General features: G+C 36.8%; 1 protein-coding gene and 1 pseudogene across 2 annotated transcripts; one reads left to right on the top strand and one right to left on the bottom strand.

Moving 5' to 3' along the window:
- Positions 1-17,281: 17,281 nt before the first annotated feature.
- TLK1 (tousled like kinase 1) lies at positions 17,282-136,023 on the bottom strand. Its single transcript, XM_081143360.1, has 21 exons — positions 135,143-136,023; positions 99,457-99,575; positions 84,476-84,547; positions 66,740-66,815; positions 63,976-64,022; positions 62,198-62,293; positions 60,597-60,686; positions 59,489-59,581; positions 57,294-57,404; positions 57,043-57,179; positions 53,174-53,362; positions 44,921-44,987; positions 32,784-32,881; positions 31,296-31,377; positions 27,150-27,241; positions 26,978-27,067; positions 26,653-26,822; positions 26,275-26,410; positions 24,270-24,381; positions 23,257-23,364; positions 17,282-18,968 (listed from the first exon to the last, which is right to left on the bottom strand). Exons 1-21 carry the CDS (start codon positions 135,279-135,281, stop codon positions 18,792-18,794), a joined length of 2,301 nt encoding a protein of 766 aa, XP_080999486.1. The 5' UTR covers positions 135,282-136,023; the 3' UTR covers positions 17,282-18,791.
- LOC308559971 (large ribosomal subunit protein eL24 pseudogene) lies at positions 55,383-55,904 on the top strand (annotated as a pseudogene). Its single transcript has one exon. The product of its transcript is annotated as a large ribosomal subunit protein eL24 pseudogene (transcript).
- Positions 136,024-136,524: the final 501 nt, after the last annotated feature.

The following is a 136,524-nucleotide window of genomic DNA, read 5'->3' as shown; positions in this document are numbered from 1 at the left end:
GCTGTAACCGTGGAGAAGAGTTCCACGCCATCCCGGAGGTGAGAATCACAAAGGCAGAGTTGCCTTTGAACCCTCTGTATCACTCAGCTTGTGCCCAAGTTCACACAAGAGAGGCACAAGGCAGTGATGGGGGAGGACATTAGTTGGAATCCGCTGTTTTCATAACAGTTCTCAAAATAATAGTGGCTTAAACAAGAACGTTTATTTCTCTCCCATGATCAGATAGTTGGAGGCAGTCCAGCTGGGCAGGCCTGGCCACTGCGGTGTCACAGACCTCAGCTCTCATCTTGTAGTTCTACGAGTGTTTGCTTCCAAGGTTATCATGGAGATGGCAGCTGGAGCACCAGCCATGCCATTTTCATTCCAGCCAGAAGAGAAACTCATGTCCCCCTTCCTTTGGGGACAATTCAGAACAGGTTCACACAGCACTTTCGCTTACATCTTTCTGGCCAGTGTGGAGTCCCGAGACCACTTCTAGCTGAAGAGACTGAGACATGAAGTCTTTATCTCACCATGTGCCCTGCCATTGCTGACAAGGAAGGAGCCACTAATGTGACCTGCACGGCTCTGAGTGGAGTCACTGGAGGAGGATTTCCATGGGGGACAGGCTCAGATTTGCATTTGAGAAAGCCAACCAACCTAGCTGTGTGGAGGGGGCAGCAGCCCTGAAAAGGGCAAAAAGGGGGGTAGAGCTTCAGGACTGGTGAAAGACGGGAAGTGGCAGCCGTCACCCAAAGGCCACTGGTAGCTAAGACAGTCTGATGATGACCTTTCCCCTTTGATTTTATTCCTGTTTTACTAAATGCTTACCTTTGAACAGCCTAATTTAACTCATTTCCTAAAAACTGAAAAAAAAAGACCTCATTTGTGAGACACCAACTAATGTTCAAGGATGCCTTCCTTGGCCTGACCACCCAGCAAGCCTTTCAACCCTGGCTGTTATTTAGAATCGCCCCAATTAGAATATGGATTGATGAGAGTTTTCAAAAGCTTCCCAGGGGATGAGAGCCACTAAACAGGGACATCTCTCTCCCTCATTGAGCCTGTCCCCTCCCAGGCTACAATTAGCAGCAGGCTCAGCACCTCCTCCTGGGTGATAACTTGGGGAGGTGATAAGGCAATAAGAAAGTCACTGTTTACTAAGACACTTTCACCACTTAGCAAAGTGCATTATGTTAGAAGAGCGCCTTTTACCGCTGATACTTTTTGCATGCGACCTAGGAAGAACAATTTCCGGTATGGCTAACCCACACATTCCTTCATAGGCCCTCTGGGACCACTCCAGGCCGGCGTCACCCGGGGGGCTGGGGGGAGGGGTGGAGAGAACACGATGTTCGGTGGCAGAGCCTTGCAGGCACAGCGTTAACATCTGTTAAAGAGCAGCTGAGGGCTGAGAAGTGCAGAAAATGCTGCTTCTCCAGGGAGTTCAGTGAACATGTGTGCCCTCTGGACACTCTCCTCCCATTCAAGTAAAACACTCCATCCGCTGGTATTGGTGAGCTCCAGGGACTTTCATTGTTACCAGGTTGGAGGTTGCACCTTATTTCCTGGCAATGGAAAGGCCTCTGCTCCTCAAAGGCCACTAGGCCTTAGTAACAGCCGATGTTCAGTCAGTGCTCACTGCTCCTGGTGAGCAATGAAGTGAGTAGCCGAGCCAGCTCTTGTAAAGTCCTTTGCAGGACATCTGCCCAATGAACAAGAGGTAGCAAACTGGCTCCCCCCAGATGTGGCTCTTTTGAACAGCCCTGTATATAGTAAAATGAGAATCAAAAGGCAAAGTTTCACATAATCCAGATTTACAGTTTCTCTTTTAAAAAGTCCCAAGATTGGGCAACACTGGGTCCTAAGTCCAGAAGGAAACAAGTGCCCCCTTGAGCCTACACTCTCCAATCTGCCACAGTCCCTACCTGGCCCACTGGCTTCTGCCACCTCCCAGCCCATGGGCATCTCAATTTGCAGTGTCTGGAGTATTACCCTGGTAGGGAAGGGTGGGAAACTGGGACTTCAAGAAGTCAGAGGGTCCAGAGCCCAGGGAATCCAGGATCAGAAAACAAGGTCCTTCCTGGGCTTCCTTAATTTGGGTCCATGAATCCTGGTGGGATGGGGTCTAAGGTTAACAAAATTTGAAGCAGCCATGTAAGCTATAAACCTGGGAGAGAAATAGTTCTCTAGGCGACTGGGACAGTGACAGGAATTTGGGTTTTACCAGCCTCTTCCTATTAGCAACCAACTCTGTTGGAATTTGCCATCAGTCCTCCTTTTTAGGGATCAAGAAGCAGGTAATAAGAGGTCCTGAATACCTGAAAGGCTTTCTGCCCTCCACTCAATATTACCTCACATCCCAGTAGCAGGGTGGGGAAACTTTTCTGCCGAGGGCCATTTGGATATTGTAGCATCGTTCATGGGCCATACAAATTATCAACTTATAAATTAGCTATGAAAAAAAACTAGATTGCCTTGGGACTCCTGCCTGTGGTTGCCTTGGCAGAGCCAGACCAGATGATTTTGAGGGCCATATACCGCCTGCGGGCTGGACGTTCCCCACCTCCGCGTGAGTTGAGGTGGCTCACATTTGCCCAGCTCTGGCCAGGCTGGCCTAGTTTGACACTGGAACTAAGTCTGCCTGAGGAAGCACTTGAATTAGGGCGGTTGGGATGAGGCTATGGAGACTTCTCATTTCTTCTCTTACACACTTGTGTATTGCCAGAATTTTAAAAAACAGATTTAAATTACTTTTTAGTCAACAAGAACAATAGGGTTATTTTCATGTAGGTGACAAATGGGAGACAGAGAGCCAGGACTGCCTAGCCTGGAGGGGAGCGTGGGCCAGTGATCTCTGCAGCCGTTAAAGGTAAGCATATGACTGGTCATATACACAGGGAGCTCTCTACTAAGAAAATCCCTATCAATGGTCCTAGACTAGAATTATCACTGATACTTGCCTTAATAAACTGCAGATCACAACACTGCCAGTCTGTGTTTTGTCTGTAAATCACATTGGCCAGAAATGTCCCTTCGTGGTTCAGACAGCGACGCTGAGGGGAGAGGCCCAGAGACATGATGGAAAGAGTCCATATTGTCTCTAGACATTGTTCTGGCGTTCAGATCTTCAAAAATAATGTTAGCTGTCAGGTAGGTGAGCTCTGCACAGTTCTAACATTATTTCATTTTAAGATCAGCAGCTGAACAACCCGTGTGCTTTTGGGCAATGGGGAACATGACTGTGAGAGCAAACCATCTGTCTTGTTAGCGAGCCGAATAAAAGCAAGAAACAGGCTCCTGTTGTATGAGTCCAGGGACTCAGAGCTCATTCTGATTTTCATAAACAAGGCATTTACCTACCTTGGTCTCTGTCAAATTTTTTCTTTTCTTGAAATGATCATAAATGAAAAGGGCATGGAACCTTAAGAGACAATGAAATTCATTTTTCCAAATTCAGATCTCTATTACACAAATAGCATAACCTGAGGGAAGAAAAACCCCACTGGGGGCTTTGGCACCCTGGCGTTGCTGTGTTCCTGGAGGGGACAGGTGAGGATCCACTGTGGTTGGAATATAGAAGGAGGCAGAGAGACAGACAGACTGACTCAGACCCTTGGGCAGGCACAGGTTCTAGATTTGATGCCATTGTGGGTCTCATGTTGCCAAATGTACGCGGAAGAAAATTTTGTTTTCTAATTTCAATGCCTATGTATTTATTTTGACATGTATTGGAAAAAAAACCCCACAGAGTTACTTCGGATGAGTATCTTCCTTTACAAGGAAACTGCAGTGAGAGAAAGGAGTACATTTAAAGAGAAGTCTTAGTTGACAGCAGGTGCCGGGCACGGAGCTGGACGAGTTCTCCTGTCAATCCTCGCGGGCGCCCTAGCAGGTGGCACTGGTATCTCCGCTTAGAGAAGAAACCTCCTCCAGTTCGCAGAGAGGGGAGCTTCGGGCCAGGAGCCGACTCCGGGCAGGCCTGTCGGGTCCCAGGCCTCAGTTCTGCCTCTACCCGGGGGATGCTCGGTGCCCAGCAATGACTCACCCAGAGACGCCTCTTCCCTCCAAGGCCCACGCGGAGAGGGAAGGGAGCCCTGCCTGGGCGGGCTTTCCAGCGGGGCCTGCAGTGCGCGCCGCGGCCACCAGGTGGCACCTCGAGCCCGGGAAAGCCGCGCCCCGTCGGAGGCCGCGGGGTCTCCGGGCCGGCCTCGCAGGGCCCCTGGGCGGGGCTGGGGCGTCGCAGGAGCAGCCCCAAGGTTGGAGGCGCTTTTTGTTCTTTGGAAAAGGTCTCCGGATTTAGTCCCCTGCTTCCCTTCCACTGCACCTGTAGCTGGGCGGGGGATGCAGAAAAGCCTCGGTGCATTCACCAAAAGGACTCCAATTTCAACACCATTTTAAAGTAAATATATCATCAACCTGAGGGTTGCTAAGATAGAGAGGAGAAGTCCTTCTGGTGTCTTTGAACCCCTCAGATAGTTCAAGAAGCATCAGGAATCAGTACCTGGTGGAGGAGGTGCAGGGGTCTTGCTTCCCACCATTCCCAGCCCACACCCGCCCTACCCCCTTCCCTGTCTCCTCAACGCCGGGCTTGCGAGGTTAGAGCCTGGCTGTGAGCCCCACAACCTCCCACCCGGCCCTGGGCTGGGGCTTCCACCCTCCCTAATCCGCAAAGCAGGTGTCCCTGCTTCACAGACCGTCCAGGCTCACCTAAGTGGGGCAGCTGGGTTTGGCCCCAGGTGTCTGAATCAAAGGCATTCCCACCACACAGCTTAAAATTCGCACTTTAGTAGCCAGTGTGATGCGTATAGGGACAGAAGAGCAGAGAAGCAGGACAGCTCCATCTGAGGTCAGGGAAGGCTCTCCAGAGGAGGTGACATCAGGGCTTTGAAGGGTGGATAGAGGCTCTCTCAGGCAGTCAAAAGGTGTGGCATCCCTGAGGAAGGCAGCCAGTGTCACCCCAGAGCGGACCCTGGGGGAAACCTTTAGGATCTCATCTTATCCCCAAAGAAACTGAAGCCCAGAGGAAGCGCTGTGGTGCCCAGGTCTCCTGCTTCCCAGTCCACCTCGTTGCCCACCTGAAGGTCCTGCTCTAGACGTGGCTGGGGAGCCCCTTCAATTTCTCTCTTTAGAGGCCTGGGAAGAGCCCCATGCCAGGCGGGGTGAGGCCCCGGCCTCTTCTCCAGCCCCTCTCCGGCCGAGGCAACCCTTTCCACTGGGCTCGGAGAAGCAACCCACGGCCGGTGCTTCTCAACCCTGGTTGCTTTTTTAAAAAATACCAATTCCGCCTGGCCGGTGTGCTCAGTGGTTGAGCACGGACCCGGGAACCAGGAGATGTGCATTCGACTCCCCGCCGGGGCACAGGCCCGGGCTGCGGGCTCCATCCCCAGCGGGGGTGCAGGAGGCGGCCGATCCAGGACTCTCATCACTGATGTTTCTCTCCTCACAGATATATATATATATTTTTAAAAATACCAATTCCTATGAACCAGGGAAAGCCGCTCGGGAGGTCTCCCTCAGCTAACCATCTTCCAGAGGAAGAACGTGGGGTCCACTGCAGGGCGCCCCTCGGGCCCGCAGCCGGGGTGGGGCCGGCCTGGCACCAGGTGCACCGGGGCCCGGCCGCCACGCGGGCGCGTGGGCGGGGCGGCGCGTGGGCGGTGGGAGCGCGCGGGAGGCGCCCGGAGCGCGAGGCGGAGCCAGAAGCGCCCGCGTCTCGTCGGAACTTCGGGCGCCGCTGTTTCCCTTTCAGCGGTGAGACGGCGGCGTCGGGCGCTTCGTGTGCGGTGGGAGCCCGGCTGCGGGCCGGCCGGTCCCGCGCTGGCCGTTCAGTGGCCGGCGGCGGGGTCGCCCCGCGGGGAGGAGCCCGGTCGCCTGGGCTGCGGCCCTCGGGCGGCGCGTCCACCCCCGTGGACGAGCAGGGACGCGGCCTCCGAGCGCGGCGAGCGCGCGGCGCAGGTGAGACGGCGCTGCCACGTGGGCGCACCCGCCTGCTTCACACCTGGGTGGCCGGGACCTGTTTCAGGGCCTGTAGCCCGGGCACATCCCTGGCTCACAGCGGGCACCTCCCACCTGCTGGGCGGCCGACCGCCAGGGCCTGTCCGCATCTAGCGGGAGCCCCGCGGTGGGACCAGAGGGTGAGGCCACGGGCCGGGGGCCGGGGCTGGGGGCCGGGGGCCGGGGCTGGGTGCTGGGTGCTGGAGGCCGGGGGCCGGGGGCCGGGGCTGGGGGCCGGGGGCCGGGGCTGGGTGCTGGGTGCTGGAGGCCGGGGGCCGGGGCTGGGAGCTGGGGGCCGGGGGCCGGGGCTGGGAGCTGGGGGCCGGGGGCCGGGGGCTGGGGGCCGGGGGCCGGGGCTGGGAGCTGGGGGCCGGGGGCCGGGGCTGGGAGCTGGGGGCCGGGGGCCGGGGCTGGGGGCCGGGGCTGGGTGCTGGGGGCCGGGGGCCGGGGCTGGGTGCTGGGGGCCGGGGGCCGGGGCTGGGTTGGAGCACTACATGCCCGGTGCACAGTTGCCGCCCCTGCCCCACCGTGTCCCTCTCTAGCCCAGGGACCCTCAACCCCGGGGGCAGAGTTGTTGGTGGGGACAAGAGTGGTGTCCCCAGGAGGTGTGCTGTGAGCCAGGGTGGCCAACAGGCCTCTGTCACCCAGGGCAGAGGCTTTGTAGCCCCTCTTTCCCCACCTGACTGGGGGTGGGGTGGCGCTTAGCTGTCTTGCTCAACAGTAAACAATTAGTAAGTTAAGGGCATTAATTGAGTCTAAAGAGAGTCTTTATTCGATTAGCTTCTCACTTTCAAAAGACGCTGTTCAGAGATTTATTCTTTTATAACAAATTGGGACAATTAAAAGTTCTCAACACTGAGAAAAAAAACATATTTGAAATATCTGAGCATGTCAGAAACTAGCAGCCGTGCTTTGTCCTAGGAAAGCAGAACGGTGTCTGGGGAGAACTGCGTTTGATAAAACATCGGCAAGAGTGTTGGAAGAGCCCCGGCCAGGTGCCCAGGTGCCCAGGTGCCCAGGTACCCAGGTGCCTCAGGTGCTTGCAGCGTGGCTCCTGCACCGAAAGGGCGGCGGGTACCTAGGCTTCAGGTTAGATCCCCCATCGGGGCCTGCTGGAGGCAACCAATCCATGTTCCTCCCTCTCTCTCTCTCTCTGTCAGTCAGTCAATCAATCAAACATATCCTTGGGTGAGGATTTTATAAAAGAATTAGAAGAATACTATGGTAGTATCAATAATATAGCCATATAGGGATTTAAAAGTTCACACGTGGAAAAAAAAATGGTACCAGTTATTTGAGGACCTTGTTAGAGAATTGCCCAGGAAGGATTTTTAGCTTAAGTGATTTCCTGTTTCTCAGGACTAACATTTGTCCAAAATTTCTCTTTTGGAGAGTCAAGGAAAATGGACAGGATTAGAGTATATCTATGAGTTTCTTCAGATTAGAATTCCCTAAATACCTGGAGTATTGCCAGCTCTTATTACCAATATTCTCAGTATGCCCAGGGCATATGTTTATGCTTCTGATAATTTGAGGGCTATGTCATATTTCATCTCCAAGGTTTCTATAGGGAAATGATCTTAGCTATTTTTCTCTGAGTAGCATAGACCTTTGACATTTTCTATGTAGTTTTTTTTGTAGTAGCACATATCAAATTATTGTCTTACCAGAGTGTAATTTCACATTTTTTGGTGTGATTCTCTAATAGATGTCTGTCTCGTCTGTGGGACTCTGCCCAACAAGGACACTTTCCTGCTTGCTTCTGTATCTGTAGAGCCTAGAAGAGTGTCTGGCATAGAATATATGCTCTGTAAATTCTTCTTGGGTGACTCAAAGGATCATTGAGGGATTTTTAGACTAGACTGTATAACCCCTCTTACCGCATCCCTGACTGCATCATTATGTAAATTCTCAAAAAGCACTTGTAGGAGATGGAATTGTTATTTAGCAGCCTATAGATTTTAAATGCCTTTTCCCATTTTGAAAATCCTTCTTGAGTTACTTGAGTTTATTCAAAACTAAAAGCACTTACATTGACTTCTTGTCTGATTTTCCCAGTAACATTTTTTTCCTTGAAGAAAATAACATGATATATATTAGACACTTTTGTGTATATTTGCCGATGAGTAAATTGAGGTGAAGTAATCTTTTATTGAGATATAATTGACATACATTATATTAGTTTCAGGTGTACAACATAATGGTATAATATTTGTATATATTGCAAAATCATCACAATAAGTCTAGTTAACATTTGTCATGATACATTATACAAAATGCTTTTTTCTAGTGATAAGAACTTTTAAGATCTATGCTCTTAGCAACTTTCAAATATGCAAGTCACCATGCTGTACATTACACCCCCGGGACTTACTTTATAGCTGGATGTTTGTACCTTTTGAACCCCTTTCACCCATTTTGCCCACCCCCAACCTACCGTCCCCTGCCTCTGGCAACCACCGGAGCTCATTTTGTCTGTCAGTTGTTCTTTAATTCCACACATAAGTGAGATCACACAGTGTGTGTCTTTCTACGTCTGACATATTTCACTTAACATAATGCCTGTTGCCATCCCTGTTGTCACCAATGGCAAGATTTCCTTTTCCTTGATGAGTGAATACAATTCCCTGGTGTATGTGTGCGCTCGCGTGTTACATCGCCTTCCCTTTCCCCGTTCATCTAGCAGGCGACGCTCCCATTGCTCCCGTGTCCTGGCTGTTGTAAATAATGATGCGGCGAACGGGGGGCGTGCATATATCTTTTCAAGTTAACGTTTTCATTTTCTTCAACTAAATACCCAGAAGTGGCCCTGGCCGGTGTGGCTCAGTTGATTAGAGCTTCGTCCCATACGCCGAAAGTTTGCGGTTCGATCCCTGGTCAAGGTGCTTATGGGAAGGCGACCGACTGATGTTTGTTTCTCTCTCTCCCCCTCTCCCCCTCTCCCTCTCTCCCTCTCTCCCTCTCTCCCTCTCTCCCTCTCTCCTTCTCTCCCTCTCTCCCTCTCTCCCTCTCTCCCCCTCTCCCCCCCCCCCCCTTTCTCTCTCAAATCAATAAGCATGTTCTCAGGTGAGGATTTAAAAAAGCCCCACCCAGAGTAAAGCTGCTGGGCCCTGTGATAGTTTTTAATTGAGGACCCTCCACACTGTTTTCCGTCGCGGCTGCACCAGTTCACAGTCCCACTGAGCGCGCACAGGGCGCCCTTTCTCCATGTCCTTGTCAACACCTGTTATGTCTTGTCTTTTCGAAAAAGGCCATTCTGACAGATGTGGGGTGATATCTCATTGCGGTTTTCATTTTCGTTTCCATGATGATTAGTGATGCTGAGCATCTTTTCATAAACCTGTTGGCTATATAGATGTCTTTTTCGGAAAAAAATGTCTATTCAGATCGCCTGTCCATTTAGTCACTAAATTGTTTGTTTGTTGCTACTGAGTTGTGTAAGTTCTTTAAATATTTTGGATTTTAACCCCTTATCAAGCATGATTTGCAGATGTTTTCTCTCATTTGGAAGGTTGCCTTTTTATTTTGCTGATGGTTCCCATTGCTGTGCAGCTTTTTCATTTGATATAGTCCCAGTTATTTTTTGCATTTGTTGCCTTTGCTTTTGGTGTTAAATCCAAAAAATTCTCACCAAGACTGATGCCAAGAAGTTAACTACCTGTTTCAGATTTTAAGTTCAAGTCTTTCGTTCACTTGAAGGTAATTTTTGTGTGGGGTATGAAAGAGTGGTTCAGTTTTGTTCTTTTGAATGTGGCTGCCCAGTTTTCCCAGCACCGTTTATTGAAGATACCGTCTTTTCCCCAGTGTATATTCTTGACTCCTTTGTCATAACTTAATTGACCCTATATAGGCTGTCCCAAAAAATGTATACACACACTTTGAATAATTATTAAGGCAGTGTTTATTAAAATACATTTCATTTTCAAAATTGAGCTATCAGCTGTTAAAGTGTGTATACATTTTTTGGGACACCCCGTATGTGTGGGTTTATTTCTGGGCTCTCAATTCTTTCTGTTGATCTATGTGTCTGGTTTTATGTCAGTACTATACTGTTTTGATTACTATAGTTTGTAATATAGTTTGAAATCAAGGAGCATGATGCCTCCAGTTCTTCTTTCTCAAGATTATTTTGGCTCTTCCGGGTCTTTTGTGGTTCCATACAAATTTTAGGATTGTCTGTTCTAGTTCTGTGAACAATGCCATTGGAATTTTGGCAGGGATTACACTGAATCTGAAGATTGCTCTGGGTAGTATAGACATTTAAACAATATCAATTCTGATCCATGAGCATGGAATATCTTTCCATATATTTGTGTTTAATTCCTTTCACTAATGTCTTATAGTTTTCAGCATGCAGGTGTGTCATCTCCTTGGTTAAATTCACTCCAAGGTATTTTACTCTTTTTCATGCAATTGTAAATGAGTTTTCTTAATCTCTCTCATAGTTTATTAGTATATAGAAATTCAACACATTTGTGTGTATTGATTTGTATCTTGTGACTTGAATTTGTTGATTAGTTCTAACAATTTTTGGTGGTGTCTTTAGGGTTTTCTACATACAATATTATGTCATCTGCAAATAATGACAGTTTTATTTCTTCATTCTTATTTGGATGCCTTTTATTTTTTTCTTGCCTGATTGTTCCAACTAGGACTTGCAATACCATGCTGAATAAAAATGGTGAGTGGGCATCTTTGTCTTGTTCCTGATTTTTGAGGAAAATCTTTTAGCTTTTCACTATTTAGTATGTTAGCTGTGGGCTTGTCATAGATGGCTTTTATTACATTGAGGTGTGTACCCTCTACATCCACTTTGAGAATTTATTTTTATCATAAATGGATGTTAAATTTTGTCAAATGCTTGTTTTGCATCTATTGAGATGCTGTTTTTTTCCTGCATTTGGTTAACGCAGTGTATCACCCTGACTTGTGGATTCTGAACCATCCTTATATATCCCTGGGTAAGTCCCACTTGATCATGGTGTGTGACCCTGTTAATATATTGTTAAATTTGGTTTGCTAATATTTTGCTGAGTTGTTGCATCTGTGTTTACTAGGAATATTGGCCTGTAATTTTCTTTTCTTGTGTCGTCCTTGTCTGGTTTTGGGGATCAGGGTGATGCTGACCTTGTATAATGAGTTTGAAAGTGTTTCCTTCTATTTTTTAGAAGAGTTTAAGAATTGGTATCAATTCCTCTTTAAATGTTTGGTAGAGTTCACCGGTGAAGCAGTCTTGTTCTGGACTTTTGCTTATTGGAAGGTATCTGATTACTGATTCTCAGTCTCCTTACTAGTAATTCACTTGGTCAGATTTTTTATTTCTTCATGATTCAGTTTTGGCAGGTTATGTTTCTAGAAACTTTACAATTCCTTGTAGGTCGTCAAATTTGTTGGCATATAATTGTTCAGAGTAGTCTCTGTAATATCAGTTTATAATATCTCCTTTGTTATTTGATTTTATTTGGTCCCTCATTTTTTGGGTGAGTCTGAAGAGCTGTCAATTATCTTTTCAAAGAACCAGGTCTTACTTTCATCTTTTCTGTTGTCTTTTTCATCTCTATTTTATTCCAACTCTGATCTTTATTTCCTTCCTTCTACTACTTGGGCTTCGTTTGCTCTTTTTTGTTTCTTGGGGTGTAAAGTTAGGTTTGATAGTTTTCTTTTATATATATATATATATATATATATATATATACGCAGTTATTGCTCTGCACGTCCTTTTCAGAACTGCTTTTGCTACATCACATTAGTTTTGGAATGTTGTGTTTCAGTTATCACTTATCTCAGGGTATTTTTAATTTCTCTTCTGATTTCTCCTTTGACCCATTGGCTGTTCAGTAGCATGTTTTTTAATCTGCACATACTTATGAATTTCCTTTTTTTCTTATTTTGTTTCATACATTTTGGTCAAAAAAGATGCTTGATATTATTTCAGTTTTCTTAAATTTATTGACTTGTTTTGCGGCCTAATATATGATCTATACTGGAGAATTCCATGTGCACTTGGGAATGTGTTGTTACTTACGGATAGAATGTTCTATGAGTCCATCTGGTTTAATGTGTGATATAAGGCAGATTTCCATATTTTCTGTCTGATCTATTTACAAGAGTGGTGTAGTGAAATCCCCTATTACCATATTGCTAATTCTCCCTTTTAGGTCTTTTTAATATTTGCTTTCTATATTTAGGTGCTCCAGTGTTGGGAGCATATTTACAAATGTTATACCTTCTTGTTGGATTGACCCACTTATCACAATGTAATGCCCTTCTTTCATTAGTCTTTGTTTTAAAGTCGATTTGAGTATAGATAGCTCCACCAGCATCTCTCCTCCATTTGAATAGAATCTCTTTCCATCCCTTCACTCTTTGTGTGTGACCTTACATCTGAAGTCAGTCTCTCGTAGGCAGTATAAATGTCTTTAAAAAAAATTCAGTCTTCTGACTGGAGAACTTAGCCCATTTAAATTATTGATAGGCATGTACTTACCATTTTGTTTTCTATTTTGTAGTTCTTTCCTCTTGCTCTCTTCCTTTGTAAATTGATGATTTTCTGTAGTGATATGCTTACTTTCTTTATCTTTTGTCTCAACTATAGGTTTTTGCTCTGTGGTTACTATGAAGGAAACTCAATTTCTTATAAAGCTCACTTGACTAGTAACTATGTATTTGTTCTATATGTCTGGGAAGGAAGCGCACAGGAATAAGATTTAAAGATATTATATCCTACTCATGAATATAGAGGGGATAAATGGTGAGGGGAAAACTTTTTAAAAAGTTAAAATGATCATAAAGACTGTTATAAAATAGTTACATTAGTCCACAGACCACATTGTTATTTAATATTCATGGTGGCTTGAACATAAACATTCTTGGGATCAAAATAGCATCCCTAGCCCAGAGGTGTGGCTCAGTTGGTTAAGCGTCGTTCCAGCAACCAGAGGTGGAAGTTCAATTTCCAACCAGGGCACATGCCAGGGTCGCAGGCTTCACCACCAGTAGGGGGCGTGCAGGAGGCAGCCAATGGATGTTTTTCTCTCTCCCTCTCCCTTCCTCTAAAAAAAAAAAAAAGTCAATAAAACTTGTTTTAAAACATAGCATCTCTAAAAGAAAGACTAGACCACTGTTAAGAGAGACATTAGGCCTCCAATCCACAAGTTATGTGCATTGTCACAGAAAGCACGTGTATTGGAGAAGGGAAAAATATTCATGGAGCTTCCCGTCATTGGTGACAGGCACAGCTCATAGTAAAGTAGTTATGCACAGATATGAGCTAAAGTACAGAATCTCTTCCACAGTGGTTAATAAATGCTGCTTTCTGAAGTCTCCTGAGCTCCTTATGCCAACTCTTCCTATCCCTTCCACAGGGTGTCCCACAGAGTCCAAGATGGGGCATCCTGACACACTCTTCTGCACGACAGCCAACATTTGTCCTGACATATCGTAGCCCAGGCCGTTATTAGTTGGAGAAACTTCTGAACCCACTCCTGGTCCTAGGTGCCTGCAAGGCAGGTGCTAGTAGTAGAAACAGTTTATAGATATGGAAGGAAAGCCTAGAGAAGTAGTGACTTCTCTAAGGTCACACAATTAAGTAATAAAGCGGGAATGCAAAGTCAGGTCTGACTTCAAATCGCATGCTTTCCCCACTTTTCACCCTTCTTCTGAATACCTCCTTAAAAGGAAATTAGGAATTTGGTCATTAGCAGACAGAAAGATGTTCTAGAATGCAGTGTGAATAACAATTCGAAACACCAAAAGTGACTAATATTAAGATTAATCATACTCGTTCTTTGGAATAGGTCATTTTGGTACCTAAGTATGTCTGTCACATACTAGAAATAAAATCTGTCTTTCTGACATTAGTATTTAATCCAAACATACCTCATACTCCACTAAGAACAGTGAGGTAGGTGTTGGTCATTGATGGGCTGCAACCCACAACCTGGGCATGTGCCCTGGCTGGGAATCGAAACCCGATCTCCTGGATCCTAGGTCGATGCTCAACCGCTGAGCCACGCCCAGCTGGGCTGAACCTCGTATTTTAAAAAAGAAAATTTTAATCACCTGGAGATTTTTTAAACCAAGGGAGGAGTCACGTGATAGTCATGGTTACTCACTGTGACCTTGCGCTGGAGGCCCACACGTGGTGTTTCATCAGACTTGGGAGGCTTTTAGAAACAAAGTTTAGGGCCATATATGGACACTAGTAAAGTTTCCCTTAAGTTCCAGGGCCGCCTCCTGAGAAAGTTACTGACTTAATAGTTTTACAAATGTTTACTAGCCCACAGGTACCACCACAGCAAGAGGAGACAGGAAACACCTCCTGTGCTCATGGAAGTGGGCAAGGGTGAGGAAGGTGAGCCAGTCTCCAGCTAGGGAGAGCCAGAGCTTATCTCCGACCTAAAAACACAGCGACAAACAAGTGTGACATGGGGAAAGGTGGCCCATTCCCTACCCTACCCAGAGTCAGACAGGAGCCTCAAATGACTCAGCCAAAGCATGGCTCAGAGGATGTCCCTAATCTAACAGGTGAAGAATTCTTTAGATTTGCTCTTTTAATGGTGATCATTATCTGTATCTACTCAGTTTTGTGACCTTCAAAAAATCATGGTTTAACACACCGACCAAGTTTTATACTAAAGAGGCACAATGTCAGCATGTGGAGAACCCTGCCCGGGGCTCCAGGGCAGTGCTTTGGTTCTGACACCACTGCTTTTGTTATGTGGCCTTACCCAGCTATTTCCTCCCAAATGTTTCTTCCTCTGCAAAACTGGGATAATACTGCCTCTTCGACCTCAATGTTTGCTACCAGCAAGGAAAAATATGGTGGAATTGGCTCTGATGAAACAGTGTAAATGCTTAGGGCGATCCCTTTGATTAGTTTATACAAATTGTTTAAAATTGCTGCACTTTCTCACCTTCCGTTTTCAGGTAATTTAATTATTGTTTGAAATTTGATTAGAGTTATAAAACTATTTCTTAAAAAGTTAAATTATCACAGGAAGCAAAGCAGGCTGCATCTTGTACGAGTCATTTTTAAAGACTCAGTGATTAACAGGCTAATCATTGAGCCTTAAGTGATAATAGCAGCTATTCTACATGGTAATCAATGTGCTTCGCACAATTCCAAGCGCTCTGTGTGTGTGGACTCATTTACTCCTCACAGCCATTCTGCATGGTAGGTGCTCTTACCTTCGTTTTCAGGTGAGGGACAGGAAACACAGGTTAAGTGATAGTGGACATTTGAACCCAAAGAATCTGGTTCCAAAATAGGAGTTTTTAACCAGTATATTGTGTTGCCTTTCTTAAAACAATCATAGGTAATCTACATTCCCAACATGTTAAATGAGGATTTCTAACTAAAAATAATTCTATTAATTTCTTCTCTGGCTCTGTGTAAATTTTTGAAGTTGGTTTACACACATTTACTCAAATTTTTCCTATTCAAACACTAAAGAATTTGGGGGGGGGGGTGTTCCTCAAAAATTGGGAGGGAAGGGAAATTGGGGAAAGGCAAATATAGATGTATATGTTCTAGGGGGAAAAGGCTAATTCAAATAGACAAATTATATAAATCCTAGAACTGTATTCCTAAAACCTAGGAACAAGAATTCTAAAAATTTGATTTATAAACTAGCTGATAAAGCACTTTCTGAAATGCCTTCAGATCATCAAATTTTGGTATATTTGGGAGGAAATCTTAACAGATAACATGTCAAAATTTAAGGTGGGATTAGAGAAAGACCTGCAAATGTGACTTTAAAGGTATAAAGCTTTTTCACACACAAATCAAACAGCAATGTAGTTTTAAATTCTAAAAGTAACAACTTAAAGGACTGGGCAGTCTGCATCACCATTAAACATAGCTAATAATATCTGATGGTAACATTATTGTATTAAATAACAGTGAACAGCAAAACACACAATATCCTCCTTAAAATTTTCACTGATACTCCCCACCACTTTAGTTTCATGTAATGAGGTATTTGTAGAAGTATTTCACATTTTATGTACCATTTAAATGGAAGAGTTTCTTTTTTTTCTTTAGAAGGGGATGATGGCTGGTAAGGAGGGAAAAAAGACTTTTTTTTTTAAAGACAACCCAGTATCTACCCAACTCCTGACTTAACAAATTAATAGGGTGGTTACTACACTTACTTCCTCTCAAGGTGCGCACACTAAAATTACTTCACATCGGAGAAAGATTTTAAAATTATCTGCAAAAGCTGTGCATCTTACCTGGCAACAGTGCTGACTCTCACAGGGAACAACAGACCAATAAGAAAGCTAAGTGAGGAATCCTTGCTGCTGTCTTAGGGGTAGAAGACATGCTTTAATTCTGAGTGAATTCAGGAAAGCAGAAAACAATTTAAGCTTCAGAAGGTATTAGAGCCAAAGATTGCCAGAGTGCCCGCAATTACTTAGAGATAGATAACCAATTTCCTATGTGAAGATAACAGTATTCAGTTTGGCTCAATTAGCCACCCTGTACCTGCTGGGTTACTGGCATATAACCTGAAATCTGTAGCATGTTTGGAGAAACTTGAGGAGGACATGGTCTGTGAGATGACTCACCTCCTGTACACCTTTGCTTCTAAATGAGTCTCTAAAGCCAGGTCAGGGAAGCCAGTTCGTTGCATGGCTCACTTTCCTCTTCTGCAGTCTGGTACTGGCAGTCACTTTTATTCATTTGAAAATGATGGTGAAACAGTGATCTAGGTCTGCACTACTTACTCAAATCAACCTCATGTTAGATTTGTATGTCCCCTTAATATATCAACAAAATTTTAAACAGAACTGGGCATTTCCTTTTAACTCAGAATTTCAAATAAGTAGTTATATGAACATAGTACTTCATGATTCAGAAAGATGAAAACAAAACTGAAAAATGTGCGGGGAGCACCTCAAATAGTCAGTGCTAACATTTCATTACCATGCCAATATTTTTTTATAGGATTTCTATCTTAATCTACAGAGGAGCAGGTATAGCCCTTAAGCCACTCCTGATAGTGCTGTTACTTACCCAGGATTAACCTTGATAATGGTTATTAGGTTCACTTTAACAGCTTGAAACACTTTACACTTGTCCTGAAGTACACTTAAAGAACTTACTCAGCTGATTCTTAAGGAGCCAAGTCAGAGCCAATATCCTAAATCTTGAAAGCTCCCTTCAAATGTAATTTTCATAGACTTTAAATTTTAACTGTCATTGTTTATTACCATTTTGGCTACATTCTCTACAATTTCAGCAGCATTTTAAAGAGACAATGTGTGTATGTACAATGGAAAAACAAAATGGCCTGCAACGTCAGAAATAAGAGCCACAGTTTAACTGTACAACATTAAGGAGAATCTGTGGTAAAATAAGTAGAACCTCCTTTTTCGGCAACATGGACAACGTACATGTAAGTATCAGCATTATGAATGTAACAATAAAGGAATAATTTTTACAGGAGTAAAATACAACATCCTGAAAAATAATGGTTTCTACCATACAAGGCAGTTAGAAAATGTTCACATTTTAACAAATCTGTACAAACCACAAGAAACTTGTTTATGGGACCATCATCCCACCTTGCTGATAAGAACCTTCTAGAAATGTACAGTAACCATGAACAATTTATAAATCTAGTATCTATGTGTTCCACAGCCCTAGAACCCAGGAACTGATTTAGAGAATGCTCTATGTCCAACGTGGATCGTTTTTACATGCCTTGATTATTAATGAATGCCTGCTTTTAATATGCCCCGATGATGTACAGTCAATTCGCACCTTTTTAAGGAGGTCATTCGATTTTTTTTTTTTTTTTTAGCAAAGAAGCAACATTATTTAGCAGCAATTAAAGCGCCTTCAAGACTTAAAAAAAATACAATATCCAATTAGAAAAGCCATATTTTTAAACATTTGTACAAGAATAAGCTGCTGAAACTTGGTAATTGAAATATGACATATATACAACAATTTACAGTAGAGCTAGAAGGGAATTTATCATTATCCTGCATAGAACTGGTCTGCATTTGGTTACATACTGTCATTTGTTTTAATGAACAAGGCCTGGTATCAAAACAAAAATATCTGTTAATTCTAACATGTTGAAAACACTGGAGATATTACAATTTAGTGAATTCAACTGATTTCAAAATGAGCAGCTCATTTTGTCAAAGGTGTAAAGTATCTAGGAATCATCTCTCCCTTTAACATAACCAGTGGGAAAAAAAGGACATGTGATTTCGAGGTACAATGTGGTAAAAGCCAGAATAGGCAAATGACAAAGTCTAACTTTGTCCAAAGATTCTAACTCTCACATTCTATCTATAAAACACAACTGTCACCGTCATTCAGTTCTTACTTTGGTTTCGGCAGATTAACTGCCGAATGCTGAAGCATGTATCCAGGCACTATATAGTTCTTGTGTTAGAAATATGTCTCATTTTTTTCCAAGTGTTTTTAAATAATGAAAAACCACCCTTCATATTAGAACTCTCTAGTAACAACCAAATGTATTTAAGTATTATAAACGTTATTTACAGTGTTCCCCCAAACAAATCATTTTTCTTCTGTCTTAACATGGTATTCCTGTTTCTGTGCAACAGGCAGTCATCCTTCACTGCTCAAGGTTATAGTCAGAAGTGTACATTTATTCACTGTCCATGATCCTCACTCACACAAATGATGCCACAAGGAACTTTAGCTCACAAACAGTCCTCAACCATGTCCTGTGTAAAAAAGAAAGTAACAAAAAAACACTCAAATGCTCTCAAACTCAAGTGTGCATCTGGAAGCAATTCAAAGGTATCATGCCAATTTTGGAGGAAAGTCAGTAAGTAATTATGCTTGAAGAAGGGGGCGTAGGGGATGCTGTCAGCCCAGCCATGTGTAAGTTTCCTGAAGAATTTGATCTTCTCATGTGTGGGAGAAGGTATGGGTCATTTGCCAGTTGGTGCACATCAAATCGATCTTCTTTTCGGTATGCCAGACAGCGTCTTATAAAGGCCTTAAAAAAAAAAAGCAATTAAAACATTTTCCCTTCTTAATAGTAACCAACTAAATCCGATAGAAGAGTGGGCACATTTAAGACAACTTTTTCCATCATCCCAAACAGAAACTACACCCATTAAGTAGTAACTCCTAATCCCTTCCTCCTCCAACCCTTGGAAACCACTGTTCTGTGCTCTTTACAACTTGGCTATTCTAAATACCTATGTAAGGCGCCTAGAATATAAGTGGAGTCATACAGTATTTGTCCTTTTGTATCTGACTTATTTCATCTAGCACATGTGAGAGTCATCCACGTTGCAGCATCGGAATCTTGTCCCTTTTTAAGGCTTATATGCAACTGCATGTATATATATAATAGTTTATCCATTCACCTGTTGACTGATGCTGGGTTGTTTCCACCTTTTGGATACTGTGACGCTGCTATTATGAACACTGGTGTAAAGATCTGTTTGAGTCTCTGCCTTTTCAACTTGTGGATGGTTTCCTTTGCTGTGTAGCTTTTTCATTTGATGTAGTACCATACTTGTTTTTGTTCTTTGCTTTTGGTGTCAAATCCAAAAATCCCTCACCAAGACCGAGGTCAAAAGTTTACCACCTATACAGTGGTACCTCAGTTTTCGAATGTCTCCGCTGACAAACATTTCAGGTTATGAACGCTGTAAACCGGGAAGGAAACGCTTCAGTTTCCAACATGCCTCGGAAGTTGAACCTGCCCCACGGCTTCGGCTGAGGGCAAGATCCTGAGGCCCAGCTGTTGGCTGTGGATCCCTCAGCTTCTGAACATTTCAGAACTCGAACGGTCTTTTGGAACGGGTTACATTTGAAAACCGAGGGACCACTGTATTTTCTTCTAGGAGTTTTATGGTTTCAGATCATTACAGCTTCAAGTGTTTCATCCATTTTAAAGTAAATTTTTGTGCATGGTATAAGATAAGTGGTTCAGTTTTCCTGGCACTATTTATTGAAGAGACTGTCTTTACACATTGTGTATTTTTTGGCTCCTTTTTTTCATAAAATAATTGACCATGTATGTGTGGATTTATTTCTGGGCTCTCAATTCTGTTTCACTGATGTATGTCTGTTTTTATGTCAATACCATACTGTTTTGATTACTGTAGTTGTAAGATAGTTTGAAATCAGGGAGCATGATGCCTCCAGCTTTGTTCTGTCTCAAGACTGCTTTGGCTATTCGGGTCTTTTGTGGTTCCATACAAATTTTAGGATTGTCTGTTCTAGTTCTGTGAACAATGCCATTGTAATTTCGGCAGGGATTACACTGAATCTGAAGATTGCTTTGGGTAGTAGACATTTAAACAATGCCAATTCTTCTAATCCATGAGCATGGAATATCTTTCCATATATTTGTGTTTCTTTAACTTCTCTCATTAACATCTTATAGTTTTCAGTGTACAGGTCTGTCATCTCCTTGGTTAAATTCACTCCAAGGTATTTTACTCTTTCTGATGCAACTGTAAATGGGATTGTTTCCTTAATTTCTCTTTCTCGTAGTTTGTTATTAATGTATAGAAATCCAACAGATTTTTGTATATTGATTTTGCATCCTGCAACTTTACTAAATTTGTTGATTAGTTCTAACAGTTTTTGGTGATGTTTTTAGGGTTTTCTATATACAGTTGATCCTCGAACAACACAGGGGTGCCAACGGGCAGCAGTCAAAATCCACATATAACTTAAGTCAGCCCCCTGCATATGCAATTCCCAACAGCCAGCTGACCCTTGAACAATGTGGATTTGTGCAAGTCAACCAAAAAATCTGGGTACAAGTAGACTGGTGCAGTTTGAACCTGTGTTATTCAAGGGTTAACTGTATATATCATCTGTAAATTAGTAACATTTTTATTTCTTTTTGATTTGGATGCCTTCTTTCTTTTTCTGCCTAGTTGCTCTGGCTAGGACTTCCAGTATTGTGTTGGGTATGGAAAGCTGCATTTATAATTAGAAATGCTGGACACGTATTTCTAGAATTTATCTTGTGCTAGAATACCCTCTCATTCTCTATCAGTTTAGTTTGGCTAGAGCACATGCCATAATATTTATTTTTCTATTAAGCATAAAGACTTTCCTTTAGATGAAGATGAAGGGACAGCGGTATTGGGGTTTTGGGGTTTTTGTTTCCTAGGTTAACACTGAGCATCAGCACACTTTTGAAAAGCTAAAAGTGGAATATAATCACTCTTTTTTCTTTCTCAGACTGATTTTATGTGTCCTATCCTTGAGAATAGCTTCTTTTTAAAAAAATCTGTTATGACTTGTGTATTTTTATAAATACAATTTAAGTGTACAGTAAATTTTACCAGAACCTCCTAAGTCTCTTCATGCCCCTTTCTAGGCATGGACTCTGCCTACAACCCAGCCGGGTAAGCTCTTTCCTAACTTTTAACACTACAGTTGAGAGTTTTACTTGTTTTGACCTTTATGTAAATGGATTCACAGATTATGCTCTCTGTTACCTGGCTTCTTTCTTTCACTCAATATTATATTTGAGAGACTCATCTATTTTTGTAACAGATAAAACATTCTTAAGTGATAATGGATAATTCTTTCCCTTTCTTACTGCTGACACTACACATAATCTATAGCTTCACCTAAAATTCCTAACTGCCACATAAAATCATGAATTAAACCATTTGCAGGAAAACTATAACATAAATACTTTTTAATGTGTGTAAACTTCAATTTAAAGTGAACTGTTTTGCATGTTCTTTGCTTTGACATGCATCAGAAGTAATTTTTTCTCTAAAACCAAATCTAGTTCTTGTCATCATTGTACCATTCATTATATCATGGTTAGCTTACTAATATTTAAGTTACAGAAAAAAAAAAAAAATCAAGAGTGATTATGTTGAAGGCAGAGTTTAAAAGAATGTAAAGCTACCAACAACAAGGTTAAGAGTATACAAAGAGTAAATATGCTTCAGATGCTCAAACCATGTCAGTGGAGGTACTTGGCAAAGGTGTATTCTGTAGGGACAGAAGGTTATAAAACAAATACAAAATAATGTGACCCTCCTCAGGTACCAAAATGGTGACTGGGGAACCTATAAAGAGCCAGAGGCAGTCAATGGGACTTCTTTTTGGTACACCACACACACTCATTCCCGGTCATTTTTGTCTATTAAAAATGTAAATAAATGGATCTTGCATTGACAAAATCCATTTAGCTTCTATTCTCACTGATTCTGTAGAAACAGATCAAGATACCTTGATGCTAACACTGTCAAGATTTTTAAAAAAACTTATTTATATATTTTATTGTTGACAGTATTACAGATGTCCCCCACTTTCCCTCCCTGCTCCCCTAGGCCTTCACCACACTATTGTCTGTGTCCATGGGCTATGCATATAAGTTCTTCGGTTTATCTCCTCCTGTCACTCCCTCATCTCCTCTGAGATATGTCAGTCTGTCCCATGCTTCTGGGTTTATTTTTTGTTGGTCAATTTACTTTGTTCATTAGATTCCACAAATAAGTGAGATCATGTGATATTTGTCTTTCTCTGACTGGCTTATTTTGCTTAGCATAATACTCCCCAGAAAGGGTAAGAGATCTTTTTTTTTTTTTTTTTTTTTTAAGACTGCATAGTATTCCATTGTGTAAATGTACCACAGCTTTTTTATTCATTCATCTACTGATGGGCACTTGGGCTGTTTCCAAATCTTAGCTATTGTAAACAATTCTATGAACATAGGGGTGGCATATATTCTTTCTGATTGGGATTCTTAGGATATATTCCTAGAAGTGGGGTTGCTGGGTCAAACAGTTCCATTAAACATGTACATATATTTTAATCACTCATGACAGGTATACCTAATGTTTTCTTAATTTTTTGGTATTTCTAGGCTATGTGATTCACCTGCAAATTTTTTTAAATTGTTGCAAATTTCCAAAAACATTTTCCAATATATTTATCAAAAATAATCCACGTATAAGTGGACCTGTGCAGTTCAAACCCATACAGTTCAACTGTATATTTAAATATCTCAGTATTAACATAATCTGATATATAAAACATAAAGGTAACGATGGGAGCAGACCTTGTGATTTTTCCCTAATTATTACATTTGGGTCCTTAAAAGATGAAAACTTACAACCAAAGGCCTAAGTAACTCTTGTTTCTAGAACAAATCACCAACCCCTTCTGGACAGTTATTCCTATGGCAGCAATCCCTTTTATTTTACTTACTAACAAGTAATTACTTTGTTTTAAGCTCAATTTATGAAATGAAATTTATTTCACAAAACTTATTTACATAAATTTAATACCTTTGCTTCAGTGCTTACAACCGGTTTTACAGGGAACTGAACTTCTGTGGCTTTTAATATTGTATTTTCTTGAAGAATGTCTTGTTGAGATTGATTGTGACCAAATGGCTAAATAAAAAACAAAATGTTGAAAAATTTATCTCACAAAAAATTTAAACAAGGTATTATCAGTGAATATTCAAAATGCAAATGATTTGTGTTCTAAAAAATTCTTGTCCTAAGTTACATGGGAGTTGAGATGCACTATCATAGCAACAAAGTTATAACTGGCAGCAGTCTGAGAAAGCCTATCTCATCAACATAACTGAAACACTGAAGAAGCAGAAAAACTAATGCTGTTGCAATGTAAGTAATTGAAACGAAATAAAAACATATTCTGAATATTTACAAAATTAAGTTTGATTAGAGAAGAGATGAAGTAGTGGAAATGCCTGTGAGAAAGCCACAGAATAAAATACTCAGGCCATGATACACCAACTTAAATGAAATAGCTCTGGGTTTGGTCCTAACTTGCAGTCAATCCCCAGACAAGTTTCATAAGCTCTCTTTCCACGCTGATGAAGGGACTAGATGGGATGGGGTTCAAATACTATCTCCGGCAGCTTGTAGTTCGGACTTCAATAGAAAAAGAAGTGTAGGAAATGTTATGGCTTAAGTTTGGTGGAATTTCCGAGGAAACTATGACCAGGCCAAACTGCATGCCATGAGGAAGAGAATGTCAGGAAGTGGGGGGCAACGAAGGAGTTCTGACTCCAGTACTTGTTAACCGTAGAGAATGTTAGCACTGTTAACACACAGTTACTTCTTTTCCTTAAGGCAAAATGCAGGCCAAGTAGACTGTTATGGCATTAAAATAATTCTGATCCATGGAAATTTTAGGAAGAAATAGAGAAGTCCAGCTTTCCTTGGAAGGATCTAAATTGACTTTTGACTTCAAGTTAATGAACTTTGTATTTAAAGGGGAAATTCCATTTATCTACACAGTGCAGCTGAATCTGGTATATTTTACTTACCTTTCTACCATAAAGACACTGAAAGAAAATGACTCCAACTGACCACACATCAACCTTGTTGGAAATTTTTGGTGGTTCTTTTCCAACTACAAAACACTCAGGAGGTAAATACCTATAGTTTTTGGTGAGAAAATGGGAAAGGATACTATTAACAATCTATAATTTAAAACCTAAGTGTAAAATCTCAGAACACTAATTTTATCCACATAAAATCTCAGGACCTTCATGAATGAAAATCACCAACCTTATGAAGCATTTGCATCCTTGTATCATTTGACTCCAGTGCTAAAATATACAACTTTGTGATAATGTACACTTTAATGTGTGTGTATAGCATACTTTATCTACAGAAGTAAAAATGTGTTGTGTAGGTGTATGCAATTGAAACAAGAACAGCTTTTTAACACTAGGCTACACAGTTTCTTGAGGCAAAAGGATATAAGGAGAGGGATTGTAGGAATAGATACCAAAGCTATTTGGTGGTGTGTATGTGGGGGTAACGACCATTAGAATTTAGTGGACGACTGTATTTGAGACCTGAGAGGAACAAAACTGATTTTCTTCTAAGTGATATTGACAAATAGTTTAAGCTTCTGGGGATGCAAGGTAATCTGTAAAATCACCATATACATGCATTCTATAAGTTTATATAGGACATCCCACTTCACCAAATAATAACTAGAAAATTAACCATTTTTGGGACACTGTTTCTATGGAAAATGCCATGACTATCTCCTTCCTGCACAGCCCCTAAATATAAGCTTCCCGGTCCTATGTCCTCCGGGCAGAGGTAAATTTCCTTGTCTGCCTACACGAGTGAAGCTAGAGTGGGAAGGAAGCATGTAGTGGGAAGCTCTAAGAAGAAAGATCTATAATTTAGAACAGGGTTTCTGAACTGTCTTCCACAGAGTCCAGGGTTCTACCAAGAAGCCTTGCTTTTACTAATTTTTTTTATTAGGATCCTAAGATTTTGCTGTGAAAAAGCAAGCCTGTTGCTAAAAGAAAAAAACATCTGAAGATTACTACGTAATTGAGGATGCCGACTTTTGGGGGGCTATGCTTGAATGGTAATTTTCTTTAAGTATGAAAAAAAAATCACCAAGACTTATCTTACTCACATTCCTAGAAAATGCCACAAGCAGAATTTAAAATGTTAAAATGGCTTTAAGAGAATACATGACCATGACTAAGCTGTTCATGAACAGACCTGTGGTATCATGGGACTGGCCACTATGTGCCCACGCTAACTGTGGGAAGAATGTGCTGGAAACCCTAACATCAATTTATGTTCGTAGTCACCATCCTGTTCAAGGAAGTTAAATTCAGGCCTCTCTTTTCCAATGAAAATTTCACTCCCTTTGAGTTTGTTTTGAAATTTTATAGTCTATGTTCTTCACTGTGGTGAATTTGACAATTCACACGGATGTAGTTTTTGTCAACACCTAGGTAACTCTGAAGGGAATGACATTCATTTAGACTGTGAATCTATGGTTCTATCTATAGACTTACACGTATGAAGTCAATACAAAGTATTTTTGAGAGTCAAGTCCAAAGGTCAAGAATATGCAAAACAAACACCTACCCGATCCGTGATCAACAAAACCTCCATCTCCCACAAAACTGTAACCACAAATCCTCTATAGAGAGGGCTTAATGCTTACGGCTTGTAACAGTTAAGATGTTACATTTATATAAGTATTTTTTCATGATAAACATCATTCTAACGTTATAGAAGAAAACCCACAAATTCTCCATGTTAGGAGTTTCTGGGTAGGTACTGAAGTCACCTGCTGATGCCAAGTCTTTCTCTAGTTTGCTGATATTACATATAAGATCAGATGAGTAAAAACGACTGACAAGCATGGTCTCCCTCTAGACTCAGAGACTTCATATCAGCACCCTCAGCACAGTAATCTCAAAGGTACATGAAAAAAAACACCTAAACTCTCATAAAAAGGCTTGTGACTAATCTAGACAATTTTGATATTTTTCGTAATACATTTACCAGTAAGTGCCTGCCCCTTGGGAAGTTAGGTCCATTCCATCTACACCATAGCTATCATCATCCATGATCTTGGATAGACCAAAATCGGTGATTTTGATTTCTCCACATGCTGTTCCATCTACCAGAAGGATATTTCCTAGGAGCAAAATAGATATATAGGTGAAAAACATTACCTTTACAACTTAATGCTAACTTTTGGTAAGTAAATGTATATGTAAAATATAATTTTAAAAAGTGAAATGACAAAAATACTTTAAATTTTACTAGTATTCCATTGATATTTAAAAACTAAACCAACCACCATGTTTTCAGGTAAATTAATAAATATGATTTATACTCTTTAGAGCTTAAAAATTTATTTAGACACTTTTTAATTACCTGGCTTAAGATCATAATGTATAATAGGGGGTTTGATTTCATTGAGATATCTTAGTGCATTTACAATCTGCATTATAATAGACCTAGCTTCTTTCTCTGACATTAATTTATGTTGCTTCAGATAGAAATCCAAGTCATTGCCTTCACAGTATTCTAACACTGTACAAAACCTACAATGGAGAAGAGACAAAAATTAGACACAAAATACTATCCAATAACTCAGAATCACAATGGAGAAGTGAAGACATATCACCACCACCACAGACCAGGGAAAGCAAGCGCACACGTATCGTGACTTGAAAACGAAACCCCTACATTCACTCACGTGTCTGTATCCAAGGAGAAGTAATCGTAGAGCTTCACGATCCTGGGGTGATCCAGCTCCTTATGTATCCTGTACTCTCTGCAGGCGTGTCTGCAGGGAGAGACGGCATGTTAAGTCTCCATAACCACCGAGAGCATTTCCAATGGGCAAGGGAATGAAGTGTTATAGTTACTTGTAATAGTTCTCCTTCTTCTCATCCCTCCAGCTCTTATTAAGCTGATGGATCTTCACAGCAGCGTATCTTTGTTCATAAAGGTCAAAAGCCTAGGATTCAAGTCACAAGAATTAGGACCAAAGACCAAGTGAATAGCTGAAGAGATTTAAAAAAAAAAAAATTTGGTGATAATTTTTGCATAATATGAAATAAAAATATACACAATTCTTGTGTCCATCTTTGCTAAGATTATATACAGTTCAACGACACGGTAAAAAACAAGGTACAAATTCCATGGTGCTTAGTCAGAGAACGTTAATGTCAATTTTCACATTCAAGTTTTATTATAAATGCCAATATATACTGAATCAGAATAAAACAATAAAGCTATTTTTTGTTTTTAATATGAACCTGCTCCTCTCTCCTGGCAGCAGCAGTAAGCAGCCAGGAAAGCAGATGGCTCTAATGCTTTTTCTGTGGGTTGGATAAAGCAAACCTTTTTTCTCTAGCTTCTCTTAGCAACTCCCCACCTTTTCCCCCACTTCTTTGAAAATTAACAAGTTCCTAACAATTTTCCAACTGTCTTAAAAAAATTCTTAACTTTCATTAAGAAACTGTTCAAACAGAACCATAACCCTTAACTATCTATCATTATCACACCCAACTATATCAATAAATAAACCCTAACCTCATCTACTACCCAACTTGTCTTCAATTCTCCCTGGTTGTCTCAAAAAAAAAAGGTGGTTTGTTTAAATCAACAACCTATTTCTTAAGTAACAAAATAAATGATCAGTACTCTTCTAAGGCTTCAAGTGATTAAAAAAAATTTTTTTTTTTTTTTACAAACAGTGTCATTAAAAGAAAGATTTAGTAATTTAGGTTCCACTGTGATTTATATACAAAGGTACCCCTTTAAGAAAAAACTTAAAAGCTTACATATTAGAAAGAAGGTCCTTAATCTACACTCTCCCCATCAATTTAATTTAAAAATAAGCAGTACTGGTAAACTGTGTGTCACGAAAATTTAGAAGCATGAGATCAGAAACAACACAGGACGGGGTAACTCGGAATGCTCACGGCGTCATAACCTCCTGAGCGGCAGGACTCGGGGCTAATACCCTCTCTCACCCTCAACCTCACTGATAAAAGTCTGGGTTGTTCAGAGGGTTAAATGGGGTGAAACAAAGTATTTAGAAAAGTATGATTCATAGTGAATATCTAATAAACATTAGCTAACTATATTATTAAAAGTTGGGTTTAAAGAATAGAATTTTGAAAGATTCATGTGAAAGCAAAGGCGCAAAAAGGATAAAACCCAGAGGCAGTCGTGATAAATGAAAATAAAATGAAGTGTGCACCAATAAAAAGCATCAGGGTATACGGAATATGATAGTTATATATGACACACCTTTCTCCCCAAATTAGATGAGTAAAGTGTACCTTCCCATAAGCGAACACAGGAATCTCTTCCACCTTGGTACAGATAAAAGTCTGTAAAGTTTGATTTACAATGCGTTGCTTTGTTTCCCAATAGACCTGGCAAACCATGAGAGGGCTTTGTAGAGGTTGGCATGAGTTGTTAGTATTTAGGTCAGTACTGAAGGTGCAAGTCACTAGGCCCCATCTGCATTTCCTAATTTCTATATAAGCTTTTCTTCAAAAAGAAAAGCCCCTTTGGCCCTATCTGTGGGGCTAAAAACAGTGGCAATACTACTGGGCAGTGGCAGAGGGTGGTTGTGATTAGTAAGCTCAAAAGCTGGGCAACTTTTAGGCTGAGCTAGTGTTAGCTAACTGTACACTTTTGGTGATTTTTAGGTCCAGGCTGAGCTATTATCTTTTTTATCTTGTGGCCTGGGTAAGCCTACTTCAACCATTCTAGTGCCAGAGGATGAACTATCAATAGAATCAAAGATATAGGGATTAGAAGAGAGCTCATAGATCACTCCAGATGGGTGAGGAAGGTGAGGCCCATAATGCTAACTGCTTGTCCAACTTAACAAAACAAAAACTAGGTAATGGTTGAACCAAGACCAGAATCGAAGTTCTCAGAATTCAAATTCCATAAATTTTCCCAGAGTCAGAACAATCCAGGAGGTCTTTAGTAAGACAACAAGGCAGAGTCCTTGTCTCACTGAATGGAGATTTCTAATGATGAGCTTTCATTTTCTAAGCACCAGTGTTCTATGTGATTTTCCTGTGATAGCTCATTTAATCATTACCACAATCCTATGATGTAGGTATTATTATTCCCAGATGAAGACAGTGAGACAGAGGATGATTAAGTAATAAGCTCAAGATTATACAGTTAGTTCATGGCGGTCAGAATTAGGATTCAAACTCAGCCAGTCTGGCTTTTGAATCTAAACTCGTAACCACTAACTATACTGATACATAATGAAGCACAAAGTATCACAAAAGCACTAAGCATCTGCTTCTGAGAGACAGACCGACAAAGAGCGCTTCTATAGCAACTGAAGTTTAAGGTGAGAGTATGACCTTCACCTCAACTAGGAGCAAATGGGAAGCCACTGGGCTTATAAGCAAGGGAGTGCAATAGTCATGTTGCATTTTATAAAAAGGCTACCCTAGCTACAGCATAAATACCCTGGAGAAACTTAACGCCCAAAAGAAGGTGATCAGCTAGGAGGCCTGGGCAGCAATACAAACAAGAGACGATGTAGCCTTGAGCTGAGCTAAGGTCATTGCTGGATTTAGGAGAGTTGGACAACAATAACAGTGGCACCAGGGACTGGTTGTATGTTGAGGGAAGGGAATTAAGGGAAAGTGGAGTGAAGAATGGCTTTTATGTTTTTCACTTGAGGAACTAGTCAGTTGAATAGCAATGCTATGTACTGAAGTAGGGAGCAGTGTTTGTTAGAAGAAAGTTAAAATATAATTTCTAATCCAGACATGAGCTTGCAATGCCTATGCAGCATCCACACCAAGTGAAGAGACAAAGTCTCCTACATCAACAGGTATGGAGCTCGGAAAGAAAGTGTGGGGCATGGACACACACACACCTGAGGGTGAAATCAGACGGATAACTTAGTGAAAGGGCAGGGATATATTTGAAAAGGAGAATACAGAATAAGAGACTTAGGAACTACAATATTTAAAGGTTGGGCAGGAAGATAAAACAAAGTGAAAAAATAAGGTATAAAACATTGAACATGGTGAATAAAATTTTCTACATTTATACATATGCATTTGAAAAACACAGGCGTTAAAAGAGATAGAACTTTCTGTAACTTCAGGACATGCAAGACCTCTGAGACACGTTTAAATATAGGGGTACAATCTGTCCATAAATGTACTTTATTATATGGCTACTTGCCTATCTTGATTCTAAGGGCTATTATTATTTGTATCAAACTGGCTAATGGTAACTAGGTAGCAAATACCAGAGGGACCTTGCAGGTGCAAACATAGTCTTTAGACTCTTAAGATACAACATAAGCCACCAGATTCTTTTTGTTACTAGAGTCAGGACATAAAATATGTCAAAAAAATCATAAAATCAGTAAACAAAGACAAGTACTTCTTAATCACATACAGTTATCCCCCACTTTTTGAGAGTTCACGTTAGGCCACTTTTCTTTTACAGAAAGCTTACATTTGTACCTGCTTTGGGTAACTGCAAGAAATACAAAGAGGATTTTTGATTTTGTGAGAAAAGGAAAGAAGCAAAAATAGCTTTCAGTGTTCATTTTGCAGTGAGTCATCATAGAAACAGTGCACACCCTGCAGTGAGAATGGCAGCCCAAGCTCCTCCCCGTGGAACCACTCTAAGCATGAAGCCACACAGCTTTGAACTGTGTCTGGGAGCATGTGTGCTTTATCTGGATTTACTCTGTGCATCGATTGGTAAGATGTGTCGTAAGCTTTCAGAAAAGCTTGAGAGAGCTTGTAAGGGTGTTGTGCTTACCAAAAAACGACATAATTAAGTGTATTTGGTATGATCTGGTAGGTTACTTTAGGGGTCTGGGAATACTCAAAAAATTTGCCATATAAATTAATGCTAACTGCTTCTTCACTTTACGCTATTTTCACTTCTGTAAGGTTTCATAGGAACGCTCTACTTTTGGATAGTAGGGGAAAACTGTACTCCTGTATCTTTGCTCTATTAGTGTGAAGGACAGAAGAAGAAAAAATTTACATTACCTTATACACTTCACTAAAGCCACCTCTACCAAGCAGATGAAGTAATAAATATCTTTCATTTAACGTTGGGTGATCTTTGAACCTTAAGGGGGGAGGAAAAAACACTCAGTAACATGAATCTACTCAGCAGGAATTACTTCCCTTGGAAAAAATACTTTTATACTGCGGGTTATGGTTAATCAAGATTTTATAGTATTGACATATTAAAAATAATTATACTTATAAATTGGCCTTCACTCATGATTAAATTGTACTGTCTTTAGATTTCTATAAGTAAAATTTTAATTCCCAATTAAAAAAGAAAAACTTGTTTAAAAACATTAAAAAAAAAATCACTATTTTTACTATTACATATCCACAAACAAAGTTGAACATAATTTCCAGAACAGCCAATTGTTAATTGGTTTTGTTCTGTTTTATTGGAATTTTCATCTGTACAATTTAGGTTATTCCATAACTATATTATTATTTCACTCATCTTATACCCTGGAATGACCTGTGTACGTGTGAGTCACACATACATAGGTGATCACAAACAGGCCTTCTTAATTTTAAGCAAGATATTTATATTTCACAGCAGAAACTGGCCACTTCCAATTCTGACACTCATTAGGTCACGACGTTTTAAATTACATGACAAGTCTTAAGTATAAAAAGACATGCTTCCTCTCCTCCACATCGATTAAATCCAAGGAGTGCTCGGCTTAATTTCCATGTTCTTCACAAAGTTCCCACCAGCCCACAGGTATTTTTTCTCTTCAGTTTTATAAACAGGGATTAAGGACAGAGACTTAAACTACTTTTCTATTTTTTTCTCAAGTTCTGCATAATACTGCACATAAGGCTTACCAAAATCCCTTTAGTTGAAATAACTTCTCCTCCTCCTACTGTAGTATTAATTTTGGTATTCAGTTAACAAAGATTTACTGCATGCCTACCATGTACCAGGCACTGGTCTAGGATTTGGGGATACAGCAAGAACAAAACTAAGTCCCACCTCTCAGATAGGTTATATTCTAGTGGGAGGAGACAGATAATAACTGAAATATAAATGTATAATTCCAAGTAATCATAAGTGCTACAAAAAAATAAACCAAGGTAAAGATAGTAGGAGAGAGAGAATGGAGTGATGTAAGAACTGGTATTTCAGATAGGGTCTCCTAGAGATGCCTCTCCAATGACCATTTGGAGTGAAATCAAAAGCAAGCCACTCAGGTATTTAGAGGAACATTTCAGGTGAGAAAGGGACAAGCACAAAGCCCTGCGATGGGAATGGGCCGGCATGGCTACAACCTGTGAGGGGAGGATGACAGAAATGTTGGGGAGGTGGCCCAAAGACCAGTTTACAAGACCTTCTGAGCCACGGGAAGGACTGCGGGTTTTCCCCAGTATGACGAGAAGCCCCCAACAAGGAAACATTGTGTTTATGCTCCACACAGAGGAGAAACACTTTTATCATGTAAAACTGAAATATAAATAATGACTTACTGCGAATTATCTTCATTATTTATCCTTTTGAGCTCTCGAATGTGGAGATTTCTGACTCTTTCCAAACGTTCAAGTTCTGCCTGGATTTCTGCCTCTTCCTGAAAATGAAGAGAGGGGACTATAACAAGCTCAATTTATTTTTGATATAAAAAAGATATTTTTACCCATGCATCAATTTTTTACAGTGACAGGAAGAATAGTTATTATAAAGTACCACTGAGTTAAAAGACTGAAGTGCTCTTTTCAATGCCTGAAAGATGGAAAAAGATCAGGAAAGCCTATTTCAAGAAACCATCCTCCACATAAAAATCTACACCTAATGAGATGCTGAGTTTTACTCTCTGTAAAACAAGAAATCTACTTTTGTAATGTCTAAACTGAAAATTACTGCAAGGTAGTCTGAAACTGACTTGTAACACAAAATGAACTGAAAGCTTTAATTCTGGTGCATCCAAATTTTAATTTACGAGGGAATAATCTACTAGTATAAAACAAATGAAATGAAGATATATTACAAAAGTTAAAAGAGGAAGAAAGGAAGAAGACAGAGCCACTGGTTATTCTTAGAGCTTACAACATCTGGCGCGCGCGCACACACACACACACACTCTGACCACTCACTTTGGATAAATCCCGCTGTAATCTTAAAGAGACTCTAAGACAAACATTTTATGAATAGCTGTAACAGATCCTTAGTTATCAACAGAGCAGGTCTAGGTAAATCCTAAAGAAATTTACATTAACATTCATTTAATATAAAAATTTTGATATGTTCATGTCTCAAAATATATAATTTTAAGAACATTAAAAAACAACACTAGACAAATCAACATAATCAACCACCACACACCCCTGATCTTTCAATATAAATTTGAATACTATTTAAAGGACAAATAAGAATATATCAAATTTCACTGGAGAGTTCTAAAAATGCCAAACTTTATAATACACTTATTTATTTATTTTTAAATATATCTTTATTGACTTCAGGGAGAGAGAGATAGAAACATCAATGATGAGAGAGTCATTGATCGAGCCCACAACCCGGGCATGTGCCCTGACCGGGAATCGAACCTCGATCGCCTGGATCCTAGGTAGACGCTTAACCGCTGAGCCACGCCCGGCTGGGCCTATAATACTTTTTAATACTTACAAATACAGATTGCCTTGGCCTAAAAGAGTACCTACTACCATTATAAATCTGTACCACATGGAATAGAGGTGATTTTCTAAATATTGTGCTTAAATATTCCGGTATTTCATTAGCTCCTCCTCTTTTAATGATTTATCTTGCGATATTTTTTAAAAATCATTTATCTAAAAAAATTAGTAATTCTGAAGTTTACTTGGAAAATACAAATACCATTTCATTCCAAAGCAGATTATAACCTGTATCTAAGGCTTACTCTGAAAGGGATGTCCTAAGTATTACAAAGAAAAACAAATGTTCACAGGTTAAAAAACTAAATCTAGGTATACTTGTATCCCATCTGGCCCTTAAAGTTATTTTAATTATTCTACAGTGAAACTCAACCACTACTTGTTGTAGATATTTAATGTAGATTAAACAGAAACTTTCAAAATAAACTTAAATGAAGATAAACCTTTCTAGAATTTGGGGGAGGTTTTTCTACAATAGGTATACTAAATAGATATTTAACTGAAATTTCCTCATTTAATGTAGCTTCAGCCACATATATTTCTAATTTTAATGAAAAAAGAAAAAAAGAAAAAAAGTAAGGGTAATATCCCAGGAGATTAAATGAAAGATTAATTATAGGAACAGGAAATGGATTAAAAAGCTTTGGAACAATAAACTCAAGCCACAGCTTAGTTGTCTTGGTTATAAAATAGAAGAATAAGAAACGGCCACATAGGAATGCCCATGAGTATGAAAAAATTCACATTCATTTACACCACAGAGCACAAAAACGTAATTTTTCCTCTTCATATTACTAATGTTTGCTGCCTTAAAACTTAATTTGATACTTACACATGCAGGAAGGTACTAAACGCTTGGTAGATTTTTAAATAATCTGATAAAATAGTGAAATGCCTATTAGGACACCAGCTGAAATACTTGTTTTAACTTTATTTGAAATTGTGGTATGGGGATACTATTTGAAAAGTGAATTTACTGAAATTTTATTGAGTCATATATAAACATGTAATTATGAGATTCAACTAGATTGTTGATACACATAATTATATTTGTTTTATAATTTTTGGTAATCTTCAGATGTCTATACAATGGAAGTAACCAACATCACAAAATAAATACTTATTTTAAAAAGTAAATGTATGTCTGCATCAGTTAAGCTTTTTTTCTCCTCTATAAAACATGACAAGTATGTCCCATAAAATCTTACAATACAAATGCATAGACAAGCTTCATTTCAGTTTGAACTGTAAAGTTTACAAGTAAAACCAAAATGTCATAAGGAAAAAAAGCTGGATCCTAGGTATTTAAGGGAAAATGTCAAGGGAATGAACTATAATCAAAGTCTTACATATAGACATAAATTCTCCAAAGTCAGTAAAATATATTTAAAAATTCCATATTGTAATTTAATATTTATCCCACAATATCTTGGACCTTAAAACAAAATGACACACTCTAGAAGAAAGATAATTCTGCAACTGTAATTTCTCTCAAATCCCACTAAAAAAAAGTATGCATACTATTTGGGGATGGGGCCTTTGGGAGGTAACTAGAGTTAGATTAGGTCCTGAAGTTGGGACCCTCATGATGGGATCAGTGGGTTTATAAGAAGGAAGAGAAAGATCTCCCCTCCATACTCATCCCTTCTTTTGGGGAACACAGGGAAAAGGCCACGTTGAGGACTTGAGAAAGCAACTTTCTACAAACCAGGAAAAGTCTCACCAGAAACTGAACCCTGCCGTACCTTGATCTTGAACTGCTAGCAGCCAGAACTGTGAGAAAATAAGTCTCTGTTGTTTAAGCCACCCAGCCTATGCTCCTTTGTTATGGCAGCCCTAGGGCCAATACTGCCTAGTACCCTCTTCCTTAAAGAAAAGGGGCAAGGCCCAGTTTTGATCTGGCCTCTGGGTACAATAGTCTAGAACAGAGTAGTCTCGGCAACTAATTCATCTTTACTGAAGATCATTTTCAAAGAACTATCCCGTAGGCTATACTCTCTTTGGGTGAAATCGATATAAACCTATGGGCCATCCTCAGAATGAATGGTTTTCAGAGGGTTAAGGAGAAGCAAGGATGACCTGGGCTCACAATTGATCTAAGTTCATTATAAAATGAAATCCTCAAACGCATGGCAAAACTAGGCCAGATTTCTAAAATAAAAGAGAAATAATCCAACCAGAGAGGTTGTGTTTAGTAAGAATACCAAATTTCAATCCTCCAGTTATCGACTAGCTGAGCAGTTAAAGCAGAGAAGGTCTAGAAGAAACAAAGAAACAAACAACATCTCTGGAAAGGAGCTGGTCTTTGTAGGAAATTCTGGTGTCAAAGGGACATGAGTGAGAACAATTGTATTAAAGAGACACAAAAGTCTGGTGATCCCATATAGTAAAAGGACATGGTTCTCTTCTGTTTCAACAAAAAGACAGAGAACGGACAATTTAACGGTATACACTACAGCTATTTTAACAGGATTTTAAAATAAGCTTTAATATTCTAAATTATATTTTAAAAACCAAGTCATACAAGTATACAACAGATCCCAATATTAACTCATTATTTAAGTAAATTGCAAAACACACCACCTTCCAAAATTTTTAACTTAAAAAAGTTTATATGGAAGGTACATTTCACAGCAACTTAACCAGAAAGGCTTGTCCTTTGCCAGATGGTTAGCATAGGAATGCTTTCTATTTGTAATCAAAGTCTCTTCTGGCAACTTAATATCCCCTTAGCTCAACATTCTAAGCCAAAAGTAAGTTACAATAATGTAGAATCTCTGAAAGCCAGGTTAGAACTGCTAGGTGAATTTGGGGTATTTCTGAACATTTCCCATAATGGCATTTTCACATGTATAAAACTGATACATTTCCTGAAGAAATTAAACATACTAGTTTAAACTTAGCAAATTTTGAATCTATATTCCAAGTCATCCCCTCGCCACACAAAAAACCAAAACTCAGTTTTGAAGAGGTGCCTTTCTACAAAGCCAAGATAAGATGGAACATATTTTGATATAACATTCTCAGCTTGCCTATAATCAATGAAGTTGGTAAAACAAAAGAAATGTGTGGTATATTACAAAAATGGTAGAAGCAGAGAAATGCATGTCGCTTTGTTTGAATAGTCTATCCAACACCGTAACATTACTCGGTGCAGGAAAACTCGTTCAGAATGAGGTTTCAGAAAGTTTAACACCAAATTCATTTAGTAATGGCCATTAGTAATCCCTCAAAAGTCACCATTTCTAGGTCTTCAAATTAAGTTTTATTACATAAACTATTTATGTCATTCTAAAAGTTTATCACCAGAAAAGTGAAAGGTAAAATTAACGAAAGGCACTATTTAAGAGCTAATGGAAAAGGCAGTGCAGAAAAGAATTAAGCAGAACATTAACTACCAATTTACTTCAAACTTATCCTTATATATGTCTCTCCATCATTTCTGTTACATGCTTTCATGTATCTTAAATATGGATACAAGATATAGGAACCACTGGAAATACAAATGAGCCAACCAAAACCCACCTGAACAGCAGGTCTAAATTTGTAGAAATCAGATTTGAAACTACTTGCCCATAGTCCTATTTCTGTTGAGCATAACTGTGTAGACTGAAAAGTGGAGTAGGGGGAGAATGGACAAAATAGTGAAATTATTGGGGGGTAGAGGGATTCTTTCTTAACTATAAAAATGTTCCCTCTACTCCCATCCTAAATTAATCATAGGAGCTACTGTATCTCTCTCAGGTATGTTTTACTGCCTCAGATAATTATTTTAGAGCCTTAATGTTTTCTTCCTCTGGGGGGGGGGGGGAGTGTAGTGGTGGGGGTGGTGTTTTATTCTCTCTTTAAATGCATAAATACTTATATTAAAACCACTAATTGGGAATAACTGTTAAAATGGGCAGTGATTCTGTCAATTCCCCCATTCTACTTAAACGAAACCAAACAAAATCCTACCTTAGCAACAGCATATAAATATAACAATTCAACTGACTGTGAAATTATAAATGTTTGGGATATTCAGTACACTTTTTGAAACAGAAATTAGAGTGGCTGTGTGGAGGTGGGGGAATTCCCTGATGTAAACTCTAACGGGGGTGCTAACACCAAGACCCAGCACATACAGGTACAGTGCCTAATGAGAGTATATTGTAGCCCTTCTCACAGCTTTCGTAGCATCTTGTGTTATGTTCTAGAGAAACATAATGCACAATGTGGTGGTGGCTTTAACTGACAGAAGAATTCCCAAAAGATTTCTTCTAGTCACGGTTGTAAACATAAAGGTGTACACACAGATTTGGAGATTAAACCCTCCAGCATTATATTACTGTTAATTATTTAACCTTTTTAAAAAATTTTTGTAGATTCCATGTCTTTTTTAAGCCTGAAAAGATTTAACATTTTACACAATAATGGAAAAAGCCTAGTCTTTTGGACTCTATGACTGTGCACATAAATGACATGAAGCTACAGTTCTGATTGGGAAGGGCCAGTGGCCAAGCACCTGTTTTCCTTTCTTTGTGAAACAGTGATCTCTAGACGGAACTCACAAACCTAAATTAATTAAACCCAGCTCTAACTAATGGCTAACATGATTTTTAAGATTCTTTCCAAATTTCCATTGCCTGTACAACTGGATTAATACTGAACACCATGGTAGTAAAACACATTTTACCTTTAAATTTTCATTTTGGTAACTGAACATCATCTACTACCAAATTAAGACGTATAATTATAAAGAAAGAAACAGAGCCAGGAATGTGTTTGCAGGTCCACAGTTGCAGTAATGGGGAGAATATAAACACTAGGGTTTTTCCTATCTACAGCTAGTTCCACGTTCTCTCGGCACAGTCATCTTTTACAGAGTAGTAATTTTTAAATGGGAAGCAATAGTAAGAACAAAATGTCGTTTAGAACTCCAACACTCTTCTTGGTGCTTTTCTTGCCCACGCATGCCAGCAAGTCAGGACCCTCTTCATGGCTTCACCATGACTCTTCCCAGTAAGGTGCATTTCTGCACTTGCACTGAAACCTATGACTACACGGTAGCATCTCGTGTTATGTTCTAGAGAAACATAATGCACAATGTGGTGGTGGCTTTAACTGACAGAAGAATTCTCCAAAGATTTCTTCTAGTCACGGTTGTGAACATAAAGGTGTACACACAGATTTGAAGATTAAGCCCTCTAGCATTATATTACTGTTCATTATTTTAGTATATTTATTCAAACCTAGAGTGACAAGAAATGTCACCTATGGTCATACTTAGGATTTGATAAATAAGATGACAATGGTATTCTAGAAGGAAAGACCAAAGGAGATATCAAACTTCAAGAATACTTGGGGATCAATTCACCTAAAAACAATGCCCTGTATTCTCCACTGTTCAAAAGGCTTGTAGACAATCCATTGTCTTCCATTTCAACTAGTTGCATGGTCCACTGTGAAGGAGTGAGAAAAGAGCTGTGTGCTTGTTCTTGGCCTGTAAAGATTTCATCATGGAAGATTAATACTGATGCTGCTGCTGCCTGTCACTGGTTGTTTCTCTTTGCAGGTGCCAATATCGGTCAGAGAACAGGATTTCAGTGGCAGAGTTGTTGCTATACTGTTATCTCTTCAGAACGAAGGCACAAGGAGAGATGAATGCCACATCGCAAGGAGCAAAGGAGAGAGAGAGAAAGAAATGGTGTCAGGTGGCATGTTGGATGCGATTTTTGTTTTAGTAGAGATTGAGATGACTGCAAACTGTTTAGCTGATTCCTTCGGTCTGCAAAGACACATTTGTGTTGGGTGCTGATGATTCTTGACTAATCCTGTTTCAATTACAAATTGGTTATGTTTTTCCAGAAAACTTCTGGCACTTACATGCAGGGCTTACAAATCTCTCTCTCTCATGTACACCCACCAAAACACATAGAGTAAAGCCAACCCCTACTACACTATTCAACAATATTCCATCCTGAGATGTCAAATCTCCTACATGCATTTTCTCCAACTAACCAAAGTTTAAAATCTAGATGATGACAAAACTGGAAAATAAAGAGCAACACATACCACATGCTGTTCACATCACAAATCCGAACAAATGGCAGTGGCAAGGCATAGTTATTGGGCCTAATAACTTTCAAGTTCTTACTTCCTCATTTTGGGGTTTTATGATTGGTAATTTGTAGAGAATCTATGACAAGGAAGATGGTTTTTTAGGAATAAAAAAACTTATTTGTGTTAATTTATTAATAATCCTTGGAAAGCACGTCCACGTAGTTTCTTGAATTCCAGAATAATGTTCTGAAATAGACAAATAACAACCTAGAAGAACTCCTCAAATCACAAAGACAAACTGCTTTCCCATAACTGGAATTTATTAAAGACTGGAATTAAGACAGAATCAATCATATAAGCTAACTGGTATATGGTTTGTTAGTTTCCTTAAATCCACAGACTCCAGATGAGGCACAGGATCAAGAGAATAGTCAGTAGCTTTGCCTTAAAGGAACAACTTTCGAAAGATAGGAAATTACTCCCATTAGAACTATAAGCTTTTAATAAGTGATAATTGGAAAAACGTGTACATAATTACTAGTAGCACAAAAGTTATTTTTTAAAACAGTTTTAGGAATGCCCTGGTCGGTGTGCTCAATGGTTAGAGCGTTGGCCCATGCCCCAGAGGGTTGCTGGTTTCAGGGCACGTACCTGGGGTGCAGGTTCATTCCTGGGTTCTAGTCAGGGCATGCAGGAGGCAACCAATCAATATGTCTCTTTCACATCAATGTTTCTCTCTCTCTCTCTCCCTCTCCCTCCCTCCCTTCCACTCTCTATAAAAATCAATGGAAAAAATATCCTTGGGCGAGAATTAACAACAACAAAAAAGTTTTAGGAGTAATTTGTGTGGTCTCCATATATATATGTATATTTTTAAAAAATATATCTTTATTGATTTCAGAGAGAGGAAGGGAGAGGGAGAGAGACAGACAGAAACATCAATGATGAGAGAGAGTCACTGATCGAGCCTGCAACCTGGGCATGTGCCCTGACCGGAAATCGAACCCCGATCGCCTAGATCCTAGATCCGACGCTCAACTGCTGAGCCAGGCCCGGCCGGGCTCCATATATTTTATTAGATCAGTTTTTTCTGTTCTGTAAATCCTTAAGCTATATAAAAGGTAAAATTATGTCAGGATATGTAAACTTTTTACCAAAAAATAAATTAATTTAAAAAGAAAAAAGGTGTTTTTCTGTTGACCTTTAAAAATAAACTTAGAATGAAAATATACCAGTTAATAATAAAACATTCTAGCTGATACAACAATCACTAATAGAATACCCAAGGAAAGTAATATGTGAGAGAAAAAGAGTGTATGTGTTTGTGAAAAACCTAACTGCTCTCCGTTATCTGCAATGAAAATGAAACAGCATGTTTCTAGAAGGAAAAAAAAGCAAACATCCCCACTAGTCTAGGAGAGATGAGAAGAAAGCTAAAGTGAATTAATTCTTCTGAATATAAAGAATAACTTGCTGTCCATCTACAACAAAAAGAAGGTGGGGATAAAGCCTGTGGGTATCGCCACTGGAACAGGAGAAGAGACTCAAGGGAAAAGGGAGGCTTTGCTGGTTGCTACTTACATCAGCTTAGACAAAGCAAATACAGATCTTGGCATTCAAAGAGTTAACATTTATGGTCACTCTAGGATGGTTAAAACTTCAAAGTCCATAAATGTGATATGTAATTTTCCTGAAATGGGAACTTGAATCATGCCTGTGTCAGGCAGAGTGTGAAAATAAGTCCCTTGTGAATGAGTGAGCAATGATTTCATAAACTGACAATAACCAACAATAAATAAGTTTAGATTTACCATTTGGTGGTAACCAGAGCTATCTATTTATTTTAGCCATAGACTTACTTTCGGAGGTTTCTGCTTAACACTCCATTATTCTATCACACTAACAGCTTTGAATTTATATTTCAAAATGTGAACTAAACTTTATGACTTATTCAATGACAAATACATTTTCATATTTCAGTTTACTTATTCAATTATTATTATCTTTATGATATACAATGCACATCATAAATTATTCATTTCAAGACAAGGTCCTTCTAGTCTCGTATGTCCAAATGGCACAAGCTTCCTCAAAGGAGGTTTTCTCCTTCTGTGCCAACAAATTTAATCCAATAATTTTGCTTTAACTTTAAGAGTGTTTATTAAAGGGAGAGAGTTAAAGCAAGAGCTACCCTGGCTAATGTGAGTATGCTGGGCTCCAAATCTGAACCCTAAACTGACATTGCTCAAGTTAATTCCCGTACATGGACACCAAATATTCACAGATCAGATCCAGCCTATGGTAGAAGCTATATAGTTACAAGTTGAGGTACAGTTAATGTCAGCTTAATAAACCCAGGAGCATAGGAAACTGATAAGACAGAGGTGATAACATTTTTCTTAAGCCAAGCTTGTTCTCTCTGTTAAATGTGTACCATCAACTTCTTTTTTAGAAAACAGAATGACCTATTTTAATGACCCATTTTTCAGCTGTGGTTTAGAATGCCAGATAACTTATTTTTAAAATGTGTAACTTAATGCTTATTATTTTTTAATTATGCAACTCAAAAATTAATACTCAGTGGTAAGCAGGGCATTTTTACTTGCCTTTTAAGGTGACACTACCTATTCAATTTTGTTTCTTTGTACTATTAGCAATTTTCTTTATAATGGATTCAATGTTTCTCACCCAAAATAGTCTCTCAGAAGAAAATGTAAGAATTCAAGACATGAGTGTATGTTTCAGCATTAGTAGTTCATTCAATCTCCCAAAATATTCCACGACGGATGTCAAAGAAAAGTAATGTTGTAAATTGGTTAAGAAGATGATCAAGTTAGAAATCTAGAACTACTCAGTAAATTTGATTAAAGCTGGGGGGGGGGGGACAGGAAAAAAATTATGAAGGGGACAATTATTATAAAGAAAGAGTATATAAGAAAATGGAGAAGTCAAATACTGGGAAAGAGTAACATGAAAGTTAGAAGAAAGGTGTAATATTCTACAACAGTTTACAACTGTTTATGGAACATCTGGACACACCTCACTTTAGAAAACAGAAGTACTTCAAAGAAACCGAATATTTTAAAAGTACCAGGAAAGCTTTAAAAATCAACCAACCATCACCCAACCAAAACCAAAACCAAACCCTCCTCTGAAGCCTTTAAAAAGTGAGATATTCTTCCTAATACAAAGTGATTCCTAATTTAACTGTTTCATAATTTCAGATTTTATATAATAGGTTTTTATAAAATAAGATGTAAAATCTCATCATTAGAAAGAATAAAGTTTACCATTATATATGAACCCCCCCCCTTCCCCCCGGTAAAGTTCTTAAGTATATACTTAACGTCCCATTACCATGAAAGGCTGGTCAGAAAATAATGGATAAATCTTTACATGGGACATCAACCGTAGGTCTCTGTGAATTCATTCTCAAAAAGGCTTAGGTGGGCACTCAAATACTTGTACTCATGCTGTACTACAAAATCCCCTCTTCCTTTTATAGTCCCATTACAACTCCATCTGTTACAGAGAATAGACTGAAGTTGTCTATTGTATCTCCAAAAGCAGGAGAAATAGTCAATAACTACAACAGAAGAGAACAGAAGAACTAAAGAACAAAACAAAAACTCAGAATAAATTTACTGTTCAAGTAGTTTAGGTGGGGACTTTTCTGAGCAGAAGCATAGTAAAAGAACACTAATGCAAATTATCTACATATACATACGCAAGCTCTATTTATAACCTTTTTATGTTCTCTGTAATTAAATGGCAGGGGTCTGAAGCATGCTGATAGTATTGCAAAAACAAAATAGCATAGTGTGATAGTAGCTGCCACCAGAATGGGTTTCTCTGCCCTACCTCACCCTGCCCTAGGGAGACAACTTCAGACATACTATCTTCAATTAGCTCACTAACTCAATTTCAGCTATTATCCAGCCTATTAAAAAACTTTCAGTAACCCACCATGGCTGGGTGTCTCAGTGGGTTGGAGCATTGTCCCATACACCAAAAGGTTGCGGGTTTGATTCCCAGTCAGGGCACATACCCAGGTTTCGGGTTCCATCCCCAGTTGAGGAGAGAATGGGAGGCAAACTGATCAATGTTTCTCTCTCTAAAATCAATTAAAAAAAACATATCCTCAGGGAAGGATTAAAAAACAAAAACAAAAAGCCCCTCAGTAATCTGACAAGCAGAAAACGTAATTAAAAAACTGGGTCAAAGAAAAAGAATTTTACTTCTGTCAGTAAAATTGAGGGGGAAAATCTACTCTATTAATGTTTTTTTGAAATGGTTTGAACTAAAAATAACTGTAAAAACAATGAATTGATTAGAATGTTAGAATTTATGTACAAGTACAAAGCTATACATTATAAAATTTTCTATAATAACACATAGCAACATTTTTCTAAATTATATCACTTTATATTATTACTGATGACTTTTCTAAATTTGCCAATGTAACTATTTTAATTGAAGCATTTAATCAAGTATTCCACAGCTTAAAAGTTAAGCCAAGGAAACAATCTTAATTAATTAATTAATGTTATTAATTTATAATATTTCAATTTATTATAAAATGGAGAGAAACAATATGGAATTCTACATTGCATCTTAAAAGTGAAGTGTTTTTTTTTTAAAAAACAACAACAAAGGTATTTAAACAGAGTAATGTTAAGACACTGGGGTCTGGCCAGGAATCACTACGTCACTACAGGGACAGTATATCAATGTTTGTAAGTTGACACAAGGCAATGGAATATTATTTTAATATACTCGACATATGCAAATTTAATGCTGCTTTTTTTTTTGGTCTTAAAGTTTTTAATTTGGAGACTTTTTCTCTTAAGTTTTTATTTCTTCAATGAGAGACTTATAACACAACTCTCCACAACCTCTGGTAACAAACAAAATCCAACATATGCTTCACATACCTTTTTGAGATGTCCTAGTCTAAGTTTGAAAATTTCTTCCTGTTCGTGATATTCTGCCAAAGTCAACCTGTCAAAAATAAAATTGGTTCTAGATATTAAGAATAATACTTATTATTTCTTATTAACAACCAGCTATGTAAAAGTAAAATTAATCCAATGGAAATAACAAAATATTGACAACTTTCAGTCCAAAATATATAAGGCAAATGTCCTTTAAAATACTCTTCAGAGTACATATAGATGGAACAATGAACTAATATATATGTGGAATCTAATAAACCAAGTAAACAAACAGACAAAATATAAACAGACTCACAGATACAGAACAGACTGATAGCTGTCAGAGGGGAAAGGCTTGGGGTGCTGGGTGAAAAAGGTGAAGGGATTTAAGGAAAAAACCACAGCTCATAGACACAACACTATGGCGATTACCAGAGGGAAAGTGGGGTGGGAGGAAGAAGAGGGTAAAGAGGGAATAAATGGTGATGGAAGGAGACTTGATTTGGGATGGTGAACACACAATATACAGATGATGTATTATAGAATTGTACACCTGAAATCTATATAATTTCATTAACCAATGTCACCCCAATAAATCCAATAAATTTTTTTTAAAAAAATGATTTCCAAAGTGTTGAAGGTAAAGTTTCTTTTTTTTTTTTTTTTTTAAATTAAAATGTGAGATGAGAGAGATAAATTAAGGGAGGAAATATTCAACAACAAGGAATCAAGACTTAATGGCTTAAGAAATTCTCATCCTATCTAGAATATGAAATACACTAAAATTGAGGTTCACTGTCAGAAAAGTTGCTCTTAAAAAAAGTAAAAAAGGAAGAAAAAAGGACTGTGTAGCTGGACACCTTTTGCTAATACCCCAAAGAGGCCAGAATATTCAGTCACATAAGTAGTCTTTAGTAAGATGAAGAATAGTGTGACTCATAGATCCCCTCAGTCTTTTCAGAAGAACCCAAAAATATCGAAAGGATTATTTGGAACTCTGGAAGATCCCCTTGTCTAATGGGATGAATGCTTATTTCATACAAGGGAAATCTATAAGATTCTTAAGAACTTTATACAGCAGAAAACACTACCAGCTTGGATTTAAAGGACAGAGAATATAAAATGAAAGTCTGTCACCTGTCCCCCACCAAATTCTACAAACAAGAAACAGGCTGATAAAGCCACTCAGCTACAAATACATGATAACCTTCATGGGAGACTCTGTGGACAAAACCCTGGGTCCAGAAGGCAGAGCCTCAAGCCACAAAAAATTATTAGCAGACCTTGAAACCAAATAGAGTTTGAGTTTGTCTGATGGATTTGAAGCTGCTTGGGATCAGTGACTCCTTTATTTTGCTGTTTGAACTGGAAACAGTTATCCCATGTCTATCCTCATCACTGTATTTTGGAAAAAGGTTAGCTTGTTTCTTGAGGTTCACAGAATAAGAGGAATTGTGTCTCAAGGCTAATTATACAGAGACTCACCCATACCAGATTTAGACAATGGGATTTAGACCGTCTGAGCTGAAGAGATTTTAGATAAGACTTTGGATACTGTATTTTGGGTGAGGTTTTGAGTCTGTTGGGATAGGATGAATATATTTTGCATGTGGGAAGGATGTGAATCTTGGGTCAGAGGGCAGACTATGGTAGGCAGAATAATGGCTTCCCAAAGATGCTATGTCCCAATCTTTGGAACTTGTGAATGTTACCTTACTGACAAAGGATTAAATGGGATTAAAGGCTGCCAATCAGCTGACCTTGAAATAAGATGATTATCCTGGATAATACAGCTATGAGTAAACAAAGCAAAAAACAAAATTTTATCTGAAGGAAACGGGGGGGGGGGGGGGGGGGGGGGGGGGGAAGCAAAAAAAAAGCACAGAAGCGGTAACATCTGAACTTGGTTAAAGAAAAGCAGAAGGAAGCCAGTAAGAAGAAACAGCAGATATAGGGCCACAGTAACCCAAGAACATAGCAAATAGATGCAGAGATGCAAGCAAATAGAAAAATGAATACATACTGCGGACTAAGGAAGTTATCTACTCCAGATTTTTTGCTAAGAGTTTTAACCAAAGATCAGTGTTAAGTATTATCTAATGTTTCTTATTTTGGCATCTGTTAAGATGACCATATAATCTTTCCCTTTATGTGGAAAATTACTTTAGTATTTCTAATGTTAAATCAACCTTGCATACCTAAAACAAATCAGGAGATCAAGACCAAATCAACTTGGTCTTGACAGATTATCATTTTTATAAGATATATTTTATTTTAAACATATATATGTATTTTGATATATCTTTATTGATTTCAGAGAGAGGAAGGGAGAGGAAGCGAGAGAAACATCAATGATGAGAGGGAGTCGTTGATCGGCTGCCTCCTGCACGCCCCCTACTGGGTATCGAGCCTGAAACCCAGGCATGTGCCCTAATCAGGAACTGAACCTTGATCTCCTGGATCCTAGGTCGATGCTCAATTGCTGAGCCACGCCCGGGTGGGCAATATATATTTTAGGTTGCTAATTATTTAAGGCTTTTGCATTTTTGTGAGATTAACTACTAATGTTCCTTCCTTGTACAGACTTTGTTGATTTTGATACCAAGATTTTGTTGGCTTCATAAAATAAACTGGAAATATTTCTGCCTTAGATGTTCTTCAAAAAAGTTTTTAAAAGACTGACACTATTTCTTCCTTAAATGGTTGGTAGGCTACATAGATGAAGTCATCTGTATCTGTTGTCTTTGATCAAAGATTTTAATGAGAGATTCAATTTCTTTAATAGTTACAGAACTATTTGGATTTTATTTTTTCTAATGTCAACTTTGTTAAGTTGTATTTTTCTAGAAATTTATTCATTTCACAAAAATTTCAAATTTAAGCCATTTATAATTCAGGGTTGGCAAAAGTCGGTTTATAGTTGTGAGTACATAAAACGCAATTTATTCTTGTATTATTAATTATTGTACTGTTTTCCATATGAAGAATTGTAAACCTACTTTTGCCCACCTTGTATTTTTTCATTTAAATATCTGTAGACTCTGTAGTAATATTCCTTTTTTCGTTTCTGATTATGGTTGTTTTCTTTTTTTCAGTTTCATTAGTGTTGGGGTTTTTTTAAACACACATTCCTTTTTTGAGATTGATTGTTTCTCTGTATTGAATGTTTGCTTACTGTATCATGAATTACTGTTCTTATGTTTTCCCTCTTCCTTCTTTGGCTAATTCTGCTGCTCACCTCCTAACTTAATGAAATAGGTGTTTAGTGTATAAAGTTTTAGTTTTTCTTCTTTTCCTATAAGTGTATACAAGGCTATAAATATCTCTTTAGATACTGTTTCAGATTTATCTCACAAATTTTGCTATGCAGCACTCTATCATTCATCTAAAAATATTTTCTTATTTCCATCTAGACTTTTCCACAATTCTTTTTGTTACTGACTTCTAGTCTAATTCCACTGTAGTCACAGAACATATTCTATATGATTCTAATCCTTTAAGTTTCACCCATGAGTCTACCAAATATTTAAGGACAAAATAATCCATCTTACACAAACTCTTGGAATCCTTTGAAATTTTGTGACCTGACATGGTCGATTTTTAGAAAAATATATATATATATTTTTTAAATATAAAATATATATATATTTTAAAAATATATATATTCCACAGATGTTAGGGGATGTGTCGATTAGGTTAAGTTTACTAATCCTAATCCCTGTGAAATTTTCTAGACCCATATTGTTTGTTGTTTGTATCAGATCTACATGTTCTACTACTAAGAAATATATGTGTTGAAATCTCCCATTACAATTTGTGGATCTGTCAATATCTCCTTAAAGCACTATCAATTTTTAATTTATCTTAAAGCCATGATATTATGTGCATACAAATTTAGAATTATTACATGTTCCTGGTGATTTGAACCTTTCATAGCTATGAAATAACCACTTTATTTCTCATGAACATATAGATAAAATGAAAACAACTTAAAATATATTTAACATGAAGTCAAAATCTTTTTTTTTCTTCTTAAATCCTCAACAGGATTTTTTTAAAAATTGATTTTAGGCCTAGCCGGCAAGGCTCAGCAGGTGAGCAATGAATGACCTATGATCCAGGTGACTGCAGCTTGATTTCAGGTCAGGGCACATGCCCAGGTTGCAGGCTCGATCCCCAGTGTAGGAAGTGCAGGAGGCAGCCAATCACTGCCTCTCTCGTCATTGATGTTTCTTCCCTCCCTCTCCCTCCCTCTCTCTGAAATCAATAAAGACATATTTTAAAAAAGAAAGAAATAAAAAAATATTAAAAAAAATACTGATTTTAGCCCTAGCCAGTTTGGCTCAGTGGTTAGAGTGTCAGCCTGCGGACTGAAGGGTCCCGGGTTCGACTCCAGCCAAGGGCACCGACCTCAGTTGCAGGCTTGATCCCTGGCCCCAGATGGGTTGTGTACGGAAGGCAACCAATTGATGTGTCTCTCTCACGTCGATGTTTCTCTCTTTTTCTCTCTCTCCATTCTACTCTCTCTGAAAAGCAATGGAGAAATATCCTCAGGTGAGGATTTAAAAAAAAACGAAATTAAAAAACAAAAACAAAACTGATTTGAGAGAGAGGAAGGGGGAGAGAGACAGAGGAACACTGATATGAAAGAGAAACACTGGGTTGCCTCCTGTATGCATCCAGCAGGGATAGCACCTGTAGCCCTTTCGGTGTGTGGGAGGACATTCCAACCAACAGAGCCACCCGGCCAGGGCTAAAGTCCAAACCACAATTAAAATATATTCATAATGTACAATTAATGCAAGGATCACTTAGACATTATCTGTAGGTAATATTAGCTATGTGAACTATATAATAAAAGTGTTTGTGACTAAAATTAGAAACAACTACCTTAAAAACTTGACTGAATGTTGCTGAGAGCTAAAAATTTGTTAAGAACAGTAACGATGCGCAAGCGCTTTCCATGCGTCACCACATACATCCTTCAGCTCCATGATGTACATGCGGAAACAGGCTCTGAGAGGTCAAACAGCTTACCAAAATACCCTGACAAAGGCAAGGTTGGACTCCACATCTGTCTGAGCACAGGGCGTGAAGTTCTAGCCACTACATAGCAGTAACTTCATTTTCTATGTTAATTTCTTCATAGAAAAATAATTAAAGATTCATGATCTCTACTCTAATTATACTAGATATTCTGCACACACGGCAAAGCCTACCTCCCACCAAACAATGATTCAAAAGGAGTGTTTAGAAGACAGTTGCAGAGTATGGCTGCTAAAATCAAACTATAATAAACATGAATCAAAGTGCTTTTGTGGCTTTCCCCCTATTTAAATCTGCATCTGCATAAGGATGTAATCAAACTGCCGTGTAGTATCACCTCATTTGCCACCCCAAGAACACAAAGCAGCATAACTTCAGGGTTAGTCCTTAGTCAACATACACAATAAAATGGGATGGAAATGAGACAGGTCTATGATTATTAAACTATAGTTACAGCTGTTAGCATCTTGGAAGCAAGCAGGAAGCTAAACACCTGTAACTAGAAAAATGGTCTGTTGAGTAAGAGAAAATGAAAATCAAATGCCTATGTATTGTAATTTAGTATTTACCTACCATTTTTCATATGCCAGGAGCTGTGCTAGATAGTAAGAATACATATAAAGATAAAATAGTGAGATAATTGGCTGTATTGTTGCCAACATAGGCAGGAATGTACAAAAGGCTATGGGCACCTCACTTGAGGGGGGGTGAAACTAGGAAGAAAAAAGGTTAGAGGACTTTCTATTGAAATTGGTATCTGAGCCAAATTTTCAAGGATGAATAGGAAATGAGGGGAAGAAAGGCAAGGAACAAGATGTACAAAGGCACAGAAAGCTAGTCCATTTAGAAAACTGAAAGAGTTTAATATCGGATACATAGGGCATAAGGATAGAGAGAAATAAGGAGGCCTGTAAAGGGTCTTCGAGAGAGTGAATTTTATCCGGATGGCTAGTGAAGGGAACATAAAAGTTACATGATGAGACACATAAGAAAACTAATCGAGGCTAGAGGTCAGAAGGTGCCAGATCAAAAGTACTTTATAAACTATCTTAAGACTTTGATGCTATCATTTAAGCAAGTTAGGGTTCTAAGGACAGAACAAAAGGATCATAATTTTATTTGGGGGAAAATGACTCTGTCTACAACGTAATACAAAGATGAAGAAACCAACAGAAGAGGTCCCTGACAGCAGGGAGTGGGGTTCAAAGCAGAGGTAAAACATCTTTCAAGAAAGGAGAAAAAGAACATATCCATATAAAACAACAAACAGGGTGTGTGTGTGTGTGTGTGTGTGTGTGTTTTCTACTCTCACGAACTTATGTAAATTCTTGTAGAATACAAAAGTTCAGACACATCTGTATAGTATCTCCCCTTATCCAGAAGGAATACATTCCAAGACCCCCGGTGCACGCCCAAAACCATGGATAAATAACGAACCCTATGCATACTATGCTTTTCCTATACATACACACCTATGATAAAGTTTAATTTATAAATTAGGCACAGCAGGAGAGTAACAACAATAAAATAAAACAATTATTGCGCAGCAGGGCGTGGCTCAGCAGTTGAGCGTCGACCTAGAATCCAGGAAATCGCGGTTCGATTCCCAGTCAGGGCACATGCCTGGGTTGCGGGCTCGATCCCCAGTCGGGGCGTGCAGGAGGCAGCCGATCAATGACTCTCTCATCACTGATGTTTCTCTCTCTCTCTCCCCCTCCTTTCCTCTCTCTGAAATCAATAAAGATATATTTTGAAAAAAAAAAAAAAATTTATTAACAATACACTGTAAGAAAGGTTATGTGAATGTGTGCCCGTGCTCCCTCTCCCTCTCTCTCAAAATACCTTTTGTACTGTACTCACCTTTTCACTTAAAAGAAACACTTTAGGCTTCTCTTTGGCATATCTGAATTGCCAACATCACTACTCTTACGGTTTGGGGCCATTATTAAGTAAAATAAGAGTTACTTGAACACAAGCACTGCGGTACCACGACAGTCGACCTAATAACCAAGATGGCCAGTAAATGACTAATGAGCAGGCGGTGTACAGAGCATGGCTGCCCTCACTGGACAAAGGGAAGATGCACGTCCCAGGTGGGACAAAGTGGATGATGTGAGGTTTCATCACACTACTACTCAGAATAATATGCAACTTCAAACTTATAAACTGTTTATTTCTGGAATTTTCCCTTTAGTAATTTGGACCATGGTTGACCATGAGTAACTTAAACTGTGAAAAGCAAAACATGAATAAGGGAGGATACTGTGTATCAAAATTTTATCAATGGGATTGAATCATGATCTATATTGTTTTATTTTATGTTGTTTTAATATGTTCTTCCATATTTTCCAAATTTTCTATAAGTGTGTAACTATCTTTTAAAAATATCTTTGTCCCTTGAATTATAAAGAGTAATTCAGCATTAAAGCTAAAAATTTAGAAAACAAAGGAAAGCAGAAAGGAGAAAAACAGTATCTATAATCTATCAATGTATTGCTTCCATAGGTTGAGAAAAATATATGGTAGCTATATTACTTAAGCTAGCATTCTCTTAGAAAAAAGAACATTAGAGAATATTATGCTAAGCGAAATAAGCCAGGCAGAGAAACACAAACCACATGATCTCACTTATATGTGGGATCTAAAGAACACAATAAACTGATGAACAAAGCCGGCTGAATGACACAGAAGCATGGATCAGGCTGACGAATCTCAGAGGGGAGCAGTGGGGTGGGTGGGAAGAGATTAACCAAAGAACTTATATGCTTATGTGCATAACCCATGGACACAGAAAATAGTGTGGTGAAGGCCTGGGGAGGGGAGGGGGGAGCGGGGAGTGGGTGCCAGGTGGAGGGGAGTCAATGGGGAAAAAAGGGGACATCTGTAATTCTTTCAACAATAAATTTAGAAAAAAGAAAAAGGAACATTAATAACGGAAACACTCAGACATGAAAGAGGGGATTCCAGTCTCCTCTTAGCTACCTAAATCTGTTTGTAAAAGAGGATTAATGTATCTCCACTTACAAAAGTAAAAATCAGGTATTTGTGGCTTATTAATTTAAAGGGAAATTTTCAATACTGCCTTCCCTCCTGGTTATAACTATTATTACTACTTAAGTATTAGTTTAATTATAAATAACATCCATTACTAACATTCATGCTCACTGGCTACAGTTTACAAAAAGGAAAATTAAAATGGAGGCTTACAGTTGTGGTAAATTTGGTCTAACAAAGGGATCATTTTCTGCCCCGTTGACTGCTTTGTTTTTTCTCTGTTTTGGTTCAGAATTGGTAGAGGGTGCCTGAGAATTATTTGCTGTGGGAGGTTTTCGTTTGGCTAGAAGTTTCCTTTGCCTTTCAATATCTTCCCTTTGTTGATTCACCCATTCTTGTTGCCTGTATAAAAATGAATTTGAAAAAGCATATTAACATTCCATTACTTTCATAGTGAAAACACGAAAACACATTAATAAACGTGAGAAGTCATAATACAGATTTGTACCTTTTTCGTCCCTCCCTTGTGAGCCAGCTGGTACTCACATTCTAGGTCTCATCTGAACGAGACCTCCTTTCTAAATGAGGTAGCCCTTAAACTCCCTAGTCTAGGGAAAGATGTGTTGCCATATATATTCTCATGGTGCCTTGTAGCTCCCCACATCGTCTCCTTTCTAATACCCCTCCTGTAGATACTCTATCAGAATGGTCTGACTGGACTACATCACTCCATGAGAACAGACCCTACACATCTATTTTATATCCTATTGCATTCCTAGTGTCCAACACAGAAACTGATACATACTAGGTATTAAAAAAATACAGGGATTGGCAAAAGTATGTTTTCAGTTGTTTGTATGGATAAAGATACGCAGGTTATGGTTATTACAACAGCTTTATTAACTCTGTGTTTCACATACTCACAACTGTAAACCTCCTTTTGCCCACCTGTGAATTTGTTGAATGAACTATACCTGCTATTAAAAAAGAACTAGCCTAGCTGGTGTGGCTCAGTGGTTGAGTGTCGAACCATGAACCAAGAGGTTATTGGTTCGATTCCCAGTCAGGGCACACACCAGGGTTTCCAGCTTGATCCCCAGTAGGGGGTGTGCAGGAGGCAGCCCACAGATGTTTCTCATCGATGTTTCTATCTCTCTATTCCCTTCCCTTCCTCTCTCAAATCAATAAAAACATATTACACACACACACACACACACACACACACACACACACACACACACCTAACAAAGTATGGGGTAGATTTTATACATGCGTTTCATCACTCAGTGTTTGTAGAAAACTTATAGAAGACAAATATGAACTTAAGTATTACGGGCAAGTGATATTTTGAAATGAAACAAAAATTGACCTCAATATAAGAAATTTAGAAAGACGACATTCTCACAATTTAAAGGAAACAGAAAAAAATAAATTAGTATGGCTTTCAAAAATGGGCAATTAATAAAAGTAAAAACATTACTGCTACCCATTCAGGAATCTAAAGCTTACTAATTTCTAGAAACTAATATCAGGTTTATAAAAATACAGGTTGGAGATTTTAGCAATTTGACCAGAGCATTAAGCAGGTAACAGTGAGGCTTTTTTAAAACATCCCATCATACAACACATTAAGCTTATTCTAATGGTTAACCATGTTGCCTTTTGGGTCACCTCACCATGCTAACAAAAAATTTTACAACTATACATGATAATGCGACTTAGTTTTAGAACAAGTATTTCAATTCCTTGCTCCCCCACCCACATTCAAATCAGAACTACAGAACTTCTACTCTGGTGATGCTGAATTGGCTTTACAAACATTTCCTTTTCCTGTGGTTCTAGCCAGGTAGCAGTAAAACATGGTAGGAGTAAAAGAATCAATAATCACCTAGGCAGAAGAGTAAAAGAGTTGAGGAAAATCTCAAGAACAGCAAAGCCTGAACAAGACTCTAATCCAGTGTTCAAGTGAAAGTGGAAATAAATCATTTCAACTTATTAAAAAGGTTAATTTTTAAAGACAGTTTGGAGAATAAACAAGATGTTATAAATGAAACTGAACTTCAATAACCCTAATGATTAAAATTCTAATGGAAAGTAAAAAAACAACTGGAATGGATAGCTAATACCTGATTATTTAGGAATGGCCATACAATTTAGAGCCTACTGATTTAATATTTCTAATTTTTATTTACTTCTCATTCTCCAACTACTTTGGGTTATATCACTGATACACAATGAGAAACAGCTTGATTCAGTTGGTCAGAGCGTTGTCCTGATATGCCAAGGATGCAGGTTTGAACCCCAGCCAGGTCAGGGCACATACAAGAATCAACCAATGAGTGCATAAATAAGTGAAACAAATTGCTCTTTCTCTCATCAGTAAATTAAATTTTAAATAGTTAAAAAAAGCCCTCTTCACCATCTTTCATCCTTTCCGGAAGCTGCAGCCATGAAGGTCGAGCTGTGCAGTTTCAGTGGCTACAAGATCTACCCTAGACAAGGTAGGTGCTACGCCAGGACCGATGGAAGGTTTTCCAATTTCTTAATGCAAAATGTGAGTCAGCATTACTTTTCAAGAGGAATCTTTGACAGAAAAACTGGACTGTCCTCTACAGAAGCACAAAAAGGGACAGTCAGAAGAAATTCAAAAGAAAAGAACCCGCCGCACAGTCAAATTCCGGAGGGCCATCACTGGTGCATCTCTTGCTTAGGTAACAACAAAGAGGAACCAGAAACCTGAAGTTAGGAAAGCTCAAAGAGAACAAGCTATCGGGGCTGCCAAGGAAGCAAAAAAAGCTAAACAAGCATCTAAAAAGACAGCAATGGCTGCTGCTAAGGCTCCCACAAAGGCACCACCTAAGCAAAAATTTGAAGCCTGTAAAGGTTTCTGCTCCCCGTGCTGGCGGAAAACGCCAAGTTGGCAGGTGAGATTTTTAAATAAAGACCTGACTAAAAAAAAAAAAAAAAAAGTTAAAAAAGATGTGTATGTAACAACACACCGTAGACCCTCAATAATACTTATTAGTGATAAGAAATGTGAGAATTTTTTAAAACTCTAGATTGCCAGTTTATTATAAAAGGATATAATGCAGGAATACCCTCAAGAAGAAATGCACAGGCCACCTCTCCATCTGACCTCACATTTTACCCTCTTTCCAGAACAGCCCACTACCCACAGAATTAAAACCTTAACTCCCCAGCATCACAAGACACTGTCTTTCACTCCCCTGGTACACCTAACGTCCAGCACAGCAGGGCTGAACAGAGGCTGCCTAAGTCCACTGTGATGCAGAGAAGGCCATGCTGTGATGAGTCGTGGGCACCAGTGTCTGAAACAGCCATTTTTACATGATGAGCAATGCTTTGTGAAATAATGCTTTGCCTCCATTTTCCATTTAACGGGATTGACTCTGATTTAGATGCTGACACTACTCCTGCTTTTCACGGTTTAAAAAAAATTTCCCAGCAGAGGAGGAGCAATATAGATCCTGGTTCCTCAGCATATAACCAGTTCTAACTTATCCTTTCCACCATCTGAACTCAAGGAAACATAGTAACAATGATTTTTTTGTTTTAAAGTTTACCTCAAAAACACTAAAGCCACATGTTCAACTGATTTATGAGTTACTGTATCTGAGGCAGAAAAAAAGCTGTTACTGTCTTTTTTGTAGAAATAGAGAGTAGGCAAGTACTAAATATCAACACTTAAGAATTGGAGAATAAGAAAAAAACCTAAGCAGAAAAATCCCAAGATATATATACATATGAATATAAATCTCCCAATGAAAATTAAATGTTCAACAATTTTACTCTTAAATCATCTATAAAGCTAGAAGGTCAGTTTGCATTTTGGAAAGTCATGTTTAGAATAATACATCATACCATATAGATGACTGCTAACTAGGCAAGAAGTCTGCTAAAATGTTACCTTTGTTTTAGGTTCCTTTCAAATGTACTAAATTCTGTGATCTCAAAGAGTAGGAGGAATAGATGTAGAACATAATTCCAAATCTATAATCACTGAAAGTAATGAAAATCCAAGGGAATACTAAATTTTTAAAAATGTAGTAAGAATGACTAACTTCACAAGATTCTGAAATGCAAAACCATCCGTCCATTGTTCAGTGAATGAAGCACCATGTCTAACTGTTGTGAAGTGTCCAAGGCGTAATCTGTCCTGCATACTCTTCTCCCGGCTTGACAGTTTTTCTTGATTACTCTGAAAAAAGGAGGAAAAATCATCACTCAATTATGTTCATTTAAATTTTAAAAGCATACAAGGCAAAAGGGGCTAGTAAAAGGAAAGGAAAACTGCATCGAACTTTTAACATACCTTTTCAATAAGCAGTTTCTTGCTCATTGATATGCACTTATTTAATCGTTCTTTGTATTTTTCAAGTAATTTTTGTTGTTCATCTATTTGCCGTCTGAGATCACAGTTAGCCTACAACGTAAGTAGAAAACGGAAAAGTTCTATAAGTTGTACATGTGAGACACTTACAAATAATAAGTTACATAAAGAAAAAAGGATTAATAATATTAAATATTTCAGAATGATACTAAAAAATTTTTAAAAAACATCTGCTTACCATGGGGTAATACTGTTAAATGCTGCTTATGTAGTGGAAAGTTCATGGAATTTGTATCCATACTACATGGGTTCAAATCCACTCTAAGTTATTTGAATCTTAGTTGTCTTATTTTTAAAATTGAGGCAATGACATCTACTTAAGTTAGTTAAAAATGACTGAAATATAGTATATAAAGTGTCTAACACTTAAAAATGAATGTAATTCTTTTCCATCTTTTGTAATTACTAAAAAACTTTCTCCATTCAACTTGTGGATGACACTGTAGATGCCTATCCAATAGCTAAACATTCCCACCACCCCACCTTTCTTGGCAAAAATATACCAATTTTGTCGACTTTGTAGGCAGCCACATGCTCAGGGAAGGGACCTCTCTCTAAACTCAGGAGATGAGTGTGATTAGTCTAGTATAGTGACAAGAGAATAACTTGGAGGGCTCATTGGAACACAGATTGCTGGTGCCCATCCCCAGAGTTTCTGAATCAGTACATGAGAGGTAGGGTCTGAAAATTTATTTCTATTAAGTTCCCCAGTAATGCTGATGCTTCTGACCTGGGGAATCATACTTTGAGAACCACAGGTCTAGGTCAATCATGGTGGAAGCCAAAAGACAGTGGCATAATAAATCAAAAATGCTGGGAGATAACAGCTACCAACCTAAAATTATATACCTAATAATATTTTTTCCCCCAAGAAAAAGGGTAAAATAAAGTTACTTTATGAAGAACATAAATGGAATTTGGCACCAACAGTTCCTCATCATTACATCAGAAGCAATTCAAACAAAACCCCAACAACTGTGTGTTCGTGTATAACTTGAAAAACTGATTCTCACATTTCTCTAAGCTGCGAAGGGCCAAATATCGCCAAAAAGAGGATGACATTTGTTCAAACACATAGCAAGATTTAAACAGAGGGCCACATAAGGGGACATTTGTAATACTTTCAACAATAAAGATAGATTTAAAAAAGAGGAAGCTACAGCAGTTATGATGAGCTGAATGTATTTTCTCCTTCCTCAATAATGAAAAACCAGTATTTTACTCTGGACGGGTACATCCCTAGCTAGAAGACACACTCCCAGCTTCCCCACAGCTAAGGAATAGAATACACAGAGCTGTCTGTTGCTATTCCCTTCCTCTTATCTACTAAGAATGTACAGATACATGTAATAAACCACAAAGAAACGCAAAGGCACAGTGAACACAAAACTCAGAATGGTCGTGAACGGTAAAGGGATGGGAGGCACTAAATGTGATGGGATCGGGAAAGGCCCACTGGATGCCTCAAGGTAGTGATCACTATGGTAGGTTCATGGATGTTGGTTTTACTGAGTTTCTATACCGGTGGTTCTCAAAGCTGGCTGAAATTAGAATTACCTGAGGAGCTTTTAAAACTACCAGTGTATAAGCCCTATATCACATCAATTTAATCAGAACCCCTCAGGGTGGAGCTCTGATAGTACTTTTATATAGTGCCTCCCATCCTCCAGTGATTCCAAGAGCCGTAAGAATCACTGCTTTATAATTTACTCACATTGTAAGTTCACTTTCTGATGTGTCTTTTTATAAAGTTTCCACTAAAAATCTCACAGGATTGCAGCAGTTACTTCATCTTGTGTAACAGCAAATGTCACGTTTATAACAAAATCAATTAACTTTAAAACTAACATGAAATGGATATCTCTGTCTTATGGTAGTTGATCAAATAAATTTTATTAACTTCCTTCTATTTCTCCAACTGTTTCTCAATTCACATTTTAAAGAGCTAATAAAATAATTTTCACTTTAAAGTTGATATTTTCATCAGGTACTTATACAACCAGAAAAGGCTTATTTTTTTTCCAGGTATACAATTTTTTACAATGCTAAGTATTTTCTCAACAGTTTTACTATTGCCAAATAGTCTTTTCTCTCCCTCTCCATGACTTACTACTTACCCTGAGCAAGTCATCTATACGACCTTCCTTCTTTTCCAGGTCCTGGTTTTTATTACTTTCTAATGCTGCTAATTTCAGCATTGTGAGATCAGTCTAAATGAAAGAAAGCTATTTTATTATCTCCATTACATATATATAATTAACTCACATTATAAGTACACTTTTGATGTGCCTTTTTTTATCATTGCATGTAAACATAAAATTAGATTTTACTCTGATTCTAAAAAGCTAAGCAAATATTTGATTTTGTGTGTGTATGCAGGAAGTATCCCAAAAAGCCTGAGTGAAGTTTTAAGTTTTAATCAGAAGTGCTACAAACTTACAAAGGAACATTTAAAGATTAAGTATTTAAAAATTTAGAATATTGATGTAATTCATCATTACAATTCAATATAACCAATGCTTTACGCTATCAACTCTGATTTTTTTAAATGGCAAAAACTTTCATGAGCTGTTCACTGACTTAAAGTAATGTACTTATTATCTTAGCCTAAAGATCATCCAAAAAAAGTAGTTTTGATGCATGTACAACAGTTTAGACATGACCTAACAGAAAAAGTCTCATGGCAATAAATCGGGCAACTGAGGTGGCCAAGCAAAAACCTCAACTCTCCCAATCCTTGGTCTGAGACAGTGCCACCCTAAAACTGTCATATGTAAAAAGTTGAAATAAAAAACTTAGTTCTCAAAATTAATAAAACTAAGTAAGTGTAAAAGGTATCTGATTAAATTTCTAAATGATTTTTCTAAGTGTGTAGCATATATGAATATATATAAATATAGACACCCAAAATGAAAGGCTTTGAGGTCCACTTATAATAAATGTAACAGCTTCATGAAGACACTGATTGTATGTATTTGGATGTTAAGTTCAAAAAGAATCAGAAAACAGAACTGACATGTTATGGTTATTCTGTTTAATTTGTTTTAAACACCTATATATTTAAACAGTGTGTAATAAAAGACAAGATGATAGTCAATTGGGTATTTCAATTTCCTGCCCCTTACAAATTGTTTTGTTTTGTTTAGTAATAATGACTATGTCCGAAACAAAGAGAAAACATGAGTTGTTTGTACCAAGTTGGAATAAATTCCAATAACTATTTACCTGAGTAATTTTAAAGGATAACTGCTTTGGTTGTACAATAGGGTGGTCCACAAAAGCTATTGCAGTAGGAGAAGGGCTATTAGGTCGAACCTTAAAAAAAAAAAAAAAAAAAAAAATTTTAATTTTTACATTAGCAAGAAAAAAAAAATAGGCTTCTATTTAGCAACAACTACTTAATTTTTTTTTTTTAAATCCTCACCCAAGGATATGTCTATTGACTTGGGGGGGGGGGCGGGGATGATGGGCAGGGAGTGGGGGGGATGGACGGCGCCACAGATGTGAGAGAGAAACATCCATCAGTTGACTGGAAATCATCCCACAACCTTTTGGTGTACAGGACAATGCTTCAACTAACTGAGCAACCTGGCCAGGGCAACATTTCTTAAGTTTTTGTCAGGATAATAAACTTAATTAAAACATAATTGACTATAAAACTTTTAATTACCATTTATTCAGTAAACATTTATTGAGTACCTGCATCACATAAGGTGCAGTGAGCGATAACTATATATTCCCTGCCCTCAAGCTTATATTCTAGTGCCATAAAAGAAACTGTAATGCTTTCAATCAGTTAAATAAAACAAGGCCAATATATCATGTTAAAACAAAAATGTTAAAAACAGATTATTACAGTTCAAAAAGTAAAACTGAAGAACTTAATACAGAACTCTTGGTACTAGGGACAATAATGCATGCTCATATATAGTATAATATCAACTTATGGTTTATCTAGTATTAGTACTAGTTTTAAACACATTCATTGAAAACAGAAGACTACATTACTGTATCAATACTAACACTAAAATTCTTAACATTTATTGTTGAATATTATGCTTTACTTTGTATATGGCAATATGATGTGCCTTAGGCACAAAATGATTAAGAAACACCTAAGTATATGTCTACAGATAAGGAGCAGTAGGTGGTACACTGGACGTACAATCAGGGTACTTAAATAAGAGATACTCTGATTTTCAAAAATCTTTAATTCATCTTTAAGTTACTGAAAGCCAATATTGTTTTTCTGGTTAGCCACTGAACTTTCACATGATGAAAGTAAAGAAAAAAATGAAATCCAACATGTAAAACAATGCAGATAAAAGAAATACTATGTCTTAAAACATTAGCAACAAACCAAAAAGTTATAATTTTCAGGTCCAAAATCCTCCTCCTATACTGAATCAAATAATTTGAGGCTGATGGCTAGCAATCTTTTTCTTAAAGATACCCAGAAAGGAATTATGCTATCATTTTAGTGGTCAAGAAATTTAATTCATAAGAAAGTTAAAAATTAGAGTTACTGAATATGAACTGATACAAGAGTATTCATATTAGTCCCACAGGCTCAGCAACATTCTTTTACAGCAACATTTCTTCTTGGGTATAATTAGTTCAGGAAAACTTTAACTTAAGAATTTCACTTTTGGAAATAAAGTTCTAATAACACTGGATTACTAAAAAGGACTCAATTCAGCTCACAGGAGGATTTAAAAAAAATAAACATTAATATATATAGAAGTTCTCAATTAAGACAGCAAATTATAAAAGTGGTTCAGTATACATAACTCCCTAGACATAAGACTATGCACGCAGAAGCTTACAGATGAGGAAGGGGTGGAATGTGAGTGTGAATTCTGAGGAGAACGGATTGCGGGAGGTATGCCTCTTACTGGACTTGAGCCATTTCCACCTTGGTACTGAGGGAAAAAGGAAACACTATTAAAACAGGCTTAGATAAATGTTATTTTAGACATAGCATTAAGAATTAATTTAAATATATCTTATTTTAAATTAAATCCAGGAGTCATTTAAATAGATCAAGAAAAAGCAAAACTAGTGTCAGTCACAGCTTAGTCCTAAAAGACTAGAGAGAATACTGATCATAAGAACATGACGAGACTACATCTGGTACAGACCCTATTTCTTGAACATTCTGACTATATGTAACTTGTTACTGTGGCAGACTCAAAGACAAATTAATTCCCCCAAAGCAATGAACATAACTCATTTTTCTTTAAAATTTTAGCACAAAACTAAAGTCTAAGACTCAACAATAACTTTAAGCATTGTAGTGATAGCTATGACATGATGTTATTACATTATAAATGTTTGTTGAATCATTATAACCCCTAATCCCAAAAAACTTTAACATGTTTACATGCAGATGTTAGTGAACATAATCAACCATCTTAAAACAGAATTGTCATTTTCAAGATCTGTTAAATATCTGAATGTTTGTAGCACTATATAAAAGAATTCTACAGACCACATCCTTTCCCTTGAACAGCACACAATGTAACAAAAATCCATTCTTTCTTACATGTATGACGTGTAACAGTGCATGACTTAGTTATACAGGAAGGGAAGGCACCTTATCTGTTCCATAGCTACCTTACTCATTTCTCATGTTTCTGTACAAGAGGGAGGAGAAAACCTGCTGTTACTGGCTTCCTCTCAGGGTATTCAGCATGAGCAGCAGATTCCTAGTGTGTTCCTTAAACAACTTTCTGCAACCTAGGGACTTTGTGTAATTTTTTTTTAATCTATAGTGCCCAGCATAACACCCAGAACATAGTAGGCATTCAAGAGACTTGAGATTTTATTTCAACTGATCCCACCTTTGGCAAAGAGTCTTAATGATATTAACAGCGAGGGACTGACCTCCACTGAAGAGCATTAGGTATCTTGTGCTTAGCATCAGTTTTACCTTAGATTCTGTAAACCCAAAAAACAATGGAGGGTAGAAAACAATTTTTTAATGCAGCCCTTCCCCTAATTAGCAAATCCTGTTCTCATTCTCAAGTAAATATAAATATTTTCAACTGAGTAGATCACTGTTGTTTTAATAATCATATTAATGCTTTATAAAAGTGTTTCTGTGTAGGAGCAAAGAAACATTACAAAATTGGCTAGGAATCTAAATTTACCAATGTTTATTATTTTCAGGGACTCTTAGATTGACATTTAATCTCCATCCATAGGGCTCAAATGTTGCTGTGGTGTAGTAAATCCTATGTTGACAGTAGAAAGAATTCTGAACTGGAGGATATTAGACTTTAAGTTCTACTCTTTGCTCTTCCATTTACAATGTGCCATTTAGTAGGCTACTTTACATTTCTGGTCTTTAGTTTCCTCACCTGTAAATACCTATTTTGCAGATCTCCCAAGTTGTTATAAGCAAATATGTGAGAAAGTACTTTGAAAATTATGTCATCCCAATGTGGAATTTTAATGTTCCTAGGAAGACAGGACATCACACAGACTGAAGTTTTGCTCTAATCAAATAGATAATCAAAAGTTGACTTTGTATTCCAAAGAAATTATCTCAGCCCATAACAGAATTATATTAAGAACTAGAGATGTTCCTCAATGAACTTACTTCAAAATAGTCGCTAATTTTGTGGCCACGTCCCCCAATACTTTTTCCTAAAATATAAAAGTGAAAAGTTTTATAGTATTAAAGTCAGTCATTAATATTACTTAATGTCTCCTAATCTCATTAAAGCAAATCACATGAATTTTTTTAAAAAGCTAAGAGGCAGCTGCATAATTGACAAACTGATTCATACCTGTAAATAATAATCAGAAAGCTTTGGTTAACACAAACTATAACAAATTGACAATAACTTTAATATGAATGCTATTTCTAAAAATGTTTTCATTCTCTAAAAAGTATTTCCAAATTTATAGGCTGTTTTTTAATAACTAGATTTTAAATATTGTACTTACATGACCATATATTGATACAATGATTCAAATCATTACAGGTCACAGCTCTTTAATTAAAAGTTTTGCTCTACAATGGACTCAGTTTTATAAAAATTGAATTAGGAAGTTGCTAAGAAATATGGAGTTTAGAGATACTTTTTTGGATGGGAGTTATCCACCCTTCTCTGGAACTATATAGAATACATGATTTCTTCAAGTTACAAAAGAAATAATAATGACACCACAGAAACAAAAGTTTTCTATAAAAACATAGATTTATCAATTCAATACTGACATATTCATCTATTCATCTATTTTATTCAACAAGTATTTCTTGAGTGGTTACTATGTGCCAGGCATTACTGAGGTGAACAAACAATATATTTAGAAGTTCAACAACCTTAAATTCATACTTGGAACAAGGTAGGAAAATTTAAAAAAACACAAAAACTAAGAATGAACTCAGGACTATAAATGCTACCTAGAAAATTTGAAGAAGAATTTTGTACGGTTTATTTAGAGGTCGGAAAAGACTGTAAATGTTTTATACGAAAGGAATTCCCCTTTGCTTCTAACAACTTTCCTGGATTCTGAAGAAGTGCTATTTTTAAATGAACACAGACGTTTTTGGTTACCTATCCCACAAGCTGTTTGCCCAATTGAACCCCAATTGTTCTATCATTCCTTCCCCTATACAGCACATGCAACTTTGGGGGAAGTTGACTCTTTTCCAGCCTCGATTCCTAGTTCCTCTTCTGGTTAGAAATCCAATTTTTTTCAGGTATCATCCCTTTTCCATAAAGCCTGTATTTCTAAGAGGAACTTTAACCCACTTTTAGTTTCAGAGATGGGCCTGATATTTTTAAGGGCAATAATACCTTTGTTGGACATAACTGGTTTTGGAATGGACACATGATCCAATTCTGGTCAATAGAAAGACTAGAGAGGTTGCTCTAGACTTGAAGAAGTCACTTCAAAGAAAAAGGGGGAAAAAACAAACAGAAAACCAGCCCTTTACTTTTTTGTCTGAGTGTAGGCCTCTTTGGGTTCATCTTGTTTGGGTCGCTCTGTGCTTCCTGGACTTGTGTGCCTATTTCCTGCACCAGGTTAGGAAAGTTTTCTGTCATTATGTCTTTGAATAGGTTTTCAATCCTTGCTCTGTTATTCTCTTCTGATACCCCTCTAAACACATGTTCGTACACTTGCTATTGTCCCAGAGGCCCCTTAATCCAGTCCTTTTCTTAAAGTAAATTCGAGTGGGGAAACCTATATGAGTAAATCCAATTAAAACTGGCAACCATAAGAAAATCAGACAGTTCTGCATATGGCAGGCCATTAAAAAAAAAAAAAGTGGGTTCTTAAAAGACGTAGGTTGGATTAACCAACACAGAAGTCCTACCCTATTTTGGGACCTGTTTTTAATTGAGTTTTTAAATCTAAAGTTGAAACTAACATAATTAATTTATCTTTACATTATTAAGTTCCAAGTTAACCAAAATGTGGGGAACTACACTAAGACCAAAAAGGAGCTCAGGACAGACTGAGATAAAAAATACCACACACCTAGAGAAAGGTGCTATAATGACTTCACTCCTTCCTTCTGCAAAGACAATTGCTACAAGCACATTCCTTGATGCCCATGCCACACGTAAAAATAATAGTAAGTCACAGGTTAATGGCCCTAGACCTTAAAGAGTAATCATGTAACATATGTATAAAATCGTCATTATATAGGTTTTAACAGCCCACTTTATTATATTTAATAGTGAGTGGCCAAATTAAATGACAATACTATTTTGTTGTCCATTATAAGAAATTTTGAAGTCTAATGAAAATAATTTTCTTAGCTCACATCACAAAATGTAGGTATGCAAAAAGTGATAAAGAACAGATATGAAAAAAAGATGGTGCTTTAAATAAAAGTCTCCCAATTATTTTTATATAGTCTTTTTAAAAAAATAAAATAAAATAAAAGGATTTAGTAAGTTTGGGTACTCGTTTTAAAGTGAGATCTAAAGTTCTTATTCAATCCATAATTCATGTAAAAAGAGAAAAATGAAAGGTGTCAAGGTAATGCTAGCCAGATGCTTGACACTTAGTATTAGCAGATCTTCATTTGGCCCAAGGCCATTAGGGTTTAAAGTGCAAGAGGTGTAAAATAAGTTAGGTAAGTGAGCCAAAAAACCGGGGAAATGTCAAAAAGCCTAAACAGTAACCACACACTATCTATGCTACAAAAAGATTCCAATTTCATATTATTTCTTCTGCAAAGTACATTACTAAACTATTATTAAATGCAGAAATTACATAATAGCTATAAAAAAATCACAAAAACATGAAATTACTTATTTTACAATTAAACTATTAACTGATTAAAAATCAGAATAACTATAAATGCCTATTTGGCTCTGATGGAAGATTTTTGCTTCACTTACCCTGACTACTTTCATTCTGGTTTTCTGCTTTTCTCTTTCGTCCTCTGGAGGATTCCGATTGTTTCTTCTCTGGTGTCTACAGAAAGCAAAGTTAACAGAATTTTAAATCACAGTTTTAACATGTAAAATTATTATAGTATAAAAACATTTTTATTTTTAAAGTAAAATAGTATTGTTTTGCTCAATAGTGCTCACACAACAAAATGTGTACGTACACAGAATTTTTTAAAAATATTCTTGCTGTGCAAATTTCTAAAATTTGCAGTATAGAAGACCTTGTACACATTACTTGAAAGTCACAATTACAGAATTTGACTTGAGACAAATGAAAGATCTGAGCATAATTAGCCATTAAAAGATGCCCTTTAAATTCTTAACTGGATAGGGCAAAATAACAACAAAAACAACAATAAAACCTTAAGTTTTTCCTATTTGTTTTCTACTATTCATACATAAGTTTGTTTATAAAAGTAAATTTGGATAAGGGGGAAAAAAAAAGCATAACTCAAATCCTGATATATACAATCTCTACTAAAAGGAGCATTCACCTAAATGCCAACAATTATTATCCAGTAACTATTAGAGTAAATTGAAGATTATACTCTAGAACAAGGGTCAGCAAACTACAGCCTACTGACCAAATCTGGCTGGATATCTGTTTTTGTAGAGTCCATTATCTAACCATGACTTACACATTCTTAAATGACTAAAAATTTTATTTTATTTATTTATTTTTTAATTTTAAAAGTCAGCCTGGCCAGCATCAACCTAGGATCCAGGCGGCCGGGGTTCGATTCCTGGTCAGGGCGCATTCCTGTGTTGCGAGCTCTATCCCCAGTCGGGGGCATGCAGGAGGCAGCCGATCAATGACTCTCTCATCAATGATGTTTCTATCTCTCTCTCTCCCTCTCCTTTCTTCTCTCTGAGAGCAATAAAGATATATTTTTAAAAAAGTCTTTTTAAAGTCAAAACAAGAATATTTTGTGATATGAAAATTATAAGAAATTTAAATTTCAGTGTCCATAAATAAAGTTTTATTGGAACACAGCCACTCTCATTCATTTATATATTTTATATGGTTGCTTTCATATTACAACATTAGTGTTTAGTAGTTCCAACAGAGACTACGTGACCCACAAAGCCTAAAATAGCTGGCCCTTTACAGAAAAAGTTAGCAGACCCCTGCCCTATATAATGGCTTGTTTTCAAATGACAGATTTGTTCTTTTAACTGACAGCAAGTATTTTCATCAGGCTAAAATAACAAGTAATTTTTGTGGAGTATGACAGACTGTTGTGCTTAGATAGAATGAAAACCAAGGCAATGGCACAGGGCCTTCAAATTCTAGAAGCTTGGCAAGTATGTGTAGTGCCAGAACAAATACGTGAATGAATGAAACATCAAAACGGCTTAAATGAATCTCTAAAGGCAATGCGGTACCAAAACAGGGAAGGGACCTAATCCATACCTCTCTGAGTAGTTCTATGAATGACAATACATAACCTAACTCATACTGAACATCTAGGATTCCTCTAAGTAATATTTTGGGGATTTTAAGTTCTCCTCCATTTTGCCAACACAATAACAGATTCAGAGAGGCTGAAGTCAATGGTACCAGTCTTTCAATTCTTTAAAGACAGGAGTCATATCTTCTCCCCACGTCACAGCTCCCACCCACATGCCTAGCACATAATTATTACTTGATAAAAGCATGAATATTAAATCACTTATTCAGGTGTCAAGGGAATCAGGAGTCAAATCCAATTCTGTATATTTCCAAGGCCTAAATGCATTTTTTTCTCTACGTGACATGTATTATGCCCTACAACAAGAACCGAATCAATCAACTATACAAAAATATTTCAAATTTTTATTAAGTTTGTAAGTAAAATTCATTATGTCTGTGATTTGCCTATACGTTTTCACGTGACAAACCAGAGAACTTAAATCCACAGTAACTTGCAATCTACTCAGGAGGTAGACTGATGTACCAGCAATTTAGGGTAAATAGTTCATTAGTTTGGTTTCACTGTTAAAATTAAAACTCAAACTTAAACAATTACCAATGTTCTATTTTCCTCAGAATAAAAATATCACCAAATTAAAAATTTTAACAGTTTTATAAAGAACCCTAAAGTCTATCTTAAAACAAAAAGATTCCCAAATAATAACATGAAACATCAATATATATATAGGTAGATATAATTAATTTAAAATATAAATAAATTGAATAAAATATAAATACATCTTCACCTTTAATTATATATATATGTATATATATACATGTATATATATACACATACATACACACACACACACACATAAAATTTAAGGTTAAGAAGGTATGGTTTTTCAGAACAGATTTATACTAATTTTTAAACATGGCAGGATCCTCCTTGAACTCCGTATCTTAAATCTTGACTACTTCTGAATAAATAAACAAAGAAACCACACAAAATAACACAATTCTGGAAGTTACACTGGAAACAATTCCTATCTAGAAACCTAAAGAAAATATATATAATGTCCTTAATGGCTATACATTATTTTCTAAAGCGTATTACGAGGAAAACTGGATGGGTGGTAGATTGAGAGGCTCATTTTAAAAGAAGGGGGTAATGAGGTGGCTCCACTGGCATGAACAGTCAGATTTATTTACTGCCAGGCTTCTAAGAACCATTAAAATGCTAACATTTACTGGCTATTTCCAAAAGGGGGATGAGATGGAAAGATACAATATATGTAGAAATTCTCAAACTTATTTGGGATAACATTCACTATATACTTCACTGATACTTAAGGTCTTTTTTTAAAAGATGTATAGTGCTCACTTTGGCAGCACATATACTAAAACTGGAACGATACAGAGATTAGTATGACATGGCCCCTGTACAAGAATGACATGCAAATTTGTGAAGCATTCCATATATTTTAAGTCATGGGAATGCAATGTACAGCACAGGGAATACAGTCAATAATACTGTAATAACTACATATAGTGACAGATGATTACTGGACTAGTATATCAACTTAATTTTAAAATAAATAATAAAAAGAGACATAGATTTCTTGGTAAAAACTTTTTCTCAAAGGCAAAATTTCCCCTAAATTTAAAATCTTCTGGAATAGAGAAGTGGGACAGTGGTTTGGGGGAAATGCCAGTTAGCTTAAAAACAAAAATGAAAACATAAAAAAAAAACCACCCAATGCATAATGACTACAGTAAAGAAAAAAAAGGCAACAGGTTTACCTTCTTTAAACCAGAGGAGAATATGACAGGACTAAAATTAATTTTAAGACTGTAATGTATGAATAATGTGGGAAGAAGTTGGAAATAAGGTAATAAGACACTGAAAAGCTGAATAAAGTAAAAGATAAGAAAGGGAAACTTAGATATACTTAAATTAGCTGATAAAGTATGTCTCCTTTACAAACACAGCATTTTGTCTCTTCCTGTGAACCTTTATCTTTTTCACCTATGTCTTAGCATGACTACCTGGTATTGACCTTTAACCTCACTTACCTCACAGATTATTTTAGGATTGTTCTGTCAGCCCATATGGACCATAACTTCCTAAAGAGCAAGTACCATGGGCCTCTGAAGAAACACAGACTAAGAAATCAAACTCTAGGTCCCTTATTCACTGTACATCTCAGCATGTCATTTATTTTAACTCAAGACTTGATTTTCTCATCAATTTTATTTTTTTTTAATTTTTAAAAATATATCTTTATTGATTTCAGAGAGAGGAAAGGAGAGGGGGAGAGAGAGACAGAAACATCAATGATGAGAGAGTTATTGATTGAGCCCGCAACCAGGGCATGTGCCCTGACTGGGAATCGAACCCCAATCGCCTGGATCCCAGGTTGATGCTCAACCGCTGAGCCACGCCTGGCTGGGCTCTCATCAATTTTAAATGTGGTAATACGGGCACAGGAGGACTGTAGATATGAGAAACATACCACAAACATACCTAGTACAGCATATGTAACAGAGTATACTCTATAAATGCCAGTGAGCACTCAAATTCTTATCTGACTGGCTATCCTTCTGTTACTATAAATATCCATGTACTTTCATGTTTTTCAAAACTTCAATCATGTGTCACCTATAAATGATCGGGAGCTTTTACACTAATAACTTACAAATAAAATAACTTGAAGGGCTTGCAAAATAAGCACATTTCCTCTTTAAGGTCTCATTCAACTTTTTTCTCAACTATAAGCCACAGAACCTGTGGTCTAAGGCCCTAAGTATTATTACAATACTAGCCCTCAGGCAAATGTGCATTAGTATTTTTACTGTGAATTTAAATAATCTGAGCAACACCTATATTAAACAAAACAAAAACTCTCAATGAAGCCTACTGCTGCCAATTCTCTTGTCACTCATCTATCTATGTACTTATTTGGGGGATTTAGGACCTTGGGGATTTAGGATATGCAGAATCTTACTAAACATTTAATCTCTAAAATGGCTCATCACTAAGGAAAAGCTCAGATATCTGTGATTTTCAAACTATACTCTAGAGATACGTGGTGAAGAGAAGGCTGTGCCTCAAAAGTTATTAAAGGGGAGGAAGAAGGGAAGGAACAGGTGACTGAGCTAAGGCTCTAGTCTATCAGAGACACATCTGGTCCTACACTTCCACCCCTGTCCCTGCAAACACAGGATGTCTCGTTTAATACAGAGAATCTATATTACAGACTTAACTTTGAAAAAAAGAGTTCAATGGCTTTAAAAAGTCTGAAAACCCCCTGATCTTGACTAATGATTACCTACAAAATCCAAGTGATACCAATCAGGTCACCTTTGTATCAGCATAAAGTATAAAATTTGAACATGTTTAGCATTTTATATAGAATGCTTTTGAGCTTATTATTGCTGTTGTTAATACTGTCATTTCTTTCTTTTCTTCTCTATTTTTTTTCTCAACTATTGCACTATAACTGACCACAATAAGGAAGGAAGGATTAATATGGAAGGCAAAATAATATGCTGGCTTTAAAGTAAAGATGGAAAGACTACAGTAATTATAAAAAGTCAAAAGAATTCCTACATACAAGTAGAACCGTGGTTAGGAGAAAAATCATGAGACTGGTACTCAAATCAATTTAGCTCTGTAAATGCTTATTTGTAATCATACCCAAACCTGAACTATTATTTTTGGTACTTAAGTGTTCCAAGATATTAGAGTGTGAATTTACACAATATTTTTTAGCAGCTGAAGGTATGCTCAAAAAACAAAGACAAGTCTTAAGAGATAACAGTTATACAATTAAATGCTTCAATTTCATTTGGAATTTAAGTCAGTGCTTATTAAAAACAAGGTTTTCATTTCTAATCATGTGGTTTCTTGGTTTATCTTAAAAATCAATGTCTTTCTTCAATGCAAATAAGACCAAATATAAGAAAAGAAACAAAACAAAAACCTTAAGCTTGTTACAGAATGAGGGAGATAAATCAACATGGATTGTTCCATGAAAACAGGTTATTACCTCTATAAGCCTCCAACTACAGAGATATTTAAAATTACCGGCATAAATGCATTATAGAAAATTATAACAGTATGAGAAAAGATATTACAACATCATGAAAAGAGAATGGAGTGAATATTAAAATTTATTCTTCACCTCTACCTTACGTTAGCCCTGACTGAGCAGAAAAAAAGAAAAGTCAGATGATATCATCTCTAATACAGTGGCTATATAGTTAATAGATACACAGTTAATTTCTTTAAGTGAGAAAATACTTTAAATTAGGAAGTTAATTTAAAATTAAATAATATCCCTAAAAAAAATTCAATCTTCAAACTTATCAGAATGAATTTTTCTGATCAATTCACTTAGCTAAAGATTGGTTTCAAAAATACCTCTCATTGGCCATTTCAATAATTCATATAGTTTACTCAGGTATCAAATTCAAGGTCACTATACTTTGAACAAATGGCATGACAAGTCTTTTTGCCTGCACCTGGTAATAATAATATTCAATTTTTATCTATATTTCTAGGCAAAATTTATTAAACTAGATGTAAGACAGGAAAATGCTAGTGAAATCTTTGTTATTTTAATAACACATATCAAAACAGCAGTGAACAAGAAAGGAAAATCTGGAGCCTTATAAAAATAGTCAATGTAAAATAGATGTTCTAGTCAAGAATATCAAATGTACAAGATACTGTTTCTTCCAACCTTTTGCTATAAATACTAGGTTAGAATAATGCATTATAAGAACACTGAAATTCTGTTGTAAACATTTCCTTGCTGTTTTGTATCCAATTTAAATTTAGATAAAAACTATCATGAAATACATACACATTCTAAATCAAGGATGACTTTAAGCTGGCATGACCTGAAATTCACAGAGCCTGTCTCTGCCTAAGAGTCAAAACTTGAATAGCGAGTACTATTATCTGGAAATGTTTGCTTCAATCTTTAACACCTAAAAGAAGATCACTGCTATATTGCTGATTTCAATATTTAGTATAAAAAGTGTATGTATGCAACCTTTTGGGATCCTATCACTAAATAAGAGCATTTCCTTGTGCTATTTAAAGTAAATTCAATTAATGTATCAGTAATCTTGAGTGTGGCCTATTTCCTGCTGTATTGCCTTTATTATTTAATAATATGTAACATCCAAGATGGTAGAGAGCTAATAAGACAAAACTGGGTAGCCACCCAACTAAAATGTGTACTGTATTAGAGATAACTTCAAGTGTGCTAGTTCTTTTTTTTTTTTAATTTTAGAGAAAGTAGAAGGGAAAAGGAGAAATATCGATGTGAGAAACATTAATTGATTGCCTCCTGTACATGACCTGACTGTAGATCAAACCCGCAACCATTCAGTGTACAGTGGCTCCAACCGAGACACATCAACTAGGGCCTAGTTGATATTTTTAAAAGCCTGGAAGATTTCTACTCCCTTCACAAATATACAGCATCCACAACCATATGAGTTCATAAGGGAAATATAATACCAAAACAATCTTACTCTCAATTTAAAAAAAACTACCTAACTTTCCATCCTCACAGTCTGACTTCGTAAGCTCCTATCACCTGGACCCATTTTAATTTGCATCCACATTTATTTAAAAGGAGCATGTGTAGCAAGTCTTCAACACTGATGAAATGTAGTACTGTTTGCCATTTTCTTTTCATTTACGTAGCATAACTATTTCTTGACGTTTTCCCTTCTCTGACATTCCCTTTAAGGCTTTGTCAAATAGTATAAACTATAAAGTTAAAATAAAGGACTTTCTCCTCTATTCATAATAATCTTGTAAGTTGTTTTCAAATCATATAATCAAATAAAACGATCATACAGAGCAACCACTGTGGGGGAAAAGAAAATTTCAAGATAACTTATTCTAGAAATGTTGGCATTTTGAGAGTACTTATAATAGTAACATTCAGGACAGTGATTTCGTAACTTTTTGTTCACTGTGACACTCATGATGGAGTAGCATGCTCCTATATAATATCCCTATAGGCATTTTCCTTGAACATGAGTCCCTAAAGATCTGTATCAATTATTTCTTTGGGAAAGGCACTCTTAAGTGTAAAGGCTGTGTCACAGAATATACATGTTTAAAATTTTAAAGATATTGTCAAATTGCACTTTCAAAGGCATTATCAACCTATACTTACACTAACACTGTGTAAGATTACCTACCAATCTAAGCCCTGTCTACCAGATGTGTTTGTTTTTTTTTGGGGGGGGGGGAAGATATTCCATTGTTGTTTTCTCTATGGCAATACTACATTTATAATCAGAAAAGAGAAATTTGCTTTACTTTTGAAAAGAAACTGTTCTATCATTTACCTACTAGCACTGATTCTCAATGTTCAGTATACATCAAAATCACTTACAAAACTTTTCTTTAAAGTTCATGCTAAGTAGCCATTCCAAATTCAACCATTTCTGGAAAGAGACCAAAGAAATCCTTATTTTTAAAAACCTCCAAAAGTGATGCTGATGTATCATCAGGATTAGCAAGTCCATCTAACGTATATATTTTCTGCATATTCCATTTTAGAGAATCTCTAAAATTTGGAAGTTATTCTTTATATAATCTTCCATTAAGAATTAAAGACCTTGCCCGGCAGGGCGTGGCTCAGCGGTTGAGCATCGACCTAGGATCCAGGAGATCGAGGTTCGATTCCCGGTCAGGGCACATGCCCGGGTTGCGGGCTCCATCCCCAATGACTCTCTCATCATTGGTGTTTCTATCTCTCTCTCCCTCTGCTGCCCTCTCTCTGAAATCAATAAAGATATATAAAAAAATTTGGGGGGGAAAAAAAAAGAATTAAAGACCAGCCCTAGCCGGTTTGGCATGGTGGTTAGAGCAGCATCAGCCCTCAGACTGAAGGGTCCCAGATTCTATTCCGGCCAAGGGTACGTACCTAGGCTGCAGGCTTGATCCCCAACTGGGGCACGTGCAGGGGGCAGCCAATCACTGTGCCTCTCTCACATCAATGTTTCTCTCTCTCTCTGTCTGTCTCTCTCTGCCCCCCTTCTACTCTCTCCGAAAGGCAATGGAAAAAATGTCCTCGAGTGAGGATTCAAAAAAGAAAAAAAAAAAAGACGAAAATTGTGACATATACCAGAAAACTCATTAGGATATGAGAAGTCCAACTGGTTGTCATTCATGGTTACTCAGTTATTTTAGAAAATGAGAATTAATCTTTAAAAAAATTAGTAAAATAATTACTATGTTCTGCATAAAAATACTACATAAAAATACATCTAATATTTTTAAAACTCTACTACATTATAAGATATTGAAACCAAATTGTCATGTAATGTCAACTTGTGCTGAATGCCCTTAAAATTCAGTCCAAAAGCAATATTTACCAGATAAAACATCTGTGAAGTGCTGTCAGTCCAGGCATATCTTGGATTGGCAAATTTGATGACTACTATGAATCATCTTAAATCTAAATATTTCCAAAAAGAATACCATTTTTTCAAAAGACTAACTACAACTAGGGTCATTTATCTTGCTTACAAGTCACACACTAAGATACACAGAGGGTTGCAGCATATTGGCCGACAGTGTCACTCTGAAATAAGAGACACTTTGGAATTAGAATTTTGACTCTGCTGACTTAGAATCTGTGGGTAAATTAATATAAATCCTTTGGGCTACTGTTTCCATACTTAGAGATATTGAACTTATAGAATTTAACTTATATCTCCACAGGTAATGTGTTAAAAATTTATTTTGTCTCCTTCACTAATGGTTCTCCCAGAGGAGATATGCCCAGACCCACAGAGGATATTTGGGAATATCTAGAGACATTTTTGGTTGCCAAAACTGCAGGCTACAAATAATGAATGTGTTAGTCAGAGATGCTGCTAAACATCCTATACTGCTCAAGACAATCCCACCCCCAACCCACCCCAAGAATTATCTGGCCCCAAATGTCAATAACTTTAAGGTTTAAAAACCTTGTTTTGATAAATACGTAAGAATCATTTGTAGTTGATGCAAAACTACCATGCTACGACTAAAGTGATGTTAAAATACATTTGTTCAACAAATATTTACTGACCACCTACTATAATTGAGCACTATATAAGGTCCACTTTAAAGTATATCGCCATTCATTTTTAAAATTTATTTTTAAAATTTATTAAATTCCTCACCTGAGCATATGTTTACAGATTTTAGAGAGAGGAGGGGGGAAAGAGGGAGAGAGAGAGAAAAACAATGACTGGTTGCCTCTTGTACATGCCCCAACCAGGGACCAAACCAGCAACCTAGGTATGTGCCCTGATTGGGAATCAAACCTGCAACCTTTTGGTGCACAGAACGACCCTCCAATCAACTGAGCCACACTGGCCAGGGCAGTATGTCTTCATTCTTAAAATGACCTGGCCTTTTTTTTTTCCTTCCTTCCTTCTAATCTTGTTTTCATCAATCAGCTTAGAACTTTCTTGCTCTAAAAACAACCACCCACCCACACTAAATGCACTTTTATAAAAGTAAACATTTAACAGCTATGTATCTGCTTGATAAATAAATGACTTACTAAATTATTATTTCAAGATTTCATGATTTATAAGAAACTGCAAGATTATCTAGACAGAGTATATCAGAATAACCAAGCAGGGAGCCTGGGTACTTTTACTTCGAAAAAGCTTCCAGCCCTCCACCTTTATAAAAACAGAGCCACAAAGCCACAGAGACAGGTATTGGACCCATATTTGGTTTCCAGCTCACTTTTCCTTCCAGTAGACTAAGGACATGTATATTCAACCAGGATAGACCCACTTCCTTTGCTGTGAACCCTATCATATAACATATTTTAGGGTAAGACACTCTAACTTACAGCTGAATATAGTTCCTGTAAGGGCATGTCCTTTCACGTACAGTGGTAGAAGTAAGTACAGTTTTCTCTTTTTAAATAAAAGAAAAATTTACAAAGTAATTCCAGGATTTTCACAGGAATTTTTAAATTTTATAATTTATAAAACTGATTATTAGTTTTAATAAGGGAGAGAAAAAACAAGTTTATTCCTCCACTGAGATAATGCATTTATTAGTGTTACAAAATAGACAATTTTGGATGCACACACAGAGCACTCTCCTTCAAGACAACATTGATATTATACATTGTATATAGCAACACTGTTATATACAATGTCTTAATAAACAAATGACATAGTAATACTTAGTAAGATTTATGGTTTGGCCCACCTAACACAGTAAGAAGTGAGAAAATACTACCAGCAGGAAGATAAGTAAAAGAGAAAACAGCAGAACCCACCAAACAGAACACCACAAAGATCATTTCTCAGGCTAAAACACTTTAGAAAATAATGCAGGCAGCAGAATACAAAGAATATTTCTTAAAAATGACTAGATGTCTAACAATCTTGAAAAGCTGAACAGATTTAAACAGAATAAAGTCAAAAACAAGGTAATTCATTCAGGGGAACAGGCATAAAAATGTAACTTTCAGTGATACTTAGACTATAGATCATTAAATTCATTTTACAAGTTTTCCTTTTCCTTACTGGGTGCTCAAACTAGACATTAAAGAAAAGATTTGTCCAGAGTATAACATATATATATAAAACTTTAACAAAATTTTTAAAAATCAATCTAAAACCTAAAATTTAAGGCCAGTATTACCTTTATTTTCAAATATAATCATAACTTCCAATCAATCCTGGGTACCTAAGTGTTCACTAAGAAAACATTCAAGCTAAATACTATTAAAAGGGCAAAAAGGAAAAAGTAGAGATGGGTTGTGTATATAAAAACAAGAGATGAGTTCTGTTAAAAACAGAAAATGCTCTTATCGCTCTCCTAATCTAGCTAATTTATTAAGAACAAAGACAACCCATTTAATCAATTTACACATTTATGTGTAATTTTAAAATACCTTCTTCAAAAAAGGAGAATTTACATTTTAAAACCTATTAAATAACTCTATAAACACTATCACTAGTTCTAGAAATGGAAATAATGCCCTCCTGAAGCCAGGTCCAAGTTAGTTTTAGGTCTAATTCCCTAGTATTCTAAATTTCTACTTCCTCTAAAATATGCAAAAAAAAAATAAAATAAAATAACCACACATAATGTGGCCCTTTAAAGTCTTAAAAAAAGAACAAAACAAAAGCATTAATGCTTCAAAGTGTCTTCAATACCAGAACTTTAACTCAAATGAGGAAAAAATATAAGTTCTAAGATTACTTCCAAAAACTTAATTCATATGATACAAACTAATTCGATCTTCTAATTCAAATGATAAAGCCAATCGGATCTTCTTTCATAAAATGACCTTCATTAATCATTGTTAGAGGTAAATTAAGACAATCAAGGCATCATAGCTATATATTCTTTCATTACAATTATTACAATTCTGAAAGTGGATCTAAGTTTAAATGTCTAGATGCAACAACTGTCCCAGTTTCTTTGTATCTATAATTTAAAATATTCTTAATCCTAAGTAACTCAAAAAATCCTCAGATGTACCTGAATAAAAAATAAACTAATTCAATTCCAATGGTGCTAAGGAGTTAAAGAACTGATAATTATCCAGGAGGAAGGGGAAACAGAGATAGGGTATATTTTAAATTGTTCTACTCTGACTCAAGTTATATAGAAGTATTATAGCAGATAAATATTAAAGATTAAATTGAAGCAAAAATAAAATAATTTGGCATGTGTGTCTGCTTCACAAACATTATTATGTAGTATACTGCATGCAAGCACACATGCACAAATACACTTAAATGTGCTTCTCCAGCCTTATTAAACATGATGTAATTCAATGATATTTATATTCAGTCACAAATATCCCACCTCAGTAAGAAATATAATAAAGCAGAGAACTGCTATATTCTAGAACACCCCAAAAGAGAGGTAGGGAGGAGGAATGGCTATGGTATAAATACTCATTATGAATTCCAAATGAGCTGTAAAATACATAATTTATCTCAGCATCTTGGGGTAAGGTAGAGAGAGAACAGCAATTGTGCAGAACTTAGAGAAAGTAGAGGTCTTTGTGTTTAGAGAGGGAAGGGTCCTGCAAGAACTGCAAACAGGTGGATCAAGACAGGTTCTAAAACTTGGAAAACACTGATAACACTGGGCACCTCTTGCCTCATAAAATAATCTGGACTTTTATTTTTTATTTATCTTTATTGTTCAAAGTATTACAGATGTCTCCCTTTTTTCCCCACTGACCCCCTCCATCCCGCCCCCACCCCCAGGTCTTCACCACATTAGTGTTTAGCTAGCAGATAAATCCACAAAGACCATGTTTCTAACTCCTCAGACATTCTAAAAAATTTTTAAAACAGGATGAGTGACTCCTCTCTCTCAAACTCCCTTCCCTGTCCCTCCTATAAAATTTGTATCTTTCTCCTCACACCCACAACCCATTCATGATTCTTTCCTTCAGCTGATATCCTCTATTTTCACTGTGAAGAGAAAGGTTATTAGGTTTGGAAGTTCATCCATTAGAAGAAAGGCTGTTCCTTGTCATTTCTGCCTACAACTAACCCTGCCCATTAGGTCTGGATCTCACCATTCATACTGCCTGGAGGAAAGGTGTTGCGTTTTGGTTCTACTTTCTCTTCTCTCTTTCCTTTCCTTGTCCTGTCACAGCTCTGCTATGACCCCTTCCTTAGCACATAATATGTCAAGCCTGTTAAGGCTCTCGATACTGTCTCCTTTCCTTCACAGTCAAGAGTCTGACAAGAGCTGTCAATATTTGCTCTATTTCCCCACTTTCCTATGCTTCCTTAACCAACTCTCTTCTGGCATCTTGCTCCCATTAATCTACTAAAACTCAGCCTAAGTGACAAATTCTTAGTCACTTTTTACTGTCATTATTTTATGTGACTTCTGTGACATTTAATTCTACTAATTCTTCTTCACTTTCTCCAGCACACCCATCTTGCCTGGTAACATTTCCTAGAGTTAAACAAACTATAAGGATGAGTTCATTTACAAAAGCAGTTTTTAAACTTTTGGATCTCAGCACTCCTCTACAAACTCTTAAAAAGCTGTTGAGAACCCCAAAGAGCTTTTATTTATGTGGTTTATAACTATCAATATTTACCATATTAGAATTTAAAACTAAAAAGCTTTTAAACACTAGAATACACAAGTACACGATCCATAAATTGTCAGTGATGATATCATCACATGTTACACAGCCTCTAGAAACTTTCACTGTAAACTCAGGAGAAAATGAAAGTTTTAAAAAGCTAAATGTCTTAGCGTTATTTTTTAAAAGGCAAATACTATCTTAGTACTGTTATAAAAAGTGACCTTGTGGACCCCCTGAAAGTGTCTCAGGGACCCCCAGGAATCCTCAGACCACCCAGTCGTTTTGCACCTATGTAGGAACTCCGAAGTCTTCCTCCTAGCCTGACATCTTTCTTTCCTGAGTTATCACCTAAAGTTATGTACCTTTAAATAATCCTCGGCTCTTCCCTTTCCTTCTTTACACTCACTCAGTCATCAAACCCTACAGATTCTACTTTTAAAACCTAGCTGGAATTTGACAGCTTGTTAGAGAAATGAAAACCCCCACCCCAGACCTATAGACATAAAAACTCTTGGTAATTAATACCATCCTACCTGCTAGGTGATTGATAATTAATTCACTCACACATTAAACTGTGAGAAACATAGGCCTGGGAGGTGATAGCACCAATAACCAAAGTTAGAGAATGAAAGAGAATGCATATCCAAAATGCAAACTTGAGAACACTAAATTAGAACCCCTTCCACTGGAAGCTTTTCCTCCTAATATTACACCTTGGAGGTTTGGAGTTTTGTAAAGGAATGGTATTCCTGAAGTAAATGATCTTCCAACTAAGGTTCTGCTTCCCTCCAATCTTGTCCTCCCCATTGCCATCTGGGAAGCTGTTCTCCATCTCTACTTTGCCTCCCCCCACTTCAATGAAGCTGACTCTCCATCACCCAGATAAAAGCCCAAATTCCTTACTATGAAATAAAAGGGCATTCAAACCCTGACCCCTGCCTGTCTTTCACCCTTCTTACATATCCTCCCTATACCAGAAGTTTGCAAAACAGCTGAGCCACCTCAGCAGCGTGGTATTTTCTCCAGGCTCCTCAGGGGATCTAAAGTCCAGCTAGGGTTAAGAATCACCGCCCTATGTCTTGAACAAAATTACTTGCCAAGCTTCCATGCAAAAGCAAAAGCATATCCTAGTCTCTCTGTCAGCCTTTTCATACTTTGCCCTTGACCTCTGGAATAAATTCACAGCCTTTCTTAATAACTATCACTTCTTCTCTGAAGGAAGACCTCTCCTCTTACCGATCCTTCTCTCCCTCCTCTCCCTTGCAGGCAGGTGGAATTACAGGTTTCTTGCTCTTTGATCCCATAGCACCTTGTGCTTACATCTATTACAACAGCCCACACAGTTTATACAGTAGTCTGTCCTACCTGACACTGACCTCTTGTGAAGGCACAGATAATACCCTATTCATCTTGGCACAGAGGTCAGGAGGTAATAGGTAAGTAATGATTGCTCAATGAAAATACAGTAGATTTTTGGAGCCTGTTGAATAAACCTAAACTGATGTAAAATAAAGCAAAGCAAGATCAACACCTTCCTACCTACCAGGCGATTGCACTAACAAAAGGAAAAACTGTTTCTGGTGTAAAATTCTATATTTAGAAATAAAAGGCAAATTCATATATGAAGTAATTCATATATTAACTGAAATGAGAAATTTCAATTGAAGTAGATTCAATGAACCTAACAGTAAATATCAGAAGCTTTTCAGCTTTAACAGTAAAAGGACAGAAGAAAACAGGAGGGTTCTGGGTATCTGAAGAGTCCTGGGCAGGACAGAGAGTAGGGGAAGCTAAAATCTTCATAAATACTAACAGGGACTCAACAGATAATGTCTAATTGATGAAAGAAAATAGCAAGATATGCACATTATTTACATTATAAAACATGAAAATGAATACCAGGAAGAAGAGGGATGTGAAAAGGGTGGGTGGTAGAAAACAGTTTTTAAAAATAAATAAATCTTTTAGTACTACTTGTTCATAAAAACAAAAACTATTATTTTTAAAAAAGTAATGATCAGGGAATGGATTACCAAAAGAATGAAATGACATCATAAGACAATGGAATACTACATAAACTCTATTAATAGGTGTACTGCAGGGGGGAGGTATGTCTGCAATTCATTGTTTACTCCCAACAAATTAACTTAATGGCCTATGAATATCTGCACCTTGATTTGTATGAAATTTTACCCCAAGGGAATTCATTAATTAAGGTATGTAGTATAATAAAACCTGGGAATCACTTTCCAGATATGTATCTTCTTAGAATGTCAAGACAAAAAAAATTTGTTTTGCTTTTTCAAATCTTAAGGAAAATGTGTAATCTGTAGTTATTTCCAAAATACTGTGCCACCTGACTTAACTATTAAGTTCTAAAACTTCCAGATATAGAACACAGAACAGCAAAAGTCAAAAGATTTTAAGATTTTCTATTGCTGCCCCTAATGTCAAAATTTCTATACAAATAAAGCTAAGTATATCCAATGGTGAATCAAATTCTGTTTCACTGCAAATACCACTATGGTCTTAAAAAAACAAAACACAAAACAAAACAAAAACCCAACATTTTAAATTAAAAATATAGACAAAAGTGACCCTTGGAATTCTTAAAGAGAAGTGGTATTTTCTTATAGACTGATTCTTTAGAAGGAATCAAACACTACATCTATTAAGAACATGGAAATATATGTTATAGGTGACCTAACTTTTTACTATGTTTTGCTATTTAAAAAAATCAAAAACACCAGATTTGGTGAATAGAAAGGGAAATATCTAAAATTATTTTATTGCTCTTTATAACTTAAAAGCCTATAAAAGAGGAGGCATGTGAAATTACTAAGACCCAAATCTGGAAATGTCAAGAAACATTTCAAAGTCTAGGAAATATAAAGTGAAAACATTCTTGATATAGTTTTTGAAAAACTGTACTTTGTCTCGCTCTAAACCTACAATTTTTAAAGACTCATTATAAGTGCGTTCATTAAAGAGGAAAAAAAAACACTAAACTGTGACAATCTGGTGCTATATAGGGGCTACTAACGCTTACCTCAAGGGAACCTACTGCAGATAAAGTCCCGTCACTTGCACAGTCCTTTCAGCTGCCTGCCAGTTGTCTCTGTGGAAGGGAAAGCCTGATGAGTGAGAGCCCTATGCCACACTCCTTTGGAGTGTCAGGGTGCCTGCACAGAACTGCACAAAACTGTCTACCTAGAGATCCCTAGATGCTTTCTATAACAGAGGACTTAAAAAGATGCCACCTTTGATATTCCCTTTCCACGGAATGGCTAAGAGTTACTGAGTGTTAACAACCTTTTGGTATTATCAAAGTGATATACCAAATAGGAAAAAAGACTAAAATGGTTCAAGTAGAAATAAATTAACACTGACAGGGAAAACAACACACACAGACACATACACACACATACACTGAAAAGTAAGTGACAGAACTCTATAATCTGAGAAGAGACAATAATACAGGCTATGTCCACAAAAAGTGAAGTTGCAGATCAATCAGTAAATGCTACAACTCAAAGAAATTCCGGTCTATACATTTAAAAAGCATGCCATCAAGTATATCATGCTCAGAGTGAACTATACCATGGATACAAATGACTACTTACAAAATCCAATGTATTTTCTCAGTGGGGTCAATAAGTGGGTGGGAGGGGAGGAGAGTTTTCAGATATTTTTAAGTAAGAAAAGTGAAAACCAACAGCATGAGATTCCACAAGAAATTTCAAAATGAGAGAAAAAATCCTTATATCTTGTATTTCAGAAAGTAAACAAGCCCTTACTTCAAAGCCAAAATAAGAGGAAATATAACGAGAAATAAAGGAAAACCGTGAAACAATATATTTCAAAAACCACCTTCATCTCCTACAATTATGAATGGCTAGTAAGTGTATTCCATTAAGAACACCTATACCACAGGTTCAGCTCCATAACCAAAGAAACTATATTTTCTTTCTAATGCCAAATATAGTCTTCAGTCTGAATGCTGTGTTTCATAAGGCAGAATAAAATGCTCCTATAAAAACTCAAAAAGCATTAACATTTAGCATAAGAACTGATGAAAAAAATAATCTATTCAATTTTTTTAAAAGGTGATTCCAGCTTTTACTTTAATAGCACCATATTTAAGATGAAGTTACTTACCTCTGATTCTTTGTCACTTAAAGATCCCAAGCTTCCAAAACTGTGATTAGAGCTTTCATTATTTGTTGAGGCCTGTTAAAAGATTTTTAAAAAGGTAAAATTTAGGAGTAATTTTAAACAAAACATATTACATAAATAATCTATCTTCAAAAATTAAAGTATGATTCCTTTAAAGGAAGGAAGTCAAATGAAGTAAATATAAGAATTACCAACCTCTTAACACTATAAACATTTTAGAAAGTTTTATCAAGTCAATAAAGTTCTTCTGTATTTTAGGAACAAGCTTACTAGTGGAGTTTTTAGAATACCAAATTCAGGAGCAAAGGAAGTGGGCTATCGTTAGGAAATCAAGAACCCTAAAACTACTATTCAACATATAAAATCTAATGCTTCCTTTAACTAAAAGTATTGTTTGTGTTCCTTAATTCTCTTCACAATCTTATCAAATTCCATGACATCCCATCCACACCCATTTGCCTCTCTTCATATTAACAAACTGGACAATCTTTGGTTTGTCTTGGCTTAGGGTTTTAAGAAAATTTATCATCCTGACCATTTTAATTGCTTCACTCAAGAATTCCTACATTTCCTTTACAATATTTTTAAATTGTGACAAATAGAAATGAGTTATTATTTTGCAGGATGATGTTTGCTATGTTTCCAATGTTTCTATGATGCTTACTATTTTGTGGACTTGTTTGAACCAACAGTACATCAGATTAATGTCTTCCAGGAATGTTTAGAATAAGTGATGACAAGCTATGGCATATATGTCAAAGACAATGCACGAATAAACTTTATGTGCAGGTAGACCAGCTGATATCCCTACTGCCCTTCAATTTGTAAGTGTAGCTGTTAATCCTATTAAAAGGTTACAAAAGTTGGGCTATAATTACCTTTAGGCTAATTTCCAAACTGATGACTCCAAGCTATTGCCCATATGTCCAGTACTACGCGGGACACTGTAAAGGCTGTTTTCAATACAAACAGCATTCAAACTAATTAAGATTCAAGCACTATTTAGAGGAAGTTATAATCTAATTAGAGTAAAATGATCAAACTTGAAACAAAGAACACCATAAATAGCAATTAAGAAGTGATAAACTATAAAGATTCAGGGACAATGGAGGCAGTGGCAACGTTTTTCATCATCTCTAAATCTCCACATAAAAATATAAACCCCAAACCCACACAAAACATTTACAACAAAACTGGGTGACTAGGAATCTCCCCAAAATAGCAGATGGGAACAGATCACCAACAGCTGCAGAGCCTGCATGGTACAAGAGGAAGCAGAAGGAAATAGGGTGTCTGAAAGATTTGATGACAGAGACTCCCAAAAAGGCAAATGCAACTGACCAATAAGTCAACTTGAGGACAGAAGCTATACCTGAAGGAAGGGTCTCTGCCCTTTCCAATAGTGACTAAGTGCACGGTGTCCATAGTGAAGGCTGAAGAAGTTAGAGCAATCTCGCTAGGCCCTATGAACTCTTGAAACGAATCCTTCACTAAGGGTGTCACAATAAGGATAAACTACTGGGTACAGAAACAAAATTGAGCACAACAGGTACAATGAAGATAAAGAAACAAGAACATCAAAATAAAAGTGGAGAAGGGAGCAAAGCCTGGAAATCTCAGAAAGCAAATGCCATACTTTTGAAGAGTGCCCAAAAACAACAGCAGAGGGAGCTCTCTGAGAAAGGCCATTCTAAACAGGAAAAAACACACCAAAAAACAACAACAAAAGGTAAGTAACAGAAACTGATGCAGGTCATCCAAGTCATCCCACGAAGTTATTATAAGAAAAAAGCGAGTAAGATACAGAATAATACCCTGATAGTAAAAGCCTACCAGACACACATACACATTTCACAAAATAGGTGAAACTGTAACCTAGTATTTCAAAATGAGCTAAAAGACATTACTAAAATGACTCAAGACATGAAAGAACATAAATCAGATTTCAAAAAAACTCAGAAATAAGGTAACAGAGCTCAGGAAAGCATCAAAAATTCGGGGGGGAAAATAGGTTTAATAATGAAGATTAAGCCTGAATGAAACCAAGAGAAAATACATACAACAGATGATGTTTTAAGAGAAACAGAAAGCAAAAAGGAAGAACACTTTTGAAATCAAAAGAAATGAAAAGATAAAAAGAATAAGAGAAAGCAACAATTATTGAAGCAACAGAGATCCAACATTCAGATAACAGGAGTCTTTAAAGAGCACTACCAGAAGAAAACAAATAGCAGAAACTATAGTTCAAGAAATCCTCCTTGAAATTTTTTTAAAAACTGAAACTACTGCCTGAAAGAACACAATATGCACCTAAGAATATCAAATTTTTCAAAGGCAACACTTTATGCCAAAAGAGAATGAAGTAACATATCAAGATAATCAAGACAATATGAATAAAGTGTTTTATATCCAGTAAAATTTATTTTTAACATATAAAAGGCATAGATAAACTTATCAAAATTCCAGAAATTGGGAAATACTGCTCCCATGAGCCTTCCAAAAGATTCCAGAGAACAAGCTTCAGATAACCAAAATGAAATTTCACCCTAAGAACTGATGCAATCAATAATATTACTTACTGATAAAGGTTAAATAAGAAATACAAGGAAGAAACTATGAAATTTAATGGCTAAATGCATACATACAAAGTTAATAACACAATATTTTAAAAATTGGGGGATGGAATTTTATGGAAAGCACGAGTGAAATATTCTTTAACTGTTTTCAGTAATCACTTTGGTCATTGTAATAGCACAAATATAGTTGTTTTGAGACTGCTGTGTATGTAGGGAAAAAAGTAAACAATTACATGATATTCTAATTCTATCATTTTTTTATGTCCTTGAGAACAATTCTTGATACAGAAGAAAAAATATGCAGATATAAATAAAACCCTTGTCTTTCTGATTTGAATTGGAAGTATCAATATAAATTCATGACATATTTTTACCTTTTAAAACAAATAATTCAAAAATACAGATTCTGCCACAAACAGTAACAGAATATCTCTTATCAGACCAATGTTCCTGCAGACAACTACAAATTCTGGAAAAATATATAAAAGACAACTACCTGAAAGCACTTGAACAACCAAAAGCAAGCAGAGTCTGGATAAGAGGCAACATACGGAAGAAGGGAACAGAACTAGGTGGGTTTCCTGTTTTTACAGCTTTAGCCAGAGGGAAGGCCACTAGTGTGAGCTGCACAGAGCAGCTGAAACTTGGATCATCACGTGCAGTCTTAATGCCTTGAAAAACCAGATTGGAACTACCACAGCAGCTGGAAAGACAGGCAAATGCTAGAAAAAAAAAGCAAAGACAGAGTTGCAAATTCTGCAAATTACCTCTATCCATGTCTCTGGCTGGTCACTGATCTATGCAAGTGTGGAACAGACTCTAAGCAGTCCAGGTAAGGCTACAACTAAACAGAGACGTTAGCTGCCATCCCCTGTAGGGAGACATGCTTTAGATTTCAGCCCAGCGAAGTTGATTCTTTCCTAATACAAATAACCACCAAAAAGTCAACACTCAACAGAAGAATACTATACCAAATCCCAAAGTCATATAATGTATCATTTACAGTGTGCAGGATATAAATAAAATTTCTAAACTTATGAAGAAACAAGAAAATGTGACCCATACGCAAGAGAAAAGACAACCAGCAGAGACAACCACAAGGTAACTCGGGTATCAGAATTAGCAAAGATCTAAAAGCAGCTGCTGTAAGTATGCTCAGATGACAAAGGAAAACATACTTGTAAGAGTTGAACAAATTAGAAATTTCAGCAGAAGAAATAAAAATATAAAAAAAGAACCAAGTGAAAATTCCAAAACTAAAAAGTTTAGTCTAAAATAAAAAAATTCACTGGATGGGCTTGACATCAGAATGGAAAAAGGTACTGAAGATCAGAAGATATTATTCAAACTAGAGAGAAAAATTATTGAAAAATAGTAGTTGGACACTGTACATGGATTTGGAGTCACAGGAGGAGAGAAAAAGCAGAGAAAGTAATTGAATAGCTAGAAAGTCCCAAAATTTGGTGGAAGGTGTAAATTTACAAATTCAAGCAGCTTACGTATTACTCCAAGCAGAGTAAGTACAAAGAAAACCGTACACATTAATCCTCTCAAAGAACCAACTTTGTTTCATTAAATTTTCTATTATATTTGTTTTCTATTGTGTTTAATTCTGCTCTAGTTTTTATTATCTCCTTCCTTCTACTGACTTTGGTGTTCATTTGTTCTTCTTTTTCTAGTTTTTAAAGGTGAAACATCAGGTTTTTTTATTTGAGATTTTTCTTGTTTTCTTGAGATAGACCTGTAATGATATAAACTTCTGTCTTATTACTACTTTTGCTGCATCCCAGAAGTTCTGATATGTCATACTGTCATTCTCATTTGCCTCTATGTATCTTCTGATGTTTTCTTAGTTCTTCTTTGACCCAGTCATTGTTTAATATCCTGTGTGTTTTCTTTTTGCAGATGATTTCCAATTTCAAAGCGTTGTGGCTAGAAAATATGCTTAGGACGATTTCACTCTTAAATTTGTTGAGGCTAGCTTTGTGTCCCAACATATGGTCTATCCTTGAGAAGGTTCCATGTGCACCAGAGAAGAATATATAATCTGATGTTGTGAGATGAAAGGCTCTCTAAGTGTCAATTATATCTATTTGGTCTAATGTATCATTTAATGCCTTATTGATTTTCTGTTTGGAAGATTTATCCATAGCTGTCAATGGGGTATCTAGGTTCCCTACTAGAATTGCTTTTGTCAGTTTCTCCCTTTCCTCTTTAGTTCTGTTAGTAGTAGCTTTATATATTTTAATGCTGATAAGTGTTCCATCTTCTTGATGTATTATCCCTTTTATTATAATAAAATGTCCATCTCTGTCTCATTACCTTTTTTATCTTTAAATCTATTTTGTCTGATATAATAAGTATACTACACCCACTTTTGTCCAGATACCATTTGATTGGAGTATCATTTTCCACCCTTTCATTGAGTCTATATATGTATGTCCTTGCAGCTGAGATGTGTCTCCTGAAGGCACCATATGGTTGGGTTTTGTTTTTTTGATCCAATCACTCCTCTGTGTCTTTTTATTGGTGAGTTCAGTCCATTTACATGTAAAGTAACTAGTGACATATGAGGATTTCCTACAGCCATTTTACCTTTTGTTTCCTGGTAGCTCTGTGTTGCCACTGTTTCTTTTCCCTTGTGTTTCCATCTGTTATTTTAGTTTGGTAGTATTCTATGATTTTTTTCCTGTTTCCTCTTTTTTTTGTTGTGTGTCTCAGTTCTAGATTTTTTGTGGGATTACCATTAGGGTTTATATAAAAGAAAGTTCCATACCTAGGTAACATCATAGCCAAACTATTGAAAACCAAAGATAAAGAAAAATAATCTTAAGATAAAGAAAAAAATGAAATATCACCTTGTACCTCTCAAAATGGTTATTATAAAAAAGACAAGAAATAATATGTACTGATAAGGATTAGAGAAAAGGAAACCTTTGTGCATTGTTTTTGGAGGGATTATAAATTAGGACAGCCACTATGAAAAACAGTATGCAAGGTCTCAAAAATTTGACTACCAATGTACCTATTCTCTGGAAATTACTAGGGAATCTGCTCTGCCAAAACAAAAGAATAAACTGAGAAAGAGGAAGATATGGGGGAAAGGAAAGAGCTCAAACACAGGGCAGATACAATAGGAATTCCCATGCTGACCAAGAAAAAAGATTACAGGATGGAAGGAACTCCAGGCAGGCATTCAGGAAAAACAGAGAGCAACTAGCCTGGATAAGAGCAAAACAATGAAAGTGTCAGGGGGGAGGGAATATCTAAAGAAAAATAAGAATAATTTGTATCTGAAAATAATGAGAGATTCACACATGTCTGCTGGAGACTTTGTGAATGCTTATACTGAATACTAAAAAAACGAAAGAAATAAATCAACTATAACTCTAGGGAAAACAACCAGTTGTATAAAAGAAGAAACGTAATTATGGAATCTCATGGCTGTAAATAAAATTTACAGGGTCATAATATAAATAATGAAATAATGATCAAACCAAAAACTGAAGTATATATAAATTAAGATGAGGTCAGGGAAGTATGAGTATTTCTATAGGGGTGGAAGGTTGGATCATTTAACAGTTAACTCATCATCTGTAACAGGAAGTCAATAAGTATCTAAAACTGAAAAAGACAAAGACCTATAATAATCTTATTTAGAAATACACACATAGATAAAACAAAGATATGTAATATATATAATATAAGAAAAAGCTGTTAAGGTGAGGAGTGCCTCTGTGAAGAATGAATGCAGGGTTGGAAGAATGGAACAGGGTTCTACTAGTTTTCATTATAAGCCTGGTAGAACAATGTGACTTTTGAAACTCTGACCACGGACTGTGTGTCTTTTACTTCTTGATTTGTAGGAATTCTTTACATATTCTGGGTGTGAATCCTCTATGACTTAACTTTTCATTCATATTTTGGTGTCATTTCAACATAGTTACATTTATCAAATATTTTCCTTTATAGTTAGTGCCTTTTGTGACCCATTTATGAACTTGCTATCATTATACTGATGAAAGCTTTATTGTTTTTAGGTTTTGTATTTAGATCTATAAGTCACCTGGAACTGATTTTTGTATGATGGCAGGAGTTGAGAATCAAGAGTCATCTTTTCTCCCATATGGGTATGCGATTGATCCAACATCATCTATTATAAAAGGCCATCCTTTCTCCACTGCACTGCAGTGTCACCTTTGTCATATATCAAGTTACTATACGTGGATGTATCTACTGCTAGACTCTCTTCTGTTCCATTGGTCTATTTTTCTTTGCTGTGTCAATATCAGTGACTTAATTCTACTCCCTAAGAGAACTAAAATCATATGTCCACACAAAAACCTGTTCCAGAGTGTTCGTAGCAGCATTATTCACATTAAAAGAAATGGAAACAACACAAATGTCCACCAACTGATGAATGAATAAACAAAATGTGACACAACAATACAATAGAATATTCGGTCATAAAAAGGAATAAAGTACTAAAATATCCGACATTCATAAGCTGTGAAAACATTATGCTAGGTGAAAAATGCCAGACACAAAATGTCACATATTGTATGATTCTACTTATATGAAACGTTCAGAAGAGGCAAATCCATACAGACAAAAAGTAGAATAGTGGTTGCCAGGGGCTGGTGCATGGGGTAGGGCAGGAGGGAAATGGTGAGTTGCTGCTAATGTGCATGGAGTTTCTTCATGGGGTGATAAAAATATTCTGAATTAGTGGTGATGGCTGCACAATTCTGTGATATACTAAAAACCACCAAAATGTACACTATAAAGGGGGCAATTTTAGGGTATTTAAACTACATCTCAACATAAAAAATTATAAAAGTTTCAAATTATTGAGAAGAAAGGATGACAGAAGGGAGAGGCTTGACAAAGTCCAGGACATAATCACTTAAACACTCTGAAATATAGTACACGCACATGTAAGCACACACTGACAGACATCTGAAGCATTCAGATTTTTTGTACATTCAAAGGACAGTTTTTAAAATATAAAAGCAACACACAGACAAATGGAAAAAATTTCATTACAGAAATACAAATTTCTCCCTCCCACACCAGTTCCACTATTCAAAGGCAACCATTTAAAAAAATTGTTTTTAATTAAATTTTTGAATAGGTAATGCAAACAGGCTACTATTTTCCGTTTGTTTCTTCCCTTTCTAGAACAGAAGGCTTTATGTCTACACTAGGAAATTAAATATACATTCTTTGTTTCCACCCTTCTTACTCAAAAGATAACATTATGTAGACTGTCCTAGACTACTTTCTTTTCTCTTAATATACCTTGGAGAAACTTCCAAATCTACACATAGATAGCTTCTCCATTCTTTTTTCCCCTTTGCTACTTCCTTTGTTTCAAACCAGTGTAGAGTATTCCACTCTATGTAATAAAGTTCAGTAAGTCCTTCATTGACCCTGCCAAGAAAGATGAAGAATTTAGTTTCACTGGTATCAGCTTCCCCTTCTTCCTGATAAATGCATTTATATTTTTATTTTTAATTCTTCAAATGTTACCTTAACTTAAAAATATGCTTTTGTATATTTTTTATTCTTTCAGTTTAAATTGTGTGTAACTACTCATTATGTAAAATAAGAAAGTAAGTCTTTACATTTAGCTCCTTCTCTAAACATTACAGCTACACAATAACTTTACATCAGTACAATTTATAACATTTACGTTTACCTTCTACCAGTAATCCTAACACAGAGCCACAAACTCAGGCCATAAGGATCTGAGGCAAGTTAACAGGTGAAGCAGACCTGGCGTAAGATTAAAGAAGTGGCATATGATGGAATAAAAGTTCTCTCTCTCTCCAGTCAATTTTTGTTATTAGCTGTGAACAATGAATTAGCCAATGCTAAATCATTGCCACTAAGGGAAATACACGGTTAAGTTCCTGCAAGCTGCTTCAACATTTTACGCAACCAAACAATACATAATCTTGTTTTATATAAAGGTGGGTTTCTGTTTAAAGACACCTTTTTAATATATAATCTCAATTCATTCACAGTGAATTCATGACCAGTAACACTATAACTCATGCCTGAATGAAGTTTATCACCTAGAATTTTCTCCCTCAGGCACTTCAGTTTGTGTTTAGAACACTAGACAGCACTACAGCACTACCACCCATGGGGGCCATTTTGAACAGTGAAACTACCAATAAAAGGTACAAAAATGTGAAAAACATGGCACTAAGTAAACAGAAAATAACACTTGTTTACCATATGAGAACTGAAACAGATAGGCAGAATGTCACTTTGTTCAGCCTCAGGCAACTCAAAACTTTCACCTCTCCCCACATGCATAGGCCCTTGAATGACCAGCAAAACCAATGCAAGAACTGATATTAAGGTTACAAATAAATTTTAGTGAGTAGGCAAATTTGCAATTACAGAATCCTTGAATAAAGAGGATTGACTATTATGTATATCTAATCAAATCAAGCTTATAAAATATGTTGTGCAAATTCTGTCTTTATAGCCTTTTATACATATTTGAACAGTCAAAATCGAAAAGAAGTATAGTAAAACCCTCACTATAACTGTACTTTAATCAATTCACAATGTATTTTTAGGACTGTTTGACATATAAAAGTTTATAACTGTCATATCTTTTCCATGAATTCTTAGTCCTTAAAAAATATCTATGTACCATTCAGGCTTTCGGTTTTGAGAAATGTTTTGATATTCATTCATGCATTCAAAAATATTTATTGAGGGCTTTAGTACTATTGTTGATGCTGGAGTATAGCAGTAAAAAAAGAAGGCTTACGCCCAAGTGTTCATGGGATTTACTTTACAAGAAGGGAAACGGACAATAAACAAACATATAAATATTTAGCATTATGTAAGGAATCAACAATACTTTTTAAAAAATCAAGTGGGGCAAAGGACAGTATGATACAGGTATCAAAACCTCTCTGAAGAGGTGACATTTGAATAGAAATTTTAATTAAGTGAGGGAGAAGTGTGTTGGAGGCAACAGGCAAATAAACCAGTGTGGGTGCAATAGTGAGATAGTTATTAGTTAAATACGGAAGTTAATCTAGAGCTAGATCAGAATGTCTTGTTAGGACACGGTGAAGACATTGAATTTTACTTTAAATGTCATGGAAAGTCTTTGGAAGGTTCTGAGTTGAGGAGAAACTAATCTCAAATTTATATTTAATTCCACTTTCTTTTTCTTTATGATTACCTGAAATATTTTCTTTCCAATCTTTGTCATTTGGGGTGAATGTTTCTTGTCAATAGCCTATAGATAGATTCTCATTTACTGTGATAACATATACTTTTTGAAAGTATAATATTTTTTTTCAAAGTAAAAAGTTGTAAAGAAGGGGGAGAGGAGGAGAAAAAAACCTGTAGAAATACATAAATATCAATTTGAGAAGACAGGAATACATAAATGAGTATAGTGTGTTATCATATACTAAAAATAGAATATGTAACTTTAAAACATCAGGAAAAACTCCATTTGTCCAATGGAAAGCAAGGAGTGAAGGGGAATAATAGTACAAATAAAAGACATCTGACAATGGCAGAACTACGTAAAAAAATAACAGTAATAATAAATGTAATGGACAAGTCCACCATTTAAGAGGTAAAAAGCTCACATTCCATCAAAAAGACACAGTCTATAAGAAACACACTTAAAACAAAAAGTAAAAATATAATAGAAAAATACATACCTAAGACAAAAATAAACCAAAAGAAAGCTTAGAATAGTAATCTTAAAATCTGAAAACCAAATATTTAAGGGAAAATAACTATAGTCATAAAAGCAACAAAATAAGATATATGCATGTAAAAAAAAAAAAAATAGCCTTAAAATATACAAAGCAAAAACTGATAAACTTCAAGCTAAACTATGTAAGTTAATAACCACAGCTAAAGATTTTAATACACCTCTCTCAGAAAAAAAGACCAAACTGAAACTACAAGGAGATATCTAAGATCTGAACAAATACAATTAAGAGATATTAGATATGAAATGTTTATAAAACAGGGTATATTTCAGTATTGGGGTCATACTGAAATGACCCCATATCAAAATGTAATGCAAATTAAAATCCATAAAAAAACAGCTCAAAATATCCCACAATGACAACTCTTGTGTTAAAAAGGAAATAAATTATGAAATATATGTCTAAATAATAAGAAAAACGGCACCTATCAAAATTTGTGAAACACAGATAAAGCAGTTTTTAGGGAGAGAGCATTAACCAAGAAATAAGAAAAACTAAAAATAACTGAGCTGCTCGGCCGGGCGTGGCTCAGCAGTTGAGCCTTGATTGACCTAGGATCCAGGTGATCAGGGTTCGATTCCCAGTCAGGGCACATGCCCAGGTTGTGGGCTCGATCAATGACTCTCTCATCTTTGATGTTTCTATCTCTCTCTCTCTGCCTCTCCTTTCCTCTCTCTGAAATCAATAAAGATATATTAAAAAAAAAAAAATAACTGAGCTGATACCACTTCACACCCACTAGAATGGCTGAAATGAGGAAGAATCATAACACTGAATGTTGGTAAGGATGTGGAACAATTAAAATTCGTGTATATATATTGCTGATTAGAGTAGAAAATGGTATAAGCACCTTGGAAAACTGTCAGTTTCTTATCAAAGTTAAAACATACTCCTACCCTATTCCAACGCCTAAGTATTTTTTCAAGAGAAATGAAAATATACGTCCACAAAAAGATTTGTACAAGATTATTTAGAGCAACCTTATTCATAACAGGCAAATACTGAAAACATCCAAATATCACTCTACAAACAGAGAACTGTGGCATATCCACATAACAACAAAAAGAATGAACTACTGAACAGCAACAACATGAATAAACCTCAAAAATATGTTAAATGGAAGAAGCTAGCTATAAAAGAGTATACTGCAAGATTCCATTTACATGGAGTTAAAATACAGGCAAAACTAACCTATTAGTGATAGAAGTCAGACAAGGGGTTTGGGGAAAGAGTTTGGCAAGTGGGAAAGGGGCAGAAGAAAACTTTTCGGAGGAATGGAAATGTTCTATATTTTGTCTTGTGAGATATTTACGTCACATAAACAACTGCCAAATCCAAAGAGAGGGGAATATGCAAAGTTTATAGTAGTTTTATTTACAATTCTCAAAATACTGGAAACCACCCAAATGTTCCTCATCTAGGAGAAATGGTGACCAACAAAATCTCCCCATTTTAAAAGCACATTTTCTCTTCTATAATTCATTACTAATCTATAAGGTAAAACTTTGAGACCTTGTTCTCCATAACATTTTGCTGTTTTTAGCATTCACTGATGACTTCTGCCTTAATTAATAATTATAATGGAGAGTATTAAATGTTAATTTTCTGATTCTACATTCCTTCTACATTAGCTGACTGACATTCTAAAAGACAACCACATAACAAGCATAACCTAACGTGGTTCCTAATTATTAAAAAGAAGTGTGATCGCTTCTCGGCCTTTTGGCTAAGATCAAGTGTAAAAAGAAGTGTGGTACAATGAAATACTATTCGGCAATAAAAAGCAATAAACTATTGATAACATACAACAAGGACGAATCTCAAATGAATGCATTATGCAAAGTTAAAAGTCAGACTCAGAAGGCTGCATATTACAATACTTACTACACTTACATAACATTCTTGCAAAAGCAAAACTACAGGAACAGAAAAGAGATCAGTGTTTGCCAGGGCAATCTAGAGTGGTTGACAACAAAAGGCCATGGGGGCTACTTTGGGAATTGTATCTTAACTTGTGGTGGGGTTACACAATTGTATACATTTGTCAAAACTTATAGCAGAATTATATAATAAAAAGGGTTTACTACATGTAAAATTATACCTTAATAAAAACTAAATAATATTAAAAACTTAAAATGATAGTAAAAGACCTCTACTCCCAACAAACCCCAGGCCAAGACAGTTTTACAGGTAAACGCCTCCCCATCTTCCACTGTACATTTCCTATCATATACAGAATGTTTAAAAAAAAACTGAAAATAGTGAAGGGGAAGCAGTTCATTTTATGAGGCTAGTGTGATAATGATTTATAAAACAGGTAAGGTAGGATAATGAAAATGTTCTGTATCTTGAGAGGGGTGTGGATTACTCCGAGCATACACATTTGTGAAAATTCACTGAACTCTTCAGGTCTATACATCTATTTCTTCTGTAACCATATAATGCAAAAATCCAAAATAAAATAGTTAATCATGCATTAAATCCAATAAATATATTTTTAAATCCAATAAATATATATTTAAAAATAGTGTATCAGCCCAGCTGGCGTGGCTCAGTGGCTGAGTATCAACCTATGAACCAGGAGGTCACCGGTTCAATTTCTGGTCAGGGTGCATGCAGGGACTGTAGGCTCTCAATCCCCAGTAGGGGGAGTGCAGGAGGCAGCCCATCAATCAATCTCATCATTGATGCTTCTATCTATCTCTCCCTCCCCCTTTGTCTCTCTAAAATCAATAAAACATATTTAAAAAAATAGTGTATCATAGCCTAGTAGGGTTTATACCAGAAATGCAAACAGGTTCAACATTTAAAAATATATATATTAATATAATTCACATTAATAGTTCAAAGGAGAAAATTTTTTTGAGTGTTTCAACCAAGAACCAAAAAAGAATTTCATATAGCTCAACAATATTTATGATTTTTAAACAAACAAAAACAAACAGACTTCTTTACTAACCAGGAATAGAAAAGCTCTCCTTTAATTTAGGCATGGTTACATCCACTAAATCTATAGCACACATTACACTTAATGGAGAAACATTAGATGAATTCTTCTTGAACAAGAGAAAGTACTGAAGTTGATGACCACTCTAAGGGATAAATAAATATACTGAAGTGCAAGAAATGAAACTCATTTTTGGAAGATAATTACTATTTTTTTAGAGAAACCTAGAGGGAGAATCAACAAACTATTACAACCAATAAAAGAGACCAACAGCAAGACTGTTACATACAAAACAAGACCAACCTATAAAAATCAAAAGTCTCCTAGGTCAGCAATAACTAACTAGAAAATATAATAATACTTCAGCCACAAAAACTTTAAAGTATCCAGGAATTTGCCCCCAAATTCACAAAAACTAGACAAAAGTTCCTAAGAACTCCATAGAAGAAACAGTAACTAAATCAACTTTACAAAAGAAGTTTGAAGAGACTTGTTCTAACATGTAAAAAGAATCCAAAATGTTTTTTGCTTTTCTTTTAAATGTGAATACAGACAGATCACTGGAACATAAGAGAAATTTCACAGACATGTCCATATATATACATGGCAACTTAATATAATCAGTGGAAAAACAAATGATTCAAGAAGCATTATTGAGAAAACTGGTTTCCTAGATGGAGAGAAATAAAACTGGATCCCTATCAATACTATATAAAAGGTGTGACCTAGATGAACTAAAGAGCAAATACGACAATAAAACTACAAAGTTAATAGAAGAAACTGTAGAATATCTTTGTGGACCAGGGCTGGGGGAGACATTTTAACTTTTAGAATGTCATCAGGATCCACTGGACCCAATTTTAGTTTTCGAGCTTCTTTGTCAAGTGGTTCAAACTATTTGTGAAGATTGATATTTCAGGACTTTTATTCTTTCTTAGAGATCATCCAAAGAATAAAAATAAAATTTATTTTAAATAGAATAAAATGCACTCTCAAAATAACTGGTGGTATAAGTAAAATAATGAGATATTTTATACCCATAAGACTACCAAGAATGATGAATCTGGATGATGCTAGGTGTTTCTGGGATGTGGTTATATAAAAATACTCATGCACGCGGCTGAAAGTGCAGATTGGTTTTGTACAACTGTTTTGAACAGCAATCTTTTACTATTTATTCCACTTAAGTCTACACATACCCTATGTCCTAGCAATTCTGCTTTTGGTAATATATCCTAAATAACTACTCACAAAGGTCCATAAGAGAACAAGCACAAGATATGCAGTGCACTATGAGGCAGTGGGAAGTTGAAGACAACCTGATGTCTATCAGTGGAAAGGATAACAGATACACTATTAAGCTTTATGCAGCAGTTAGAAGGAGCGGATTAACGTACAGATAGGAACATGCATGACGGGGCAAGAAAGAGGCAGAGGACAAGAAAGTTAAAAATTATGTAATGGGAGAAAGACACTCCTCTTTACCCCTGAAACCTAATATGCTGTATTATATCTTAATGCCCCTGGAATATGTTATGCTATATTAGAAATCAAGTTCATAACACTGAATTTTTTTCTGTACATTATGAAAATTACACTAATATTTTGTGTAATATATTTTAGATCATTTAATACAAGTAAAGAATGTCAAATAAAGATTATAATTTTACTCACTTTAGCCCCAACACTGCAACTGCCGGTGCTCCCAGTGCTTCCAGTTGCAACTCCTGTAAATCTAGCTTCCAATAATTCTTGCCTTCTTGGATCCAGACTATGAAGCTCATCCATTGCACCTAATAAGAAGAAGAAAAAAATACACACACAATATATCTTTAAATACAAACACAAAATACATACATGTGTTTAGTTGAGATGTCAATAAACTTAATGAATGAATTCTACAAAGAGGTGAAAGAGACTTTAAGATATTTATAACGTCCACGCTCTTGTATCAAAACAACCTACAGTGGATTTCCAACACTTATGACTGCAATCCACATTAAGAAATATATTTTCCACCTAACTCAGTACACAGATACATACATACATATATTAAAAAGTTCCACAAATACTTCTTACTGCATGCAGTGCACGCCAGTATTTTTTAGTCTATTAAAAAAGAAAAACAACCATAACAACAAAATATTAACAATTTGGGTTTTGAAGCCTTCAGACTCAGACTAAAACTATACATCAGTTTTCCTGGTCTCCAGCTTGCCAAATGCAAATCTTGAGACTTCTCAGCCTTCATAGTTGCCTGAGCCAATTCCTTATATTAAATATTTTTATTTATACATATAATTAATAAATATGTATACATCCCCCCCCCAAAGAAAAATGCCAGTTGTGAGCTATTAAATTGATTTCATGAAACATTAATGGATCACAGGTCCACAGTTTAAAAAATACCTCTTTAATAGCATACTTTCCCTATTCTAAGCTTATACAGAATTCTGGCACTAAGTGAGATTACTATTTAATTACTTTTGCTTATATATACACCTTAACTGACTGACTATACTTTAAATTGAGGATTGTTTTATTACTATCACATCCCAAAGATTTTTGTGCAGTTGATAGTTTTGACTGTTTTTAATTTCTATCAGGTAGATGAAACACACACATATATCAAACAGATTAATAAGGTAACATCTGTTATTAAACAATCACCTGAGGATTAAGGGGAGAAAATTAGCACCCTCATAAAATTGCTACTATACAGACTAAAGCACCACAAATTCTAGCTAAATTTCAATTAAACTCTTAAAAATTCTTTTATCCATGTCTACTAATTCCCTGCTGACATAAACGAGTGATTCTCAAGGGAACAAGAAGAGTACTATCAGAATCCTGAATCATATGTGGAACATTTTCAAATGACACTAGGGCCCTTCCACACATCCTGACAATCCTCTCCGCAAAGTTTAAAACTATTCCTATAAACCTTATTTAAATTAAAGTTCCCTTCATTCCTTTCATCTTCATCTGGACAGAGGACTAGATGGATAATGACCACGCTTCCACGTTTATTTGCATTCCTGTGTCTGAGTATGTCTTCCTTGTGCTCTCCTCCTTTTTCCATCTCAAAGAGATAACTGCCTTTAAAAAGCTAAAGCCTTCCATTTTTGCTTCTGATCCCATTTGTTCTTGATATCCAAGGGATCTTGCATTTGCCTGATCCCATCTCTCTCATTCATCTTTTCCCTCCTTGCCTCCTCCTGCCTTCATTTTTATAAAACAACTTTCTCCTGAATTCCATGCTATTAATATTATCATATAAGTCTTTCCTTAAGCTGGTGATTTATAACCATATCCACTTGATGCCTAGAATCTGGTCTCTATTATAAGTATACTCCTGACAATGTACTTTCATGTACTACCAATGCTTCCACTTTTTTCTCATCCTGCTATTATATCAGAAATTGTGTACTATTCCTGTCTTGGGGTGGGGGTGGGGGAACGATAAAAATAAGCAAACAAAAAACCACGCCCTAGCCAATTTGGCTCAGTGGTTAGAGCATCGGCCTGTGGACGGAAGGGCCCCGGCTCCATTCCAGACTAGGGCACATACCTCAGTTGCAGGCTCAATTCTGGGCCCCAGTCAGGGCGTGCTCGAGGCAACCAATTGATGTGTCTCTCTCACATCCTCCCCCCACCCCATCTCCCTTCCACACTCTCTCGAAAGCAATGGGGAAAATATCCTGGGGTGAGGATTAAAACAAACAAACAAAAACACAAAACACCTCTCAATCCTTGGTTTTTAAAATACACAGTTGTAGTTTTCAGAATTCAACCATGTCTTTTCTGCTTCTTGTTACCTATGAATACTCCCAAGGGTAAATGCATGGCCCTCTGCTCTCCTTTCATACTCCCTCTCACTTCAAACTGATGATTCTCAAATGAGTAAATGCCAAGTCAGTCAAGTCTTAAGGTTGGCATTGGAAATAAAGCAGCAATAAGACAGACTGGCCTCAAAGGGCTCACAACTCATTGAGATTCTGCTGTATTTTAAAAAACTATCAATTCTACCTTGCCACAGGATTATTTTGAAAACATTAAATCACATTTTTAAAATATGTATATAGTCACTATAAATATTCCTGCACAATTACTTCTGTAAACAAAAATGTTTTATTTTTCTTAATACCTGAGTGGGATGGGTTGTGAGAATGTTGCATATGAACTATTTAAAAAACTGCTAAAAGTCTCCAAAGTGGTTGTACTACTTTACACTCCTACGTGCTTACCAACATTTGATGTTGACTTTTTAAAATCTTTATTATAGCAGTGAAGTGCTACTCAGCTTTGATTTTGATTTGCATTTGCCTTTTCATGAGCTAAGTGGCAATTTGCATAAATCTTTATTATTGATGTCAAGAATATTTTCAAGTCCACTGCTCAATTTTTTATTAGGCTGTTATTAATATGTAGGAATTATTTATGTATTCTAGACATAAGTCATTGTCAGATAATGGAGGACAAATAGACAATACAATTTCTCTAAGTCTCTAATATTTTTCCATTTTCTTTATTCTGTTTTGACAAGAAGTGTTTAATTTTGGTGAAATAAAAATGATCTAATTTTTCTATTGATTATTATTTTTCTATCCTAAGATAATTTTGCATGCCCCAAAGGGAAAAAAATGTCTTTATAAGTTTTATTTTTCTATTGAGGTCCATGATTCATCCTAAATTAATATTTGTGTATGGTATGAGGTCAAGGATTTTCCCCCCATATATTTTCCCTACTTTACTACCATCATTCATTACAAAACAAAAAAAGGAAAAGTCTACTACACCACTAAATAGTCTTGGTGACTCTGTCAAGTCAAAAATAATAATAAGTATATGCTACTGGTATAAAGACAGACATATAAACCAATGGAATAAAATAGAGAGCCCAGAAACAAACTTCCGCATATATGATCAAATGATTTTTTAACAAGTGGCCAAGACCATTCAATGGGGAAAGGACAGTCTTTTCAACAAATATTGTTGGGAAAACTGGATATCCACATGCAAAAATATTAAGCTGGACCCTTACTTTAACACCATATATAAAAATTAATTCAAAATGGATCAAATATCTAATCATAAGACCCAAAACTATAAAACTTTTATAAGAAAACATAGGGGAAAAGCTTTATGTCACAGGAATTGGCAATGATTTCTTGGATTTTGAAACCAAAAGCACAAGCAATAAAAAAAAAAACAGACAAGTTGGACTTCATCAAAATGAAAAACTCCTGTGCATCAAAGAACATCATCATGAGAATGAAAAAACAGCCCAAAGGATGGGTAAAAATATCGGCAAATCATTTATCTCACAAGGGATTGATATCCAGAATATATAATGAAATCCTACAACTCAACAACAAAAACCCCCACGAAATCCCAATTTAAAAATGGGCAAAGGACTTGAGTAGACATTTCTCCAAAAAAGATATACAACTGACCAATAAGCACATAAAAAGAGGCTCAACATCATTAATCATTAGGGAAAGGCAAATCAAAACTACAATGAAATACCACTTCATACCCATCAGGATGGCTACTATCAAAAACCAAAACAAAACAAAAAATGAGTGTTAGCTAGGATGTGGAGAAATTTGAACCCTTGTCCACTGCTGGAATGTAAACTGGTGCAGCCACTGTGGAAAACAGTATGGCAGTTCCTCAAAAAATTAAACGTAGAATTACCATATGATCCAGAAAATCCACTTCTGAATATAAATCCAATAGAAGTGAAAGCAAGGACTAGAAGAGACATTTGTACATCCATGCTGACAGCAGCCTTACAACAGCCAAAAGGTGAAAGCAACTTAAGTGTCCACCAATGAATAAATAAATAAATAAAATGTGATATATACATAAAGTGGAATATTAAACAATGTTTAAAATGAAGGAAATTCTGACAGAGGCTGCAACATAGATAAACTGTGAAGATACTATACTACGTGAGATAAGCGAGATAAGCCAGACACAAAAAGACAAATAAGTACTGTTTAATTCCACTTATGTGAGGTTCCTAGAGTACTCAAATTGAGACTGAAAATACAATGGTGGCTGCTAGAGGTTGAGGAGCATGGTAGAATGGACAGTTAGTACTGAATGGATATAGAGTTTCAGTTGGGGAAGACAGAAGTTCTGGAGATGGATGTTGGTGATGGTAGTACAACTGCACAGTACATTTAAAAATGGTTAAAATGGTAGACTTTATATTATGTATATTTTACCACAATTCTTTTTAAAATGTTTTTATTGATTTTAGAGAGAGAAGAAGAGGAAGAGAAGCATCGATGAGAGAAAAACATCAATATCAATCGGCTGCCTCCTGCACACCTCCTACTGGGGATCGAGCCTGCAACCCCGGCATGTGCCCTGATGAAACCCACAACCTCTTGGTGCATAGGTTATGCTCAACCACTGAGCAACACCGGCTGGGCTGCCACAATTCTTAAAAATTATTTCTAAAAAAGAAAAAAAATAAATTGGACTTCATCAAAATTTTAACTTTGTGAGTTTTCAAAAGACACGGTTATAAAAATGAAAATACAAGAGACGGGGGGAAAATGTTTGCAAAACATTTTGTGCTATATACCATGTCTACTCTTTGGCTCAGTAACCCAGTGATGGTCCAATGAAATTTAGTACAGAAGATGAGAACATGAGTCTCTACTTTGCCCTGGACCAACTCATAATGTGGTATTTTGCTTCCCATTGTTTGTTTCTTAGATGTATAGCTTCCTCTAGGACTTCCCCCTTTCCCATGAGGTCCTAGAGGAAGCTAGATACTCAAGGCAAAAAATACCACCACCACAACGTTTCTAACTGAAAATTCTTATTAGGAGTTCCAATCTCACTGTAGTTCTTAATAATACCTTCCAACAAACTTTTATGACATTCTGAAGAGGCAATTTATGCCAAGAGCCCCTAGCATTACTCCTGGCACATAACAGATGCTTAACAAGTATTAGTGTATCTGTCTAAAAAAATCTAACATTGAATATACTAAAGCCTTGCTTCTCTAAACACAGTCCATTGACCAGTAGCATCTGTTATCATCTTGGATGCTTATAAGAAATATAAAATCCTGGGTCGCACCCCAGCCGTACCAAATCAGAATCTGCATTTTAATCACATCCTCATGTAATTATTATGTGCATTCATGTTTGAGAAGCACTGCTATAGGAGTCCATAAACTTTTTCTATAAGTGGACAGATCCTAAGTATTTTAGTCTTTGTCTTTGCAAGCAATAGGCAAAATCATGTAGATGTGTACATAACAAGAGAAAAACATTTTATATTGAATATATTCAAGACATAATAACTGAGTATAATATTTTACAACATGTAAGTCTGCTAATTAAAAGAATAAAATTGGGGGGGATTAGTATTTCACTTAATTCAAGCTTCCTATCATCAAAATCTATTGCAAATACTCATCTGTTAAGGCTGATCAGATTTTATGTATTTATCTTTGAAAATGTCTTTTCTGACAGGCAGGTCCTGTCAAACACTGGTATCAATCCACAAGCACATGATTTTAATTAAGCATATTCATGCCCTTCAGTATATCATTACATTGCAGATTAATCACTTTCAATTGAAGGTTAGGTAGAAGTTCGTCAAGTGCACAATTAAATGGAATTTGAAATATGGAAACTTTTTGCATTTGCATCAATGTCTGGAAAAATGCTGCTGGAACTGTAGTTTGAGGTTGGAAAAATATATTCATGCAAATTCATGTGGGAATGAAGATCTCACTTTGACAGCATGAGAAATGTATAAAGCAGCTTAATGTTATTTGTGATTCAAGCATCAGTTGCCACTAAAATGACTTTACTGCAGCTAAATTTTACATGAAGCACTATTCTGCCATGTAATTTTAGGTTAAATTCATTTAAAAACATTTCCAAGTCTGCAGAAAAAACTAAGTTCCAAAGCCAATTAGTATTTGGTAATAATGGTGAGAACCATCCTCTTTGCTCAGGAAAATTCCAATCTCAGCCCTGAGCTCAAAAAATTGCAGTAATATTTTACCACTGCTAAGCCAGACAGGATATTCAGTGTCTACCAAAAATTCGTGGAGCTGATACTGGTTAAGTCCATGAGAGCAAATGAAATTCACCATTGACAATACTTATTAAATAACATGATCAATTAAAATATTTTCTGCAAAGTACGTGCTGATGAATATTACAATGAATAACCTACAGGCTTTGAACGCCTCCCATTTTTACAAGCTTTGTAAATTTGTCCAAATAGGCCTTTTTTTGTTCCACATATATTTTTACCACCATCAGCTGTAGCACATCTTAGCAGATTCCACTTCAGATTGTACTTAGTGTTTTCTCAACTTTGAAAATATTCTCACCTGTAGTTGTTCTATACAAATTATTGACAGAGGCTAATTTTGCCTGCCAATTCAAACTTGGCATTGACACCTTGCATAAGCAATAACTGAGTGGTATTAATAACATCTTTCAACTTACCAAGAGACAAGGAAAACCACACTATATCATTTTGTTTTTTAATTGATTTCAAATATCCTCGACTCTTAAATCAACTGTTCTTGATTAAAAAGTTAATAGTCTAAAACAAGTTTATTTTCTCTGGACACTTTTTTTGTTGTTGCAATCAACCAGAATTTAATTAATTCACCATCAGTAAATGGCTTTTCTTGCTTAGCTAATAAATGAGCCACTCAGAAACTTATTTTGGTGGCAGCCTCATTTTCTATGTTTACTTTCATGAACTTATGCTGTGATGAGATATGTCTTTTTAAATTGACTGTTATTTTATGCAAATTGAGAGCTGAGAGTAGTACTGTAGTGTATGCTTAGTCTTACAGTAATGTCAGCTTATAAAGTATTCCATCACAGCTACAGTATCATTGCATAATAAGGCTAATGTTTTGCTTATGTAATTCAACAACAAAATAATACTCCGCTATGCCTTAAAACCATGTCGCTCAGAGTCCATTTTTTTTCTTTTCTTGTTTTGACATAATGGACATGCACTGGTATAAAAAAAATAAAGTAAATACTACAGACTGGCAATATACATATCACTCAAAACACTACCGAGTTATAACAGCAGCAATAAAATTTGTAGTGAACCAAAGGCAGTACAAAGTGATAAGGATGCCATATAGGGTCTTTGCCACAACTACTCAGCTCTGCCATTACAATGCAAAAGCAGCTGTGTTCCAATAAAACTTTATTTATGGGCACTACAATTTGAATTTCACATGTCACAAAGTATTATTCTTCTTTCAAATTTTTTAACCATGCAAAAATAGGTAGTTTCCTGACTCCTTCTGTAGTAAATACACCTCAAAGATTTTAATCTTTTATGGAAATAAACGGTCATTTCTGACACCAAAAATTTGGTCCTCAATTACTAGAGGTGAGATTTCCTGAAGGATATGCAATTTCACCATAATCCATTAAGTTATTATACAATAAATGTTTATACTTCTGATAAATTATAAAGGCAATATGAAGACTATACATACCACCCTTAAAGGATACTCCATCTCAAAATAAAACCACCTGCCTCCTAATTATGCTACTATTCTTCCAGAAGTGCTTCCTAAAATTTACAGTAAATCCAAAACTTCATAAATATGTAAAACAAGAGATGTCACTACTCAAATTAGAGATCAATCACATCCTATTCTATGAAGAAAAATTTCAGGGAAACAACATAAATGAAGGCCCCGATTTGAAACATGACAGCAGTATATCATGGCCCCTTTTAATAAACACTTTCTCTCTCCCTCTCTTATACACAGACTCAAAAAGTAACTCAATAAATATTAATTATAAAAGTATGGCCTCCTAAAGTGGTGAGTTTAAAAAATGCAAGTACTTGGATATTACTAGTTCTGATTAGTCAACATTACTACATAACTATATCACCTTCTTTATGACAAGAAATCCATTTTCATTATCTCATAAATTACCTTAACTCTTCATCTTTGTGTGTGTGTTTTTTAAAAATATATCTTTAGTGATTTCAAAGAGAGGAAGGGAGAGGGAGAAAGAGAGAGGTAGAAACATCAATGATGAGAGAGTCATCATTGATCAGCTGCCTCCTGCATGCCCCGGACTGGGGATCAAGCCCGCAACCCGGGCCTGTGCCCGACCAGGAATCAAACTGCGATCTCCTGGACCCTAGGTCGATGCTCAACTGCTGAGCCATGCCCAGCTGGGCAACTCTTCATCTTTGGCAGAGAGTGAAAACAAAATCAAAATATCTAGAAAGCATGTGTTTGAATGGATTACACCAGTTACCAAAAAGTAACAGAAATGAGTTTGTTCACTAAGGCCTAACAGTAGATTCAACTACTGTTAGGCTATCACCTATTTTTAAATTTAAAACTTCCTGAAGTCTGAAAATATTTTAATTCATTCCAGTTTTTAATTGTACTTTTCATATTAAATCTGATAAGCTGACTTATCCAAACCGGTTAGGGTCTTCCTTCTATTAATACTTTTCACTTTATGCCTGAAAAGGCAGCAAACTCTGATTAAAAACAAATACTATGGTAAAGTTAGAAATTATTTCAACAGGCCCGGCCGGGCGTGGCTCAGGGGTTAAGCGTCGACCTAGGATCCAGGCGATCAGGGTTCGATTCCCGGTCAGGGCACATGCCCGGGTTGCGGGCTGCAGCCAATCAATGACTCTCTCATCATTGATGTTTCTAGCTCTCTCTCTCCCTCTCCTTTCCTCTCTCTGAAATCAATAAAGATATATTTAAAAAAAAAAAAAATTATTTCAACAAAAAAAAGTTCCATTTAAATCATTCCTTTTCATTAGTTTAGTGCATTTGAAAGTATACGAAACAAGAAGAATTCAAGAAGTCTACATTGTTTAACATTCCAAAATTACTTCTGACTCTTGCCTTTAAACATCCATGTTAACATGGTTAATAAGTAGAACATAATCTATTTTCATGTACAGTATTTTGTATCATGTATTTAGTGAACGTAAGTATCATTTATGTTGACTACATTACATTCCATCCTTTATGCCACAGTTTGATATCCTATTTAAAACCACGTATTCTAATTTTTTGCATAAATGAACATGTTAAATAAGCTATCACAAAAGCAGCCCAAGATCTCTATTTTCTAATAACCTTTTCCCCCCACGAATCAAATAAAAACATTTTCAACATTTTTTTCCTAATGATTTAAATATTAACATCTGGAAATTTAATCCATATAGAATTTAACTATATACATCTAGAATTTTTTCCAAAGGAAAATGTCATACAATTTCTCATAAATTCAACCTTTCTCTCTGGTCATCTATTACATTCCTATGTAAACTGTTTTGCTAAACTATGATGGAGCCATATATCTCTATCCACCTATCTTTGTACACATACAAATATATATGTATTGTAATATACACATAAATATACTCACACACACATACACATCAAATATTTCACCTACAATGACTGAAAAGAATAATAAGTATAGAAAGCTAAGTTCCTCAATCTAGTCTATACAATTCCTTTACATAAGCCTATGACAGGTCTGATCTATAATCACTCCACATCAGATTAATTACCTGACCTTATCTTTATGATGGTCATTTTAAACACCTCTGTTATAACCCTTATAGCAAAAGATTCAGACATACTAAGACCAAAGTATTCATATAAGTAAATAGAGCTTGCATCAGAGGTAAAGCATAGAGAGTCTGGTTTTTGCTTCTCTATACTGTCATCACCATAGAGATGAGAGTAACTTAATTTCAATTTTATTCTTATGAATAAAAAATAATGCTCGGCAGCTAATTTTGCTTTCATCAAAAATAAATATATACACAGGTAAGTTGTATAAGCATTGCCAAGTTTCTTAATCTCCTCATGTTTCAGCTTCCTTATATATAAGAGATAAAAGTACAAACCTTATAGTTGTTAAGAGTAAGTTTATATAAAAAGTTCTGAACTAAACCGGTCACAACAAATGTGAGCATATACTGTGTGTATGCTAAAATTCAAGTGCTCATCAAACACGGGCAAATTAATATACATAATATAAGCTTCCTTCCTGCTTTCTCCCTGAGGTTAAAAAGAAGTTCCTGGTAGGTAGAATAGCATATACTTTAATGCCTAATTTCTTTATGTTAATGTAGTAGTAACATAACTCGACTTCCTCTAGCTACAGGCATAGAATAATTTGCTATTTTTAAAATCAATCTCTCTCTGTATATATACACATATACATATGTACATGTGTATACGAGTGTGTATATTCAGATGCACACATATATATATGTATTTTTATACTAAGTTGTTTTTCTATTTAGCATATAATTCTCATTTTAAAGATAAGAAATTAAGACACTAAGAGGTTAAGTTATATTGTTTTTTGTTATAACTTAATAGTCACTCAACTAAACATCCCAGTCCCAAAAGAACAGTCCTAAAGAAGGGGGGGAGGGGGGCCGGTGAGAAAGCACCTGAGGGTACGTGTGCTTTAACATATAAGAAGAAATGTTCTCCAGGAAAGCTCCAAAATAGGAATTTGGTTAAAACCTGACCTGGTAATTATCTTCTCCTCACTAAACAGAAAGTCACTGATATCCCTATCCCTAACAAAAGTACTAATTACTTAAGAATCTTTTAGTTTCATGCCTTTCCTCATTATTAATGTAATGCATGCTTGCTGAAATAGGCAATACAGAAACACAAGTGCAAAGTCCCAATACTCTCCTGTCTCCCAAAATCCCACTCCTCAGAGTACCATTTGATAGACCTTAAAAAGAACAGTGATGATTTACTGCCCCACAGTATTCCTTCATGGTCTATTCTTCTGTATTAATAGTGCAGTGTGAAAGAGGGGCTACAGAACAGTCTTTATTTGTTATAGTCCATTGGCAGCAGGGAAGTAAGTCTCTGGCCAGAAAGAAAGCTGCATGTACTGTATGTAAGAAGTCCAAGTTAGGTATTATGTACCTATTAAAATACCACCTAAAACAACACATTATAATAAAAAAGGGTAAAATATTCTAAATATTTATAGTGACATCAACATAAGTATTATTTCACCAACATCATCTCTATCATATCTCCAATGAGAATCCTAAAGTGGATTTCTGTGGACCTTTACTGTAGCAATAGCACTTTAGGGTTAAGAGCATGAGCTCTGATGCCAGACTGAGTTCAAATCCCAGACCTGCCACTTAATGACCTCCTCATCCATAAAATCCTGGTAGTAACACAGCCTAAAAGGACTGTTATATGAATTAAATGAGATTAATACTTGTAAAGCCATGGCAGGTTCCTGGAATACAAAGCCTTTATCATTACTTACTGCTATTGAGCCCCCCCCCCAAAAAAAGCACTTGCCCCAAATGACATGCCAAGTAAGTAATAGGAGAAGAGAAAGCAAGAAGAGGTTATTAGCAGACAGCAGAGCATTCCAATGTACCCACTTTCAATTTCTCTAGCCTAAGCCTTCAAATGAGGAAGAAAAAATAGTTTTTAAATTAATAAATCCACAAGATTTCCAACAAAACAGACTACTCTGCTTAGGGTCCCAGTCTACTCTAAATACCCACATGTTTAACACAAATTATCCTGCTTGATAAAAATAAAAACAATCTTTACCCATCACTCCCAATTCTAAATTGCTTTAAAACTCCAGGCGCAGAAAGTTTAGGTTCTCGATACATGAACTAACACATATACCCATTAAGATAATGTTCCTTTAGAACAGGGGTGGGGAACCTTTTTCTGCCAAGGGACATTTAGATATTTATAACATCATTCGAAGGCCACACAAAATTATCAACTTAAAAATTAGCTATGAAAAAAGCTCCTAGGTTTACTGAATTTTGAGTACCACCTGCGGTTGCCTTGGCAGGGCCAGACCAAATGATTTCCCATTTGGACGTTCCCATTTGGTGGATGTTCCCCACCACAGCTTTAGAAAGACACATTTCCAATTACCAAGCCACCCAAAAAAAATTTTTAAATTTTAGTAATACTATTACCTGCAACCATAACAGAAACGCCAATCTTTACCTTTAGATAAATATATAACATAAGCTAAGTAAATCAATTTGAACATAGGACAAGAAGCTATTATTTTTACCAGGTTGGACCATATGAAGTTACAGATATTCAACTATTTTTAATCTGCTAAATAAGTTCATATGGTTTAACCTAATATTCAATGACCAGAATGGCCTATGGTATAATCATCAATCCCCTAGTATCTTTACAAATGGTTATGATTGACATTTTTTACAGTATTCAGTTACTTAAAGAAATTGTGGGTCACATTGGTCTCATACATTTTTTACTTGTATATTAATCTCAAAGCTGCCAAAACAGAGTGACAGATGCAAAGTCTTATTAAGTTTATAACTTATAAGGCTGACCCTCAAATTTACACCCTTGTATTCCAGCAAATCTATACAATGATTTGAGAAGTCTGATTTATTCCAAATTTTCTTTCAATTATAGTTATTTCCTGACTTATTTCTTTCCCAATGCCAATTTATTTATCTTATGTAAAAAAAAAGAAAGAAAAAGGAACATGTATTTTTTATAAAACAGTGACAAGAAAAAAGCAATTTTGTTTCTTTCCCCTTTTACCCTTGGTTATAAATCCAAAATTGCCAAAAGTAAAGAAAAATGCAAAAATGTAAAACATTAGAGCCTAAAATGTCCCACTCATACATAGTCCTACTATCCAAAGATAAACAATGTCAAAAATTCAAGTTTAGCCCGGGCGGGCGTGGCTCAGCAGTTGAGCATCGACCTAAGATCCAGGAGATCGCAGTTTGATTCCTGGTCAGGGCACATGCCCGGGTTGCTGGCTCGATCAATGACTCTCTCATCATTGCTGTTTCTATCTCTGTCTCTCCCTCTCCTTTCCTCTCTCTGAAATCAATAAAGATATATTAAAAAAAGATTTTAAAAAATTCAAGTTTATTTTCTTCCAGCCTGTTTTCTGTATATATATTTTTTTTATTATTATTTTTTTAGATATATGTCTTTATTGATTTCAGAGAGAGGAAAGGAGAGGGAGAGAGAGAGAAAGAAACATCAATGATGAGAGTCACTGATCGGCTGCCTCCTGCATGCCCCCGACGAGGGATCGAGCCCGCAACCCGGGCATGTGCCCTGACCGGGAATCGAACCCTGATCGCCTGGATCCTAGGTCGACGCTCAACCGCTGAGCCACGCCCTATAGGGCTGTATATATTTTTTTAAAAGTATGTTTTTATTGATTGCAGAGAGAGGAAGGGAGAGGGAGAGATAGAAACATCAATGATAAGAGTCATTGATCAACTGCCTTCTGCACACTCCCAGCTGTGGATCGAGCCTGCAACCAGAGCATGTGCCCTGATCGGGACTCAAACCTCCATCTCCTGGATCACAGGTCGATGCTCAACCACTGAGCCATGCCAGCTGGGCTGTTTTCTGTATACTTTTTATTCAACAATTAAGGTTACACTTTATAGAAGCCCATGGCTAGGAAAAAGATACCTCAATAAAAACCTTGAGTGCAGAGTCTCTAGTGGACTTCCCTGGACAAACATACTGCGTACTTGTTGCTGCATTTTCACAGCTGAGGGAAGAGTATGTGCTCCATGTGCCCCGTCTCATGAGGGAGAGAACATAAGGAAGCCTACAGAGGGATTCCTCCAGACTATGGCTATGCCTTTTTCCTATCCGATGTGGCTGTGTATCTTGACTATGTCACTGTAATATATCTCAGCCATGAACACAACTATATGCTGAGCCCACTAGTCTTTCTAGCAAATCTCTGAATGTGGGGGTTGCCTTGGGGACACCTGACATGCTAGACTACTGTAAGAAAGGCTGACAGAACACCTGGTCACTAGTGAGGCACCATGTTATATAGCCTAGGCAAGAACTAGCGTTTACCTTGCTATTCCAGGTTATGGAGGACCCCATAAGTTCATTTCACATATCTCATTCCCCTGCCAACTCAGGAGAATGCTTCCTAATTCTGAAACTCCCTGGCAGATGCAGTCATTCTGAATCTACAGCTGTGTAAATGAGACAGTACATCTCCTCTCACTACAAGTTCCAAAATAACAGGAATTGGGGGTTTAGGGGGTGTGGTTATTTGTTCACCCAACACATAGAAGACTCTCAAGTATTTGCTGAATGAATAAATGGTTATTCTCAGGCATCCACAAATTCTCAAATTGGAAAGCTCAGTCTAAAAAATGTAACTAAACTGGTATCTCAGCTCCACTACTTAGTAATTGTCAATCTCAGTTTCCTCATTCATAAAATAAAAATAACCATCTAATTTACTGGCACGAAGATGAATACAATACTATATGTATGGGTAACCTCCTGATAGACACTCAGTAATAACATGATAAACCTTATTTGGAAAACCAAGGAACTATAATTACCTATCGCTCAATATGTAAACCTACATAATAAAACATTTTTAAAAGATACAAGCTGAGCTACTTTAGTTACTTGGGAAAAATTATAGCTTCTGCATTTCTGCCTAATTATAAATTCAAGAGTGGATTCATGGACACCAGTGAGGAGGCCACTACAGTGATCTAGGTAAGAGAAGATAGTAGCTTGAACTAGAGCACTAGCAGATCAGAAAGGTATCTAGAAGACACATACACACACACAATAGGACTTGGTAACACACAAAATTTAACTAGTCACCATGTATACCTAAATATACACACCATTACAACTCTCTAAACTTATCTGCTTTAACATACTACTTGATTACAACATACGGGGGCAAGGTGTGATTGAATAATTCTATATGACACATAAAAACCAATCATTTCTTTTTTAGTTATATTATATATACTTCATGTTCCCAGGTTGCTGCTCATGTACTTTGAAAACAATTATGGAATGTTTAACTTCTCTACTAGACTGGCTTTCAGCAAATCAGAACTTCTACTTACTGTGCTCCTCATTCTTACAATCTTTATAAATAAGGGCAAATTATATTAATGTACTTATTTGTACTTTTAGACACACTGGAAAAAGAGGAAAGAAATAGTAGTATTCAAAGTAATATGGTTGGCTAACAAATAGCCTGAATTTAAAACAGGCAAAGGACTTGAATAAACCTTTCTCCAGAAACGATACACAAATGATCAACATGCATATAAAAAGATGCGCAACATCACTAATTAAGGAAATGCAAATAAAAGCCACAATGAGATATTGCTTCATACCCATTAGGAGGGCTACCATAAAAAATGTGTGTGCGCACACGGCCAGCATGGTTCAGCGGTTGAGCATCGACCTATGATCCAGGAGATCTCGATTCAATTCCCAGTCAGGGCACATGCTCGAGCTGCAGGCTCGATCCCCAGTAGGGGGCGGGCAGGAGAGAGCTGATCAATGACTCTCTCTCATTGGTGTTTCTCTCTCTCTCTCCCTCTCCCTTCCTCTCTCTGAAATCAATAAAATATATATATATATTTAAAAACGTGTGTGTTGGCAAGGATGTGGAGAAATTGGAATGCCTGTGCACAGTTGGTGGGACTATAAAAGGGTACAACTGCTATAGAAAACAGGATGGCAGTTCCTCAAAAAATTAAAAATAAAATTACCATATGATCCAGCAATCCCACTTCTGGGTATACATTCAAAAGAACTGAAAGCAGGATCTCAAAGAGATATCTGCACACCCATGTTTATAGCAACATTATTCACAATAGCCAAGACCTGGAAGCAAATCAAGAGAGTACCAATGGATGAATGGATACACAAAATGTGGTATATTATATATATATAAAATGGAAGTTAAATAGGAAGTTCTGACATACATTACAATATGGATGAACCTTGAGCATGCTAAGTGGAATAAGCCAGTCAAAAAAGACAAACATGTAGCCTGCACTCCTATGATGTATCTAGAATAGTCAAATTAATAGAGACAAAATAAAATGGTGGTTTTCAGGGTCTGGAGACACTGGGGAATGGGAAGCTGTTTTTTAAAACGAGTTTCAGTTTTATAAGGTGAAACAGTTCTGGAGGTCAGTTGTATAATAATGTGAGTATATTTAACACTACTGGACACTTAGAAATGGTTAAGATGGTAATTTTTATGTGTCTTTTACCACAATTAAAACTATATACAGCCCTGGCCGGTGTAGCTCAGCAGTTAGAGCATAAGCCCATGCACCAAAGGGTCGCGGGTCTGATTCCCAGTCAAGGGCACATACCTGGGTTGCAGGTCTGAACCCTGGCCAGGGCCTGTGTGGGAGGCAACCAATCGATGTGTCTCTCTCATATAGATGTTTCTCAGTCTCTCCCTCTCTCTCCACCCTTCTCTCCCTCCCTTCCACTCTCTCTAAAAAGCAATGAAAAAAATATCCTCAGCTGAGGATGAAACAATAAAACAAAACGAAAAAACTATATACATATGTAAAAATTTTTTCAATAACATACAGAGGTAACGACTTTTCTCCATCTATTAAAAGAAGAGAAACATCTGCTCTTTAACTTAAAACTTACCAGACCACTTGGGTGACTGTTTATTAGAAAGACTCAACTTCCTCAGGGAAGGTGACTCTATACCAGGGATGGGTAGCACTGCCTGTGTTTTTGTACTACCCATGAACTAATAATAGTTGAGGTTTTTTTTATCCTCACGAGAAGATATATTTTTATTGATTTTTTTAAAATTTTTTTTTTAGAGAGAGAAGAGGGGGAGAGAGGGAAAGAAACACTGATGTGAGAGAGAAACATCGATCAGTTGCCTCCAGCACGCACCCCAACAGGGGACTGAATCCGCAACCTGGGCACATGCCCTGACCAGGAATTGAACTGGCGACCCCCTTTGGTGCACAGGACAATGCTCAACTAATTGAGCCACACTGGCCAGGTGAAACCTATATAATCGCATTAACCAATGTCACCCAAATAAATTTTATTTTAAAAAAGTAAAAGAATGGAGAAAGATATACCATGCAAACGCTTACAAATGAAAGCTAGTGTTGTCTCTCTTAACATGAATGTACGCTGTAAGGCAAAATGCATTACTAGAGATGAAGAAGGACATTTCATGGTGATAAAAAGTTTGATTTACCAAGTGATAAAAAGTTTGATTTACCAAGTAGAAACAAAAATTCTTAACTTTAAAACACCTATAACATATTCGAAATATATAAAACACAAAATGATAGAAACTATAAAGAAACACATAAATCTAGAATCACTTCAGAACATTTTAACAAACTTTTCTCTGAAGAGAAAAAACAAAAACAGTAATAACTTTAAAAAGAAACAAACGACACAACTGATACACATATATACCATATCTAACAACTGTGCCTATAATTTTTTTTATCCTATACAAGGAATATTTACCAAGAAAGACCATAGTTGGGTCATAAAACAAGTCTCATATTTTAAAGAACGAAATCTTATAGATTTAGTTCTTATTACAGTGGCACTAAGTTAGAAATCAGTAACAAAAAGTCATTTAGAAAATCCTTATGTTTAAAAAGTAAACAATATACTTCCGAATAATCCATGGATCAAAGAGAAATCATGGAAATTACAGAATGTTTTAAACTGAATGAAATATGCAAACATACACATATATACATGGACATGCACATATCAAAACCTCGGGGGGGGTTGAATTACATACACTTTAAAAATGGTTAATTTTATGTTATACTTTTTTTTTTTCAAAAAAGCAAAAAAAAAAAAAAAATTGAAAAAGGAAAGCAAGCCCATGCTTAGGCAACTTTATAACCTCAAATACATGTGGGGGTGTGGAGGGGGCTGAAAATCCAAAGTATTTGTCACAAAAATCTAGACAAAGAATAGCAAATTAAAGCCCGGAACAGTCAAAAAGGGAAACAATAAAAATCTGCACAAAAATTAATCAAGCAGAAAGAATGAACACAGCTAAAAGTCCATGAAAAGACTACAAACTGGTAAGATGGATCAAGGCAAAAAAAGAGACAAGACACAGATAGTAACTATCTGGAATGAAAAAGAGGACATCACTACAGGTCCTAGACATAGAACGATTTTAAGGGAATATTATTTACAATTTTATGCAGACACATTTGAAATTTTAAGATAAAATGGAGGAATTCCCAGAAAACACAATTTACCAAAACTGGTATGAAAATTGAAACTCTAAAGAACACTATGATACAGAAATTGAAGCCATTACTTAAAACTTCTCTGCAGAGAAAACTCCAGGCCTAAAAAGCTTCCTCAGTGAATTCCACCAAATATTCAAACACCCTTCTTACATAGATTCTTTGAGATAATGGTGAAAAAGCACTTCCCAACTCTTTTCATGAAGCCAGTGTTACCCTGATAAAAAAACCTGACAAAAAGGAAAGTTAGAGACCTATCTCATTCACAAATACTAATGGAAAGGTCACAAAAGGTACTAAAGGTACAAAAATACTAAAGGAAAGGTCAGCAAGTAGTTTGTACAAAAACAATAGCTCACAAATTGGGTTTTGTCCAGGAACATAGATTGGCTTAATACTTAAAGAGCAATAAACTAATTCACCACTTTGTACTGAACTGTGAAATACTGAAAAATTCTCCCCAACTTCTAAAATTAGTAACAACACCAGGGTTGGAACTATGTGTATAACCAATCTATTCAAAACTGTACTGGAGGTCATAGTCACTGCAATAAGGCTAGAAAAACAAAAATATAAGGACTGAGAAAGATAAATAAAACTATCACTCATAGGCCTTGTTTATAGAAAATCTAGTTGAGATGAATTATCAGAATTACAAGCAAGTCTTCTAGTTACCAAGTCAATATGCAAAAATTAACTGAATTTCTACATATCAGAAAAAAATACAAAAAAAGTTTAAAAGACATACCATTTATAACATCGAAAATAAAACATCTAGAAGTGTAGTAATAATTTTGCAAGATTATTACAAAACTATAAATATTACTGAAATGATGAGGGGAATACACTATATACACTCATTATTGTAAAGATAGGACCAATAGATTCAACGCAATCTCAATCAAACCCCTAAAAGACTGATTTGTTGGTTTTAGGGGGGGGTTTTGTTTGTTTGTTTGAAGAATTTGAAGAAAATCAATAGAATGTATATTCTTCTTCCACTGCTGTCCTAACAAGTTACCAAACACTTGGCAGCTTAAAGAACCCATTATTCCGCTTCTGTGGGTCAGACACCTTAGCGCAGCATGGCTCGGCTGGCTCTCTGCTTAGAGTCTCACAACGATGAAATAAAGGTGTCGGCCGGGTTGTGTTCCTGTCTAGACGCTCTAGGAGACAATCTGTTTCTAGGTTCATTTCGGATGTTGGCGAAATTCAGTTCCAAGCAATTGCAGGGCAGAGGTCCCCATTTCCTTAATGTCTGTCAAACGGGGGTTGGCCTCAGCTTCTAGAGGTCACTTACACCCTGGTTCACGGCCCTTTTCAAAGGCAGCAACAGGCCTCGTCTTTTCCATGCTTGTTGAGTCAAGCCCCTCTGACCTCTCCCTGTGCCCCCATCTCTCTCCTAATTCCTGCTTCTGCCTTCTTTTCTGCCAATTCTGTTTTTAAGGGCTTCTGTGATTACACTGGGCCCATCCAAACAACCCAAGATAATCTCACTATTTTAAGGCCTGTCCATCAGTATCATTGGTTACATCTGTAAAATCCCTTCATAGCACGACCCAGTTCAGTGCTCAACTGCATAACCGGGTGACAGAAATCTCTCGAGAGCATCTCTACAAGGCCACCCATCAAAACGCAGGAAATCTTGCTTTACTGGGTACCAAGCTAATTTTAAAGCAAAGTAATCACGATAGTATGGTATGGCACGAGAACAGACACACAGACAATACGGAATAGAGTGCCGAGAAACAGACCTGTTTCTGGGCACAAATATTTGACCCACAAAGAAAAGGCGGCACTGAAAAACAGCAGGAAAGAACGATTCTTGAGACTTACTCCTACCTCACACCACACAGACAAAATCACTTCAAGAGGATTATAGATCTAAATATAAAAGGCATAATCATAATAAGAAAGTTTCTGAGAGTCAATATGGGAGAGTGGGACTTCAGGAACAGTGGCATTGAGAAGCTCAGCAGACCATCTCTCCAATGAAACAACCATTTAACTGTGAAAAAAATTTTTTTAAACAAGAAACCATTTAATGTCTTTTGAAACTGTCCTAAGGGCATACAGCAAATGGAAAAACATTTTTTCAAGAAAATATACTAAGTGGAGGTGAGAACAGCAAGCATCTGTAACATAGGAGCCACAAGCCACTCCCATTCTCACCGGACAACTCAGGGTGACAGAAGTCCTATGCCAGACGGGCACCACAGGAGCTACACTACCCTGTATAGGAACACAAGGCTGCTGGCATCTCTTACCTCCTGCCCCAGCCTCTGCTCCATTTTGCAGAAACTCTAAGCCAGGAAGGCATGAATGAGAAACCAGGAGTCCCTCCCCTCCAACCAGCCCCCACATATAAGGAAGCTCTATTTCAGGTACTTGTACACTAAAAATACTGAGTCCCAACTGTCCATCCATAAAGCATAGGTTCCTGATCAGAGGGGTTACCATCCTTACACAGTACCCTACTCCTAAGAATGGGGTATCACTGCAAGACAAGTGATCTCCTGCCTCTGCCCCTAACTCCACTGAAGAAGGCAGAGGTTCTTCCCAGGGAAAAATGTAGGCTGTTAGAACAGGAAGCTCTGTTCTCCAACTAAGGGAACTGACTTTATTTGGAACAGGAAGCTCATTCCTAAGGGCATTGTCCAAAACTAGGGAGATCCTGGGGGTGAACAACTAAAATAAGGCTGGTAGTTCCATGATAGTAGTAGCAACAAGCTAAGGCAAAGACCAGCTAGAAGTTTAACAGAGAGAACTAGAGGGAAAGCACAAGTCTCAAAGACTGGAAGCACCTGGCTTCTGCAGAGACCTAACTCAATGCAATCAGAATTGTGGAGCAATTTATGCCCCAGGAGTGATGAAAACAACAGAGCAATCAGCTAGCAATTAGTGAAAGGTGACAGCTGTGTGTGACAGCAATAGAGATGACCAAAAGTTTAATGGGGAGATAAGGGAAAGACACAAAGAGAAGGGGACAAGACCAAAGTCATCTCTGATGGTCAGGGCAACTGAGCATCAGATGTTGAATTCAGCAGAGTTCAAAACAGCTATTATAAATATGCTCAAAGAACAGAAGGAAACCATGTTTAAAGAATTAAAGGAAGGTACTATGACAATGTCTCTTGAAATAGAGGATGGCAATGAAAAGACAGAAATTGTACAAAATCGTCAAATGAAAATTTTCAAGTTGATATGTACAATAACTGAAAAGAAAATTTACCAAAGGAGCAAAACAGTAGACTGGAGCTGGCAGAAGACTCAGAATTAGTCCTTCTGTCTACACCAGAAAGTAATTCCAATCTACATGAGAAAACATGAGTGCCAATCAAGACAGCATAATTGTGTATTTCTCCTCCTTTCTTCTCTTAACTGATTAAAAAAACACACACAACTGCATATAATTGAATTAAATGTAATACATCTGACAATAATAGCACAAAGGAGGCAGGTGGGGACAAACCTGCCAAACTTAATTGGAGTAAGGAAATGATATCAAATGGTAAATCAAATCTACAGGATTAAATGAGAACCAGCAATGATAAGGTCAGTACACAAATTATAAATACATGTTTTCCTTTCTTATCTCAATTTCTTTAAAAGACGTAACACTATATAAATAATTATAACAATATATTTGGTGTTTGTAACCTATAGTGGCAACCTATGCAACAAAGAAGAGGACGGGGTAGAGCTACACAAGAGCAGTTTCTACATAGAGTCTGGTAAGAAGAAGTATAATGTAAACCCTAGAGTAGCAATTTTCAACCTTTTTCATCTTATGACACACATAAGCTAATTACTAAAATTCTGTGCCACACCAAAAAATATATTTTTTGCCGATCTGACAAAAGGGGGGGGGGCATGATATTGATTCATTCACATGGAGCGGCTGTTGTTGTGTTGGCTGTTGTCATCTTTTTATTTGACAATCTAAGGGAAACAGAGGTCAGTGCCCCAGTCTAAATAGTTAGGTATTGCATGTTTAAAAAATTCTTACAGTACACCAGTTGAAAAATGCTGCCCTAGAGCAATCACCTGAGGTACTTCTCAACTGCCAAAAAAAGACGGAAAAAGCAAACCACAGAATAGGGGGGAAATGTTTATAATAAGAAATAAAGAGTGCTTATGCAAAATACAAAAAGAATTCCTTCAAGTAATTTTCTTTTGTAAAGACAAACAACACAAAAACTCACCAAAAGATTTCAAAAGGCACTTCACAACAGATATCCAAAAGCCAATAAACATAAAAAAATGGTAAACATCTTAACTCATCAGGGAAATAAAAATTAAAACCACTAACACCACTTCACATCCATTAAAACAGTAAAAATAAATACTAACAATTCCAATTGTTGTTGAGGATATGGAGCAATAGAAACTCTCATACACTGTCCATGGGAAAGTAAAGTATTACAACCACTTTGGGAAACGAGCAGTATCTACTAAAGGCAAATACACCCATGCCCTATAATCCAGTAAATTTACCGTTAGGTATACACTCAACAAACAGTACTAAAAAGGCAGGTATAAACATGTTCACAGAGCATTATTATTAATAGTTAAGAAGTGGGAACAATCCAAACATCCACCAAGAGATTTTATAAATAAACTGCGGTATATGCAAAGTAATATTCTAAAACAATAAAAATGAACTACAGTTACAGGAATTAACACGGATGAATCTCAAAAACATTATGTGGAGCAGCTAGAAACAAAACATACACTGTGTGAGTCCATTTATATAAAGTTTAAAAACAGGCACCATTAAGTCAGCATAGTGACTGCTTTGGAGAGAAGGTAATGAGTGGCTGATGGGGCAGAAAGGGGGCTTCTCAAGTGATGGCAATGTTCTCTACTTTACTTAGCAACAGTTATCCAGCTTGTGGTTCATAGTAATTCACTGAGTGTTAATTTATTTGTGTGGTTTTACTGTATGTGTTATGCTTCAATAATGAAAGGTACAGTACTATGTAAAATTTTAAAAATAAAATAAACTGAATCACACTAAAATTAGAGTATTTAAAACTTTAGAGGGTAATGACTTTTAAAGACATGTACTTTAAAATATCACAAGGAAAAATTGGTATTAAATTTAATCAAAGTATAAAACTTTCTGCAATGGAAAATATACAGTATTTAAAAAAGAAGAAACATAATGGAGAAAATGGTTCCATTAACTATAGCAAGGATTGCTATCACAATCACATATTCTAATCCCTAAGATACAGACTTCAAGAAAATCTGGCAATAAATTTTTAATACAAATATTAAGTTGAAGCTCACTTGCAATCAAGACATACCAACTGAAACAAGACGATACCATTTAATAAACTGGAGGAAAACTGTCTAATTCCCTTCTCTAGGGAGTGCTTTGTTCACACCTCTATGATAGAAATACAATTTCCTCCCTTCCCCCTTTTCATTTTTAGAGAACTTTACTTCACAGCACTGGAAAGGGTTGCTCTATGATCCACAAGGGAACAGTGCTACCAAGGTTCCTGAATTTCCAGTTTCTAGTTCAGTGCCCTTGAGGTCTAACTGGATTCTAAGGAATACCCAGCCCTATATCCTTCTAATCATAAATTTGTTTTTCTTAAGTTTGTTTCCAGCAACCAAATGACCAATAAGCAGCATCTTGATCTAGTATATGCTGCAACTATATTGCAGTGCTTCTGTTTATACCAGAAGTTGAAAGCTGGCAATTCATATTGTTGTATCTGATCCACAAGGTATTTTTTAAAAGTAGAAATTACATATTACAAATTACGATCTTCCTCACTAGACTGTGAACAAGCTCCCAGAAGGCAGGGAATATATCTTATACATGTTTTTTCCCAGTGCTAGGCTCCAGGTCCAGAAATACTTGCTGAATGAATCAACTATGCCAATAAAGTTTCTACAAAACTCTTAACACTCTGAGAACTGATTCATCTCTGAGAGTCAATAATAGACTTTAAAATCCTAGTTTACCTACTGGAAAAACAGTAATGACAATACACATTAAATAACATCAAAATATTCATCTCCTGCCCAGCCAGTGTGGCTCAGCAGTTGAGCATTGACCTGTGATCCAGATCTCGGTTCAATTCCCGGTCAGGGCACATGCCCGGTTGCGGGGCTTGATCCCCAGCAGGGGACATGCAGGAGGCAGCCAATCAATGACTCTCTCTCATCACTGATGTTTCTGTTTCTCCATCTCCCTTCCTCTCTCTGAAATCAATAAAAATATATTTTAAAAATATATATATTCATCTCTTTTTGCCCAGTTAACCAAGTCATTAAAATCTACACTGAAGTAATTCAAAGGAAGAAAAATTATTATATGCATAAAATAAATGCCACAATATTATACAGTGAAAAGAAATAAGGCCCTGGCCAGTGTGGCTCAGCTGGTTGGAGCATCATCCCCTACATTGAAAGGTCATAGATTTGATCCCTGGTCTTTATCCCCAGTTGGCATAAAGACAACTGATAGATGTTTCTCTCTCACATCAACCTCTCTCTCTCTCAAATCAATTTAAAAAAATAAAAAGCATTCTCCTTGGTACAAATAAGAACAGACACAATGCAGGACCCTTTTATAATTTTCAATGTAGCACTTTAAAGCCTACTTCTGCATATCACAGATAAAGCACAAACACTGCTAATCCAAATCTAAGTGCCTGGCGCTTGCTTAAATGTTATAAGTGTGTCTCATAAATTTGATCAATTCTCAAGCCATAAAAAAATTACAAAAACTAAAATGATGACAGCATCCATTCAGAACACCATTTGAAATCTGTCAGACACAACTGTGCTAGAATTCTTCAACAGGTCAGGGAGACAATCCACGTAAGTCAAGTTTGCTCTGGTCATTGGGATCTTTATCCACATAGTACTTGTTCCCTAGTCTTGTAATTTAAACAAACAAGAAAAAATTTACACTGTAAAGCACCATTATATCTACGTATAATAGTTATAGTTAACACATACTCACTGGTTAATACGCCACCAATTTCCTATCTAGTTCTCCCAACCTTGTGAAGTAGTTACTATTACTATCCTATCCTACAATCAAGAAAACCTATGGATGAGGCATGGAGGTTAAGTTACTACATAGTAAGTGTCAAAAACCCAAACTGGAACCCAGGTCTAACAAATATGTGCTTGTAACTATTACTTACATTGATACGTTACACAAACCTTCTAATGCTTTTAAAATACGGTATCAATATCCAAAAACTAAGTATAATGCTGTCAACTAGGTCAGAGTAGGGAGACACTGGAAGGCAAGAGGAGTAGGGGCCACGGTCTTGCAGGGTGCTGCAACTTATTAGCCTTTTGGTTCTGTTGTTGTTTAAAACAATAAAATAAAAAAATTTAAATAGCGAGAGTGAGAAATGCCCAGAGAAATTATAATAAAGCATTTGGTAATTTAGATCGGATACATATTCAGTATCAGGTTTGCAACCCTTTGGTTAAATGCAAGGCACTGTGTTAATATTCAAGCCCAGTAATTCCTAGGATGAGTTGAACTCTACCTAGGTCAAAAAAACACATGCCCATTTCATGCACTGATGAAATGAGTACAATCCTTCAATAATAACCTGGCAACATTTATCAGAAGTCCTAAAATTGATTTATACTTTTTGCCCTGTAAATTCTATCAGTGGAAATTGCCTTAAAAAACCCCAAACTTTTACTCAAAGATATTCATTATATCATCACCTATAATAGACAAAATATAATATTAAAATTAAAAAGAAATTTTAAGAAAGAGATAACCTAACTACCTATAGAAGTAGTTGTTTTTGTTCAACAAGATCCCCTTTCTCAGGAAAACTACCACTCACCTAGTCTATGTGATTTTAAGGGGACTGTCAACCATGGCTTTTGTGGGTTCCCTCACTCACCCTACTGACAGCCATAATGGCTACCTTGCCATACACATACTTCATCACCCAGGTCCCAATGACTGGTTAAGGAACTGACAATTAGAATACATTAGCATCAACCCAGAACTGACATGTGGACACCAGAAAAGAGAAGTTGTCTTTCAAATGTAATTGCTAAGCTACAATGGTATGTGTCTGAGACTACAGAAGCAAGAGGCTAGAAGAACCCAAAAATGGAGACAAACAGGCTCAATGACATTATTCGAGATTTTGGATCTAAGCTGTTTCAAAGCCATTTCATGTTCTTCCATACAGACAACTCCGTTATGTGAACCAATAAATTACTTTTTTAATTTACCAAAGCTGTGTTAAGTTTTTATCACAGGTAAGCAAAAGAATCATGACTAAAACTCTACCTAAAGAAAAATGGTTAACTAAGTAAATTACAGTACATCCATTCAATGTTATAATGCTGACAGAATCAATACTAACTGTTACTTAAAATGTTCTCAGGTACCTAGTCTGAATCCTAGCTCTGCTACATATTCTCTATATGTCCTTGGGTATGTCAATCTCCATGTGCCTCAATTTCCTTATCTGTAAAATAGGGATATAGTAGTACTTATTTCATATGATTGTTACGAGTAAATGAGTTACGATTTACAAAGTGCCTCGAACCAGACACATATTTTTTGTTCTGTTTTGTTTTTTTAATATGTCTTTACTGATTTCAGAGTGGAAGGGAGAAGGAAAGAGAGAGAGAGACATCAATGATGAGAGTCACTGATTGGTTGCCTCTTGCATGCTCCATACTGGGGATTAAGCCCACAACCTGGGCATGTGCCCTGACTGGGAATCGAACCTCAATCTCCTGGATCCTAGGTCGATGCTCAAACCACTAAGCCATCCTGGCCGGGCCAAATGTGCATTTTTAAAATAAATGAGATAAATAAATAAATTTTAAAAGTAACAAAGTTGACTAAACCATATAATTACTGTGATGTTTTTAAAGACCCATGAACAGAAAAAGGAAAAACTATATTTTTTAAAGAAGCAAGCACACAGAGTTTACCAAAAAACAAAATGAACTGGCTTCATGAAAACAGCTATGACCGACCTTCCCCAGTGGCACTATATTCATCTCAGATAGAAAGCACATACATAGTGTTAAAAAATCATGAAATCACACAATATACCACATTTAACAATATCAGCATGTACCAGGTTAAAGCTTAAAAATATAAATCTAGACGTTTGTCATTCTCTCCAGATAAGGCACAAATTTATGAGTACAACCAATTCTTAATAGTCCACGTAAGTGAAGAACCAGTATTATAAGCTACCTCCTCAAACCACTCACAATTGGTTTTTTAATGCAGTTTTGTAGAATATAAGCATTTTTACTTAAATATAGGTATAATGTCTTTTTGAAATTCACAGTTTCAAACCTAATAATGAAGACACTGAGAAGATGTTTCACATCCTAACCACCTGGGTCAGCTCTACACATCTTTCCACACTATGCTTTGAATTTCTATCAACCCATTCAAATTCTGATTCTCATTATATTTACTAAATAATAAATGTTACCAAGGGATTTGTTTTGTATGCAATGAAGTAACTAAAACTAAGTGTTTAAAAAATATTGCTTATAGATGAGCTTGTAAATTGAGCTTCAAGCCTCCTTTCCCTGCCCATATTGAACACTAAGTCAAAGATCCCAAGTAACGCATTTGAGCCTTCTGTACCAGGTTAGAAAGCCTCCACAGTAACTGGACTACTCCTGATGTTTGTTATGGCTGTGGTGGGCTTATGAGGCCAAAATATTAAGGTAAAATGACATTCCAATTCAGATTGAACATGAAAATAAGATTTTTCATTAGTGTACCTCTAACATTTCCCACTAACCATATCTGAAAATATGAAATGTAAGTAAGGTTTGCACAGCTGGTATAACTTTCTAAATTGGGTTGTTTGGTTTTAGATTTTTAATGTGTGTGCTTTTTAATCTTATCTTCACACATGTGTAAAACTCATGTAAAAAAAAATAATGAAAGTTTAAAGGTAAACTGAATGAGCCTAAGAGACTGGTTAGTAAATTAAATTTGCTAAGGAAAAACAAGAAATTAACCAAAACCAAATTTCTGTACTTTAGGCAATATATTCTAGTAATTAAAATGCACACTTGGTTCAAATCTCAGCACTAACATTTACTATATTGTGTCACACTGGGCAAACTTCTTCACATCTCTGTGCTTCAGTTTCCTCACCCGTAAAATGAGAATAACTGAATATATCTCAGAGTTATGAGAATTAAATGAATTAACATGTGCAAACAACAAATTTCAGCTACTACTGTTACTGCTATATTCCTCTCTAAAACCTAATTTACCTGAGAATTACTAAAATAAGCATCTTCCTGAATGTTAAATATGTACATATTAAAATACAGAAATCACTCCATTTTAAAGAAAACTTAACAGTCTTCAACAAAATTTTCTGTTGGATGCCAAGTCTATAGAGGACATCCTACCTACTACATACTGAGAACGTAGAAATGAACAAAACAGTCTCTGAATTCAAGACCTTTCTGTCTAGTAGGCAACATAAATAAAACTATAATCAAAAGGAGCATGATGGAGGTGCTATGAAATAAACAATCCTATAAGACACTAAGAAACAGAGGCACCTAACTCAGGGCGGCAAATAGTCCAGAAATAATTTCTGAGGAACAATCACCAAAATTAACTTCAGAGCACCACACTGTTGTTTATGTAATTTACATAGTTATTGATATATTCAAAACAGTGTTTTAGAATATAGAACATTAAAAAAACAAGATCACCCACCACACTTTTTTTTTTTTAAATATATCTTTATTGATTTTCAGAGAGAGAAAGAGAGATAGATAGAAACATCAATGGTGAGAGAGTCGTCATTGATCGGCTGCCTCCTGACTGGGGATTGAGCCCGCAACCCGGGAATGTCCCCTGACTGGGAATCGCACGGCGATCTCCTGGATCCTAGGTAGATAGATGCTCAACCGCTGAGCCACGCGGGGCTGGGCCCACCATGCTATTTATCATGCTCCTAAACGTAAAAACCTTTTGGTAATAACAAAGATGACTATCTTCTCCTAACAAACCAAATCATAACCCTGAAAAGGTCACACTGCTTGTTCAAAAACGTTTCCCCACTACACAAACTTCCCTCTAGTTAATTATATTGGGACTAATGTTAAAAGAATAACACTTTTCAGCTGGTAGAGGTTTGAGAGTCTCAAATCCAATCCCTTCACTTTACAAATGAAAAGAAGCTACAAAATATAATGGAAAAAGCACTAAGTTGAGAGGGTCAGACACCTGAATTTTGCTCCCAACTCTCTTATAGTAAAAGCCTGGAAAAATTATCTAAGTTTCCTCATCAATAAAATGAGAGGTTTAGACTTGCTTGCTTCCAAGGCCCCATTCTGTTCTATAATTTTCATTTTATGAAACTGAAGCAAAGAGAAGCAACTTGCCCAAGGTTACACAGCCAGTTAATGGCAAAGCAGAGATTACACTTGGATTCCAACTACAATCAATGATGCACTTTCTCATCTGTACCATACACTTGGATTCCAACTACAATCAATGATGCACTTTCTCATCTGTACCATACTGCTTCTTCTCCGTTAGAACACTGCTCCTCTAAATTATTCTAAGATTTTTGGAAATTATTAACATGCATAAAGGATTTCATAAAATTAAGTGACTTATTCCTATGTCTCTTCTACAGAAAATGAGCTTTAAATCGAAATGGAACAAGTACAAAAAGTCTCCAGCTGTATGTCACTTACATTTATTAAGTTGACCTCAAGAAAGCTATAGAATTTATGCCCAACTTCCCACCACCTAAAATCTAACCTTTCAATACAACTCACAGAAGAGATTATGTTCCATATAAAATTAAAATGTGAATTGTTGCCTCAGCTGGGTGGCTCAATTGGCTGGAGCGTCATCCGGTAAACCAAGAAGGTTGCAGTTGGATTCTCCGTCAGGACACATACCTAGGTTTCAGGTTCAATCCCTGGTAGGGGTGCATACAGGAGGCAACCGATGTTTCTTTTTCTCTCTCTCCCTTCCTCTCTCTCTAAAATCAATAAACATATCCTCACGTGAGGATTAAAAACAAAAAAATGTGAATTGTTATAGGTAATGATAAATATTACATGAATAATGCTCTGAATAAGATGAAAATTAGAATTATTTTATTTATGTCTTTAACATACATTTTTAAATTCAAGAGAGATCAATTTAAATACTTTTCCTTCATATGTCCTCTTTTCAGAGTCTCTAGCTTTAAAACCATTAGAACAGATTAAGCATATTACTTCTGCAATCACATAAACAATTACAAGTAAAAGACTATACAGACTGTTGATAGTTTATATCAAAATTGAAAATTAGCCCCCCAGCAGTATTCTAAAGTTCTGTGCCCAAATATATTACAACTCTACTATACTGTATCATTAGCAGCATCTGATTCCCTAAAATGTCTTCAAAGCTTATTATATTTCACAGGGAACTTAGAGAGATTTCAGGAAGACTGATAGGATTGATTCCAAAAAATACAGGAAAAACCTCAGAGGAAAGCATAATAAAAATGCAAAATAGTAATAAAGTCAACAATAGCTTCATACTACTGACTTAGGAGAATATTCAAAAACATTCATGGATATATAAGTACAGTTTAACTATATTTAGGGATTTTCAAAGAATCAGAGAATGCTTACATTTTTAAATTGGATGGGACCTTAAGTAACTTAATCCAATAGTACCCAAAATAAGAATCTACAGAATTTATCTCTGTCTCCCCCTAAAATGTCCCTGTAGTCTGCTTTTAAATTCTTACAGCGAAATACTTCAAGAGGCAGTTCTTTAACGTTGTTGGGTAAGTCTAGCTGCTATACAGTTCTTACATTCTTGTCAAAAAATTATAGTGAATTCCATCTATGCCTTCCTTACTTCCATCTGCTGGTCTGCCTTTTAAAATAACAGAATAAATTTATTCTCTCTTCTATTTGTGTTTGAAATACCTGAATGAAAACAGCTATCACGTTTCCCATCTTTTAAGTAGTCTCTTCTTTAGGCTAAATGTATGGTCCATAGATATCTTCTGGGCCCTGTAGACACTTCTGGAATACAATGTATCTCCACAGTGCAAGTAATCCTTTAAATAAACCGGCACTTGTCGAATTTTGGTGTAATATTAAAAATTAATATATACAACTTCTCAAAAAACTATTAAAAGCTTACTTTTTCCAACTACATACCTATGTGAAGCTGGATTCTCTTCACATACTTCAATCAAAACAATCACAACAGACTTTTGAAAGCAGAAGCAAAATCCAGCTGTCTTCTACTAAGTCAGAAATTAAATTGATTTGTAAAAATATAAAACAATGCCACTAATTTCACTAAAGTTTTTGTTTTAGAATATTTATCATAAGTTAAAAAATTTGTTAATATGTTATTTTTAGATAAATTAATAAATACTTTTAAATGATTTCATTTCTAATATAGTAAATATTAATAGACATAACCCACATAAACAAAATCTCTTTGGAATCCTCAATAATTTTTTTGAGAGTCAAGAGGTCCTGAGACCAAATAGGCTAAAGCAAGCCTATTTCTCAGGGGCAGATTCCCAGACCTCTAACTATCCTGGGTTTCTCTCTTTTCTCTTTCCCTCCTCTAACATGTAAATGTGCCTCTGAACCATCTCCATATTGATAGCTGGGAATTCACATATGCAATTCCTGTTAGCATGAGTGAAATGTGAGACTACAACTTCAGGATGAATATAAAGCCTTAGAGAGGACTAACATCATTTTAACTTGCATGCTAGTTGGTCAAAAAGAAATATACCTACCCTACAGCATATCTATTCATGAGCTAGAATCCTTAAATCCCTATCATCTTTCAGTTAGTGACTTCAAGAAATTAAAGGGCCATCTGGTACACCTTTATTTTTAACATCTCCCTACAAGTATTATTACTCAGTCATCTCGAGTCAAATATTTTAATTCTTCTATTTAAGGGATGCAGTCTGTAAATATGGAAACAGAAAGCAACAGTTTAATTATGCTGTGATATTATCTTTTTAACCAAACTACTTTCACTATTTACATAAAAGTAAAGCATATTATTCATATCTGGTAATATGAAACAAACAAAAAAAAATACAAGTCTTTTGTATAATCATTAATTTGACTCTTAGCAATAACCCATTCAAAAGTACCCACGTACTGATACACTAAAACAAAAATAAAACCCCAACTGCTCATCTAGCCAGTAAGAAGCTATAAGTTTTGAGGCCTCAACAAAGCAAAAGTGACCTTTATTTGAAAATGTACTCAATTTCCTAACTTCCCACCTCCTTAAAAGGATTATTAAAAGACAAAATAGGAGATCATAGGTTTAAAAGATCCAACATGAAATTAGTAACTACGTCCTGAGAATCTCTCAGAGAACTTCCAAGATTAATAAAGGAAAAGTTTGGGACTCCCAAGAAAAAAAGTAGTCTATACTATATTATACAAATCCCTAAATTCTAATCAATTCCTAAATCTTAGAATATTTAAGAGTGTATTTTACTTGTAATTAAGTAAAACTGCATTAATATGATAATGAGAGTTGGGTGAGAAAGGGAGGAAGAAAGCCAAAATATGAAGCATTAAAAATAATCAGCTTAGAATATCTGGGTTTCAAATATATCAAAATTTCAAAATAATTTTTACAGCTACTTATGTCACATCTTTAAAAATAACCCATTTTCAAAGTTAAGTTTGCTTAAAAGTTCAACACATATATAACCTTCATATGTGTGACTATTCATGTGTATCTCTTTTAAGTTTAAAATTTCCTATTATATATTACATTAAATTGGCTCAGTTTTTCAAGAAACAGGGTTTGTTCTCTCCTTGATAGATACATTCAAGTTCATTTACAGTAACAATTCTTACTAGCAGTCACCAGAAGTCAAAAGTTCTCTCAATTAACATCAATGTATACAACATACTAAATATATACCTGGAAAAGATGCTAAACACTCGTTAAAGTAAAAACTGAAATTCCACGCAATAGAAAATGTCTCCACCTTGATACCTGCGGCTTAATATATGCAATTCCTGTTAGCATTAGTGAAAGCTGAGACTATAGCTTCAAGATTAATATATAACCCTAGAAGGGATAACACAATTTTAACTTACATGTCAGTTGGTCAAAAAGAAATATACCACTGTGGTCATACAGGTAAATTGGGGTGAAGTATAACTTTCGTAAAAGCATGTCCTGATATTTCATTAATTAACAAAGGCTCACTGGTTTAAATAACATAAAAATCTATGATAATTTAAACTGCTGGGAAAATTCTGGTTATTTGGAAGTTCAAGCTAAATTATTCCAATCCCTCAAATGTTTCAAACATCAGGAAAAGTGCAGAATAGTAGAGAAGTTTTTTAAACTAAAGTTGAACCTCAGAAACTCACAATCTATATTTTGCAGCCCCCACATTACTAATACTAGTAACAGGTGTTACAGATGAACAATTCAACACTATATCCTCAGTATCCAGTACAGCACCAAGCTTACAAAAATGGCTCAATATTTAAGAAATGAATGAACGCATGAAAAAAGGGATAGCCTTGAAAAAAGGAGTCTTTCCCAAAACCATCATTTACTCTCACTCATTATACTATCATTCATAACACTTTCATTAAGCATTATTAATGAAACTACAGACAAACGTAAAAGCTGAAAGTGCCAACTGCTCTATTTACAAATTAGATTTTAAAACATTCGTTTACAAATCTTCAAACGCAAAAAAAAAAAAAATCACCAAATAAACTTTTATCTTCTAATAATCACAACTCAGTGTCGGGGGTGAGATGGAAAGGGGAAAATGTCTGTCAATGTATTCAGCATGTTTAATGGATGCCATAAATCAAACCTTCCCATGAATTTTCTAGAGCAAATTCATGCCAATCTTTGAGCCTATTGTCACTTTCACACATGCTCACAGGAACAAAATGACAAAGAATGCTATGCCGGAACCAGTGAATTCAGGGCACAAAACACTTGATTAACAATCGTCAAGGCTCTTAGTAAAAACTGACAAATATTTTCTAAATAAATTAATCCCACCGATTCTACACAAATCAAAGCTTCTGGTTTCTTTAAATGATTCGCTGGACTACTGGACTGCCAGACAGCTTTTTTTTTTTTGAAAAGGTGGCTACAATCTCCTTGTGTGACACAACTGGGAATGAACAACCCATTTCCCAATTGCTGATGAATACCGCTCAATGTTTTCCAGACAAAAGAGCGTTAAACGCGATTCCATGCACATTTATTCTTTCCCCATAAATGCGTGTTCTCCCAAATTTCATTTTATGTGGTACACTTAAAGTTAAATACAGCAAGTTGAAATTTTAGTCAAAAGCACTCCGGTGTCTTACTAGCTGTGTAACTGCTACATCTGGTGGCAGCACACTTACATGCAAGAAGCCAAAAACTTAGAAAACAATTGTAACCGATCTGGTGCGTGTTGCAGTAACCTTTACGCAGATATTTCCCACAAAACCCACGACCCTGTCAGAGAAGAACAGTAGCCGACTTGCTGTAACGAGATAACGTACTAAACACACAGGAGGTGATAGCGAAGGAAAGTTGCAACCATCTGAAGCGGTGGTTTTCAAAGCCTGCCCACCAGACAGTCAGTCTATCCTCTAAATTGCTCTAGGGAGCCAGGCAAGGGATCAAAGTCGGCTTTGATAATTTCAGCGGCTCTCCCGAAAGGGCAGAGACCCTGCAAACGAGGGACATCCTCCAGGTCCTGAGCAGCAAAGCTCGCGGAGCGAGGACCGCCTCTATGGGAGGAGTGCGCGAGGGAAGGGGAGGGGGCTCGAGGATGAATGCTTCAACGGGAGGGAAAACCCACCAGAGACCGGAGGCCAGGAGGTTAAGAGTACTGAGTGTACTAGCAAATGGAGCAGAAAGGGGCTCGCGTCCGGGGGGAGGCTTCCCACCCTAGGAGGACCGACTCCTAAGAACCCCAGACGAGTGTGTGCGCCTCGCCTCGCCCCGTCCCCTCCAGCCACCGCGCAGCCCCTCGTCGGTCTCCTCCGCCACCCGCGAACCACCACCCACAGCCAGCGCACTACCTCCCCGGAGCCGGGCGGCCTCGCGTCCACCTCGCCACCATCCCCCACCCCGAGGTCGAGGGGAGGAGACAGAGGGGGCGCGGGGACCCCGGCACGGGAGGGGAGGCCCTCGAGCGGGCGCGGGCGCGACGGTGCTTACCTTCCCTGGGCCTCCCGGATGGCGGCGTGTGATTCAGCAGGGACCTGGCCGCCGCCGCCGAGCCCGGGGTTGGAGACGTGGAGAGCTGGGACCAAGATGGCGGCCCCTCCAAACTTCCACTGCTACTTTGGACACTCATCAAGCTACTTTCTGGGAACCCGACTCCCCCCCTGCGACGGCAGCGGCGGCAACGGCACCGGCACCCGCCTCCGTCATGGCGGGGGCCGCGCTGAGGGCGAGCTAGAGAGCGAGGGCAGGGAGGGGAGAGCCAAGGGGATGGGGGAAGGAAGCCGAGAAGGGGGGAGGTGGAGAGGGAAGAGGTGAGGGGAGGAGAGGGGACGGGGAGGAGGAGAGGGGGGAGACGCCAGGGAGCAGGCGGGCGCGCCGGAGAAGAGGCGGAGGGAAAGAGCGCGGCGGCGGAGGCGTCGAGGGGGCGTCCGCCGGTGCCGGCGTCCGAGCGCGGGCGGAGCGCGGGCTGCGCCGGACGAGGAGACTTCCGCGGGCGGAACCTGCCGGCACCTCTGCAGTGCGTCGGCCCCCGGCGTCGCCCGGGTGGCGGCAGCGGCGGGCGGTGGGTGGCGGCTGAGGCGGCAGGGTAACCTCTGCATCAGTTACAGGCGGCGGCGGCGGCGGCGGCGGCGGCGTCACGCGCCGCCTGTGCAAACACTATCGCGAGGCTCCTGAGCCTCCGGTGGCGGCGGCGGCGGCCGCGGGAGCAGGCTTGGGGGAGGGACCTGCCAGGGGTTGGGGGCGGGGGGGTGGGAGGGAGGGAGCGCGCGAGGGAGGAGATGCGGGCGCCCCTGGCGCACCCGCGGATCGCGGCCGGGCGCGGGAGCCCCGGGCCGGCGGACTCCCGTGCGCCGGAGCCACCTCCCCGCGCCGGCCGGAGGGAGGCGCGCCCCGCACGCGCCCCCGCCGCGCTGCTCTGGCTCCGGCTCCCGCTCGGCTGCCACCTGACTCCCCGCCGCCGCGGAAGCGCGCCCGGATCCCGACCCACACCCTGCCTGGGGAGAATTGCTTCTGCTCGCGCCGGGCTGTCGTTCGTCAGGAGTTCGCTGTGATCGTGTCTCAAAATGGAACTGAAAAGTTGAGCGTTGCTCCTCTTACCCATCTCTGCTGTGCAAAAAAAAACACACAGAAAACCCACGAGCACTACTGTGCGTCTCCCCGTCCGCAGAATGGGAGTGATTACCGAATAAAAGCTAAGAAAATAAGTTGGGGGTGGAGTGTGGAAATGAAACTTTATGAATGTTTTCTAAAACTGAATCTTTACCGATGTTGTGCACCGCATGTGTTGTATAGCACTTCTCTATTTTAAAACGATAAATGAAAAATCTAAAAAGACAAGTTTGATTACTGAATTCACACATTTAGGGAAGCTG

The sequence above is a fragment of the Miniopterus schreibersii genome (assembly GCF_964146895.1).
Source record: "Miniopterus schreibersii genome assembly, chromosome: 7".
In the NCBI taxonomy this organism is placed as follows: domain Eukaryota; kingdom Metazoa; phylum Chordata; class Mammalia; order Chiroptera; family Miniopteridae; genus Miniopterus; species Miniopterus schreibersii.
This window is presented reverse-complemented; position numbering and strand designations above follow the sequence as displayed.

What these genes read in the sequence shown, in the direction of transcription:
- TLK1 (XM_081143360.1), bottom strand. Translation starts at nt 135,281, where the DNA reads ATGAGTGTCCAAAGTAGCAGTGGAAGTTTGGAGGGGCCGCCATCTTGG. An exon ending in GCATTTCAGAATCTTGTGAA is followed by an intron (nt 53,363 to 57,042) that starts GTTAGTCATTCT and finishes ATTTTTATACAG; the next exon opens with GCAACAAGAATGGGTGAATC. An exon ending in CAAGGGGCAGGCACTTACTG is followed by an intron (nt 24,382 to 26,274) that starts GTAAATGTATTA and finishes CAAAAACTATAG; the next exon opens with GTATTTACCTCCTGAGTGTT.